Source organism: Sceloporus occidentalis, unplaced genomic scaffold (assembly GCF_023333645.1).
Source record: "Sceloporus occidentalis isolate IW3139 unplaced genomic scaffold, rSceOcc1.0.p SCAF_4, whole genome shotgun sequence".
In the NCBI taxonomy this organism is placed as follows: Eukaryota; Metazoa; Chordata; class Lepidosauria; order Squamata; family Phrynosomatidae; genus Sceloporus; species Sceloporus occidentalis.
The window spans coordinates 401,698-530,267 of NW_028316984.1; the positions used below are offsets into that span (position 1 = coordinate 401,698).

A 128,570-nucleotide genomic window follows, 5' to 3' on the forward strand; every position below is an offset into this window, starting at 1 on the left:
AAGTCATACCCAGCTACCGAAGTATTTGGTTTCAATCCATAAGTGTTTGTTGTCAGTCCTAGCAACAATCTATTTTACCTTAAGAGTGGTCCATAAGTTGCCCTTGATCCTCTATACTAGAATATGCTTCAATGGGACTATTTGTGGGGTCAACACTATGGGTGTGTTTCTTGTGTCATATATCTTTTAAGCCACAGAACTGTGTGAATTTGTTCATTAATGTTTAAAAATGCCATATACATTTGCTTTCATGTAATAAAACTCTGATTTATTCTATCAGTGTCTGTATTAATTAACTTATTGCTATCATGCCTTTTAGCCATTTTTTTAAAAAAAACTGAACGTATTTTTCTTTCCTTTTTAACAAAGATGTAAACCAATTACACATAGGACTTTCTTGGACATGCATATAACTCTGTATAGTTTTTGCATCTATCACCACAATACTATGTAGGCAGTAGTACCCAGAAAATACCGAAAAGTGAGGAGCTAGCTACCTTTTCTATCTACTACACATAGCCACACAGATATTTGAAATATTTTAGCTGATGTGATATTTTCAGTATGAACATCACATCAAGCAGAGCCCAATATATATGTGATATACATCTAGTATTACAACTTTACTTCCTGCCACTGGCTTAGCAAAATGTAAGCATTATTCAGCTCTAAGCAAATGAGAATTATTCAGTTTGCTAAACGTACACAACATGCTTTGTGGAATGGAGCTGATAAGATCAGGCTCAAATTTCTATGAATTTCTTCTTTCGTTTATAATTAGATTAACTGCTCAAATAATTTCCTAATAAGATTTCATGTTTATGTCTAACTTCCTCTGGTGGGGCATTATATAGAAGCTGAGGTATTATGCTTGCCCACTTAATAAACTCTGTGGTCATCCTCTACCTCCTACTTACCAGCCAGAGGAATGCCAAGTGAGTGGAGATAATACTGTCTGAAACACTGGCAGTGTACAGGAGAGCCACGTGTGAGTACTGGCTTTGTAGATTAGCTAGCTACAACACTATGACCTATACACACTGCACATTAGAGTGAACCCTTCTGTAGCCAATGGTCTGTGCAACACAAGCAGTGGATGCAGTAGCCATGACTATGACCAGAGCATCCTCTGCAGAGATCTAGGCCTAATGCAGATCATTCATTACTAATTCCTTCAGCCAAAACCAATGTCCCTGAGAGATCCAGACCTGTATAAACATGCCTGTGGATCAAAGGTAATGCAAACAAATATGATGGTCTCAATATTTACTCCTATTACTAGAGGATCAAACAAAACTAAACTTCAAACACTTTAAATTCATGTCAAGCAATGTCGCCTCAAACGGACACAACAGTTTGGCTGAAAATATGTTAAGACTCAGAAGAGCTAACGGTTTAAAATTGCTTTTATCTGTGGAATAACCTTTAGGAGTTGTGGTGTTTGTGTTGGTTTTTTTGGCAAGACAGCGTATTTCCTCACAAATGAACAAATGTTTGAAATTGCCACATCACTGGTAATATTACTGTTGTACTCCATAGAGTTCCTGTGAAACACAAACCATCTATATCTAAGTTGTTTTTTGTACACTGAAGTCTAAAATGTGTTAGATTACAAATATTTTTTGTTTCCAGTTTACAATGGTAAAAAAATAACTACACAATGTGTGTAAGTGGGAAGAGACGACAGGTACTTTAGAATAAAAAGTAGCATGTTAAAAATTGGATCACAGATTAATAAATACAGTACATACATCAAAGACACAAAGTTTTCAGCAGCTGTTTTTAAAGAGCAAGGAAGCAGAGAACACTAGCTATCCAGTCTCCAGGCTTGTTTTCTATTCTGTATCCTTCCTATATTTTTAATCAATTTAAAAAATAAACATCTAAAAGAAGCACATAAATTAGCTGTCTTTTAGACTCTAAAACAGGGGTAGGCAATCTTTTTGAGCCGGGGGCCGGGTTGCTGTCACTCAGACAACTGGGGGGGGGCCGAAGCCAAAAAATAAATAATTAAATAATTAAAAAAAATAAATATATAAGTAAACCAGGACAAATGTAGGACAAAATTTTCAAATGGAAGACACTTTTTTTAAAAAAAATGGAGGACACGTGAAAAAATTTGCTGATTTTTAAAAAAATGTTAATATAAATGCATGTTTCTGAGGCTTCTATAGACAATTGCTCCCCAAAGGCCCTGGCGGCAATCGGCGGCAGGACTGGGCTGGGGCCGGTGCCAAGGCCTCGCTGGGCCGCATCCGGCCCGCGGGCCGCAGGTTGCCTACCCCTGCTCTAAAAGAACACAAATTCAAACCACATAGTCAAACTGTAGTGTAACATCCTATGTGATTTACATTAATCATGCACCTGGCAACAATGTATTAAAATAATTTGTAAACTCTCCAGATGAATCACTTTAAGAGAGTTGCACTGTGTTTTCCCCTGCAGACGTCAATTCTTGAGAAGGTAATCAACCTTGTTTGATTCCAAACTAATTTTTGTATCTTCATATTTCTATTAGTTTTAATACTTCTGTGAAACAACAACAGAAAAAAATTGGTCAAAAGTCCCCCCACCAAAAAAGAAGGTTTAAAAGCTGCTGTTATAGTTGTATAGGTGAAGTGCTGATGCTGGAGATTGTTGTTTCCACTATAGTCCCTTGTCCAAGTGAAATGCAATCCAGAGATCAGACTGTGAGGGAAAACTGATCCTGTTCAATGGGTTTCTCCACCCAGGCTCCAAGCCCCGCCTTCAAAAATGCTTTAAACAAACATTCTTTGGCAGTTTGATATTCAGCAGCTACCTGCTTAGTTTCATGGTACATGTTTGGTTTACTGACTTGTGAACGTAGGTTGGCGGAAAGCTGGAAAAAGCAAAGAGAGGAGAAAAAGGAGAGTTTCTGTTATCCACAGCAAATTCATTATTATTCCAGTATATGATTTCTTATATTGTCCAACTATACAACCATTGCCAAGAAAAAACAAAAACAAAATGCTGTTTCATTCTTTTCCTGTGTTTTATCACCTGCCCAAAGCAATCAAAATCTCAATTTCCCATCTCCTCTCTTCCCAGTTGCATTTTTAAGATGAAACTGTAGGGCTCTGAAGCCTAAAAAAATCATACACAAAAGTAATCTGGGCTAAAAGACAACCCTCAAGGTATCTCTCAATTCAGAGCCTAGAAGGAATCAGAATCCTTTTAGAGACAGCTGTTGAGAACAGAACAATTTCAAAGGGGTTACTTGAATTATGCTTAAGCACACAAAGGTGGGTTTGGAAAGAAAGGAGTTTTCAAGTCTACCATCCCATATGCTTCCCCTGAAAGGGATACAGCATAGCTATATCCCAGGCTGAAGTATGAGAACATTTGGTCTGAAACAAGGGAACAGATTCACAGCAACAGGTTCACAGATATTGTGTAATTCACAGTTGCAACAACAGAAATTACAAGATTCAAATTACAAGAGACACTACCTAAACATTGTTTGTTGTTGTTAGTGGCCCTCAAGTCTACCTTGACACATGGCAACCCTGTATATGAGATCTCCAAGCAGCCTCTGATCCTCTACTGCTCTGCTCAGGTCTTGCAGACTCAAGCCCATGACCTACCTAATGGAGTCTAGCCATCTAGTATGCAATCTTCCTCTCTTTCTACAACTTTCTACCTTTCCTAGCATTAATGTTTTTTCTCATGAGTCATGCCTTCTCACAATGTGGCCCAAGTACGACAGATTCAGTTTGATCATCTACTCTTTCATCGTAAGAGTGAGTTGACAGTGGATGGTGGATTCTCCATCTTGGTGCATGGTGGATGCTACATCTTTGGCAGTCTTTAAACAGAGGTTGCATTGGGATCTTTCAGGCGTGTTTTAATTGTGTACTACTCCTACATGGCAGAGGCTTGGACTAGAATATTAGATAGCCCTTGTTGCTCCCTTCCTACTCTGAGTGTACAATTCTATATCTAGTCTTTCTTGGATTTCAAAGTCCTTCTGCATTCAACTCTGGAGAGAATTGCTTGCCCAGTAAAAGACAGAATCAAAGCCCCAGTGGCTATGCTTAGTACATATAGTGCTGGACCATCCACTTTTGAAAACATACCTTTGCATAAATGCGCATCCAGCGGCTATACAGGGCATGCTTACAAAGACGTGATGCACGGCCCATCTCATCTTTGCCAGTTGTAGCATTAATAACTTCAAGACCAACATCTCCTACTGTCCAGTTCACACTGAAATTAGGTGCTTTACCTGGCTGGCGCGCTTCAGCATTGCTGATACCTGAACAAACAAAAAAAGAAAGAACATTCTCAAAGAATAAGAAAACTTTTTCACTGTTTTAAAGGCTGCATCCCCAGATAAATTAGAGTGTTGCTCTTTTGGGCCTCACACACCTTTTGGCAGCCCTTCAGCAAAGATCTAAAGCAAATCTAGGGCACATGCAGCCTCTAGTGCCAAATGGCCAAGGCAAGACACAGTCAGGACTTTGGATTCCTTTTTTAAGCAGTTGCCTCCTTAAATTATAGCTCATTGGAGCAACTGGAAACCTATTTTAAAGAATGAAAGTGCAAATTTCCTAATAAAGTATTCTTAATAAACGTTTCCTAAAAGGAACTGGTGGGGTTGTGGGGAAAAGAAAGTATTCATAGTGAAACTCATTGCTTCTACTGCTCCATTTACTACTTCAGTTGCAGCTTTACATGAAATCAGAGTGGTTGCATCAGCATGCTAATGATACAATTGTACTGGCAATTTATATACGTAATAATCTCAATACTGTTTATGCTGGATGTTGTGCAAATGCTGGCTTGATATCAGATAAGCTGCATAAATAATAGAAATTACTCAGATGCAGTAAGTGATAGGATCCAGCCTGTTTTGGTACATTGTGGGGGGAATGCTCTCCTGTCATTTCTGCTGTGGAACCTGACACATTGTAAGTGTTGTCTCTACATTTTTTTTAGATTTTTTTTAGATTGTAAACCTGAAGGCAGGGAAGCGTCTGACTAAAAGATTGTATGTACAGCGCTGTGTAAATTTACAGCACTTTATAAATAAAGGTTAATAATAATAATAATAATGTTGTCTTACAGTCCTTAAAAAGTATTGTTGAAAAAGTAACCCATTCCCCTTCAGTGCTCCTGTTCTGAGACAAAGATATTAAGTCATAAATATTCTACTTTCCATTCCTGAAGAATGTGTTTCTAATGTATTTCAGCATCATTGAAATATATGTGCTATGTATGTGCAGATCCACAACAGAAAAAAGAATACAAAAATACGTTAACACAAAAGTCACACATAAATAAAAACAATTTGGAAAGTGTATCTTATTACATCTTTATCACTTATTACAAATCTGATATTTGAGTGTAGTTAAATAACTAGATGAAGAAAAATGATGTTACATAGGGTAACTAATATTCTTCAAAATAAAACTATTTATATTGAACTTATGGAAAGAAGATATACACAGCAAATCAATGGAATCAAACTACAAGAAATAAGATTCCAGATAAACGTTTGAAAGAGCTGTTTGGGAGTGGAACAGACTGCATCAGAAAGTGGTCGACTTTCCTTTTCAAGCAGAGGTTGGATGAGTATCTCTTAGGAGTGTTTTATCAGTATATTCCTTCATGCTTCACAAACTAAAAATCCCTACATACCGTAAGATGGAGATATGGGAGTTAACATGATGTCAAATTGCATTATTTCTACAGTGTAGACGAAGCCCTAGTTAAAATAAATTATACTACTCACTCATCAAAAACCCACACCTCATCTTGATACCCATGTCTAGACAGAAGTCCAAAACAGATAAATGTATGCAGGGCTATTTCATTTTTAAAGAAACGAATCTGGCACTCAAATGACCCTTAATATATATTCCATTTGTAAATTGTTTAAATTTGCATCAACTCATTCCATTTAACCATTTATTCCATCACTTGAACTGTAAGCCTTAAGTCTGTATACAATCATATTTTATTTTTAGGAAACCACTTCTTTGGCTCACATGCTTTGAGAATGTGTTAACTGCTGAGATCACTGAACCCTAAAAAGGGGGAAGATGCTGATTAGCCTTAAGGAATTGTAGCCAGATGCCTGTGAGAACCAAGGATGTCTTGATATTGCATTCCCTTTCCTTTTTAGACAGCCATGGCAAGCTTTAAAGATGTAGACAAAGATAAAGCACTAGCTTGTACAAGCTGAAGGACTTATAGTGTATTGCGTAGTTTGGGGCATGCACAGTTAAAAAAGCTGCTGTATGACTTTTTGTTTCTCTATAAAATGTAGCTGCTCTCAATAAACTGGGACCATTCCTCCTGGTAGCTTCAGGATTTATTCCAGCTCAGCACCTTGCAGGACGGGATGGTTTGGCAGGACTGAGGTTCCATTTCTTGGCAAACAGAACAACTTCTCTTTTTAACGTAAGCCTCCTGATTCAGCAAGTTGAACTCCCAAAAGGCAGCTGCAATGGTTATAGGCTAGCTAGAATAAATTAAAAATTTATTTCAGTTTTCAACCCGCCTTGAATCCAACTGTGGGAGATAGGTAGGATATAAATCCTTGAAATAAACAAAAATAAATAAAAATGTTTCAGATGTAAGCCAGATCAGTTTCACAGTCTGACTAAAATATTCTAACAGTGTGTTGAGAGGTTCTCAAAGCAGTCACCTGAACAAGGACAATGTTGTCATCAGGCTTTAAAAACAGAGTTACCTGCTGCACTTACCAAGGGCATAAACCACTGTCTATGGAAACCCACACCCCTAGAATCTTATTTCTTGTGAGACTTGGCTCAGCTTCTGTGGCAGTTTCAGTCTCTAGAAATGTGTTTGTTTAAAAGGGGCATAGAGACATCAGGAAGGGAGCCAATCCTCCCTTAGAGCTTTTATCATGCAAACCATGATGAATGATTTTTGAGGGCTGGGTATTTAAGTCATGCAGGCTAACTGCCTGCCATGCTAATTGAATCCAAAGCTGAATACAAGAGTCAGGTGACAAGAAGAAAAGGCAACCAATGGCAGCAGGGTAGTTCTCTCCATCCATTTTAGTTGATTACTGATACAGAAATTGTGAACCAGCTGTCACACTGCTAAATTATGTGGTTTTGTTTACTTATGCAAGTTTCATCTGATCAGGTCATTTCATTTCATATGTGCACACTGTTAATTGTGAATAAAAATGTACTAAAAAAACACTGAACTGCTCTTCTTCTTTTGTGGTGTAGAAATCTATCCCTATTCTTTCCATGTTTCCGCTTCTGGCAACACATTTTCTGTTCAACAAGTAATGCCCGAGAACACATCTTCATTAATTGAGGTATACATGTACATGTTAACTGTAGTTCCAAGATTCTATTGGAAACCTTTTTTTAAAATGCATATATGGTTATAGAAGTACAAAAAAAAGATGTAACTTCAACAGTATACAACTCAGAGAATCATAAGGAAGACAGAAAAATAAATTTGAAACTGATGTATTTCATGAAATCTTTAATATTTAAAGTTCTAATAATTGTTAAAGACATATGAATCTATGTATTGACAGGTAGTGTTTGTATAATTGTAATTGTTTTTTTCTTTGAAGTTTTTAAAAAATGTATACTCTGTAGCTACTGAGGCTGACAATCTAAAAGGTAAGTCTGGTATATATTTATATGGCCTTTTTAACCATTATGCTTTTTGTCTGGTAAACACTGGCTCACCCAGGCTGCTGTTGCCACCAACACTGTAATAATAATAATAATAATAATAATAATAATAATAATAACAACAACAACAACGATGATGATGATGATGATGATTAAAACCACATAGTTAAACATTCACAAAATGTTTAAATTAAAATGTTATTAAACAATCCAAAAATAAGGCTGGTTACAAAGAAAAATAATAAAATCATCAAAGCACAATAAAAATAACAAACAAAACCCCTAGCGTAGCTCATCCCACCTATAGATACCCATACCTTTTGGGCACCAAGGGTACAAACAATTGGGAGACATTATTTTTCAACAGGAAAGAAGCAGAAGAAGAATCCCCTATTATGCTAGTCTTTCTTTTCAACTGGAGCCTTGGTGTTATTTTTAGAAAGACTCTTAAAAAGAATCAGAAAATTGCACATAATGTCTAATGCTGCCCACAGTTATCAAACAAATCTAAACTTTGAATTCTAATATTGAACTTTCACTTTAAAATGTACTAAGATTACTAGCTATAGGCAAGGGAAGTACATTTGGCCGTCCTTATAGGCAGGCTTGCCTTCCGCTGCTTTGGGCTCATGCGGAAGGCAAGCCCAGGCAGAAATAATGGGACACGTACTCGCTCTGCACGCCCTATGCGCTGCCACAAACATGAGCCCCATTATTTCCTATGGAGCTTGAGCATATGCTCTTTTCCCCATACGTGGGGGGCGGGGGGGGGGCGGAACGGATCCCTGTGTATGGGGAGGGTAGACTGTATTAAGGAATCTTATGCCTAGGAATTTCAACAGGCCTAAAACTTGCCTGACATGGCCCTGGACTATGGCCTATGTGAACATCATCATTTACCATATTTACTTGACTATAAGTTGACCTCGTGTATAAGTCGTAGTCAGTTTTGGGGGGCAAAATGATACATTTTTATATGACCCATGGATAAATCAAGGATCAGACTTAAGGAGGCAGTCCAGCTGAGGAGAGGCTGTGGGGCAATTAATCGCCCTTTGCAGCGTGTGCCCAGCTGGGCTTTCCCCTGGAGAGGAAGCCTGGCTGGGGACAGGCTGTGGGGCGATCGGTCTCCCTTTCCAGTGTGCCCCCAGCTGGGCCTTCCCCCATGAAGGGCGCCTGGGGCGATCGGTCTCCCTTTCCAGTGTGCCCCCAGCTGGGCTTTCCCCCACGGAGGGAGCCTGGCTGAGGGCGAAATACCTTATTGACCCATGTATAAGTTGACCCAGGTTTTTGGGTCAGTTTTTTTTACCTAAATTTCTTAAATTATTTATTTGCCAGCCTCAGGCACACTGTATCCCCATTCAGTACTTGCTATGCTGAGCACATATTTACTTGACCACAAGAAGACCAGTGTAGTATGCAATCCTGCCTTATAACTGTCCATAATCGAGTGGAGGGTTCTGCTTATATTTAAGAGAATGTGGCTATAGGACATTCCTATTCAGATGTCATAGCTGAATGTAACAAAGCCTGAATGCTGCTAAAGTCAACCTATCAATCTGCAGTACTTTGAAAATACGTCAGCAAAAAAAATTCAATTTTTTTTCACACCATACTTACCACTGAGTAAAGGTCTGTTAAGTATGTAGAGATGTGGTAGGTCCTCTATCTCTGCTATCCGCTGATACACTGCTCTGGATAGGTGATCTCCATGGTATAAGCTCCCCAAGATGATGCTAGAGAAATAAATTGGCTCCACAAAGAGGCTAAGCAATGCTCCTTGAATACCAAGCACATTCCATCTAAAGTGAAACAAATGACCATTTGAATTAGATACATAATTTTTGCCAGCAGACAAGACAAACAGATGAATTTATATAAGACAGAGAGAACAGAACTTGTTTCTATGATGGACTCTTTTGGCTCCACCTGCTCATTCGTTATAGTATGTTTAAAGCAGGAGTGAGAAGGTTGCTTTCGCGCCACACTCCTAAGCCCACTACCAAACTTCAACAGCCAGCAGCAAAATGCTCCCTGCTCATTTTTTTGCAGGAAAGTAATCTGACTTCAAAACAAGGTGCATGCCACTGCTACACTGCACAATGAGTGCAGTGACCTGGAGAGAACATATGACACCCAATTTTGATTTAAAAGAGGTCTCTGTCATTTCAGTTTTTCCTGCAGTTCAAACTGTGCCAAACAATTTAGGCCAAAAGATTGTGTTTCCCTGCTCTTACACTGCTTTACCTAAGGACTTGCAAACATAGCCAGTTTACATGCCTACCATCAGAAAACAAAGAATTCCTCCACGGCTCTTATTATTTTTTGCATGCATTTCGAAGTGAAATTTATCTAGGTATACTGCATGTGTTGAGATCTATTGATGTATACTCCTACTGGATAGGCAGGTACAGGTTGAAAAAATTTTAGGAGACAGCACCATGGACAAATACGTTGCACATATGCCCTTCTCCAAGTTGTTTTTGTACAACTCTGAACTCTCCAGCTGTGTGAACTTCAATATGGTTATGAAAGATTTATAACCCTGTCTCTGGCTTCTGCACAACACATGCAACAAAGGCAACTGAACATTCGCATCCCTTTTCCCAAGACTGAAAGAGGGATCAAAGCTGGAAACATACACACACACCGTTACAAAGTGCATCTGCCACTGTAACCAAATTTTGAAAGTGCAGTAGCAAAAAGAAGGGGGAGAAAAATACATTTTAAAAAACTTCTAAGGGGTATACGTACTATTCGGAATGCCACAAAACCATGTCAAGGATTGATATGTTTATGGTAAGTAACACCCTATTACCTAAAATACAAGAAATGGATATTCTACCAAGAATTAGATCAGACCATAATCCCATAGTATTAAAAATAATGAACAGAAAAAAAGAATTTCAATGGAGACTAAATGAGGAATTGTTAAAAGAGGAAGATAAGGTGAATAAAATTAAGGAAGAATTGAAGTATTTTTTTAAAGAGAATGACGATGGCATAATGAAAATGAACATTGTATGGGATACATGTATGGCAGTAGTAAGGGGACTGTTTATGAAAATGGGAATAAGAAAAGAAAAAAATGGCAGAGGAAAAAAATAATAATATACTGAAGGAAATAAAGAGAAGGAAGAAAGGTTAAGAAAGGAACCAGCGAATAAAAAAATCAAATTAGAAATCAAATTACTACAAAAAGAATTAGATTTGGAAACAACTAAAGAAATAGAGAGAAAATTAAGAGCTGGGAGACAAAACTTTTTTGAATGTGCTAACAAATCAGGTAAACGGTTAGCTCAAAAATTAAAGAGAGAAAGAGAAAGGAAAATAATAACTGAAATTAAATACAAAGGGAAAATATATAATAATCAACAGGACCTAAAAAGAATATTTGGTGAATATTATGGGAATCTTTATAAAGAAAAAACAGAAAAAGAAAAACATCACGAGGAAGTAAAGAAATACTTACAAAAATTGGAATTGGAGAAAATATCAAAGATACAGAAGGAAGTATTGAATGGACCAATAACACCATTGGAAATATCCGAAAGTATAAGAAGAATGAAAAATGGAAAAACTCTGGGTTTGGATGGCTTACCAGCCTCATATTATAAAAAAATATATGTCATTTTTAAAGCTAGAAAGGACTGTACATGCAGCTAGCTTTTTACATCTTAGAGAAAGAAGCAGCTTCTGAATGTCTCCATTCCATTCACACCCAAGAACGGCTCTATAAACCCTCCTGAATTTATACAGCAGCTTGGGGAGTAATAGTTTAAGATTTGCTGAAACAGATGATATACAGTGGTGGACAATGTGTTTTGCATGCAAGTCTCACATTTCCTGCTAAAAAGTTATTATGAACACTAGCACTAAAACTGGGTATTTGGTTTAGTTTGGTTTTTTAAATTGAATTTTCCTAATTAGCATATGTATAATTGAAAAATATTACACTCGCTGCCACCTGCATTACAAAAAGGAAATAATATGTTCAAATGAACCAATGCACTATGCCATTCAACTTACCAGGGGTAAACCATTCAACAGAAACCAGTACAAACAGAATTAATTGAGAATCTCAATCATCTAGGATCCAGCAGTGTGCAAAAGCTGTCAGTTCAGCAGAAGAGAAACAGCTTACCGGGCTATCTTATCACTGCATGACATAGTAAGCAATCTCTCTCCCTGCAGTACTCCATCCCAAGTCTGGATAGTAGCTGTAGATCTGACAGGGATTGTTCCTTCCCCAGATTCAATTTTCGTCCGTAGCTGCCCCCTTGCTTTTCGATTGGGATGTCTGTCTCCCTGATCTAAGTGACAGAAGTGGCCAACATTACTGATCATAAAATGGAAGATGAGTACTAATGGCAATGGTGGTGACTATGCTTTCTATGAAAGTTTATTACTGTTTTCTGCTACTCACAGGAGATAGGCACACGAGAGCGGCAGAAATAACAGAGAGGTGAGAGGAATTAGGAGAGCAGTCGTGTGCATTAAGAAACTTCACAAACATCTCATCCATACAAATTCACATCTGAGACTTGTTTGCTAATTCTTCCTTTACACATTCTATAATTCCTCTCTGAGAAAAACTCTAACTTGTTTAAAAGAAAATTGCACTTTAAATTTGTCCAAAGAGGCCTATAAGCAAAGATAGAGCTACAAGAAATCACTGTCATGCAGGAATGAATACACCAGCACAAGTTGCCATGTACATAGTGTACATGGCTACAGATTATGACCTACATATGCATAACACATTCATTCCTACACAATTTTTATCACCCATTAAAGGACTATAAGTGATACCTATCTTTCTATAAAGTCCGGCTCTCATTTAAGGTTTTTTTTAAAAAAGGAAAAGCAGATTTGTAAAAACTACTGAAGTGATCACAATCATTTTTATATCTCAGACATCTTCACTGGTAAGGAAAATGGGTCCTACCCTCTTGGGCTGCTTCGTGTGGTGAAAAAATCCGAGCATCGCCACAAGGAGAGGTGCTGATATAGAGATGAAACTGTACATTTTCCTTCAATTTAAAGCCACCTTGTTCTGACTTGATAAAAATAAGTTTTTGTTGATCTTCCTTATTACTGGAAGAAAGAGAGAAATATTATTTGACAGGGAGCTTTTTTAAAAAGAAAAAAATATATAAAGCAAGAACCAATAATTAGCACAACAGGATTTAAGATGCTGAGACCAAGTGTTATCTGCTTTATTGTTGTGAGCCTATTAAAAGTCCTAATTAATTTAGAGACCTAATGATCACCTTCCCTTCCACATAGTTGGACGTTTGTGCAGATATTTTTTTCTGAAGTAATTCTAAATACTGTACAGCACTTAGCAACCATCCTCAACGAAGAAGAAAAGGACAAAAAAAACAAAAAGCAAGAATTAAGTACACAAGATAGTGAAAGGCTTGATGAATAATAATAATGATAATAATAATAATAATACTGTTTATTTATAGCCCGCTTTTCCAAAGGAGATCAAAGCAAATGAACACAGAAAATAGAGTAAGACATCAACTGGATGACATTTTCATTTTCAACAGAAGGAAGTTTTAATATTGGACTAAGGTACCATCTCATTATGATCTTCACAGGCTCAACAACAACAAGAGTGCATAATCTAAATGACAGCCTACAAATAAAATTTTCAGATTTATTAAAATATACAAAATGAAGATACCTATTTAAGAAATTGAAACACATGAGTATTCAAACTATCTTAAATTTTTCATTTTTAATGAACTACGTATGTTGTGATACCACTATTAACTGATGGAAGCTTTCAATTTCCATGAATATTCTTTTTTTTTCTTTTTTCTTGGATTAAATATCAAGGTGATTGGGTTATGGTCAGATAATATTTCTGCATAGAGATTTTGATATACACATGTCAATCCTTGATCAGGATTTAAATCTTTCTGAGTAGAATGTATAGTTGACCCGTGTAGTGATATCCATATATCTAACAAATTAAGGTTTTCCAATAAATCAAATGCTACCACAGGAAGTTTCCCTCCACCCCCCCTCCCCCCTTTTTAGTTGATTTACCTATATCTGGGTCCCAGACACCATTCCAGTCCCTTACCTTATTTTAACCCTTATCTTTAATAATAATAATAATAATAATAATATGATTTATTTATATTCCGCCTTTTCCTTGCAGAATCATGGCGGATTGCAAAGCAAAGGGAGCAAAATACAAAGTACACCACACCAATTACATCACAGCAAACATAATGCAATAAATTATATAAGAAGTCAATACATAGAAAAGTACAAAGTACAAAAAATCCAAAATACATGACATAGCATAATAATCAAACATAATATAGCATAATAATCTAAACAACAATCCCCAACTCTCTCCTAACAACAATCTATTAACAATTACATGTCTAAACTAGTTATTCTCTAGGCTGGTGCAGCCAGGTGTCAGGTGCATTGGATCTGGCATAAAATATTCTGCTGCTCTCCTCCACATCCTTCTCTGGGGCAATGTAGCCAGGTGGTCTGGGGAGGGGGCCCAGGAGCCGGCATTTTAAAGGTGCCACTCTCCGAGCTGCCTCAGGTCCACTGGGCTTCAGGTGGTCTTTTTTTAAAAAATGTAAACATTTTTGTTGTTTTTGGAAGTCACATTGGGTCCTGCCCTTCACCGTTCTCTCTCACACACAGCTGGAGCCAGGAGGTCTTTCTCCACTGAGGCTGCCTTGGAGTTGTTTTGGTAAGGAAGAGTAGGCTTTATACCTTCACCACTCTCTTTCTTCTTCTTCAGACGTCTGTACTTTCTGGACCTCTGGACTTTCTTTTTCTACACCCATTTTATCAGGTTTATTTTTTTCTTTCTGATCTTGTTTTCATCCTTGTAATCTTACTTTCCCTTTCTCTGACTCCATCTTTCTTTTCTTTTCTTTTTTGTGATCCTTGTTCATCTTTATGGTTAATTAGAAAATCTTTTTTATCTTCTCTGTGTTTATCAAATAGCTCTTTTTCCTTATTGTGAAAGAGATTCTTTCTGCCTTTTCCCATTTGTATTAAAAATTTTTTGTCTTAAATGTTCTGTCAAGATTAGATAGTTTTTTTTCTTTTCTTCAGTATTTCAGTTGGAATTGCCTTAAAATTTTTACCTCATGTCCTTCAATTTCTAACTTTTTGTTGTAATTTGTTTCTAAAATATGGGGACTTTCCAATTTTTTATCTGGAAGTAATTTTAATCAATGATCAATTATCAATAAAAAGCCAAATCAGCCTAATCAAAAACTCTTGCACAGTTCCTCTGGATGGTTCAACAGAAGAACACAAAGATTTTCCCATAATGCTTACCATACTGTGTATTACCGAAGCAATGTTTCTTGATAAGTCAGAATTTATTTTGCAACGTATTATCATCTTAAAAGTAGTTCATACTATCTTTCTTTAACATTTAGATAAGACAGTTAAAAACAATAGAAAGGCTATAATTACAAGAGGCAACATCTTCTAAGCAAGATAGGATCTGTCTTCAGATTACTATGAAGGGTACTTTTCCCAAATATGGGAATCTATGATCTTACAAAGCAACGGGGTAACATGCTTCAGACAGTTTCCTGAGGGACAGTCCTATTATGTTTAATGTAGCAAAAACAGCAAAGATTCTTGTGGTACCTTAAGAAGTAACGGGGGAATCCAGTGCTGCTGTTCCATTCATGGAACGGTCTGTGGTTCAGCAGATGCCTCTGCTAAGGTAAAAGAAAGGGAAGCTATTTTCTTTCAACAGCCCTTTCCTTCTAAGGCCCCCTACTCCGCAACGCCTTCTAAAGTAAAGTACTGTATTCCAAAAAGTCCTTCAATTCCCTGGAATAGATTTTCAGGGGATGAAGGCAGCAGCAAATTTAATGAATGGGCGAGAAAGACAATGGGACACACACACAGAGGCTATATTAGTACTGATGATTACCACCCTGATACACCTCTTGATTTGTATAGCAACACACAGCCTTGTTCTGTTTTCTCCCAGTAAGGAATCCAGTACCTCAATGCTAGCTGGTTTAAGTGCATATTCCTGTCCACTGCATACCTATGGCATGTTCCCCTGCAAAGACATGGGGAAAGGCTTCCAGGAAAGACATCCCAATGGGCTACTTTGCCTGTAAGTAATGACATGAGGATTTTGCATGTCCCCTACCAATCAGAATTGACCAGTGTGGTGGAGTGGTTTGAGCACAGGACTATGATTCTGGACTCCTGGCTCAGCCATGGAAACTCATTGAGTCACTTTGGACAAATTACACTTTCTCAGCCTCAAAGCATGGCAATCCCCTGAAAACCCCATCTGAAGAAACATGCCAAGAAAACTCCATGATAGGGTCATCATAAGTCAGAAACAATCTGAAGGCACACAACAACTGCCACCACCAATCAGGAAGATCCATATTTTTACTAGTAATGCAAAACATCTATGGTAGATGCCCAGAGCCAACCAGCTCTATTTTTTTAAAGTAACCTTACAATCGTCTTAGTCTTCAGAAAGCAAATAAACATTTTCTTAACCATTCATATTGTATCTTTTCTCCATGTTTTTCATGACCTTTAATAATATTTATTTAGAATATTTATACCCTGCCCTTCAGCCAAAAAGTTTTGATGGCCTTACAAATAGCTAATTTGCCAGACCCCATCCTTCAGGATTACAACTGAAGTAGATCTTTTATATAAGACTACTGAGTTGTCTGGTGTCTTGAGTGAAGATACAAGAGCCAGCTGGATCCTGAAGAAGTGTGAAGACTTCTGTGGAAGCAAGAGTGAGAAGGCTTGGAGAGTTTGTCAGGGTCTTCAGCCTATTCTCTGTAACTCTGCTGCTTTTGAAGCAAAGCTTTAACCACTGACCAAAACTGGTCAGCGCCGGTGCGTAACAAGGTGGTGAGTTCGAGCCAGAGGTGAAGAGCTACAACTCCCATCATCCCTGACATAAAATACATACAGTTCAATATAAAACAAATTGTATCCTTCCAATAGTCCATCCAACTTTAGGTAAACATGTGTATCCTATACTATGAATCCTAGGAAAGTAACAGTACAAGATTGTACTAATACATGTGAATCTAGTGGCAGCATTTGTACAATACAAATGCTAAGCCAAAGGTAAGAAGAAGTACTGATGTAGTTACTTTTTTTTCTTCTACCACTGCAGGTGTCAAAGTGTCAGCACAAGGGAATTATTTTGGCAGCAACTCACCTTACGATTTACTGCATCAGCACAGCACATTATTCAATCAAGTCAATAATTGCCATTCTAAGCACAATGTGGTCAATAGGACATGATTCTGTGCTGAAAACCTTGATCTGAGACAACAGGCCTTTAAACGTACCTCAAGAGCAGTTCAAGTTGTGTGTAGAGAAATTTAAGTAGGCATCTCCGAGCTATAATTTCTGCATGGCAGTCATTCAGTGCAAGACCGCAATCACTCATATATTCTCCGTTGATACATTTTGTTCCTGTAGAAACACTTATAACCTGAGCATCTTTCACATCAGTACCTAGAAAATAAATTTCAGGACAAAAAGCAAATAAATACCATTTTTTCAGAGGCCTCATTTCCTAAAATACAATTGTATGAGATGATTTGCTTGAAAACATGGCTTAGAAGATTTTGCCTAAGAAAATATTGACCCAGATGAACTTCAGTTTTACCCTTGTCAGACATAGAACTTGGAGAAATTACTTTTTACTACACAACTTCCAGAATCCACGCAGGCTGGGAAATTCTGGACGTTTAATTCAAACTAATATTGCTAATTCTGGTCATCTATGCTTTGAATGAAAGAGAAACATTGAGTCTTGCCAGGACACATTCATTTGTTTCAGTAGATGAAAAATGCCACCCTTGGATATTTGGCCTCTCACAGTCACTTCTTAACTGAGGTTTGGACTACATCACATATGAACTGAAACTATAGTTTTAATAGTTCACAGTATTGGAATTTGAAAAGTAATACAAATTGTGTAAGCAGATCTTATTAAGACTGTCATCTTTTTTATATAACTCTTCCATGTATTGTTTTCATCACCTTTTTATTTCATCTTAGTTGCATATTGTGTTCCCCTGGTAGACACAGAGCATCCCTACCCTCAGGGTTCTGGTTCTATTTCTGTCCTTTATGGTTTGAAGAGTTTCATCTATCTGAACTACATCCATGGGTATTAAAAGAACTGACAGAAATAATCTCAGAACCACTGTCAATAATCTTTTGAGAATTCCTGGAAAATAGGAGATGTCACAGCAGACTGGCAGCAAATGTTGTACCCATCTTCAAAAAAGGGAAAAAAGAGGGCCCAAATAATTATTGCCTGGTCAGACTGAGACCAATACCAGGAAAGATCTAGAGCAGATCATTAAATGGACAGTCTAGAAGCACTTAGAAATGAATTCTGTGATTACTAAAAGTCAGCATGGGATTCTCAAAAGCAAGTCATGTCAGACTAATCTTATCTCTTTTTTTTATAGAGTCACAAACTTGGTAGATGAAGGGAATACAGTGGATGTAGTGTATCTTGATTTCAGTAAGACCTTTGATAAGGTCTCCCATGACATCCTTCCAAAAAAGCTACTAAGATGTGGGCTAGACAATGTGACCATTAAATGGATTTGTAATTGGCTGACTGATTAAACCCAAAGGGTGCTCACCAATGGCTCCTCTTCATTCTGGAGAGAAATGATTAGGTCCTAGGCCCAATGCTATTCAAAATCTTTATCAATGGACTTGGATGATGGGATAGAAAGGATGTTAATCAAATTTGTAGATGACACTAAATTAGGAGCCAGTTTAGTGCAGTGGTTTGAGTGTTGGACTATGACTCTGGAAAACAGAGTTTGAATCCCCATTCAGCCATGGAAACCCACTGAATGACCTTGGGCAGGTCACACTCCCTTGGCCTCAGAGGCTGGCAAAGGTAACCCCCCCCCCCCCCCCCGGAAGAAATCTGCAAAGAAAACTTCACAATAGGGTCATCATAAGTCAGATACGATTTGAAGGCACACAACAACAGCAAACAAATACCCCAGAGGACAGGGTCAAAATTCAAAATGGCCTTAAAAGATTAGAAAGTTGGGCCAAAACTAACAAATAAAATGAACAGGGAGAAATGTAGGATACTACATGTGGGCAGAATGCACTGATATAGGATGGGTTACACCTGGCTTGACAGCAGTACATGTAAAAGGGATCTAGGAGTATCGGTGGACCACAGGCTAAACAGGAGTCTGTAATGTGATGCAGCAGCTTAGAAAGCCAATGCAATTCTAGGCTGCATCAATAGGAGTATGGTGTCTAAACTGAGGGAAGCAATAGTACCACTCTATTCTGCTTTGGTCAGACCTCACCTGGAATAAGAGGATGCTTACAAGCTACAACACATCCAGAAGAGGGCAACCAAAATGGTTAAATGTCTGGAAATAATGCCCTATGAGGAGCAACTTAGGATGCTCCATGTCCAAGTCTCTGGAGTTGCAGAAAAAAAGCTTACTCCATCCTCAATATGACATTCTTTAAAATATTTAAACAGGGACATCATATCACCCCTTAACTTCTCTTCTCCAGGCTAAACATGCCCAGCATCCTATGTTGCTCGCATGGTTTCCAGACCTTTCACAATTTTGGACACCCTCTTCTGGATGTGCTGTAGCTTGTAAGCATCCTCTTCGAACTGTGGTGTTTTAACCTATATTGTAAACTATCTTGAGTCCCATGTTTGCGAGGAAAGTGGGATACATAAAATAAATAAAAATAAGAGTTGTTCATCATATGTAGAGATTTCACTGTTTTAAATCAAAGAAAACTACATACAAAAGGGAAATATGCATATATCTTTACAGTTTTATTTTGTATACCCATAAGAGACAATACACCACATCAGCAAGGCTGCACACATTCCTGTTTGGTTTTTACCTGTTGTCATGACGACTCCAGCTAGTACTTTCCTACGAGCATGGGGTGATGTAAAGTTATCTGTCAAACTGCTGAATTTATCTACCACCAAGCGTGCAACAGCATCTGCTAAAACCTGCAAAAATCATAGGAATATGTTGGATACTTGGAGTGGGGGAGGACACACAGATGTTTTAGTGCTGACTGTACATGTCCAGCTTACAACCTATCTTTCAAAAAATGCACAATGAATGTTTAAAACAGTATAATATGCCTGCAAATTTTACAAGAATTAATCAATACAAAACAAAATTGTTTTTAAGTTTCCACTAACATTGAATGTTCAACCGTGTAAAGCCAAATGCATGATGTGACTTTCTTCACATCATCCTGGTTTCCATGGCAACACTGAATACCCATCATGGAACAGATAAATCTACAATATAAGGCAGCTCACATTCAAATTTTAATTAGGCGGTACTCTTCTTTATGACAGAGATCTAATTAGAAGAAATTACCATGGAATGCAAACATAGTTAACTTGAAGTGCAAATTCAAATGGAAAACATTTAATTGGATTTCAGACCAGATGTAAAAAGTAGTCAATTACAGAAGTCAATTTATTATTACTCATTAATAACTCAGATGCAGTAAACAGAAATCTGTAGCAAATGTCCAATTTTAAGGAACTGCAAATACTGTATATACTCATGTATAAGTCTAGAAATTTAGGTCAAAAAATTGACCCAAAAAACCTGCCTCGACTTATACACGGGTCAATGTAAATACTGTATCTTAACTCTTATTTAAAAGAAGGAACAATCTCCTGATGAAAAGCAAGAGTATAATATGTGAATCACTGACCCCCTCTACTCTCTCATCCATCCAGTCTTAAGAGTAAGCATATAGAGTTCATTTTATAAGTTCTTTGACATTGTTTTGCTTTGCTTCATCCTTTAGATCCTTTGCTATATGCCCCTAAGTTTTACCTTCGACTTATCCATGGGTCATAGCAAAATCCATAATTTTTGCCCCAAAACTTGCCCTCGACTTATACATGAGATTGACTTGTAGTCAAGTATATATGGTACTTTGACAGACAAAATTTAATTGTAAACCCCACTTAAATGGCCCTCCACACAAACAATCATCAAACTCCTCCTTAATCGAAAAGGCCTTTAACTGCAAGTGAAAGGAGCACAAGGTGGTCACTGCAAAGGCAAGAATTATATTTTGCTTTCAAACAAAAATCAGGAGCGACAAGATTTTAATGATATCCATCAGGGTATATGAAACTATCATAAGAAATGCACACAGGTGGAAGACTTGATGGGCGCTTTCCTCAGTTTCAACAGAGAGAAGAGATACTTCTTCTTGTTGTATGTCTTCAAGTCATTTCTGATTTTATGCATATGTCATTTCTGATTTTACGGTGACCCAAAGGTGAGCCTGCCACAGGGTTTTCTGAGGCTAAGAATGTGTGACTCACCAAAAGTCACCCAGCAGTGGGTTTCCATGACCAAGTAGAGAAGTGAACCCTGGTCCAATGCTCCTCTCGGAGGAGATACTACTGACCTCGAAAAGAGAAACCATGCATCAAAGACTATGACTTAAATCTAACTTCTCTTTCTCAGTTACAATAGACAGCAAATCAATTGTTGATTGATAATCAATGCACTCTAAACCCCAATGAATTAATGGTCTGCTTGGAATTAGTCTGAATTGAATTCAGACTACAGAAGGATGGGAGGGTTGGGGGATAGAGGGAATGTTTAATGATTTGTTTGTATAATTGTATTTGATTTCTGCTGTTACCCACCTCGAATCTCCAGGAGAGGCAGGATACACATAAATATCATTATTGTTGTTGTCAAAAGTTTGCCTAATAAAAATGTTTTACTATAATAATAATAATAATAATAATAATTTGTTTTATTTATATACCGCTATTCCAAAGATCATAGCGGTGAACAGCAAGTAAGCTAATTAGCAAGTAAGCTAATTTGCCCCCCAACAGTCTGGGTACTCATTTTAGCAACCTCGGAAGGATGCAAGCCTGAGTCAACCTTGGCCCTTTTGCTGGTCTTGAACTCGCAACCTTTGTGGTTTCGAGTGAATGGCTGCAGTACAGGCATTTAACCACTGCGCCACCAGGGCAAAAGAGCTGAAAATACAAATTTATGGTATGTCTGAAAGAAGACAGATAGGAAACTTAAGAATGAAGGCTATCTTGCAGAAGAAAGAGCAGAAATAGTCCTTCATATAATAGATGTAAAACAGAAACATTTTTGGATCTGAACTGAACAGTTCAGATATAGGCTGCATGTGCAGAAATAATCCAGTTTGAGACCCCTTTAACTGCCATGGCTCAAGGCTATGCAAGTTTGGGAGTTGCAGTTTTGTGAGACATTTAGCCTTCTCTCTAAGAGAGCTCTAGTGCCACAACAAACTACAGTTCTCTGAATTCCACAGCATTGAGCCATGTCAGTAGGGTTGCCATAACCCGCCTACAGGCAGGACAATCCCGCTTTTGGCGCTACTGGCCCGGTCCCAGTCCGGTTACCGCCAAAAGCGGGATTTGTCCTACTCGCGGCCACCCACCTCCTCCTCCTCCTCCTCCTCCACCCCGCGCGCGCCCTCCTTATGACTGCGGCCGCTCATGCAGCCAGCCAGCCACCCACTTCACCCTCCACCTCCTCCTCTGCCTCCTCCTTCTCCTCCGGCCCCGCGCGCTCCCTCAGGCCGCGGCCGCCCACCCGCCTCCGCCTCCTTCTCTGACCTCCTCCCCCGCGTGTCCCCCTTGCATGGCTGCACACGGCCGGCTGGCCACCCACCTCCTCCTCCATGATCGCGCCGAGCAGTTGGCCAGGCGCGGCCGGCCAAAGCGTGCGATCGCCCCACTTGCGTGCCTGGGCCCTGGCCGCGCACTGGCCTAAAAAGGGAGTTGGTCCCCTGAGGAGGCGGAGCCTCAGAAGAGGAGGAGGAGGAGTGGAGGAGGACTCTGGGCCAGAGGGAGGGGAAAGGACTCTTTGGCACCAAATACAAACAGGAAGAGGAGCAGGAGGAGAAGAGGAGGTGAGTGGCCATTTCAGGTCTCCCTCGGTTTTTATTTATTTTTTCAGGGCAGGCCTGTTTAAGAGAGTCAGTGTGGTTTGTGTGCATTTATTTTTTTGTTATTTTTAGTATTATTAATATCCAAGTTTCCCTTTTTTATTTTATTTTTGGTTATTTTCAGTATTATTATTATCCAAGTTTCCCTTGTTTTTATTTTATTTTTTGTTGTTTTTAGTATTATTAATATCCAAGGTGCGTTACAGAGTGCCCCTTTGGGGCAGCCTGTAGGTGCTCCTTTCCCTGCTGGATCGGGGCCTCAGTTGCCTGAACGGCAGCCTCTGTGGCCCTGATCCACCGCTTTCCAGGCCGTGGGGAAGCGGCAAAAAGCCGCTTTCCCGCAGCCTGGAAAGGGGTGTCCTTGGGGCTTCAAGCCCCAAGGACACCCGGTGGCGGCAGGGAGGAGGAGAAAGGGGCCGCTTGGCCCCTTTCTCCCTTGCGTCACTGGCGCTGCTGTCTAAAGGCTGTGCCAGCAACGCAAATTGCGGAAGGAGCTCTGTTTCGGAGCTCCTTCTAGCACCGCGGAAAGGGCGCTCTATGCACCCTCGCGCGGCGCAAAGACGTCACGTCTGCGCCGCCCCATTTGGAGGCGGCCTGTTTGTGACGTCGTATTGGCGGCCCCTGTGTGGAACAGGAGCCGCCATTTTGTACGTCCTGGGGACGTATTAGGGTTAGGTGCGTGCGTAAGGCACACACTTTCCCTAACCCTAGTATGTCCCCAGGACGTACTTTACGCTCGTCTGTAACGGGCCCAAGTCTCCCTTTTTTTAATTTTATTTTTTTAACAATGTTTTAACATTGTTTTAACAATGATAGTGATGATGATGAGGATGAGGATGAGGATGGTGATATTGATATCAGCTGGCTGCTGAGGCCTGCGCTCACTATTTCTGAAGCCGAGATAGTGTGACTTTCCAAAGTGCCTTTTCTGTGTGTTTTTGGTGCTTTGAATGCTAACAAGCCTGCCTTGCTTGGACAGTGATAGTGATGATGATGAGGATGGTGATATTGATATCAATCAGCTTCTGAGGCATGCACACACTGTTTCTGAAAGCGAGACAGTGTCACCTTCCAAGCTGTGTTTTTGGTGTATTTTTTGTGCTTTCCCTTGACCAAGTACACACTTCTGAGACGTACAGTTGGTGCAAGAAACCTAAAACGGCAAATCCACTTCTTGTGAAACCACCTTGACATGTTCAATATGCATAGCCATGTTAAAACATGCTAAGTGTTAAACCCAAGGGGTTTGGTTATGGAATAAGCCTCTGAAATATGCAAGAGGCCATGTTAAGTAAAGGCATGTGAAATGCCCAAATGTGCTTCGTGTGTGTTTCAGAATGGAGGGGTGTGGTTTGGGCAGAAAGGGAGGTACATTTCTGCCATCTGTCTAGGAATAATGGCAAAATGTCCTCCATTTTGAGCATGCCTAAGAAACATGCAAATGTTATATTAACATTTTTTTAAAAAATCACCAATTTTTTCGTGTGTCCTCAATTTTTATAAAAATGTGTCCTACATTTGAAAATGTTGTCCTACATTTGCCCTACATCTGTCCTGGTTTGGAGGTCCTGACTTATGGCAACCCTACATGTCAGTTAAAATGGTGTCAAACTGAATTATTTCTCCAGTATGGATGCAGCCATAATAACACCAATTGCTTGATGCATTTAGAAATGATATTCAGGATTGTGTGTTCTCTTCTCCAAGCCCCTCACTGCTGTTGATATAATACTTAATTGTGATGAACAGCAATGCTGATTTAGATTTAACCCAGGAAATGAAAGCAAAGCTTAATTATCTACATCAGTCCAGAAGTATTTTCCCTAATGGTTTGGGACCCATCCTCCAAATAGCAGAATTTGTCCTTGGGACTCAGATCTGGAGGTTTGTTTGCAAGTTAGACGGTTTGCTTCCCTAAGGGTTTGGGACTCATCCTCCAAGTAGCAGAATTTGTCCTTGGGCCACAGGTTTGGAGGTTTGTCCATAGGGCTTAAGGACATGCCATTCAGACATGCTTAGAAGCATACTCCTCATTACCATACACAATCTTTAGAGCACTGGCTGCTGTTAAAATTCACACTGCAGTAATTCATTGCCCTCAGCTTCTTCATTGCACCTGCAAATTCTCTCTCTCTCTTTTTTTCTCCCTCTTTCTCCTCAAACCAACCATCTTAAAACTGTGAATGAAGCTGTCTTGGCTGCCCATATCTTTCAGCTTTTGATCTTGAAATCTCAAGAAATGGGATGATGACAACATAACAGACAAATAAATACACAAACACAGTAGCTCTTATGCGTGTCAAATCTGGGTGTGTGGGTATACCTCTTAATGATCTCTGGTTTGAAACACTGGTACACCAGAATGGTTTAACATGTTCACCTCTACTTTAGAAGTACCATCCTAGTACAATTTATTGCATATTTCTGCACAAAATAAATGTTTTTTTTCATAGAATAGAATCATAGAATCATAGAGTTGGAAGAGACCGCAAGGGCCATCAATTCCAACCCCGTGCCATGCAGGACATTTCCAGATCAAAGCACCCCAGTCAGATGGCCATCCAGCCTCCGTTTGAAGACCTCCAAGGAAGGAGACTCCACTACACTCCGAGGAAGTGTGTTCCACTGTCGGACAGCCCTTACTGTCAGCAAGTTCCTCCTAATGTTGAGGTGGAATCTCTTTTCCTGTAGCTTCCATCCATTGTTCCGGGTCCTAATCTCTGGAGCAGCAGAAAACAAGCTTGCTCCCTCCTCAATATGACATCCCTTCAAATATTTAAACAGAGCTATCATATCACCTCTTAAGCTTCTTTTCTCCAGGCTAAACATCCCCAGCTCCCTAAGGCGTTCCTCATAGGGCAAGGTTTCCAGACCCTTCACCATTTTAGTCGCCCTCGGACACGCTCCAGTTTCTCAATGTCCTTTTTGAATTGTGGCGCCCAGAACTGGACACAATATTCCAGGTGGAGCCTGACCAGAGCAGAATATAGTGGCACTATTACTTCCCTTGATCTAGACACTATACTTCTATTGATGCAGCCTAAAATCGCATTGGCCTTGTTAGCTGCCTCATCGCACTGTTGACTCATGTTCAACTTGTGGTCTACTTGGACTCCTAGATCCCTTTCACATGTTGTCTCCTTAAGCCAGGTGTCCCCCATCCTATATCTGTGCATTTCATTTTTTCGCCCTAAGTGCAGTACCTTACATTTCTCCCTGTTGAAGTTCATTCTGTTAGCTGTGGCCCAGCTTTCTAGTCTATTCAGGTCATTTTGAATTTTGATCCTGTCCTCTGGAGTATTAGCTGTTCCTCCTAATTTGGTGTCATCTGCAAATTTGATAAGTATTCCCCCAATTTTTTCCTCCAAGTCATTGATAAAGATGTTGAATAGCACTGGGCCCAGGACAGAGCCCTGTGGGACCCCACTGGTCACTTCTCTCCAGGATGAAAAGGTGCCATTGTTGAGCACCCTTTGGGTTCGTCCGGTCAACCAATTACAAATCCACGTAACAGTTGCCTTGTCTAGCCATTTAAATAATTATAACTAGTTTTAGCTCCTCCATTAAAACAATAAATTATTACAGTACAACCCCCGTATCTGTGGGAGTTATGTCCCCAGACTTACCATGAAAGCACAAAATTGTGAACAATAGCAAAGACTATTGAAATGAATGACTTCCAGAGGAAACTGGCCATAGAGTCACACTGGAAGACCTAGAGATTCCTAGACAGAACACCCCTCTAGCATTTCTAGGTCCTCCAGCATGACTCTGTGGTCAGCCTCCACCAAAAGTATACCATAGAATCGGAGGACCTAAAAATGCCAAGAGAGAACATTGGGCGAATGGGGGTCAGCAAAACTGCAGGTACTAGTCCTGCAGATACAGAGGCCATACTGTATTTAGATGTTTAATGATAAGTAATTTGCAGAGCTATCCTTGAATACTGATCCTCACTGAGAGTCAAAACAATGATGTTTGTGTGGCCAATTTTCTAACTGCAGCATTAGAAACATAGGTCCTAAAATGATATGTATTATGTATAGTCAAAGCCTTTTAACTTAATTTGGTTCCCCTATATTTTCAGACAAAGCTCAGAAGAATTACAGATGCCATAATCTTAATAGGCTAAAATACATTAGCAGGTATAGAAATTGGCAGTTAGGGAAATCATATCCTCTGCAAGTGCACTTGAGTAATGGAATACTTGGATAGGAAAATTACAGGAATCTATAGTGCTGAAAAATATGCTTAGTTCTACAAATTGTTTAGATTCACAAAGTCCTGTCTCAAAATAGGTGTTTTTACTATAGGACCTGTGGATTTTAATCTATTGGTGCATACTTCCTGCAGATGCTCTAAAACAATTAATAATTCAGTCTTCAGGAGAAGGAAACCTCATTAAAGAGCTACAAAAATGAATTAACTTTAAGCAATAAACTGCCAACTACCTACGATTTTTCTGGACTATTGTACATAAGTAATTTTAAAAGGATAAAAGTAATTGTATTAGTTACAGATGTTTACAGTACAAAAGAAACAGTTACAATATATTAGATAATGTATTTTAAATCCTGATTATCTATATTTGGAGTGAAGGATTAAACTGTATCATATGAAGTGGTTAATAAAGTTTTACAGTATACAAAACCTCCAGTTTATTAGCTGGAAGTCATTCCTATTGGCACCATTTATCATTTATGTAGTTCTCTTAATATGAAAAACAATAAAAGCTGTATTCGCTTTCACCAGCCCTATGAGGTTTGCCACACAGGCACCCCCCCCCCCCCCAAAAAAAAGGATTATACCTGGAGTCAAACTCACCTACTAGATCATGGCTACTATATATACTCATGTATAAGTCTAGAAATTTCAGTAAAAAATTGACCCAAAAAACCTGAGTTGACTTATCCACAGGTCAATGTAAGTACTGTACTTTAATTCTTATATAAAAAATGAACCATCCCCTGGTGAAAGCCTGGTGTAATCTGTCCTGGAAGCATTGACACACACACACACACACACCGCCCCATCACATCCACCCAGCCTTTAGGGTGAGCACAGTTACACCTGCTAAAATTTTGTAAGTTCTTTGGCACTGTTTTTCTTTGTTTCATCCTGTAGATCCTTTGTTACGTGTGCCTAGGTTTTATCCTCAACATATCCATGGATCATATCAAAATCCATAATTTTGCTCTCAAAAACTTATACATGACTTATACATAAGCTCCTGCTGTCAACGTTTAAAGCCCTCCATGGACTGGCCCCTCCTTACTTATCAGACCTTATTTCCCCTCACCTTCCCACTAGGGCCCTCCATTCTGGTAGTCAAGGTCTGCTGTCCCAGCCCAGGATTTCCTCTGCCCCATCCCGGATTCGCCCCTTTTCACTTGCTGCCCTTCACTCCTGGAACCTTCTTCCCCCACAAGCAAGAGCCATCTCTTCTTTAACCAGCTTCAAAACGGAGTTGAAGACCATCCTGTTCAGGGCAGCGTTCCCAGGCATTGCATAATTGTCACTTGCTATTTGATGTTCTTTTGCTGCCTGTTTTATTGAATCATTTCCTATATTGCTATGTATTTTATATGTATTATCCTACTAAAGAGGCCCCTTCCCCACCACCACTCCCTTTGTGTCGTGTCTTTTTAGATTGTAAGCCTGAGGGCAGGGAACCGCCCAATTAGAGGAGCCCTGGTGGCGCAGTGGTTAAATGCCTGTACTGCAGCCATTCACTCAAAACCACAAGGTTGCGAGTTCAAGACCAGCAAAAGGGCCCAAGCTCAACTCAGGCTTGCATCCTTCCGAGGTCGCTAAAATGAGTACTCAGACTGTTGGGGGCAAAATTAGCTTACTTGCTAATTAGCTTACTTGCTGTTCACCGCTATGATCTTTGGAATAGCGGTATATAAATAAAACAAATTATTAATTAATTATTAATTAAAAAGATTGTATGTACAGCGCTGTGTAAATTTACAGTGCTTTATAAATAAAGGTTAATAATAATAATAATAATAATAATAATAATAAATTGACTAATATCAAATATATATGGTATATCCATAGTATATACTATATCCTATATGACTTGGGCTCACCCTCATCATTTTGTGCTGCATGTTATGCTTGAAATGATATTGTTTATATAGAGAGTTTGTTAATAACCATGTTAACTAGCTCATAATGCCAGTACAAAGCACTGACACAGCATTTGTTTCAACTCTCTCCCAAATACCTATCCCCTCACCTCCAGGAGCGCACTGACTATTTAGTCTCAATGACACAATTCCTATTTTTAAAAACTATAAACTGTCCTACTTTTTTACAGCATCTACCAGTGATATAATTAAAAGGATCAGGTGTCTTTAAAGTACAGTGGGCCCTTGGTATCTGCTGGGGTTTGGTTTCAGGGCACCCGTTGATACCAAAATCTATGGATACTCAAATCCCATTAAATATAATGGTCTAATAAAATAGCATCCCATACATAAAATGGCAAAATCAAGGTTTGCTTTTTGGAATTTATACAATTTTAAAATATTTTCAAGCTGGGGAAGATTGAAACGGTGGATAGGGAATTTATAGATACAGAGTTCCAACTTCACGTAAGTTTCAGCTTTGCCCGAAGTAATTAACTAAAAAAAAACAACAACAACTATACATGCAGTGCTGTTACATACATGCAATGAGAACAGATGTTCTATATATAAAGGAACATGGTAAAGGTAAATGATTGTTTTCTCACCTGTGGTAGATGTAACTGAAGTCCCTCACTAGGAATTGGCTGGTGAGAAGGTATCTGATCCAGCTGCATGTTAAACAAGGATGCCAGTGCTGACTGAGCTGCCCGGGCCTTGGCAAGTTTTTTGTTTCTTCCAGACCCTTCAAAAGTGTGGCCATCCACTGACACAGCCATCACAAAATTCTTAGCATGACTTTCTCCACTTTCGGAAAGAAACTCATATTTCAGTCCTGGCCGGAGTTCATTCAGTATCATGACTGGATTCTTTCCACTTGTTGATGGATATGACGATGGGGTAGGGAGAGAGGACTGGCTAAGGCTACCAACCCCAGAAGATGACAAGCCATAATCAGCAGTGGAGCTAAATGAACCATCTCCATTGGAATCCAAATAAAAAGAATGATCTGGGTGGGCTGGGTTTTCAAAGCCATTGAAGAGCGTGTCTGGGAAATCTGCCTGGTCAGAGGTAAAGTCTGTATTAACGGAAAGAGTTCTCCCCATTGCTAGATGTGCTTCAGAGGCATTAGGAAACTGAACAAAAGACCTCAGAGCCTTCTCAGCTGCATGAAGCTTTGCTTTCTTTTTTGTAGGGCCAGAGCCTTCAAAAACCTGCCCGTTAACTTCTACCGCCATCACAAAAACAGGAGCATGAACTGGCCCTGTCTGAGAAATCAGCTTGTATTGCAAACCAGGCTTGATTTCATTCAGCTGCATCAGGGCATTCTTGGGCAAGACAGGACCAGGCGTTTTCTTCCTCTTCTTTGCACGGAATCTGGAGTGGCCATTGTTCCCCTCTTCCAGAGGTCGCTTCCTGCTGCCAGAGCCACCACCATTGGAAAGTTGATTCCCCTCCCCGGTACCTTGTATACTCCCATCTTTAGATGAAATGTTGTCCATGTTGCGGTTCTCTTTAACATCAGTGCTGCCTGAACCTGTGGTGCCCAGAAAGAGTAACTTACAATGCCTTCGTTGCAGGACCTTGTAAATGTAAAATTTACAGATTCCTTTATCTATCTTTGCAACTGGTCAAGTGATGTGTGCTCAAGTTTTTATATCTGTATTCAATATATTAATTATAGATCATATGTCTCAAATAGACACATGGATTAAGTATTTAGATAACATTTGATACTTATACATGCTGATAAAAAGTTTTCATTTTGCACTCAAGGATGGTTATTAGAATTTATATACTACGTTACCTTCATAATTCTAAAATGAAAACAAACCAGCAAGTAGTAGAAAACAGTGCTACCTCCCTTTTTGTTCATTTAATATATGATTTTCCTTAAGCATCAGAATCCAGAGGACAACCACATTAGTCTATTCATGTACCAGTCATATGCTTATCTGTATTCAAGGAATAATATTCTTTCCTTCAAAGACTTGCCCATTAACATTTCCCCATCAAGAAAACAGGAACATGAACTGGCTCTGTCTCAAAAATCTTGCTGAGGAAAAAAAATTAAGCTGCTTCTCATCTACAAACACTCACTAGCTTCAAAAAATGAAAAACATCTCATCTGCTGTAAATTTAATCTGGCAGCCTGATTTCTCTGGTGTTCTAGCAGTATGTCCTAGAATAAACTCATGCTGTGTAGGACACAAAGGGCATTCACATGTTCACTTTACACATCAGTAGGAGACTGACCTGGTCATATCTTCTACATTGACTGGTCACTAACCTACCCACATCCATCACAAATGTGCATTTGGTTTTAGTTTGAAAACACCCAATGCATATGGAGTATGCCAGTGCATCAGTGACTCTTCCATTCAAGTGGGATCTCTGGATAATTCCTGCTCTTTCCCTCTCACAATAACTGCGGAGCCAAAAGATGTAGCTAATGGATATACTGGTATCTGGGTGTGGGGAAACAACCAGCATGTCCTAACCTACTTCTTTCTTAAGCATTTGATGAATGCGTGAGGCAGGTTGTTTGAACACTCCTGAAGAATTTTTTCTAATTGGCAGTAGAGATCTCTTTAAAAATCCCACCACTGTGCAATGTGTAAAGTTTTTCCAATGTACATTTTTGAATTATCAGACTTCATAAATATATTTTTCATGTCCCCAAATGTACTAATTTTCAAAGTAACAATTTACCCAAGACATTCCACAAATTCCCCAAGATATTCAACTACAGCCATCTATTGAACTTCAACTCAACCTTAATCTACTCCATAACTTCCAGCATCTATCTAAGAATGTAGTATATCACACAGAGCTTTTTGCTGAACCAGGAGTCACCCCGGATCTGAGCTGCATAAATCTAAGTGTGATAAACTCCAATGCTGAAGATACCTCACCGTAAGAGAAGGCAGGGTAGCAGACTGTCATTTCCAATAATAGAGAAGTCTTATCCTTGCAGAAAAACTAAAGAGATGCCTCAGGGTCCCTGCAAAACTGTTGTAGGGGGGGAAACAACAACTCTGTAGATGGACATTTCTTTCAAGGATTGGGAATCTTGCTGACTGAGGAAGAAACAATTGATCTAGTGCTAAATGTTCCTTAGGAGTCTCTGACCAAATGTGAAGCAATTGTAAGAGGGAAGGGGAATTGGGTTCACAAAAGGCATTATTCTTTGGCCCATTCGATTCCTGGTTGCTTCAGTTTGTTAGAATATATGTTTACTACGAAGTTATAGCAAATTAATACCACTATAATTTCCACGGCACCATCCTACAGAATCCGTAGGACTACAGCACCAGAGCGGTCTAAGCAGAGAATTAAAGGATGTCAAGAAACTACAAATCCCAGGATTTCATAAGGTGGAACCATGGCAGTTAAAGTGGTATCAAAGTGCTGTAACTATTTAGTGGGTTTTCATTTGCTGCCAAACTATTGGTTTACTACAGAAGAAAAAAGTAGGAGAGGAAAGAAATGAAAATGAGTCCTTTAATCATGTTCCTTCCTCTTTATAGTTTTAGACACATAAGGCTGTGTTTACTGTAGAAATATATCTAAGGCTTGCTCTCCCTATATTATAAATTGTCCATGGCATGGACAACAGTCATCAAATATATTGCCGGAAAGATACCGAAATACTGTCCCACCTACAATGCCATTATGAGAGGAACACATGGCCATCAGGTTCTAGACAACATCATGGAAACATGAATCACTACTATAGGATATGCTATAATGAATGAAACGTATTGGAGCTGAAGCTATGGTTAAAATATAGTGGGAGTAAAATAGCATCTGCATCAAAGATATGAAAGAAACAAAACACCCCCCTTCCCCTCAAAAAAACCAGAATTCCTACAGACCAATATTTCTTTCCAAAATTGTAGTTCCTATTAATATTGCTATTCTTCTTAGATAATGGTTCAAATTGTTGTACTAGCACCAAAACATAAAAATACTAGGAACTTGGGTACAGTGAAGGCAATAAGAATAGCCTACTTGCAGGGAAATAGCAGAGAAATGGTTAATGAAAATCATTTTGGGCCAGCTGATCTGGAATAGATCTATTTTGACATAGCCTCATTTTCATTTTCAGCTGCCCTTCTAGTGATGGGAATGGCTTTTATAAATGCTGAATCCTCTCAACATTGACAAACAAGTGCATGAAGGCATGGTGATCTACACACCGTTACATAGTCATAAACCATGCTATGTCACAAGCAATCCTGTCATTAGAAACTGCTTAGGACAATAGTGTCAAGAATTTAGCTAATTAAATATCTGACCACTGAAAACATTTAAAAGGAAAAACACAGAAACACTACAGAATGGCAACAATGGATTCAATAATTAGGACAGATGTCAAATAGACATAAGCAGGGAGCCTGGAACTTGGACAAAAAGGCAAGTGTTGGGGTGACAGAGTATGTCTGATGAACAGCTGGCACCACCAGATGTTTAATGCTGTAGATCCAAGCTTGGTGCAGAGAAAGCTTACATCTTATTTGCAAGGACTGAAGCCAGAGCTCTTAAGATTCTTTAGACTAAGGGGTCTCTTTTAAAGCAGCAGAACACAGAGCTTGGAAAGTTACTTTCAAGGTGAATGAATACAGAGATATGGCAATGCCACCCCTAAGTGTGCAGTGGCTTCAGTGTGTCATTATATTTATCCTTCTTAAAAGTAATTTTTCAAGATCTGAAGCAGCCACACAAAACTGCCCCAAATTCCCCCTCATCTCTGATGGACTAGCAAATTGTGATGGACTAGCAGATTGTGATGTTGGGATTTAAGTGGATTTCTCAACCCTGTGATTAATCCTTTGCTTTTGGTCTTTGGGGCAGCAAAGAAAAGAAGCTCCAGGAAGAGGAGGAAAAAGGAGCCAAGAATTTAGCTCTCCTCTTCTCTTTCTGGAAAAGGTCTGCATGTCCTACTATATACATTTTATCCATGAGCCACCTTGGGTCCTTTTTTGGGAGAAAGGCATCCTATAAATTGAAGAAAGAAAGAAATATACATATATCCTAAAAGTCAGGTAGCGGAAATGCTGTTTTTAAATTTACATAAATTAAAGCTACTGGTACATAACAAGTAGCCCTCCATTTAAAAAAGATAAAAGAAGAATAATGCTAATAGTGCATAGCAGAAGTTGCCCCCAAACACAGTTCCTACTGGGCAATCACCTTGCCCTCATGAATGCGATTTTACATGGCATCTATGTGGAGCCTTCCTAGGGGTGTTACCAGCAATTGCTCCCTCTTTATCTTAAGTAGAAAAAATTCCATAAGAAAGGAAAGACAAAAAAAAAAAAAAAAAAAAAGAACTATGTCTTTTGACTACCAGTCCCTCTGGAAGCACTCCTGCTATTTGGAGGGAAGGGGAAGAGAGAACTTAGAACTAGTTGCACCTATGGGGAGTAGGCATGTACAATTTTTCATACAGAAGGATTGATCATTCTGGGAAAAGTTGTAAATATGGAGTGGTTAGGCCTTTTAATAACTTCAATTTATATAAAACCAAGAGGTTTTTCAACTGTTCTCTTGAACTAGACCAACATAATTTGGTTGTACTTTTTGATGATATGAGCACCACTATTAGGCATACCTGGATAGGGAAAAGAGAGAAGGAGGGAAGAAACAAACCTGGGGTCAGCTTCCATCATACTGTGGCAATTGCTAAGGCCCAGGTCATCTAATATGCCTCAGAAAGGTAGTGCCTTACCTACCTTATCAATACACAACATCATCCTGCCCAACCCTGATTGCCTTACTCTTGTCACCAGATTCCCACTCATGATCACCAGAGACAAAATAACCATTTAATTCCCCAGATCAACACTGGGCTGCTTCTGTCAGGAAAACTCTTAACTCTACACAAGGAATAGACTGGCAAACACAGCACCCCCCCCCACCACCACCACCACTGATGAGGTCTGGTTAATACTGGAAGGCAGGCCCTGAGGGCAGGTTGTTCAGCATCCTTCAAAATCAAGAACTAGGTCTAGTGGAAGATGCCACATCATTAGATTTTCATCTCTGCCCCACCTGAACTGTCCTCTCTCACTTCACAGGGTAATCTAACATCAACTGCCCATACTGGAAGGACTAGGCAAGTAAAAGCAACTGTTCCAGGAGGACTGGTACCATTTTGTTTTGCAATGTACATTCTGCATTTTATAAAATGATCTGAGCTCCTTTGAGGTGGGTTACCAATCTACTAAATTAGGGCTGGTGAATGTATCCCCCCAAATGTTGTTGGACTGCAGTCCCATCAACCCTCACTGCTGGCTATGCCGATTAGGGATGATGAGAGCTGCAGTCTAAAAAAATCTAAGGAACCACACTATTCCCCAGATTTACACTAAATATATAATATACTACACCTCAACAAGTGAAGTTGAACAGGTAACCTTCAAATTCTTTCGTACCCATAAACTATCGAATCCTAATTATTCTAGCAACAAACTGTGGGATTTCTATAAAACGTAACATAAAATTTACATGAAATTTATGTTCACAATACAAAATAAGAATTACTGAAGGCAGCAAATGTCTTTGTTTTTTTTTATAATACCTTCTATTTTTATTAACTGATTACATTCAATACAATATATTTCAAAATTGAAGCCTTAAAAGTAATATGGCATAGCAAAGAATTTATTTAAATAAATACATTTCTCATGAAGCAATCCTGTTCCTCATGAAGCAATCGAATGCAAAATAAAATTCTACACTAGAAGTGTTCAGATACCTGGAATACATTTAAAACATTTAAAGTGGCATGACTGAAATTCAAAATGCTGTTCTGGATTGTGTTTAAATTTGTCTTAAACTCGGTAATTAGAAGCACACACACACCACTTTGCCCAGTTGACAAAGCTGATGGAATGGTTATTAAATTTTCATTTATAACATCCTCCAGCAAAAGCTTGATAGGTTACTCCTTTCGGTGCTCAAAAGAACAAAAAATTAGAAGAGACTGGGTAGAAACATACAGGTTAAATTGACAAGAAGTGACAGAATAAAAGCAATGAACATTTCCATATTTCTAAGAACTAGCTCCTGAGAAACATATTCAATCAAATCCTAAATTTCCTTTCAAATGGAAATCTTTACAGTTAATCTGTGTACAGAGAGAACACATTCAGAGTAGTTACATCCACAGAAAGTGCTATTATCATTACTATATGCATGTTTGTAGGTTGTTGGTTTGTTTGTTTTTTGGTCCTATTGTAAGCTATGATCAAGCCAGTTTTGGAGATTTTCCATTTGTTTCATGTCAAACTTGCAAAAACAGAATCCCTGAACTCACTGGAAAAATGAAATACTGTTCTCACTGAATCCCCAAACTACACTGGCAAGCTATTTAAAAAATATATTTTCATTGAGATAGATTAAATACATGTGCCTTGTTGAAAGAAATAAAAGCAAGGTTAGCTTAACCACTCCCATATCAGCTTCACCATTTTACCTCACTTTCCAGCACTACAGTTAACATCTCCACATTTGCAGTTTAATTCTTGAATTGTGAAACAAATAATTTTCCTACACTGGCTATCTTCCCTGAAGCAAAACTTCCCCTCCAATTACAGAAGAAGGGATAGGGTTGGAGTCAATCATTTGAGGGGGGGGATCATTTTGTTACATTTGTACACAGCCTAAGTATTTTATGATTTAAGCAATAAAGGCTTTTTTTAAAAAAAAATCCTCTTTCGTAGTGTTCTAAATTCAATTTAAAAATAATCTTTTTGTAATGACTGTACACCCCTCCTGCGGCCTTCAGATGTATGGCAAATAGGCTTCCAAGAGTGGCCATATTACTTTAGTGACACACTAATTTGGCATCGGTTTCTCATAATCACACTGAATTTTGCATTTGAGTATCTTGGATTGTACTTCTCTACTGCTTCTATTTCACCGTTTTTGCCCCATTGTCCTATTTCCCTGAGCAAGCAAAAACAAAAAAGACTCATGTGAGCATGACAATGATATCACAATAGTATATAACCAGTCAAATCTGGCAACATTATTATTATTATTATTATTATTAACCTTTATTTATAAAGCGCTGTAAATTTACACAGCGCTGTACATACAATCTTTTAGTCAGACGGTTCCCTGCCCTCAGGCTTACAATCTAAAAAGACACGACACAAAAGGAGAAGGGAGTGGTGGTGGAGAATAGGATCAGGTCCAGCAGATCTTCTCCACCTCCGAGGCCTGGACCAAGGCAGATGGACTGGAGGAAGGGCTTGGCTTCTTAATAGATGGTTAAAAGGAGGCTTCCTGGGTCAGAGAAGGGCTCGCCTCTGGGAACGCTTCTCTAAACAATACAGTTGTTAACTCAGTTTTGAAACTGGGTAGAGAAGTGATGAGGTGTGCATGTGGGGGAAGAAGGTTCCAGGAGTAAGGGGCAGCAAGCGAGAAGGGACGAATTTGGGAGGGGGCAGTGGTAGTCCTATACTGTGACAGGAGACCTTGACTACCAGAGCGGAGGGTGCGAGTAGGAATGTAAGGAGAAAGAAGGTCAGATAAGTAAGGAGGGGCCAATCCATGGAGGGCTTTGAAAGTCAATAACAAAAGCTTGTACCGGATGCAGAAGGGGAAGGGGAGCCAATGAAGGGAGGATAAAAGAGGAGAAACATGGTCAAAGCGGCGAGCGGATGTGACAATACGGGCAGCTGAATACTGGACAGAGATTAAAGGATGGAGGTGTGAAAGAGGAAGCCCTGTTAGAAGGAGGTTACAATAATCTAGTCGCGAAACCACTAGGGCATGGACCAGAGTCTTGGCAGTAGAGATTGAGAGGAATGGATGGATCTTGGCAATGTTGAGGAGAAAGAATGTACAGGCCTTGGCGGTGGCCTGGATCTGAGGAATAAATGACAGAGAAGAGTAAAAAATGAAGCCAAGACTGCGGGCTTGATGAACCGGTTGAATAGAAGTGTCGTCGACAGAAATAGAAAAGGAATAGTGAAGGGTGGGTTTAGGTGGAAAGACAAGAAGCTCAGTCTTAGACATGTTGAGCTTCGAGCGCCGAAGCCGCATCCACTGAGAGATGGCAGTCAAACAAGAAGAAACTTGCTGTTCAAGCCCCGTCAAAAGGTCAGGGGTGGAGAGATACAGCTGAGTGTCGTCGGCGTACAGATGATAGGAGAAACCAAAAGAACTGAGGAGTTTACCTAGGGACAGTGTGTATAGAGAGAACAGAAGGGGACCCAAGACAGAGCCCTGGGGAACTCCAACTGATAGGGGAACAGAGGACGAAGTCTGACCACCCGTGACCACTGTAAAATATCTGTCTGACAAGTAAGATTTAAACCAGTCGAGAGCAGAGTCAGAGAACCCAAGGTCAGAAAGTAAATCAACCAGGAGACAGTGATCCAGAGTGTCAAAGGCCGCAGACAAATCAAGAAGAATGAGAATAGAGTAGAGGCCGTTTGTCTTGGCCTGCAAGAGATCGTTTGAGATCTTGGTGAGGGCTGTTTCTGTAGAGTGCCGTGGGCAGAAGCCAGACTGGAAAGGGTCCAGGATGGAGTTGGCTTCAAGAAACTTAATACAGCGAGAATAAACGACCCGTTCTAGGACCTTAGAAAGAAAAGGAAGAAGAGAAATTGGATGATAGCTAGACAAAGAAGAGGGGTCGAGAGAGGATTTCTTCAGAATTGGGGAAACGAGAGCATGTTTGAAGTCAGAAGGGAAGGAACCCATAGAGAGAAAGAGATTAAAGATATAGAGGAGCGAGGGCAGAAGAGAAGGGGCTATAGAGATTAGGACACGGGAGGGAATAGGGTCAAGAGAACAGGTAGTAGGTTTGGAAGAATTTAGCAGCGTAGAGAGTTCATCCAGAGAAACAGGGGGAAACCCAGAGAGTTTATTAGTAGAAGGTACCAGGAGGTTAGTGGTAGGGGGCAAGTTGGGAGGAACTATTTCAGATCGAATAGTAGTGACTTTAGTGATGAAGTAGTTGGCGAAGTCAGTGGGGGAAAATGATGAGAAGACAGGGGGAGAGGAAGGTTTTAGTAGTGTATTGAAGCAGGAGAACAAACGCTGCGGACACCTCTCATTAGCGCATATCAGCGATTTAAAATAGTTCTGTTTTGCCATAGACAGAGCACGTGAAAAAGATAAAAGGATGAATTTATAATGAATGAAATCGGCCCGTTCCCTAGACTTTTTCCAAAGACGTTCGGCCGCTCGAGAGCAGGACCGGAGGAACCTGATAGTGGGAGTGAGCCAGGGCTGAGGCCTAGTCATGGGGGAAGACATGCGTACAGATACAGGAGCAAAGCTGTTGAGAGTTGAAGAAAGAGTGGAATTAAATAAAGACATTGCTGAATCAGCAGAGTCCCCAAGATCAAGAGAAGAGAGAGATGAATTCAAAGTCTGACTGAGATGGTCAGAGTTAACAGACTGAAGGTTGCGGAAATGGCGCTGGACAGTACGACGAGGAGGTGGGATATAAGTAAAAGAAATTAAATGATGGTCAGACAATGGAAAATCAGATGCCAGGTAGTTGGAAATGTCGCACTTAGCAGCAAGAATTAGGTCGAGACAGTGACCAGAAGAATGGGTTGAGGAGTTAGAATGAGGCTGAAGGCCAAAAGAAGCAAACAGGGAGCTAAGGCGAGATGAAGACGGATTGTTGGGATTGTCAAGGTGAATATTAAAGTCACCTAGGATCAGAGAAGGGACTGTATCAGATAGAAAAAAGGTCAGCCAAGATTCAAAGTCAGATAGGAACTGGGTAGCAGAACCAGGAGGGCGATAGATGACAGCAACTCGGAGCTGTAAAGGAAAAAAAGAGTCGAATACAGTGAGACTCGAATGAAGAGAAACTATAGCTGGGGGGAAAAGAAAGAACTTGAAACTGGCAGGAATTGGACAATAGTATACCGACCCCTCCTCCTCGACCCTCAGGGAAAATTGGAAAAAAAAAATGAGAAAATCCAGAGGGCAATGAGGGAGCTGAGTTTAGAACATTTCAGGCTTATAGCCTTCATAAACAGGTGAGGGGTGCTTTTTGCACAGGGAAATATCTGTGCCCCTTTGGTGTATGTGATACAGGTTTCTCAGAAGCTACCACGCTCCCTTTGCTGCACACTATTTTGACATCAGTTTTTCATGATGAATATAGTCGAAGAGAATCTGATGTGCTCCATCGTATCAGAAAAGGGAATAATTAGTTCCAATAGACTCTAATAAGATTTAACTTTGGCCTAATATAGCGGCCCAATATCAGCTGTTGTGCCCTATAGCTGGTCCATGAGAGGAACAGAGTAAGATATATATGAAACCATTCCCAGTTGGCATATTTATGCAAAAAAATGGGGGGGGGGGAGTTATATGCTGATTTTTTTTACATGCAAGTCAAACAATTTATATAGAACTCAATTGGTAAGTTTTATTTCACATAAATGTGAAGATTTATTCCAAAAGGGTCTAGGGTTTGGGATCAGTGTATTTAGAAGAGATGTATAAAGTGTGTGGGGGCATGTGTCTTCCAGTCGCCAGTTGACTTACGGCAACCCCATGAATTTCAAGGTGGTTTTGCTAGATCCTTCCTCTGAAGTATAATCTACAGCACCTGGAATTCATTGGTGGCTTTCCTTCCATGTACTAACCAGGGCTGAACCTGCTTCACTTCCAAGATCAGATGAAATATGATCCCTTTAAGGTATTTAGTCCCTGTGATGTAAAGACTGGGCTAACATTCCTCCTTCAGCTCTCCATGCTAATCCCAAAGACTGCTTGATGGTGCCTAATGATACACTTACATGGAGGTTACCATTCATGTGTGGCATTCAACATGAAAAAACATTCAACACAAAAAGCATTCATGTTGAGAAGGGAGTGAAAAAAAATCTTCACTGAAATTCACAGAATACATTCCATGAAGGTGTTCAGAAAACCAATCCTGAAATGATGCTAACAGAACAAAAGCGGCAACATATACTAATCCCTGAAAGAAACTAAGAAAAATGAAGCTCCAATTTTCAGTCTTGTAAATGTTGTAATTTTTTTCATTGAAGCATAAACATTCCCACTAAAAATGTACAATTATGTACTATAAATTCAGAATTTTTAATTGTACTGCTACTTTATTTACTTCTTAAATGTTAAAGATCAGGAGCTAAACTTCCCAAAAGAAACAATTAGATGCTCTTGGTTGCTTCATTTACATCCAGCACCTGTGTTTGTTTAGCTATCTGAGCTTTATGTGCTGGGTTACTTAAATGTCAGCATAAACTGTAATGTTTTCAACCTCTGCCAAGTTGTTTGTTTTGGTATATTCCATCATGAATGTTTCCTCTTTCCCCAAGAGTCAACGACTGGGCCTTAAACAGAAGCTAAGTGATAATCAATATATTGTATTTAGTTACAGCTCAGGATAAATATTAAAATTTGGTTGGAAAAAATAATTTAGAAGCTGGCACTTCTAGTAGTACTTTTTGCCAAAAGGTGTGATTAACAGCAGCATTATTGTAAAACTCCATTGTAAAAACAACATTAACACCATTATTTTAAAATAAAAAGCAGGTAGCTCTGTTGATATGTGAATTTTATTTAGTCCCAATAAAGGTATTTTTCTCACCCAATATTTTAAGAACTGGCATTAGACAAAAAAAAATGCAACTATTAAATAACAGTTTTCATTTCTGGAATTGCATACATGAAGATCAAGCAGTGAAATTAGACAAATTACTATAGTTAACAAGGTTGCTCACAGCTTAATTATAGAAAAGTAAAATCTTGGTAGTACACATAAATTAAAAGTATTTCAGTATATTATTGTTATCATAAACAGACAAAATCCATGAACATTCAGTGGTGTTATCATGCCACCAACGTTATTGATTTACCACGAAAAGTGTACATTGATAATTTTATGCTGCCTAGAGCCTTCCCTTCAATAAGCCCTGTGATTCTGCTACTCACGTCAGGCAAAGGGGATAAAGATCTTCACACTTCAGAAGCAATCTATGAAAATATCATATCATTAAAGGAATATGGCATGGAAGAAGTTTTGTCTGGGTTTTGCATTTGCTTGACTATTTCTCAATTCAGCATCTCAAGAATATTATAAACACACACACTCACATAGGGCCTCTCTACCACCACATAAAACAAACTGATAAGTATTAACTGTATTGAAAGCTCTAGTTTTTTAAATGTGCAATATTATGGATGAAGTAGCCAGGATACAAAGAAGTATTTGTGACATGTCCAAAGATTTTGCAATTCTTGTTGTTTCGACCTGAACAGTTGGACTTCGTACCATCATCACAAACTCATTTCGAAACTTCCTTCATTTCAAAAGAATTATTTAAAATTCACTAGGGTGAGTGGAATAGGTTGCATGGTTCTTTGGAGCCTGTTCAATATATCATTGCGCTGTCAGGTTGTATACAAGCAAATATGAGGCAATAAGGGGCATGACTCACAAGACCAACTGAAGCAAAAGACTAAGTACTAGAGACAGACAATTTCTCTTCCAAAGAATTGAAGACAGCATCATATGCTAGTATGCCATGCTACTATATGCCACTCACAGCAATTATTTGTGACAAACAAGATCTGCACAGCTTTGTAGTACTTCAAAGACCTGTTTTACTAGACATAGTGTAGGAAAAAATGGATATGCAATTAATGACTTTATTCAAATTCCTTCAAACTAAGGTTTTAATGTGCATAATATACCATTCCCCACCGTATATATTAACTCTTTGTTTTTGTTTTTTGTTGTTGTTGTTTTAAATAAAGCTTGGAGTATACAAGGTAACCCATCCAGAGGGTTTCCTAATTTTAGAAGGGAGCATTCCAGGTAACACAGGAATTTCCACATGTTGTTTCCCTGCATGAGTGGAGTAGCCACCCACACAGGTTGGATTCTTAGATGTACTGTAATCTGCCTTCAATCTTACTTCCACTTAAAGTACTAGAATGCACTAGAATGATTTCTAGAAACTTTTAGCATGCCCAAGCATAATGATGTACCATGAATCTCCAAGGTTACCTCTTAGGAACTTACATGTTTTGATGGAATGTGTTTCCTTTCTTTCTCTTTACATGCATTCAGAGCTTTAAAATACCACCTCAGCAATGAAAGTTCTAGTTAAAATAAATAGAATGAAAAAAACAATTGTGGTAAAAAATAATCACGGCTGTTCAAATTAAAATTTGCTGAGGCCAGCCAAATTCCACTAAGAGAATACCAGTAAAAAAAAACTCCACCTCATGATTACAAACGGTACTCATATTAATGGATTCTGGCTAGTTTCACAGGAGCAAATTGTGATCTAGCACTACATTGGTTCTATATCCAGTATTTTCTTGAAATCTGAAAAAGAACTGAGAAAGCAAGTAGAAAACCAGGGGCAGCAGAGTTGAAAAGGATCTGTAAGAATCACAATTGTGACTTATTCAATCACAGAAATTTAAACAAAACTAATATTGCAATCCTATGGATGACTACCTAGAAATAAACATCACTGGAGTTACCCTCTGATACGTGTGTAAAGCATTGAATCATTAGGCTGAACTCAGTGTGACATATTTCTGAACATACATGCATATATTGCACAGTAGATCTATTGAAACAAATGGCACCAAGGAAGAAAATGAAACATTTAAATTCCATCAGATTTAATGGTATTTAAGTTTCCTTTCCATAGGACTGTGTAAATGTTTCTTTATCTGTTAAAACATTTTAATATGGTCTCACTATTATATTTCATACAACAAAATGAGAGAAACATGAATGATTTCACTCTGGCTTGAAGCAAATGATTATTGGACTAGGAAAGGACAAGCAACTGCATGGCAGGAATGGTAATGGTTTTTAGTACCACATAATATACACATCTTACTCATGTTCTCTTCATCATCTATGTCCATTGTGAAATAATTCTTCAGGTTTCTGCAGTTGTGAAGATTGTTTCTTTCTGAAAGAAAAAAAATGTTATCTCATTTCCACAGTGGCATTAAATATATATGCTCATGTGATTATGGTAGTGAACTACATGTACTTTCAAATGTTTCAGAATTAGATCAAAGTGGCAATTTCCTTACTTAAATTCAGAGCTGTTTTCAGCAGAAGACATAAGTGATCATCATGCAAGATAGCGGATTTTTTTCAAACCTCTGTACCAAAGGCAACATAGCATTCAGTACAAAATGAAACAGCAGTTAAAACTGCTAGAACAAAAATTACTTAGGTACAAGACTGCTTGGTTTCTAAAAAATGTGTCTGTTCAATACTGCTATGGTCAAAAAGAACAGAGCAGGAAGATGCAGGTATGCAAATCGCAGGGTATTTTATTCTTACTAGTAAAAATGATATTTTTCCTCTCCTTTCTGAGCAAAATTAAAAGAGATCAACATTAAGGGAGAAAGTTAATACACAACCCCAACTTTGCACAAAACTAGAGTACAAAAAGAACAAAACAAGCACTGTCTATTCCCATTCCTAGAAATTTTGCAATTCCATTTGTAATTCAATTTATCTAATCAGATTGTATAACCTTCCTATTGAGGTAAGGCTGATTCATGATGAAGGGACTGTAACTGTACTACAACTAAAACATTACCTATTTATTAAATTTACATATTGTCTTTCTGCCTAGACAACCTGAAAGTGTTAGAATGTAAAATACTGAACCAAACCAATCTTATAAAAATTACAAGTCAAACTTTCTCAGGTCAACTGAAGGCTTTTTTCAAGGCAAGGGGTCTCTGATATGGACTTCTCTTTTTAAAGCTTCCCTTATAGAAGGACAGTACTGAACATACCTAATCATGCTTACCTTCTCTGAGTCTAAATGCCCACACAAGTCTTGTAACTTATAAAAAATGGAATACTTTTAGAATACAGGAAAATACAAGACACATTGTATGTATGAATAAATAAATGAGTCAGGTTTGTGTCATGATAATTTTTTAAATAATTAATTACTGGACTTTTTCTTTTTCCTTGTCTTTACAGGCAATGCTTTTATAGCAAACTGTCACGACAGGCAGGCACTTGTATCTCTTTGCCAGTGACAGATCTTTATCCCAGTCCTGATGTCAGCAGGGTTGTGAATATCTTCTGAGTTTCATTCTGAATTTTAAAATATTCAGAATAATCCATTTGGGGCAGAGAATTCAGCATCTTGGATAATTACTCTGAAGTTTGGACTAACCCGCAAAGCAGGTTCACCACCCCAGTGGCATCAGAGATACTGCCATCACTGTTCCATACTTTGCTGTTGAGCAAAGGAGGTGCAATTCTCCCTTGCAATTCTTTCTTTGCAAGAACTAGGCTCAACAGTATCCAGGTTCCCAAACTACTAGTCAAAGGAGGAAAGGGTCAGGCCCAGCACGAGCACCACTACTGTATCCCACACCCTACACATAGCTGGAACCTACCAAGGGTCTCTAATACAATAAACCTCCCTCCCTCTTGTGAGTCTGTGGCTGAGTTCTTCCAGAAGTAATGCATCTGTGGCTAGTCTACATGACCTCATACTCACACAGCTTAATGTTCTGCTCTGACAGAACTCTTTTCACAAGAAAACTAACATAACAGGGAAAAGGCTAACCTTGTTGACATACTAGTTTTCTATGCACACTATCCTAATCCTGCGTATTAGTGCAACCACCTCTCTCCTCTAATGCCCCTGGTTTTTTTACTTCTAGGTACTAATATTAAGGTCCTTTTTTAATCACTTATTCAAAAAACAAAAAATAGTTAAAAGTTTTATGAATCGTATTGAGTATGACTTTTTTTTTGTCCACAAGATGGTGCTGGTCTTCTAGTAAAAATCTCAGTAATTAAGGGCACTATTAAGGAATACTGATAAAGAAATTATACTGAGTAATTCTAAACCACTAAGAATATTCTTATTTAATGAACTATTGGGGGAGATATAGAATAACTTCATAGTTAGATTTATTAACTAGTGTGCTTGTTTTCACTTGTTTTTTAATTTCAGCTGTGGTACACTGATTGAACTCAACAATCTGCCATAGTTTCCCACTTGATTCAACAGAAGGGAAAGCTCTTGGCCCTTGATATCTGCTTGGGTTTGGTTCCAGGACCCCTCATGGATACTCAAGTCCCATTAAATACAACAGCACAGTAAAATAGTGTTCCTTATATATAATAACAAAATCAAGCTTTTGCTTAATGGAATTTATATTTTTAAAAAACATTTTCAAGACATGGATGGTTTTATCCATGGATAAAAAATTTGTGGATATGGAGGGTCAGGTGTATCCATTTACTGCAATATTGCACACCCATTGGCTGTGGCACAGGGGTGGGGCATGCGCACGCTACTGGCAAAGCAAGTCCCGTTGGCGGCCGGCATGTATTACATGCCCCAGCAGCCCCTGCACCTTGCCTCATTCCCGCCAGGTGTCCAGAGAGCCAAGGGGGTTCAGGAAGGAGGCCACCAAGCATGAAGGAGACTTCTTTCCACACCTGGCTCCTTCTCCTTCTCCTCAGTGGAGAAGAAAACTGCAGTGGCTGCTCCATTTGTGTCGGTGCCAGAGAAGAGCCCCAAAAGGAGGGGCAGGAAGAGTACCCCTCCAAGGGACCCTACAAGGTTGTGGCTCTCTCTTTCTCTTTGCCCTCCCAGATTGAAGGAAGGCCCCCCTCCCAGCCCCCAAAACAAAGCTAAGCCCAGGGGGAGGGGAGGACTTGTCCCACTGTCCCCAATGGAGACCTGCCAGTCTATAATTTAAATGTCTGAAAAGTATACAGCAATTGTTCATAGTAAGAAGGCAGCAATGTAGCTTAAAGTAGATATGAAGAAAAAACCCTTCAAGTGACATTTTCTTATAGCTTCTCACAGAATTATATCATCTCTAGTTGCCTTTCTTCTTGTTACTCTCATGACCCACCTTTTTCTGCCTTTGTTCATCCAGTTGTGATGATGAGTAGGAACACCTGCCTCCTTCCCACTATCTAAAAATAAAGGTCTACATGGAAAAGCATGATGTGCTGGATCTCAATGCTTGTACGCCTCGATACACCTAAAAGGACAAGGCAGAGACCAATTCTGGAACTCACATAGCAGGCAGCAATTTGACAGTTTGCAGGTGGATCTTTGTCTATCTCTCTTTTGCTTTAAACAGATTGTAGCTCCTCACATAAAATGATGAAGCCAGGCATATAGTTAAAATGGCAGGAGCCAGACTTCCATCTTCCCTCTTTCTCCCTGTGAATTCAGTGCCTTTGTGAGTTACGTGTGGCTGGCATTTTGCAGCAGCTTACCATACCAAGGGACATTGTCCATAATTAAGATTCAAATATTATTTTAAGATGCTTACTCCAAGATAACAAAATCAATGAGACAAGCCAAAAAGCAGGAACCACACACACACTCCCATTGAAAATGTTTCATACTGCATTTCCTATTGTTCTCATGTATGTGTGTGTATTGTATCACAACTAATCACATTATATGGGATAAACATAGAATATGACATTCCAGTTATTCTTTTATAACAGGGGTGGGCAGCCTTGGGAGGCAGGGAGCCACATTAATACCTAAATAAATAAATTAACCCTCCAGAGGATATCTTTGAGGACTGTACACACACCCTGCACTACACATGCTCCTGCAAAAATTGATAAACTTTTTGCCCCCAAATGACCTCTAAGGGACAAGGGGGTATTTTCACCATGTACTGGGTTCTTCCTAGGCTATTATACATCATGGAAATGCCTTAAAAACAAAAGAAAGAAAGAAAAGGAGAAAGAAAACAAGAAGTGAGCAAAAATCACTTCCTGTTCACTACCTGTTTCAAATAGCTCTCTCTTGGGCTTAAATTGGCCTGGATGGGCCCAAAATATGATGGAAATCCCCGCCCAAAGGGTTTCCCCCCCAAAAACTTTCATAAAAATTTTTATTTGGCCCCTAGGGCACTCACGGGGCTTTCAAATGTGGCAGAAATGCCCTCTAAATAGAGGGCTTGGGGGACATTTTCAAGCAAAGAAAACTGTAACTAAAAAGTTATATATTTTTAAAAATGTTTTAATATCAGAAAACTCCCTTTAAGTGAACATCTTCAATATGCAGTCACTTTCTTTGAACTAAGCACACTACCTTACCCCAAAAGCTTTCCTGTTTCTCATTTGTGTCATAGCATGTGTAATAATAAAAGAAAATGTATATACATGGAGGTTGTGTCAGCAGCTTGCATCCACAATAGCTCCAACACTGTGAAACCAAGACACATGAAACATAATATAGACATTAGATGTTTTAAGGGTGTTTTTAATATATATATATATATATATATATATATATATATATATATATATAAAATTTAAGTTTGATCAATTTAAATATTTCTGTAGCTTGCAGTACCATCTTCAATCACTATGGGGAAGACTAACCAATTTAAATATGTCTGTTGCCTACTGTACCATATTCACTCACTAGATAGCAGACTGCCTTGAACAGAACATATCTGTTATTCAGGACAATGGCTCCTATTAAAAGAACAAATTCTACAGGAAACAAGTTTCACACACACACCCAAAAAGCAACTAACAAAAGCTGCACAAAAAGCAAATGAGACCACAGAGCAGCAGCCAGGTTGGAGAAGCTCCTGCATTTAGAGCAATTGAGACTCCACGACAAAAACTTCAGAGACAAGAAATTAACCGACCAGTGGCAGCTTCCTTCAAAACAAGTGAAATTTTAGAATACTTGTAAGACAGGAAACAAGCAGAACAGAAACAGCTGTACCTTGAGCAACTGAGATTTAAACAGCCCAAAAAAAAAAAAAAATCCAAAAAATAATATTACACTTGATGCAGAAAAAACCCATTATGACTGACAAGTAAAACGTGGGAGGTTGCACTGTCAAGAGTACTTATTATAATTTTGGTCAGATGTTCCAACACAGTCTAGCAAAGTGATTCATGGTTCACTATAACCACATGCAGACATAATGGGGTACATGAATGGATCTCATGAACTACTCAGTTCTTATCTCACACACCCATGAGAAGGAATTCTCAACTACTGTAACTGGAATTTGTTATTTTGCATGAACCGGCACAAACCCAGATCACACTATAGTTTCTGATGCTGGTTTCTTTGGATAAACCATAGCTTGTGGCTTCACATTAAAAGAGAACAAACAAACAAACAAAGGTTAGTGTGGAGAAAAGATAGATTAGCCTAGCTTTAGCAACAGCAACACTGAGCCACAAAGACAGAGTCAACCAATCGGAGGAGAGCTGGTGCCCGCTAATCACAGAAAAGGCTGCAGAGGATAAATAAATCTGGTCAGATAGGGCTTGATAGTCAGAGCAAGAGGATCTTGTAAAGGTTCCAGAATAATAATAGTATGATTTATTTATATATTTATATTTGGATTCCCCAATCACTGGGAATCCGGTTGGCTTACAACAGAGGGGATAATAGACAGTTCCCTGCCCTCAGGCTTACAATCTAAAAAGACACGACACAAAAGGAGAAGAGAATGGTGATGGGGAGGGGATCAGGTCCAGCAGTTCTTCTCTCCCTCTGAGGCCTGGACCAAGGCAGATGGACCGGAGGGAGGTCTCTTCTTCTTCAGGCTAGCCCTGATGGAGCTGGGCCTGCCTGGTCAACTCCCTCATAGGCCGGAAGATGAAAGTTGTGGAGGGAGGAGTCTCTTTCTTCAAGCTAGCCCTGATGGAGCTGGGCCAGCCTATTCACTTCCTCCCAGGCCGAAGGATGACAGTTATGGAGGGAGGAGCTTCTATCTTCAGGCTAGCCCCTGATGGAGCTGGGCCAGCTTATTCATACCCTCCCAGGCCAAAGGATGACAGTTATGGAGGGAGGAGTCTCTTTCTTCAGGCTAGCCCTGGTGGAGCTGGGCCAGCCTATTCACTCCCTCCCAGGCCAAAGGATGACAGTTATGGAAGGAGGAGCTATCTTCAGGCTAGCCCTTGATGGAGCTGGGCCAGCCTGTTATCTCCCTTCCAGGCCGATTCCAGGGAGGGAATCTTAGGGCTAAGGTCCAGAAAAAGGATTTAGACCCTGAAGGGAAACTCCTGAGTCAGAGAGTTTTATTTAGGTGTTAACCTGTGGGTTACAATTGGTCCAAAGACAGAGATAGTAGTTTGATTTAAGAAAGAAACTTTACCATCTAAGATATAAGCACCTGTAACAGAAATTGCTTGTTTACAATTATTCTAATCACTTTTGTTAAAACCATCTTTACAATAAATTTTTGACTTTGTTTTGGACAAGACTTGCCTACGTCTTTACTGACACCCACGTTACCGTTCTAAAACCCATTTTTAAGAGATTTTTCAAAAGGGGGTTTATTTTGATTTGGGACAGCAGCAGGATAGGAAGACCCAGGTGCTGTTATCCCAAGTAAACAAGAAGAAAGTGTCGTCACAGTTAGTTACAAATAGATGGATTTATTTTAGAAATAAAGCATCTCTCTCACATACATGGAGTGTGAAAGTACACAGCTATCTAAAACAATGGTCCCCAAAGTGTGCTCTTTAAGGGATTTTGGACTTCAGCTCCCAGAATCCCAGACTATTGGCCATCATGGCTGAGGCTTCTGGGAGCTAAAGTCCAAAAAATCTCTTTAAGGGCACAGTTTGGGGACAATGGGTCTAAAAGTCAAAATAGCTGCCTAACAGATTCCACACAGGTTTTTTTTTAAATACAAACATACACAAAGATTTTGAAGACAGAAACCTCAACAACTTTCATACATGTACAGAACGACTGAATTTTGTATATATATTTGGTTTAAATAAATCCATCCCACTCTTCTGTTGCTAAGCCCATTTCAATAAGTGATAATTTACGGAAGACCTTGAAACAGTAGAACATTCTCTGGTAACCTCTCGTCTCGACTTCTGTAACGCACTCTACATGAGGCTACCCTCATGCCAAGTTCGGAAACTTCAACTGGTACAAAACATGGCAGCCACATTGGTTGCGGGTTCATCAAGAACTGATTTTGAAATCTCTCCACTGGCTGCATATTAGTTTCCAGGCACGGTACAAGGTGTTGGTTATTACCTTTAAAGCCCTACATGGCTTGGGTCCTGACTACTTATCAGAGTGCCTTCTTCCATATTGTCAGTTTAAAATATCCAGACTGTCCACCGTTTCCCAGAGGGCCTTCTCTATTGCTGCTCCAAGGCTATGGAATGACCTGCCAGAGGAAATCTGCCACCCTGGCGGCCTTTAAAAAGGCCATTAAGACAGATCTCTTCCGGCAGGCCTTTCCAAACTAGCCTCCCCTCCCTGAGCATGATGCAGCTTATTCCCTCCTATATAGTCCTTCCCATACTCTTCCCAACTGTGTTGATTTTATCATCACAATGTTTTTATATTGTAAATTATTTAATTCAGTTTTATAATCAGGGATGGGAGGTTGGGCGGGGGATTAATTTTAACCAAATTTGATATGTAATACATTGTTTTTAGATGTTGTAACCCACCTTGATTCCCCATGAAAAGGCGGGCTATAAACAAATCATCATCATCACCATCATCATTATTATTAACACATAAATTCCTTTTCTTTCCAAATTAAGACTCTGGAAGACCAATGATAGAAGGTGTCCACCCATCAGAACTTACATATTGCTCACCTGCTGATGGTGTGTTGGTTTCAAATGCTGCCCCCTTCAAAGGTTCCTTGGAGCTCACTGGGGTGAATAGCACTACTGACCCCCACACACTGACATAGCACTCAGAGCTAGGTAGCACTATATATTTTAGTCCGTGGAGAACAAAAGCTACGTCTTTCAACAGGCATCAAACCATCAGCCACTATTCACAGCATCACAGAATTGGAACAGACCACAAGGGTTATCCAGTCCAACCCTCTGCCATGCAGTAATAAACAATTAAAGCACTCCTGACAGATGGCCATCCAGCCCCTGTTTAAAAACCTCCAAAGAAGTAGACTCCACCACTCTCCATTGCAGCATATTTCACTGTAGGAAATCAGTTTAAAACCCTCTTGATCAGGGTTGTGAGACTCTTGCCAAAAAACCTTCTTAGTCCTCAACCAGAACACCTCATCACTGGAAAAGATCCTTCATAATGTTGCCATGTGTGATAATTCACAAATACTGTACAAACCTTTCTGATGTCACCAGCTGCATATCCAGCTGTTCAATTTGAGTATTCCTGTTTTCCTAATCAGCACCCTGACTTTCAACAGTAAAGACTGTCCTTACCACATACCCATGCCATTTCCTTCCTTCTACTACCAAGAGCATCATACTCTTCAGAGATTCAATCAGTACTTCTCTTGGCTGCCTATTCGTTCCCACATCAATCAGCACCATTAAACATAACTTGACAGCTGATCAGGTGAGTTTCAGTAGCCTCAAAAACAGTATTTTTGTGTATCTCTGACTCTCTCAGTAGGAGTTTGCAGCCATTACAACACATCTGCTCTCCTTGGTTTGGTGTCTAAATTCCTCCCACCCACCTACATGAATCAACACGACTCCTGAATCTGTTGTTACTATGTGTCACGTTCTTCCACCCTCCTACATTTTGCTTTTTATTTTCTTCCTCTTCCTTGGAAACCTCTTCCTTTGGTGCTAGGAAGATCTGCTCCCTCTCATCCAAAATAAATTTCCACCCTCTGATCAGCTGAAACATATAAAGACATTCCCATCACCTTCTCTTCTACTAATTTCCATTTGCTTCAGATGTAGTTCCTGTTATCCTCACACAAGAAGAGAAACATTTCCACTCTACAGGTCAATGGAATACATCTTTTAGCAGCAATGATGCAAGGCATTTCAAGGGCCCTTTCACAATACACAGTTACAGCACTATGAACTCCACTTCAGCTGCCATGGCTGTCTTCTATTGAACTTGTAATTTTGTCAGAGACACTAGAGCTTTTCTCTGGCTGAGAATTCTAAACTGTAAATCTCAGGTTGGAGCCATGGCAGTCAAAGTGGAATCATAGTACAGTACTATGGCTGTGCAGTGTGAAAGAGCCCAAATGGTTCTACCATTTCCTTGGAGCTTCCTCAGACTTCCCCTTCCATGTTGATTTACTGATCAACCCTCCACTATTTGCTCATCCCAGCAGCTCCCTACCAGGAAAGAGAGATCTTTGCTATCCTCCACTACTCCCAGCTGAAGACTGTGGCCCTGCCCAAAAGGCATAGACTTTTTAAGAAGCTGGATGAACCATCAGCCACAGTAATTAAAGACCCGCCTCTGTTTTAAATAAACAGTTTAGGAAAAAAGAAGTTGGGAGGAATTTGGAAAAAGGTGCTGAGTACTTTGAATGAAACAGAGCAGCATGAAAACTGCACTGTCTCTTCTGTCAATGAAATCCTTTCTTCTTGATATGTTAAAAGCCCACAATGTTGAGTTTCCATATACCCACAGCTTTCAACACCCCCCATCATTCTTCCATTGTATGTTTATGTCTTACTAAGTTGAAACATAAAAACTTGTTTTATTCCAAATAGGTTTTTTTTCCTGTTTTGAGAGAGGAAGAGAAAAGGCAGACATGACATTCAGCAGTCAGGAAGTCACTTGCTTCCCTCCAGGATCTCTATTCTGCAGCTGACCTTCTGGAGGCAACAGATAATAAGCAATGTTTTCTATTACAAGTGGCTAGAAATAAACTGTATATCGTGATTAAAAAGGCAAGGGAGGCAGTGGCAGAGGAAGAGATATAAACACACATTTAAAATAATAAGGTGGAAACACAACAAATAAGACCACCAAGTCTCAAATAAGTTTAATGTGTCTCACTATCCCAAGACATTGCAAACAGTATTTGCAATACACAAATAATTACTTTAAAGTAGTTTAAGTACAGTACATACAAATACACACAATTTCACACACATATATATACTCATGTAAAAGTCTAGAAATTTTAGTCAAAAAATTGACTCAAAAAACCAGTGTCAACTTATCCAGTTCTGTACTTCAACTCTATAAACTGTATAAAGTTCTGTACTTTAACTCTATGTTTTTTAAAAAATGAAACATCTCATGGTAAAAAGCAAGAACATAATCTGTCTTGGAAGCACTGACCCTTTCTACAATCTCATCCATTCAACCTTTAGTGTGAGCCCAAACAGTTATGCCTGCTGAAATTTTGTAAGTACTTTAGCATTATTTTCCCTTGCTTAATTCTTTAGATCCTTTGTTACATGCCCCTAAGTTTTATCCCCCAACTTATTCACAGGTCAAATCAAAATCCATAATTTTGGCCCCCACACCTGCCCTCGAGTTATACATGAGCTCATATATATGGTACTTAACACTATTCCAATAATTTTCCAATCTACCGTATTCTAAATGCATAGTATTTATTAATTCCAAATTATTCTAACTACACAGAGTCCTGTGACGCCAGAAACAAATTATTAGGGCACAACATTTAATAAACTACATTCCTCTTCATTAGATAAATCTGTCAATCATGATGCAGGATTCTTCTCTGAAGAGGCAGATGTTACACTTTTTCTGAATTCAACACTCTGTGAGGAACACCCACCATACTACATAGAGAGGATTAGGGGAACAAAATTTGCAGTCATGACAAGAATGTTCAGACAGACATTCTGGAAAACATTACCAACAAACCCCCCCCCCCAAAAAAAAAATACCCCAGTGTTGCATCAACTAGCTCTTTTATCGTGAATTCAAAGCAGAGGTTCATCAAATCCTTTCATGGAAAAAAAATGTAATGGTTCCCAATGACTTCGGGTTGAAGGCTGACAGAACTGAAATTTTAGATTCAAGCAACAGACTGTTTGACACATATCACCCACAAGAGGGACAGCAAATTTTAAAACTTTACTACTTTACAAATTCATCCAATCTTGTCTGGAACCAGCAAAGATCCTCCCATTTGAACAACTGTTTCGAACTGTGCCAAATGTTTACATATCTAAAGCCACACTCATTTTTTTCCAGATACATCAGATGAGAAGACTTAGGGTTTGGTAAAAGTGCCCTGCACTAGCATAAATTGAGATTCCTCTCTGTTAGAACTTGGAATGTTACTTTAAAACTGTTATTAATTCCACAGACTGTTATGGGCCTCAACAGAGCAATTCATTGATTGCTGTTACTATTAGTACAATTTAAAAGGGAATGTGTGGGTGCCAAAGGCTATTCCTACAGTGGCTAATCATCATATTGCTCTAGTCTGCTTGGCATCTATGATGCAGCTAGCAGTGTGTAGCATCTGGTGCTGCTCTGGGCATTATGGGGCTCCCTCCCCTTGGAGTAAATCTTATGCCCACTTTGTAAACATTTCCCAAATATGTAATCATATATTTATAATGTATTTACATACACATACAAATACACACATTTACACTAAGAGGAAATAATCATCAATCACAGAGTTGGAAAGGTCTCTAACAGCATCACTGCACTGAAGCAGTTATCCTTGTTACCTGGGAAAGAAAGTTTGTTACCACTTAGTTCTGATCTCTGCCAGTGACACTGCATACCATGGTATGATGTCAGCACAGCTCTCCTGACAGAGAAATTCAAAATAAGAAACTTATGTCAGAGTCCAGCGCGTGCTAAGGGAGGAACAGAGTTACACCAACACTGCATTTTCTCAAATCTGCACAGGCAAAATGACCCTGGAGGTGGCGGCCCCTAAAGTTTCCTAGATAAAAAAAAAAAAAGGGGGGGGGAAATAGAGTTGCATGTTGTTTGCATGCTGGTACCAACTGTGATGTCAATGTTGTTTAATTTAGTATATATATTAAGGTAATTTTGTTATGTATGCACTGTATTTGAGAGGTAAGAAGGTAAGGAGCTCTTGGGACGTGATGAGAGAATGAAATGCTGAGACCAAGTGGTGACTGGTGTGAGTGGATTTGAATTGGGTTGGTGAATGATAACTGGGATGACAGTCGATGTGGTCAATTAGAGTAGTTAGGGCAGTTAGAAAAGAGAAAGGAATGAGTGAAGTGAGGGTTAGGGTTAGAGGAGTCAGTCAAGTTTAGGAATTAATCAGTGGTATTTAAGAATCTGAATTAGCTAGGAACAGAGTGTGTGAGAGAATGTGAGCTGTGTTCTAAACGTATTAAGCAATTACTCGGTTTTGTTATGTTCAATTTCTGTTAATACAGTATTGTTTTGTATTTATATACTTTTGGCTTTGGATTCAGACAAGATGTCTGTGGAGGCAGCAGTGAATAAAGAGGGGTGATGTCCAATGAGACCATAAGTTGCATAATATCTTCCACAGGTACCTTGTGGGCATATAGGAGATCCCCACAGTTGGTGGCCACAGCAGTATGATATTTATATTTGTGGTAGACAAGGGAAAACCTTCACTCTTGGTGGTAACCATCGGCTGAGCCTCACACCTGGTGGCAAAGCGTTGGCAAGTTAGTGGTAAATCCTCACACCAACACATCTGAAAACTGGATGATCTCTTCCAGCAATTCCATGTAAATGTAGATGGTCTCTTAGAGCAATTCCATATAGGTCCAGAACCATCATAAAATGGTATTTAACTAACTCATGCCTCCCAGACAGTCCAGAGGAACTGGTCAATGATATCAAACATGGCTGAAAGGCCCAGTAGAGCTAATAGAGGTATATGTCCACTGTCTTCTTTGAGGACATTAGTCCCAAATCCGATTATGAAGGAAAGGCAACAGATGAGTTATACAACTGACACAACTCTATCCCCTTTTGCATTTCATTCAAGAACCTGTGGAGCTGAGATGCCAGTTCATGTTCATGAACCTGCCCTAAAAGAGCAAACTGGAGGCTGGTCAGAAATTATTCAGTTGATGCTGGTATAAATTAGTCAACATATAAGGCCACACATATAAGGTCGAAGTGATATTACCCTGCCATTCCTCCCTGGAACACCACTAACTCTCACTGCCAGCAACAGTCTTCCTACACACCAAGGGTCACAGCAGACTGATCGAAACACAATTCAGAGGAGAACATCTTTCCTGGTGTTTCAGCACCCCCCCTCTTTAAAAAAAAAAGAAAGAAATGGTTTTACATGTTGCCCACAGCCCCTAGGGAGTATGGGGGGGGGGAATTCTGCCACTTTTTAAACACTCCTGGGGCTGTTGTAGGCCAAGAGCAGTCATTTATTAACCAGGGAATAAACAAGAAGTCAATTTCAGGTTTACATTAGAGTTATATAAAGGTCTGAAATAGCTTGGGCAGGAAAAATATTGGGAGAAACTGCTCCCATAACCATAGTGATCGATGATTTAAGGGATTCCTCAGACATTTCAAAACATCCTGGACCAAGTCCCTTTTCTGTAATTCACTGACAAGGAAATTCAGTAGTAACAAAAAGTGCAAGAGAATGCTATATTTAGTTCAGCATTATCAAAACGTATTTTAATTATTCAAGGGCTACTTTTGGGACCATGACAAATCAACATAGTATAAATGGAAAACTTTAAATTACCAAGCAGAATTGATTAGTGTATCTGGCAAGTTGTAGCACTGATCGAAGGGCTGGAGTCAGGAATATAAATCAATCTATTCTGCCTGTCCACTACACTAATATTTGCCAATACACAATGTCCTACAGAATGAGGGTGCTTTGTTTCAGCAAAATGTCATTTGCAAGTCAATGGCATATTGACATAAATGAACAAGATTGATCCACCAGGACATGGAGTCTTGTAATTTGTTATCACCATTGCATTGTATGAGGGTCTCCTCTTGAAATTGGTTCAGAATCGCACTAAGTACAACCAAATACAATAGATATTTCGAAATGAACACCATTCTGGGCGCCACAATTCAGAAAGGACATTGAGAAACTGGAGCGTGTCCAAAGGAGGGCGACAAAAATGGTGAAGGGTCTGGAAACCATGCCCTATGAGGAACGACTTAGGGAGCTGGGGATGTTTAGCCTGGAGAAAAGAAGGTTAAGAGGTGATATGATAGCCCTGTTTAAATATTTGAAAGGATGTCATATTGAGGAGGGAGCAAGCTTGTTTTCTGCTGCTCCAGAGAACAGGACCCGGAACAATGGATGCAAGCTACAGGAAAAGAGATTCCAGATGAACATTAGGAGGAACTTCCTGACAGTAAGGGCTGTTCGACAGTGGAATGCACTTCCTCGGAAGGTGATAGAGTCTCCTTCCTTGGAGGTCTTTAAACAGAGGCTGGATGGCCATCTGTCAGGGATGCTGTGATTTGGATTTTCTGCATGGCAGGGGGTTGGACTGGATGGCCCTAGTGGTCTCTTCCAACTCTACGATTCTATGATTCTATGATTCTATGATTCTATACTAGTCTTAAAAACAGTTCTGAACTGAAAATGCCCTCCCATACTTTTGCAACAACATTTGTTTCCCCACAAAAGAAAGTGTATTGGAAGAAATGCTAGTACTTTTCAGGTAGACAGATGGCTTACCAGAAGGTAACCCTCAGTCTTTTACCTTTAAAAAAGGTTCACCCGTGGTTCCACTGGCACCAGTTGCAGTAAGTAGCAGCACAATGGTATTTCTTCTTGCCAGCAATGGCCCAATGGGAACAACCCTACTTCATGTAAATCACAACTCCAGGAGGTGCTCCTGATAAATAAAATAAACATTTTAGAGAAGGTTGCCTCATCAGATCATGCAGTTATCAAGTAGAAATGCCACTGCACCACTGGTTCAAGTGGGACCAATGCTTTTTGAATAAAATGATATAAAACCCTTTGCCACATGGTCTAACACACTAATCTGAGCCCCCCAATATATTACAATTTCTCCAAAACCTGAAGATTTAAAAAAACACGTGGAGGAAGATTTTTATCTCTCTCCATTCATCAAAAAATGAAGAAAATAACTGAGCTTCCCCAGCCTAATTTAAGCTCCTGCTATATTTCTGATCACAACTGAAAGTGCTAGTTTAATCGAATCTAAATGGCTCAGGGCCAGGGTTTCTTAAGGACTGTATTCTTCCACAGAAACCTGCCAAGCTATTACAGTGTTCCTCAAAGGCTTTTTGAGGCTGTCTTTCACATTCAGCATTCAGAAGGTCCAGGTTCAGTGCCCAGAATAATTAGGAACCACCCGAAAATACTCCATCTGAAATCTTGGAGGGATGCGTTCAGTCTATGTAGCCTGTACTGAGATACATGAAACAATCATATCTCTTGGTATAAGTAAGCCTACACATATGGTCCAGAAATCCAAATTATTACTGGACTGGGTTGCTACCTCTTTTTCATGACCTACATGTTAAAATAAATGCACATACGAACAAAACAACCCTTATAATGGGTGAGTTAATACCATTGACAAGGGACCACTTTTCAGGGTGGCCAAGCGCTCAGGGGCTACTTTTTTTGGTTCAGGTTCAAGTTTTAAAATACATTAAAGTCATTAATAAATTAGATTTTTAAAATGCTGCTCCTGCTATGTACTTTCATATCAAATCTGATACATGGCAAACCTACCATAGGGTTTTCTTGCCAAGATTTCCTTAGAGAAAATTTGTCATTACCTTCCTCTTAGCCTAAAAGAGTAGGACTTGCTCAATGTCATGCAGTGGGATTTTAAAACCTAGTCTTCCAGAGTCCTAATCCAACACTCAAATTGTTACACTATGCTGGTTCATAAATTAAATTAAGTTGGAAGTAATTTTAATAATAATAATAATAATAATAATAATAATAATAATAATAATAATAAAATTTATTTGTATCCCACCCCTCTGAGAACAATTCTTCATGAAATATTAAATCCATTAAAATATTACCATTCACCATTAACAAAACAAAACAAAAAAAATCCTCCCACTCCTACTTGGCTATTATCTATCATTCCAGATGGGAACATACCAATTTTAGTCACCAAGATCTCCCACTTTGTTCACATACTTAAATTGCATACAAAATCTGTGGATGCTCAAGCCCCATTAAATATAATGACATAGCAAAATAGTGTCCCTTATAAAAATTGGAAAATCAAAGTTTGATATTTGAAATTTATACTTTTTTTAACCATGGATGCTTGAATCTGTGTATAAGAAATCTGTGTATAAGAAGGGCTGACTGTACTTCACCTTTGGTAATAACATATATCTTAAAATTAATGGCACACACATGGCACCACAATAAGCCAACATCTTCATGGATGACCAAGAACAATGCTTCCTTGACTCTTGCAGCCAGAAACCGCTCCTCTACCTGAGCCACATTGATGATATCTTCATAATTTGGACACATGGACAGGACTAACCCAAGACATTCCACTGGAGTTCATCACACCATCAATCTCAGCCTGGAACTATCAATAGAAGAAGTTCATTTTTCTGGACACAACTGTACAGCTGCACAGCTGACATTTAAGCACCAAACTATATTGCAAACCCACTGACCACTATACATACCTACATGCCTCCAGTTTCCACCCTGAACACACTACTAGATCCATAGTCTACAGTCAAGCGCTCCAATACAATCACATCTTCTCAGACCCACAAGACAGGACACTAAACTCATGGAATTACAACACGTATTCTTCAAGCTACAGTACCCACCACATGAAGTAAAAAAACAACAACAAATAAACAAGGCAAGACTTGTACCCAGGACTAATCTATTACATTGATGACACAAAACAACAGAACCCCAGTAGTGATGACATACAGTTCCCAACTGAGACTACTAGTTTATCAATGAACTACAGCTCATCTGGACAATAATGCTGTGCTCTCAAGGACTCTTGGTGGCAGACCTTTACTCACCTATCAACAGCCTCACAGCCTCAAACAGTTACTTTACCTACAGGGGGACACACAACACAGATGTAGACACAGGCACGAGACCTTGCCACAAACCCAGATTCCAATTCTACCTACACATCTATTCAGGAAATTCAAAGATATAGCCATGTTAGTCTGTAGAATCAGTATGTAGAGAGATCTTGTAGCGCCTTTGAAACTAACTGAAAAAAGGAAGTTGGCAGCATGAGCTTTCGTAGACTTCAGTATACTTTCTCAGATGCATTTAGTGGAGTGGAAACCAGGGACAGACATATATATGCCACTGGCATGTGAGAATGTCAATTCAAAATCCTTTATGTATGGAAGTCCAGTTTTAACGATGGTTGTTAGTGAACTGGCCACTGTGTATGGAAATAAGGAGGCAAGATCAGTTTGCAATGGAAACTAGCCTATAGGTTAAGAGAAAAGATGAGCATAGTGAGAGGAGTCAAAATGGAGTAAGTATTGCTTTCTGCTTCTGTAACCCGCTTGCTTTAAGGCCTAGAGGTTAACGGACCAAATGAGGTAGCAAGGAAATCCGGAATGTGCTTAGAGATGCTGAGCAATGAGAAAGTGGTGTGATCAACGTGTGTAAAGTGCATGCAACCAATTAACTGCTGCCATTCAATAAGCCAATGAAAGGTTAGTCATGAGAGTTGCATCTGAACAACTTTGTAACAATGTATAACGGTGTATAAATGACAATGAACAATGAGAATTAACTAAAACCCACTGAATGACACTTTCTTCCTACTAAACTTGCTCCAAAATTTCATTAAATTACTTTGACTTTGTAAGCACATTTGCTGTTTCTACCATTATTAAAGATGCTTGATATAACTGTTACTGGTACTTTTGCACATTTTGTCAGCAAAGCCTCTGTGTAAGTAGCTAACAGCAGGGGCAACACAACAGTGCTGTTTACAATGCAGGATAAGCATTCTTCCCACACAGATGAATTATGAAAGTCTCCTATTCTGCTTGATAGAAAGTTTCATTAGAACATCATAAGCTTAAATGAAGGAGCACTAAGAAAATTTTGTTCTAACTGTGTGTCTCATCATCAACTGCTAGCCTGTTCCCTAAAGATAGCAAGAATTCATCCCAGAAGTTTGGAAGTTCCAACAATCAGGATTTGTGATAGGTCCTAGAAACAGACGAGGCTGGCAATAAGGTAGCAATAACTATCAAACCATCCGTTTATTTACAGAAGCCTTTAAATGAAAGCTTCACAATACCTTTTGTTTGGTTGTCTACACACAGTCATTGCTTTTCAGTCTTGCTTTTCTCTACGATCTAATAAATGGGAATTCAAGATCCTCTATATTCCGTGTCAAGTAATAACTCTGGACAAATCAATTTCTAATAAGGACACTATTGTGCCTTTATAAACACACACAAATGACAAATGTGTGCATTCCCCCACCCTTTCAAAAATATACTTTGGCTTCAAAACCCAGTTGGAGCAAGTAGACACTATATACCAAGATAGCTTAGATGTTCACATAGTACAACAGAAGGGCCCCTGATGTCTTAGGGAGAAAAACACTTGAGAAAATTAGGCTATCATCCTATGCTCACTTTCTTATAAAACCAATGAGATGAGGTAGCTAGAGTGAGGGACAGGAACTTGGAAGATCTGGGTTTTAGTTCTCACTGAGCTATAAAACTCCCTGGGTGACCTTGGGCCAGTTACTTTTCACAGCTGGATCTACCTCAAAGAGCAAGAATAAAGTGGGAAAGAGCAAAATCATGCATGCTGCCTTGAGCTTACTAGAAGAAAGGCCAGATACAATTATAACTGATAAATATGGCCCACCAAATACAATGGGCCTTGTCTCTAAAAGCAAAACAGGCACGGGACTATACACTCAGCAATAAGCAGAATACAGTGCAACCTATGTAAACAATGATTGTGAGCATAACCAGGGCATCTACAACAAGGCCGGCTGGTTCAGACTATTTAATGCAGACTATTCACTGTATATCTTTTCCTTGAACAGGCCACAGTATTTATTCCTAATAAATCTGTGCCAGGGTTATTGATTTCTTTGATTTTTATCCCTCTTTTTCTCCCAAATGGGAGAGCACTTACAATATTTGGTAAATGTACTAAATGCTGCAGTTAAGTAGTAAACCATGAGTCCCGTTCCAGACTTCACGATCAGGACAGACACTGAAACCAATCTTCTTACAACTAAGTCTGGATCCATCCCATAATATTAAGTGTTAGGTAATTAAAAACAATGTAAAACAAGGATTAAAGGAAATGTAAAAAAAGATCTTTAGACAAGTAATTTCCTCTCAGGCATGGCTCATCATAATCACAATGGAAATTAAATTAATACAGTAATAAAGTAATACAGTAATACAGAGAAGTACTGTGAGATCTAGATCATTTGATCCACTAAAATTAAGAGTGTGAAGGATTTTCACTTGCATCTAGGCTAAAAGCAAGAAGATTACTGGAAAAAAGGGATCCTGTTTAAACAGATTGCCAGAATAATGTTTTCAATCTCACATTCTCATTTAAATTTTTCCCTTGCTGAGGTTCCAAAAATACAGATTCTCATATCCAAATGTAATTCCTGTCACTCGGCATATCCTGATACTGTGCCATTCCGGGCTATAAGGAAGGTATTGGTTATCTTCAACTTTAAATCTGCAAATTCACAGAAACACACTGCAGAAATAATCCAATTTGAGACAGCTTTAACTGTCCTGGCTCAGTGCTAGGGAATTCTGGGAACTAGTTTGGAAGACATTTCGCCTTCTCTGCCAGAGAGTCCTGGTGTCACAATAGGCTTCCCTAGTACTGAGCCAAGGCAGTTAAAGCGGTTTCAAACTGGATTATTTCTGCAGTGTCTTTTGGACTTATGTCAGCAGGGGGATAAGTCATATAGCCTCTGTTCACAATGCCATGTTTAAGAGTGTGCCTTCTATAGAAATCATGTATCTCATGTACTCAACATGGAGCAGGGCCTTTTTCCAGAATCTCATATTCTAGGGAAGCTTATGGAAGGTGGCAAGCCCCCCCCCCCCCCCCGATCTTCTAACCCATGCCTTTTAAGGGGTCTGTAGATCCAAGCCAGCATGCTGAATTGATGTTTGGAACAAAGTGTAAGCAACTTGGTTCTACACCAGTAACATATGGTCTCTAAACAACAGTCACAATTTCTCTAGAAAAAATATCTATTTAAGTATTCCTATTTTATATCGCTGTTGCCCTACCATTCTTCGAGGGCGAAAAAAAGAAAAGAAATTCTCTGTAATTCCATGAAGACTCCATCAGTCACCAATTAACCTGAAACCTTTAATGCTCTGACCAGCTAGTTTGAGAATCTCCACAAAATAGAGTCCTGTTAATTAATTTCTTAATTAACTACTGAAAGAGCCTTACTTATACTTCAGGACCCTCTCTAACAATTCCGTAATCTGTTGTGAATGAGCTCTCTCTGCCAAACAGCCTATCAACCATGGAAAGGTGTCCAACAAACGTTTTTAGAAACTAAAGGCAGCAAATTGTGTATGTAACTCTCTTTGCCTCAAAGCAAATGATTATCAGCTTCCATTCACTGGAAGCTGACACTTCAGTAAGTAACCAAAGAGTTTATGTTTGAATTTATCACCATGGAAGTCAACTAAACCCATGTTTCATTTTTAATCCTATTCTAAACAAAGTATAAGTAATTTTAAGCTTTTTTGATCTTTTTTGCATCTGAGGTTTAATCTGACCAACTGTTACTCTTTTATAATCCACATTGCAAACATGCTGCAGTTTGGTAAGTAAATAAAAAGTCATTAGTTCTCTGATATACTGTATATACTCATGTATAAGTCTAGAAATTTTGGGCAAAAAATTGACCCAAAAAACCCGGGTCGACATATCCATGGGTCAATGTAAGTTCTGTATCTTAACTCATATTTAAAAGAAGGAACCATCCCCTGATGAAAAGCAGGAGTATGATCTGACTTGGAAGCACTGGCTCCTCTAGTCTCTCATTCATCCAGCCTTAAGAGTAAGCACAAAGTGTTATATCTGATGGAATTTTGTAAGTTTTTGACATTGTTTTGCTTTGCTTTTAGATCCTTTGCTATATATCCCTAGGTTTTACTCTTGACTTATCCACGGGTCATAGTAAAATCCATAATTTTGGCCCTAAATCTTGCCCTCGACTTATACATGAGGTTGATTTATAGTCGAGTATATACGGCATCCATCAAGGTTAAATGCTAAAACCAGCTTCAAATTGGGGAAGTGAACCTGCATATGTAAAAACAAAGATTTCTGGTCTGTGACTGGAAGAATATATGTAAAGGACAGAAGTAAACAGTCAGCTGTCTGCCCTAAACTGCATGGTCTGCCCATTAAATCCCTAAGGATATGATTCATACCTTTTCAGCCTACAATGGACTTTAAGAACAAAACCCTTTCCAGAGTGGTTTTAGTTTGTTGTTGTTGTGTGCCTTCAAGTTGTTGCTGACTTATGGTGACCCTAAGGCCAGAGTTTTCTTGGCAAGATTTGTTCAGAGGTAGTTTGTCACTGCCCTCCCTTGAGACTGAGAGACTGAGACTTGCCAAGGTCACCCAGTGGGTTTCAGGACCAAGCTAGGAATCGAACCCTGGTCTCTAGAGCTGTAGTCCAGGGGTAGGCAACCTTTTTGAGCCGGGGGCCGGGTTGCTGTCCCTCAGACAACTGGGGGGCCGAAGCCAAAAAATAAATAATTAATTTTTTAAAAAAAAATTAAATATATAAATAAACCAGGACAAATGTAGGACAAAATTTTCAAATGGAAGACACTTTTTTAAAAAAAATGGAGGACACGCGAAAAAATTTGCTGATTTTTAAAAAAATGTTAATATAAATGCATGTTTCTGAGGCTTCTATAGACAATTGCCCCCCAAAGGCCCCGGCGGCAATCGGCGGCAGGACCGGGCTGGGGCCGGTCCCAAGGCCTTGCCGGGCCGCATCCGGCCCGCGGGCCGCAGGTTGCCTACCCCTGCTGTAGTCCAACAATCAAGTCACTATATCACACTCTGTTTGAAGCAGAGCCTTCTGGCATCTTAATGACTATGGTGCAAGCTTTTGTGAACTCCACCAAATATATGAGGCGTCATTCTCAGTTGGCAGCTCTAGGGGAAAACTGGGCAGCAGTGAGGAAAATGGAATGCAAGAAATACAGACCAGGCTGACTGCTTCAGGCTGCAATGCTACACATGCATGAGGCATCTGCACTGCAGAAAAAATCTGGTTTGACACCACTTTAACTGCCCAGGCTCAGTGTTAGGGAATCCTGGAAATTGTAGTTTAATGTGGCACCAGAGCTCTCTGACAGAGAAGTCTAAATGTCTCATAAACTGCAATTCCCAGGATTCCATAGCGTTGAGCTATGGCTGTTAAAGTGGTGTCAAACCAGAATATTTCTGCAGTGCGGCTGCAGTGCAGTTACTGGGAGGAAGCCTCAAAGAACTCACTGGGATGTGCCTCTCTATAGGACTGAACTGCAAAACTGTGTAAAATAATTTCAAAGCAGACAGCGTGAAAACTGTCACCTTGCAAAGACATTGACTACTGCCAAGGATGGCCTTTCTCACCCCTCAGAGGCAAGGAGAATGCCTCCCCTGTTCCAGGGAAACATCCTACAAGAGAGGCCTCCTTCACACAGGCAGAATCTTAAAAGGCCAGAGACTGCAGAAACAATCTAGTTTGGCACTATAACTGCCATGTCTTCATGCTGTGGGATTCTGGAAATTGTAATTCTGCGAGACATTTAGCCTTCTCTGTCAGAGAACTCTGATGCTGTACAAACTACAAACTACAGGATTCCACAGCAGTGCACCATGGCAGTTAAAGTGGTGTCAAACTGGACTATTTCTGCAGTGTGGATCCAGCCAGAGTAGAGTATACCAGGTGCTGCAGAGAGAGGAGGGGAATATTACAGCCAAGCCTCATTCTCTCTCTCTTTTTATTTAACCCAAGCAGCCCCCCAGACCCTATATATTTGGGCGTATGGTGATCCTATTCTACTTGTAAAAGGTTTGTGTTTACTTTGGGAAGTATTAAAAATAGCAGTGTGAAAGCAGGACAATTCACCCCCAATGCACTCCAGCGTCCAGAAAGCGCCGCCTCTACTGGGGCTGTCAGGTAGGGATGGAAGGAGCAAAGTGACCAGCTGTCCTCCTTTTCCAGGACATGCCTTACATTTCAACCTTCTGTCCAGGAGGGATTCCAAAATGCCCTCCATCCGGAGCATGACCAAGCAGCATGAATTTAATATTAATTCTGTGAGTGTGTGTGTGTGTTTGCTTTGATTTGGTCATCTCCTTCATTTTCTTGAATGTCCTACATTTTTTTCAGTGCCTTGTCCTCCTTTGTGGTGAGGACACTTGGTCACCGTAGATTAGAAGGAAGAGAAAAAGGGAGGCAGGAGGACTGCCAAGCTGAGCAAAGGAAGTGAAAGGGACAAGGATGGGGAGGAAGAAGAGGAAGAGGAGAAGGAGGAAGATGAGGAGGAAGAGGGAACGGAGGGGAAGAAGGGGAAGCGGCAGACAAAGAGGAGGAGGAGGAAGAAAAGGAGGATGAGGAAGCAGAGAAAGAAGACAAAAGGAGAAAGAGGGGCAAAAGGAAGGTAAGGAGAAGGAAGAGGAGGAGAAATAGAAGGAAGAAGAAGAGGGGGAAGATGGGGAGAAAGAGGAAACAGAGGAAAGAGGAAGAAGAGGAGGGAGAAAAGAAAGAAGATGAAGAGGAGGAAGAGGAGGAAAAGGGGGAAGCAGAGGAAGAAGAAGAGGAGGAGGAAGAGAACAAGGAAGATGAAGAGGAGGAGAATGAGAAGGAAGAAGAAGAGGAAGCAGAGGAGGAAGCAGAGGAAGAAGAGAAGGAGGAAAAGAGGAGAAGGAAGAGGAAAAGGAGGAGGAGGAGGAAGCAGAGGAGGAGGAGGAGGAGGAGGAAAAGAGGAGGAGGAGGAGGAGGAGGAAGCAAAGGAGGAAGCAGAGGAGGAGGAGGATGAAAAGAGGAGGAGGAGGAGGAGGAGGAGGAGGAGGAAGCAAAGGAGGAAGCAGAGGAGGAGGAGATGAAAAGAGGAGGAGGAGAGGAGGAGGAGGAGGAGAGGAAGCAAAGGAGGAAGCAGAGGAGGAGGAGGAGGAAAAGAGGAGGAGGAGGAGGAGGAGGAAGCAAGGAGGAAGCAGAGGAGGAGGAGGAGGATGAAAAGAGGAGGAGGAGGAGGAGAGGAGGAGGAAGCAAAGGAGGAAGCAGAGGAGGAGGAGGAGGAGGAAAAGAGGAGGAGGAGGAGGAGGAGGAAGCAAAGGAGGAAGCAGAGGAGGAGGAGGAGGATGAAAAGAGGAAGAGGAGGAGGAGGAGGAGGAGGAAGCAAAGGAGGAAGCAGAGGAGGAGGAGGAGGAAAAGAGGAGGAGGAGGAGGAGGAAGCAAAGGAGGAAGCAGAGGAGGAGGAGGAGGACGATGCAGAGGAGGAGGAAGCGGGAGAAGCGTTGCCAGGGGACTCCGGGGAGCCCTGAGGCGGCCTTTCTCCCTCCTGGCCCCTCATAGGAGCAGGAGGAGAGGGCGGCTTTTGGGGGGGGGGGCTGCATGGAAGCAGAAGAGCAGACCTTGGACAGCAGCAGCAGCAGGAGCCGGAGCAACGGAGGGGCGGCTCTGTCTCGCTGAGGGGGTGTCTCCTCTCTCCCCTTGCACCTGTCGCCTGTAGGGACCCCCTCCCTCCTGCTGCTCCCGGGGCTGCGGAGGAAGGAGGGGGGACGCAGGGGAGGGAAGGGGCCTCTCTCTCTCTTTCTCTCTCTCTCTCTCCTACCTCTCAGGGCTCCAGTCTCCACCAACGCCGCTGGCCCTCCTCCTCCTCCTCCTCCCTCTCCCTGGGATCCTCTGGCCAAGAGCGGCGGCGGCGGCGTCTCCCGGGCGGACTCCGAGGGACCGCTTTGGCAGCAGAGGCGCGGAGGAGGGACGGACGGAGGCGACTGAGGGAAGAGGAGGAGCCGCCGACAGAAAGGAGGAAGGCCCCGCGCACAGCGGCACCAGCAGCAGCAGCAGCAATGAGAGGAGGAGGAGGAGGAGGAGGAGGCCGCGTTGCGCATGCGCGGGAGGGCTCTCTCACTCTGTGCGCGAGGAGGGAGGCGGCTGAGGCCTGCTCCTCTTTCTCTCCGCGCTTCCCCTCAGAGCCCTCAGGAGAGGGACGCTGCTTCCTCCTCCCTCCCTATAGACCTGCTCTGTGTGTCTGCACAGGTCCTCCTTTGGACCTTGTCTTCAGGAGGACTCCCCAAATGTCCCCCATTGTGATAATCACTGAGGAGACCATTCAGTACAGGCATAACAGAGGGCCTGTCCTCCATTTACGGCCAGGAGGAATCCCAAAAATGTCCTGCATTGTTTTCATTTTCATTTTTATTATTTTCCAGCAATGTAAATAAAGATAACCCCACAAATATCTGAATTGATATAACTATACCTACATATATATACATACACACACACACACACACACATTCATCCATATATATAAGATATTTACATCAACAACACTTGAGTTGACCTTACATCTTCCAATTCCTTTAAGGTTATCTCTTCAACAGTTTCCCATACATATTTTTTCTAAATTTAACTCAGTTGTTATATTTGCTTGATTTTTTTCATAAATATCCATTTTTCATAACTAATTTATCTGAGATCTAAATCTATTTCTTATACAGATACTACATTAAACCCATTACTCTAAAAAAAACAACACTCAATCTTTGATTCTTTGGTCCATAATTTTGTTATTTTTCCCCATTTCTTTGTGTATTGTTGTGTTGTTTTCCCATTAGCGAACATAGAAAGATTACCCATTACAGCTAATTCATGAAGTTTTGCTTTCCATTCATCAATCGTGGGCACTATTCTATTTCTCCAATACCTCACATATACCATGCGTACAGCTGTTATCATATATAATAGTATGCTTTTATCTTCCTGGTTTAGATAATCATTAACTGCCTCTGTTATATTTAACAAGAATAATTCTGGTACTACTGGCAGTGAATGTCCTCCGTTTTGAGCATCTCTGAGGAGACCATTGAGTACAGGACTGACAGTGGGGCTGTCCTCCATTTGTGTCCAGGAGGAATCCCAAAATGTCCTTCATTTTGAGGATTACTGAAGAGACTATTGAGTACAGGGTGACCAGACACATCCTCCTTTTCCAGAACCAGTTTTCCATTTCTGTTCAGGAGGAATTCCAAAATGTTCTCCATTATGATAATCACTGAGGAGACCATTGAGAGACGTCCTCCTTTTCCAGGGCCTATCCTCTGTTTATGTCCAGGAGTCATCCCCAAACGTCCGCCATGTTGAGCATCCCTAAGAAGCTCATTGAGTTCAAGGAGACCAGAGGTCATCCTTTGCCAGGACACATCCCACCTGGGGGCGGGACTTTCCCGGTTCACGGTCCCGCCCCAGTTTGCCCTTTGTCCTGGGATTTCCCCCGCCCCCGGGCTTTGTTGCAAAGTCTGCAACAGCGGTGGCGGGGGAAAGGGAGAGGCCTGTGTAGGTCTCTCTCCTTTGGTGGGGGGGCTTCCCTCCCCTCTTTGGCTCCACCGGAGCCGAGGGAGGGAAAGAAACCTCACCGAGGCCAGACTTCTTTCCCTTCTTGGGCCCCGCCGCCGAGGACAGAGCCCAGGCGGGGGGGAAAAACCTGGCCTCAGCGAGGATTCTTTCCCCACCTGGGCTCCGCCACTGGGGACGGAGCCCAGGCAGGGGGAAAAAGCCTTTCTTCTTCTTTCTCCTCCTCTTCATCTTCCTCTTCTTCTTCCTCTTGTCCTCCTCTTCCTCCCCTTCTTCTTCATCTTCCTCCTCCTCTTCTTCCCCTCTTCCTCCCCTTCTTCTTCCTCTCTACTTCCTCTTCTTCTTCCTCCTCCTCTTTTTCCCCTCTTCCTCCTCCTCCTCCCCTTCTTCCTCTTCTTCTTCCTCTTCTTCTTCCTCCTCCTCCTCCTCTTCTTCTCCTTCTCCTCCTCTTCCTCCTCCTCCTCTTTTCCCCTCTTCCTCCTCCTCTTCTTCCTTCCCTTCTTCCTCTTCTTCCTCTTCTTCTTCTCCTCTTCCTCCTCCCCTGCTTCTTCCACTCTTCCTCCTTTTCTTCCCCCCCTCCTCCTCTTATTTTTATGTTATTTTTCCTATTCTTTCTCCTTCTTTTCTTCTTTCTCCTCCATTTTTCTTCTCCCCCCTTCTTCCTCCTCTGTTGTTGTTGCTGCTGTTCTGTGTGCCTTCAACTTCTTTCCAACTTATGGCAACCTTGGTTAAGGAATAAGCAACTGAAATATGTAATAACCTATGTTAAATATATAACCATGTTAAATGTTAAACCCAAAGGGATTGGTTATGCAATAAGCCTCTGAAATATTCAAGAAGCCATGTCAAATGCCCCAATGTGCTGTTGTGTGTTTTGGAATATGGGGGGGGGGTGTTTGGCCAGAAAGGGAAGTACATTTTTGCCATCTGTCTAGGAATAATGCCAAAATGTCCTCCATTTTGATCATGCCTAAGAAACATGCATTTATATTAACATTTTTTAAAAAAGCATCAAATTTTTTCACGTGTCCTCCATTTTTAAAAACGTGCCCTACATTTGAAAATGTTGTCCTACATTTGTCCCGGTTTGGAGGTCCTGACTTATGGCAATCCTATCCAGGAGGGATTCCAAAATGTCCTCCAATATGAGCAGGACTTAGAAATATGTGAGGTGGATGACGGTACATATGCTGTTTTGAAGGGAAAAGACAGCATTAACTCTAATGTCTGAGCCAGACCCTTTTCCCTGGTTAGTTGTTTCTGATAGCTTTTAGAAAGGAAACAATGTTCTTCCTCCTAACAGAAGATGTCCAAGTTCAGTCAGCCTTACTTCTGAGTATCAGCTGAAACACGTATTTCTTTTGGCCAAAGGCCTTTGATGAGTAAACACACATACAATAGGTGAAGCTAGAAAATGCAGAGATACCATACATACTATGTACTTGTGCACCTTCAAGCCATTTCAGTCTTATGGTGATCCTAAGGCAAACCTATCACACCGTTTTCTTGGCAAGATTTATTCAGAGGGTTTGGTCTATGACTTCCTCTGAGGCTGAGAAAGTGTGAATTGTTCAACATCACCCAGAGGGTTTCCATCTCCAAGCTAGAATTCAAATTTTGACATCCAGAGTCATAGTCCAATGCTCAAACCACTATGCCACACTAACTCTTAGTACATATGCACTAATCTGACATTGGTCAAAATGAGTTTCAAAGTATGAATCAAATGTACAGTTGGGCCTCCACATTTGTGGTTTAGACTTTTGCAGATTTGATTATTTGCAGTTTTGATTAATATGTTCTCTCTAGGAATCTCTAGGTCCTCCAGCGCAATTCTGCCAGAAGCTGACCACAGAGTTGAGCTGGAGAAGTTCATACAGAAAACACTTCTCTGGGCATTTGTAGGTCCTCCAGCATGATTCTATGATCAACTTCTGGCAGATGTTGGCCACAGAGTTGCACTGAAAGACCTGGAGATTCCTAGAGAGGTGTTCTCTTAGGTACGAAGAATGGTATTTTTTAATTTGTGGTTTTTCCACATTTACAGGGGTTCTTCACCCCTAACCCCAGCAAATGTGGAGGGACCACTGTAGTCATCTTCTTTGCAATGGGAAGATTATCTCTGCTGTTTCTTCTGAACTTCTTGGCAGTTGTTATTTGCTCTCAAGTCAACTTCAACTTCTGGTGGTCCTATGAGTGGTGCTCTGCTGTCAACAGCCCTTCTCAGTCCTGCAAACTTAGGGCTGTGGCTTTCTTGTTGAATCAATCTACCCAGAACATAATTTCCCTCTTTTCCTACTGCCTCCCACTTTGCCAATCATTGTCTTCTTTTCTAATAGGTTATGTGGAAGACCTCTCTCAGAGTCAGAGACAAACAGCAACAGCACTTAGATAACTCTTGGTGGGACACTGAGGCCTCCATATCCATGGATTCTGCATCCATAGATTCAACCATCTATGGCTTGGAGGATTTTAAAAAAAATCCAAAAAACAAACCTTGATTTTGTCATCCTATATAAGGGACACCATTTTATGATATCATTGTATATAATGGAACTTGAGCATCCACGGATTGTGATATCCACAGGGTCCTCCTGGAAACAAATCCCAGTGCATACCAACAGTAATGTGTAAACCACTTTTGAATGTCTTTTGCCATGAAAATCTTTTAAAAAAAACTATGATGGCAGAACCCCAAAAAATCCACACCAAATTAGAACACTGTCTTTGCCCGCTGGGTGATAGAAAATAAAGACCAGTGGCCTCTGCTAAGAAGACTTCTCAATTATTTATGTATAAATATTAATAGTGTAAAGTGGAATTGGTTTCTGAGTAGATGGGTGAGGTCAGTTTGCAATACTGTCCTAAACAGGAATACTTAAGACAATAAATCACCACAATTACCATCAGGCTCAATAACTTGCACTTTAGCTTTTTATAACAGCAATAAAATGTAACATTTAAGAAAATAAATGATTGCAGAGTTACTTACTTTATATTAAATATATATAGCAATAGCACTTATATTTCTATACCGCTTTATAGTGCTAAGTATACTCTAAGCGGTTTACAATGTGTTAGCCAATTGCCCCCATTTTACTGACCTACAAAGATGTAAGGCTGAGTTAACCTGGGGCCCTGCAGGATTGAACTCACAATGTTGTGGCTGCACTAAGATTGATATAAGAGTGCAATCTTGACTGTTGTGTCTTGTCTTTGCAATGCATCCCAAACACCATTGTTTTTTTACAATTAGCACTTTCCTAATCCGTCTCTCTGAACGTGAGAGCTTCTGGCGCCTGCACTGTGGCATTTGATTATTCCATCAAGTAGTGATTAAGGTACATGATACACAGCCATCTTGCTTGATGCTGAAATTGGCTGATGTGGCATGCATGCTACATTGATATCTATAATGAAAGAAAAGCAGGACGTAAATGTAAAAATAAATTAACTGAACTACAAAATTCTAACACCTTTTTGCTTCATATGCCTAATCCCTTTAGTTCATGGGATAATTAATAGTTCAGATTGTAATCATGTGTGTACATAAGTAGATAATGCACTTTATATTCATGCTCGGGTCAACGACAAATCTGCTGGGTAAGAAACCGTAGGATACGCCTCAATCAAAGCTGACCACTTTAGTTTAAAAACAGGCTTGGATGTCTCCTGTTGAAGTCAACAAGAGAAAAGTACTTAATTTGGATGGATTATACCTATAAGTCACGTTTTATTGTCTCAGTATTTTGGGCAAACTGATATGGTCTCTTCCATGGTTAGTCTTTGTGCGTGCCTTTTTATTTTGATAATACTTCATTTTCCTAAGTGTTTTGCTACTGCTGCTAAAGTAATTTCTACTGATGCTTGGAAATGTCATCACCCCTAAGCAGTCAACATTTGCAATAGCTTTGTTTTGACCTAAATCAAACAACTCACAATTTTGATTTATTTTTCTTTCTGCTTGGCAAGCAGTGAGACTTATTGCCAGTGAAATGTGTTTTTAAACAGGGTGCCAGATCAATTATGGTAGCTACTAAATTATGACTGTTGGGGTTATTTTTTGGTAAGGTCTGAGTTACATAAGGATTCCACACACATCCAGATACTAATGTTTCTGGGGATTCAAAATAATCTTGAAATTGCTGGACAGTTGCCGATTGCTATCCAGATTGTTTTGTGTTCCAAAAACAATATATTGTAGCTCTCTATTTGTGCAAGAGTCATAGAACGAAAGGATCTCCTTTTCTTTCACAATTTTGGCTATTTCCTTCAAGTTTTGTTTTGTTTTTATCCTGTTAGGGGGACTTTTTCCTGCTTGCTTCCTTGGAGGAAGAGGCGATGTTATAAATAAAAATGCAAATGACAGAGCTTAATATACATTGTAGTGTTTAGTTTTATCCTCAGAACTGTTACCAACTCTGAAGGCCACAATCCAAAACTAGTGTGGAAAGGCTTTTTGGTTTTCAGGACTATTATTGCAGACTAGATTGTGGTCCAAAACACACTGCAGAAATAATCCAGTTTGAAACTGCATTCACTGCCCTGGTTCCATGCTAAGGAATTCTAGGGACTATAGTTTTGTGAGACATTTAGCCTTCTGTGTCACAGAGCTCTGCTGCCACAATAAACTACAGTTCCCAGGAATCCCTAGCATGGAGCCAGGGCAGTTAAAGCAGTCTCAAACTGGATTATTTCTGCAGTGTGCTTTGGACCTCTGTCAAGAGAATCCTAAGGAACCTGATTCCATGCTTTTGATTTAACTTTTAAACAATGGTTTACGGTTCTTAAAATCTGTCTCTACTTGCAATTATTCCCAGAGTTTTACCTTAAATTAAGGTAGCATTTACAATTCATGTTTATGAAACTAATCTGCATTTGATATTGAAAACAAAAGAGAAACTAAAGTTGAGTTTATAAAACAATAGGTTAGGACTGAAGTTGCACACTTTGCTCCTAGGTGTGCTTGTCCTTTTTAAACAGTGTTTGCCGCAGAGAAATTAAACAGGTGAACCTTTTCTTTTAATCTGTGTGTCATGTTGCTATTAACAGCATAGGAGCCAGTCCAGAAACAAAGCTAAAAAACATATTTAGATCAAATGTCTTGCTTTTGGCAGAAAACTTGTGTAGGAGGGGAGCATGTATTCATATTCTTGCTTAGCTAGAAACATATCTGATCATCTGAAAGAAAAATAAAGCTGTTCCAGAGAGGATTGCTTTACCTACTTAAACAAAAGGAATCAGGCTGCTGCGCTGGATGGACATTTGGTACAGTCCATCAGGGTTCTTTTTATATCTTTAAATTTTAAAATATCTTTAAATCTGAGGTCCACATGTGGGTGGAGGAATGGCAGCAGTGCTGTGATACTACCCACCTGAGTTATTTTCTTACCCACAAGTTGGCAGTCACAGGTGCCCCAAATGTGCTCCTTCTAGGACACCTCTCACTTGGACCAGTGTACAAGAGGTGTAGCTTTTAGACTCCATTTGTGCATATCTCCATTGCTAGTGACCAAGAATCAGATGTGAGTAAATAAGATGATTTCATTAATTTCCAATTTCAAAAACCATCCTGACTCTTTTCCTCACTCCTTCTGCATCATTTCCAACAACATCTAAATTCTCCCTCTTTCAGTTTGGCCTTCTCCATTGGAAAATGCACTCTTCCGCAAACAAACCACACCTATCTTTCACGCTTCATACATACACCTGACATTACCTACCACATTATGTTGCTGTATGGCGGAAACCTATTTTACTGTGTAGATGACATTACAGGTGCTTTAGGCTCAAATAGAATAATGAGACACACATGCCATAAGCATGTGATATAACATCCCCAACCTGCTTTCCATCCCAAACAAACATGTTGCATTAAAAGAAACCTGTGTGCTCATTGCATGCTGGGAATGGGAAAAGCCAGCACAAATTTTCTAATATCAAAAGACTATATAGGATTGATGTCACTAGGGTTGGTGTCACAGATGCGGTAACTCATGGTGTCACACACCCGCATTGACCTTTTCCTATATAACACCATACAGAATCCTTAGTAATGTTTTTTTTACTAATATTACTCATAAATCATAATTCCAATATTTCATATAGTAAATGTAGTGACAAGAACAACTAGCAAAATTAAAATTATACATTTAAATTACAATATCACATGCACAACCTAAATGCACTTCCATATACGTAGTGTCATGTGGTTAAAGTGAAATTTTGGTAAAATGTGACATTTTTAAATGAAAAATTAAAAGAATAAATTGTTTGTTTTTAAAATTGTTTTTTAATTAAAATGTAAACATTTTAAATTTAAAAGTTACCTGGGACCTCTCCTTTCTCCTTCCACTGAGCCTCATCCCACTCATCCCATCTCTTCAGTGTTTTCACAGGAGACAGGCAAATGCCATAGCCAATTTTTGCCACCCCCCAAAATGTTTGAAGAGCAGTAGTGTCATCCCCTTAAGATGTCACCTAGTGTAGTCCGCACCCCCCCACCCCCAATGATACCGCTGCTTAGAACAGGCAGTGTTTTTTGTTACAGTGTTAATAACCTTAACCAAAACATAACAGAATTCAAAGGGCAATGTTTTCCATTTCAGCATCCTTTTGCAAAGGCAGAAGGGTTAACTAACAGAAAATTGTTTACCTGCACAGATTTTTCTTTTCTGGAACACAATGACTTTCAGTCTCAAAACCATATTGAAGGAATTTGAATTTATTTTCAATTCCTGTTGAACAGTCAGGTTTGTTTCTGATCACTTTAACAGTATTAGAATGGAAAAAAGCAAGAATTTTCCTTTAACTGATTTCTATCAAAGTGGTACTTCCAGCATTTGAAAAACAGGTATGGCAATCTCAGGCAATTCTATGTCAGGTGACAAAAGTACTGAGTATAGTCCAACATTTGAATGATTTTCTATGCAAGCTTCTGTGCAATCAGTTTCCGATAGTATCTCAGAATGAAATAAATTGGATTGACATTTGTTTCAAGTAAAACTGGCGCCTTTTCTGTGAGGTTCAGTTTTTGAAAGACTGAATGCTTAGGGGAATAAGTGCACAGAATTTTCTTTCTTTCTTTCCACACAGCTCATAGTGTCTTGCAGTTCTGCAAGTACTACAAATAATACCTCGCATCAGATTACTCATTTTCTTTGGTCCTATGAGATTATTCACCATCCATAGTATTACACAATGGTTTACTTACATTTTTGTGTATCTAGTGCAGAATAAGGAGATCATCACACAAAGATTTAAAACCACTATGAAATCTACAGAATGGTGCTTTTGGAATACTTGTTGCACAACTTTGTCTCCATCTTGTCACTTCTTTTCTGTCAGGTGTTGTTTCAGTGTCCCTTTTCATTGCCAAGTAAAACTTGTCAAAAAGCTTCCAATTGCACTGCAGTCCCATTAGTCTTCAGGTGCAAAACATTGCTGCCACTGCCGTTCCAAAACTGCAATTCAAGTGATGTCAGTATCTCCTCCTCTCTCCATCCCCTCTCTGCCTCACTATTCCCAAGCAGGCTGATTTCGTTTCCAAAAATATCTATTTCTTTTCTTTTATTGCTTTAACTTAAATTGTATTAGCATAACTCCAGGATTCTGTTTAAATGTTTTAAAAATCATGAAAAGCATGTTGGGCAGGGCATAGGGCACGATTAAGGGTGAGTGCAAAGCAAGCACAAGGGACCAGCGACAGGAGAAAAAGACCCAGTAGCACTATTGCAGAGATGTGTGATAATGACTGCTCCCAAACCAGTATCTTTCTGTTTTCTTTAACTAATCTGAATGCGGTGAGAATGGGGATTGTGTGGTAATGTCCTAGGATTGTGATCGTGATGGGAACATCTTCTGGCTGTCTATGTTGCTTTTTAATATGGAATTGTAAATGTTTATGTAACTGGTCCTTATCGTAGAGTTATTATGTGATATGATTCCAGATAAATAAATAACTCCTTGTCAGTGGCAGTGTATTTATTGGCTGATAAATAATGTGTAGTTGCTATGCGTACTTACTGTACTTTTAAATACACCCAGGAGGCTCTCTGATTCTAAACACATTAAATCAATCGGACTTACTTCCACATGTGGCCAGGATCCAAAGAACTCCTCAACTAGTTATATGGCGCAAGGCCACTTGGCTTACATTTCTCAAACAACAGCACTCCAGGTTAGATGACAAGTCCATTTTGAACAACAGCAAAGTCAACTGTGATAGCAGCATGGCAATCTGGTGTTCAATCAGGGAAAAAAAATATTCCACTAGGCTATGCCCTTAAATACCTTGAAAGTTGTCCTTTACGTCCTGGCTTTTGTAGTTTATGGACTGCTTGTCTGACCACCATTTTATCCATAGTTATTTGATTGACTAGACTCTAAGCAATCCCACATTATGAGGATAAAATTATGGCCTTAGCTCTTAGAGAAAGCCTAATAGAAAGTTTGATTTGACACTTATTTAATTATTTATATAAGATAGATTTAATATACTTATTGCTTAATATATTCATTATTCTTAATATCCGTTTAAAAGAAAGGTTGATTGTAGAGCAGTAGGGTGAGCCGCACACTAAGAGAATCCCTGTAATGCATCACCAACTTTCAGACATTCACACACCCACATATACACACACAATGGAGTTTATCACAGGAAGGGAGGCTCTCAATTTTGAAAGAGAAGATAGCGAGGTCAATTCAAAAATTCACGCAATTACGTGATTATTTATCACACCTTAAATTCGCTGTAATGGCCTCCCCAAACGCGACCCATATTCTGTGCAAAGTAAGCCATCAGATCGGTGGGTTCTTAATTGCGGATTGGCACCCTTGCGCATGCGCAGTGAGACTCCAGATGACTGGAGCATGGCATATTTAGGCGAGTGAGAGAGAGGAACCAAGGAACCCCACAATTTACAAAAGAGGTTGAAGGAGGGGCGGGAGGAATGGTTGAAAGAACATGCTCTATTCACATTAAAATGAGCATATATTCACTCTTGTCATGTTAAAATGTGAATATAATGGCTATCCAGTAGCTCCTGGTCCATGCCTCTTAATTAACAGGCAGCAGCCCCCCTCAGCAATGCTGAAGGACAAGCGGAAGCAAAATTGGAATTGCAGCGTGGCTTAATGGGAAACCCCCCTTCCGGATTGGGGGAGTTGAACCAGGATCAAAGGAGATATGCACATCACACCAAACAATAGCGCACCGAGTGTGAAGTTGCCTAGGAATAGAGTTTGTGACTTCGCTAGTTCACCGAATTTACTTAACTGTGGATTGACGCGTGATTGCGTTCAGAGTGGCTCGGAGTGCGTTCAGATTGCCAGCGATCGCGTGTTGTAACCTTTCGCACAATAACGTGAATACACATGATCGTGTTCAGGATGACACTGGATTATACTCTCAATTTCAGTCATGTGATATTCTCCACAGCCTTGTTTTTTGCTGCACAGAGAACCCAGACAAACAGATTCCCAGAATTCCATAGCATTGAGCTATGGCAGTTAAAGTGGTGTCAAACTGGATTATTTCTACAGTGCAAATGCAGCCTTAGTCAAAAGTAAATACAAGTTATACATTTTGTATTAATTAGGATCTAATATAATTCCCTAGTGCAATGTGAATACGACTGGAAGGGTTTATTTTAAGAGGTGGAAATAAAAAAGAAGTATTAAGGGGAAAACAGAGGTCTGCCATACTGGATTGTTTCTTGTTTTGAAATTTTATACTGTATATGTTTATATATCTGTGTATATTCTTACACAAAGGAACACCTTTAAAACCGTACAGGGAATTAGGCACATTAGGCTTTACAGGAAAAATGACAAAAAAGCTTTTGATAGCTTAAAGGTTAACAGGTTTCATTGGGCATTATCTTTTACTTGATGGCACTAGCCCAATTTGGCCTACTGCCTGACATGGAAGTAGCCACCAAATACACCACCCCTACAAGACTAGGTTGGAGAAATGTCACAAGCCACAAAAATTCTACAAAAACTACTGTTTTGTATCCTGCTGTATTCCAGAAAATGTCCAGTAACACCAGCTTTTCAGGGAGTCACCAAATTGATCAGGTGCAGAAGAACAGGTGGAAAGGATGCAGTAAGCTGGAAGAAGATTCAGAGAAACCACTTCTGAGTACTCATTCAGAACAAAATATCTGTATTACAGAATATGGCCTATAATGCCAACTTTACATGAAAGTTCAGAAACTTCAGCAAGTTCAAAACATGGCAGCAAGAATGCTGACCGGAGCTAGTTATAGGAAGCACCTAACTCCCTTGTTGAAACAGCTTCACTGGCTACTGGTTCATTTCTGGGCATAATTCAAAGTGCTGGTCTTGACCTATAAAGCCCTATACAACTTAGGTCCAGACTATTTGAAAGGCTGTATCTCCCTATATGAACTTGACAGAGTTTTAAAATCATCACATCTAGTTGAGTGATTAGTGAATTGTATGGGTGTCGCTCCCTGGAAAATTTGTATTCTGGACAATTTTCTGGACTATGGATGTTTTGCCTGCAACAAGTAAAAGATGGTGGTTTCCATGGAATCAGTTCTATCCAGTCTTGTAAACATATTCAAGGGTAGTTGTGCTTCCCAGGCAACAAAATACAACAAAACAAAGAATCCACAAAACAATAATACTTTATTGGACAAACAAAATGCACAAAATAGTGTGTGTGTGTGTGTGTGTGTGTGTGAGCATATACATATTTTGTGCATTTTGTTTGTCCAATAAACAAGTCTAGAAATTTTACTCAAAAAGTTGACCCAAAAAACCTGGGTTGACTTATCCACCAGTCAATGTAAGTATTGTACTTTAACTCTTTTTTTAATAAAAAGAAATCATCCCCTTCTCTTAGTGGAGTGGCAAAAGGCAAGAGCTGGAGTCCATCCCAGGAGCACCCATAAGAAGCACTCTACCCTCCTCAGCAGCAACATTTCTGACCTTTTTGAATGCCTGGGTGGGAAAATGGCAGCAGCAGAAGCTTTTTGGTGCTTACCCTCAATTTCTCAATTAAAATCAAGCAAGTTATCATATTATACTTAAAAAGGCGCAGCTTCTGGCCTCTTAAGATGCATATGTCATTTAAACGGCATACCTCCAAAGCGACCTGAAGAAGCTTTATTTTGGCCTGTCTGTTCATGCCCAAAGTCACCATTTTCTTTGATTTGTCATTTCATCCTTTTTGGATTGTGTGTGTTTTCTTAGCCTTGCCTGTGCCTGGTTGCCTTCCCCACACATTGCACAGCCATGGATTACATAGTTTTTTGTGAGGGTTTCGGGCTATGTGGCCATAGTTTCTTCCTAATCCACCCAGCCTTTAGAGTGAACACAGTCATAGCTGCTGAAATTTTCTGTTTTTTGGCATCATTGTCCTTTGTTATATTCTTTACACCCTTTGTTTCATGACTCAAAGGAGTTTATCACATGTGAGGAATTTCTCTTAATTTTGAATGAAAAGTGGGACCAGAACGCATTCACGTAAATTTGCTAGTTCATCAAATTTACGTGAATTCAAATTGCATTCGAACTGACTTCCCATTGCCCGAAAATAGCTTGCCATTGCCTGAAATTGCGTGTGGTAGTCTATCACGCAATAACATGAAACCCCATGATTGCGTTCGGATTGCCACTGGATTATACTTCCAATTTCCCTTGTCTGATAAACTCCTAAGTTTTACCCTTGACTTATCCACTGGTCATATCAAAATCCATAATTTTAGCCCCCAAACCTGCCCTTGCCGTCTTCCTGAGGTTGGTTTATAGTTGAGTATATTCGGTATATCATGCAAACATTTGAAGCTTCCCTGGCCTCTTCATCAGGAAAAGATGTTAAAAATCATACATGAGAAGAAAAGTGGTAATGTTGGTCATAGGCTCAGATGTTACTTCTGTAGTTAGTTAATATAGCATGGATTTGCAGGCAGAGGCTGCTCCTCTTCATGACTATGTGGGGACTAGGGTTCAATAAATGCAGCTAATAAAATTTTGGACCAATGAATACCACATGTTGTAAACTATATTTTAAAGGAAGGAACCACCTCTGAATATTCATCGCCTAAGAAAACCCTATGAAATTCATGGGGTCACCTTAAGTCAACAGGCAATTTGAAGGCACATTTACACACACACACACAATAAAAGTTCAACTACATTTCACCAGAAAAGTAACTTCCCTTGAGAGCCACGCTGTCTCTGTGCTGTGAGAAATTAACTGCCCCTTTCTTAGGCAGAGAACATTTAATAATTTCTTAACAAGTTTCTGTACTGTTACATCTCTAAAACATTTATGTGCTGTGTAGTCCAATTTATGTGCCAATGGTAGTCCACAGAAAAGAGGTTAGAGACTATTAGCCCCCTCTTGTTAAAGTTTCCCCTGTTACAGCAAAATCCTGTACCTTTAAATCCGGAAAACATATTCAAGGGTAGCCATGTTGGCCTACAGCAAAATAAAACAGAATCCGAAATCCACAAAATAGCAATATGAAGGGGAACTGAAAATTTTGTGTCCTGATGTAAATCCCAAAATCTAGGTGTAATTTTGTCCCTGTAGCTTGAAATGAGTATTCTTTTGTATTGTAAATTGCCAATTTGCGGGATTGTAGCTCTAATTACATAGATAGAATCATTCCAATGAAAAGTGTGGAATTTTCAAGTGGAGAAATGGGCCATCAAAGAAAACTGCAAAGAACATCTATGAATGTATGGTGCAAACATTGAGTCACAGGTGCCCATCACATTTAACTGTGAAAAAGTGGTGTGCTAACTTTCAGTGTGTAAATTTTGAGGCCAAAGATGCAGCAAGGTCTAGGAGATCTTTGATAGTGTCAGCTCCTGAAATTGTTGAGCATGCTCATTACCTGATATTGGCAGATTGGTAAAACTCAGATAAAACAATTGCTGAATCACTGGAGATATCCCAAGAATAGGGTTTATAATTCATGAGCAATTGGCTATGCAGAAGCTGTCAGTCAAGTGGGTGCCAAAATGTATGAATGCTGATTAGAAATGATTGAGTGAATACCAGCAGAACAAAATGATGGCCAAAAGATTGGAAAGAATCAATATACATCCCCATACACATAAAAGGAGACACAAAGGACTACAGCAACTATAGGACCATACCACCAATCTCCCATGCAAGCAAAATCACGCTCAAGATTCTCCAACATAGATTCCAACCATATATGGAGAGAGAAATCCCAGAAGTCAAAGCACGGTTCAGGAAAGGAAGAAGCCCTAGGGACCACACTGCAAACATACAAAGGCTAATGGAGCACACAAATGAATATCAAAATAAAATCAGCATGTGCTTTATAGACTATAGCAGAACATATTGTAAGAAAAGCAGCCTTTGACTGCATATCAGTGATGGTGATCCTTTTAGAGACCGAGTGCCCAAATTCAAAGGTGTTCCCGCACCATGTGTTACCCGGTACCAGGGGGTGGGACTTCGGGGGGAACAGGACTTCCAGGGACGGGACTTCTGTCTTCTGGGGGAGGGACTTCCCTGGAGGCAGCTGAAGACCTGGGAGGGTGGGGGGAAGAGGAAGAACAAGTGCATGCCTGTTCATACTCTTCCCCTGCCCTTCTGTCTCTCCATGTGCCCTCAGAAATGGCTTCATGTGCCAGAGACAATACGCATGCCATAGCTTCGCCACCACAGGCATGGATCATGAAAGGCTATGGAGCGCTCTTAAAGACATGGGAATGCCAACACATCTGATAATTCTGAGGAGGAATCTGTACTCAGGACAAGAGGCTACTGTCAGAACAGATCATGGGAAAACAAATTGACAAAGGGGTCAGGCAAGACTGCATATTATCACGCTACCTGTTCAACTTATATGCACAACATATTGTAAGAAAAGCAGGCTCAGACATAGAAGAAGGAGGAGTGAAAATAGGAGGAAGGAGAATCAACAATCTAAGATACGCAGACAACACCATAATACTATCAGAAAACCGCCCAGACCTGGAACAACTACAGTCAGCCCTCCTTATCAATGGATTTTTTATCCATGAATTCAAGCATCCACAGCCTGAAAATATTCAGAAAAAACATAAATTCCAAATAACAACCGTTGATTTTCCATTTTATATAAGACACACCATTTTGTTATGCCATTGGATTGAATGGGACTTGAGCATCCACGGATTTTATTATCCACGGGGGTCCTGGAACCAAACCCCAGCGGATAACAAGGGCCCACTGTACTAAGGAAGATCAAAGAAGAAAGTGCAAAGGCAGGCTTACTGTTGAACATAAAAAACAAACAAAAATAATGACCACAAAGAATCTACATAAATTCAACCTAGACAATGAAGAAACAGAAACAGTAAAAGAGTTCTCACACCTGGGATCAAACTTGGATAGCAATGGGGACTGCAGCCAGAAAATTAGAAGAAGATTAAGAATGGGGAGGGTGGCTATGAAAGAACTAGAAAAGATGCTAAAATGCAAAGATATACAAATGAGCACAGAAGTTAGAATCATACAAGCCATTGTTTTCCCTGTTATCATGTATGGATGTGAGAGCTGGATAATTAAGAAACAAGATAGGAAGAAATTCAACTTATTTGAGATGTGGTGCTGGACAGCTAAAAAGACAAACAAATGGGTCCTAGAGCAGATCAAGCCCTGGAAGCCAAGATGACAAAACAGGCTGTTGTACTTTGGACACATCATGAGAAGGCATGACTCTCTGGAAAAAAAAAGATAATAGGTGAGGTGGAAGGAAGTAGAAAGAGAGGGAGACCACATGCTAGATGGATGAACTTTATTAGGGTGGTCATGGGTATAAGTTTGAAGGAACTGAGCAGAAGACAGGGAGTCTTAGCGATGTCTCATCGACAGGGTTGCTGTGGGTCAAAATCAACTCGAGGGCAGTTAGCAACAACAAATATCTGCAAGTTTATATTGCAGCATTTTGAGTGATCTAGTGATAATTTTTGGAACAATTTAACCACTGTTGGTGAAATATGGTTGCATCATAATGATCTGGAGACCAAACAACAGTCCTTGCAGTAGTAGCACTTGGGTTCTCCATGGCTGAAGAAATTCAAAACTCAAAAGTCAGCAGGAAAGTTCATGGCCACAGTTTTTTTTTTTTTTGGGGGGGGGGAATAAGGAAGATATTTTGATGACTGACTGTCTTCAGAAGGGCTAAACAATCAATACAGAATACTACTCTAACTTGCTGTGTCAATTAAAGAAGACATTGAAGGGCAGCTTGGAAAGGTGTTCTCTTTTGAAGGACAATGCATCTGCTCTCAGAACTGGCAAGATGATGAATGTTTTGAAGAATTTAGGGTTTGAGGTCACGTTCATCCATACTACTCATCTGATTTTGCTCCATCTGACTATTTCCTGTTTCCAAACTTTAAAGAGAGTGTGAAAGGAAGGAAATTTTCAAATGATTCTGATGTGGTAACAGCAGCAGAGCAGGTTTTTTTTCTTTTGAAGTGTTAAAGAAACTTGAGAAATGATCTGCTGAGTACATTGAACATCAAGATCAATATGTGGAATAGCATATAGGTTTCGTGGCTCTAGGTCATTCCTTTTTTGGTTGAGCCAAGAATCTTTCAGCACCCCTTCACCTTTATTCGCCGTCCAAAATGCACAATGCATTATGCAAGCTTTTGAGGTTTCACTGGCCTGTGACTTTAACATCCTCACTTTTCTTCTCCAGGCCACCTTCCAGAATAAGATGTTTTGCCTGGGCCTGATACAAGAGGATGGTTAGTGTGAAATTTTTGTGGTTTCTTGCATTACTCCCACTAGTCTTGTGCAACTAGGAAATTAAGTGGATGTGGCTATATTTTCTGGAATAGAGATGTTTTATATAGAATGGTTACAAGAAAGTAGTTTCTGTGGAATTTGTGTGGCTTCTTCCATCTCTCGCAACTAGTCTTGTATGAGTCACGAATTTGGTGAGTGTGGCTGTTTGAAAAGTTGACAGGGAGCTTATTGCTCCACTTACCTCATCCAAATTCAAACCTAAATCAGGAGGCAACCGAAGGATTTTGCCACCAAAACCGCTGTGTGAGTAGAGCCCGGCTGAACCCCAGGTCCCAGGTGAGATCCGGCAGCCTTATTCCGAAGCTAGAAGCTTTCCGATTTGCCTTTTCCTGTAATACAAATGTTTTGCCTGGAAAGTGGTTCCTGCTGAATTTTTGTGGCTTGTTATGGCATCTCTGCTATCAAGCAAGTCTTGTGCAACTGGTCAATTTGTCAGGCATATTATTATTATTATTATTATTATTATTATTATTATTTTCACAGTCTATATTATTATAATTTCACAGTGTGCAGCATCATCTTCTCCGTCATTGTAGTCATTAATCTGTGATCTGTTGTATCACTATCATCTAGTTTTGTGAAACTATCATTATGAATTTAGCGGGTATAGCTATATGGAAATTTAGTGCTGTGTTATTCTTTTTTGGAATAAACAGACCTATCTCAGTTAATCAAGCAGGTGTGTTCCTAAACATAACTTCTTTATCAGAAAATTTAGTACCAGAGGCAGAAATATGGGACAGATTCCTGAAACATAAAAAAGAACATTTTTAGCAAATGTTTTATTCAAAATAACAATATGAACATGTGAAATGAAACCACCAGATCAGGTAAGTCTTGCATAAATAGCAAAAATTTGAATTTTCTAGTGTCCTGGGATAATTTTTTCTTTCACTTTTCTTATGATTTCCGTACTAGTAGCCAAACACATACAGCCGTGCTTTATTTAACCTGGTAAGAGGATCTGGTGAGAGCAAAGTGACCAGACATCCTGCTTTTCCTGGACATGTCCTACATTTCAGCCTTCTTTCTAGGAAGAATTCCAAAATGTGCTCCATTTTGAGCATGACCAAGAAGCATGAATTTACATTCTTATGAGTGTTTTTGACTTTTATTTTGTAATGTCCTCCATTTTTCTTAAAAGCCCTACCCTTTGCAGTGCCTTGTTCGGCCATCTGGTCACCCTGGGCAAGACAGGCTTACCTACAACTCTCTTCTGTTTTGCTGTTTATGCATGCTCAGTATGGGTTTCTGGAGTCAGTTACTGTTTACCTTGCCTGTGGTATGCAGGCACACACAGCTATGTATTGTAGGATCCGTTAGAGCAAAATCCTACCCTTTCCCATCTCAAGCCTTATTGCACTGTTTATTGGGACATGGCGTTGCAACACAACACTGAAAATTTGTTTTTCTCTATCCCTCCTTCACTATCCTCCCAGTGAGGCTGCTGCTAAGAAGCTTCCAGCTAGACAAAGGAGAAAAATGGGGCTGAGCAGGGATAAAAAGATGTTATAAAAAGGAGTTTCTTTATCAGATATTTTATTAACTGAGGCCCTATACAACAAACCAGCAGAAAGCAGTGGCCTGTGGGCAGAGTCAGGACGCAGCATCCTCACACTCCGCCCCATTGGTGCTACTTGGGTGCGCGCTGGTCCACATGGTGTGCGCCATCATGACGCACCTCCGGTGCTGCATCCACATGATGCAATGTCGAAGGAGTGTCATAAAGCTGCGCTGCCATGGCTATGGTGCCCCTTGGAGGGTGCAAAACGGAGCTGCTTTTTGTGGTTTCTTTTTGCACTCTCCAGAAGCCAGTTCGGGGCTGCAGCGTGAGGTTGCTGTGGCCCCTAACCAACCAGGAAAGGGGTGGCTACATGCCACCCCTTAGGGGCAATCTGTATATCCCTTGAGATATGCATGTAGATGTTTTGCCTGGTAGTATAAAATGGTTCTTGTGGAGCATCTCTCTAACCTAGTCTTTTGCAACTGATGAATTTGGTGGTTCTAACTATCTGGAAAGATGGTATTCCAGGCCATTTTGTGGAATACAGATATTCTGTCTGGTACGGATGGATGAGGATGATGACCTACACTAGAAACAAACATGGCCATTTTACATTGTTCTTATTTCGCTGATAATCTCCACAACTATTCTGAAAGGCAGATTTGATGAAAGTTAGTGATGGCCCAAGATTACATGGCAAATTCCATGACCAAACAGGAATTTTCAATTAGGTCTCTTGTGTTCCCAGTCCAGCATATTGTGTTAGTTCTTTCCAAAGAGCTGTAATCAAAAAAGTGGCACAAAGACTGCAATAGAGTGATAAGCAAGGAATACAGCACTTAATGTGCTGAATGTGCATAATTAGAATGCAAATTAAAATATTCATAATTATAATTTGCATAATATGCTGCCTAGAGTTGAAATGGGGGTATATGGAAAGAAATAACAGAACCAAAAAAATGTGGCACCAGGCTTAGTTCAGCAAAAGGATGGGGGGGACCCGGGAAGCATATTTATGCAAGCAGCCATGGGAAAGACCACATCTCAGGATGCTGAGAATTACATACAGTGTTTATCAGTAAAAATCCTAATGTGTCTGCTCTAGATTAAATTCTCAGAATTTATAAGGCTATCTAATATATTGTGATTAATCATAATTAAGGCAGAGATTTTTTTTTTTAATCCATTGTGTGGGTTATTTTTTTGACCGGATGAAAATTCCAGTCTTTTGGAAGGTATAAATATGCCGCAGATCCACAGGGGTAAGTGCATAATTGAGGGTAAAGATCCAGAAAATATATGTCTACACAAGGCAGAATGTTTCCTTTCAGCGGTTAGAATTTCTTATTTGGCAGAAATTTAATTCAAACTAATATAATAGGTTTTCTGGGACAATTTTTGTCCCAGCCATTTTTAGTTAGTTTACTTGTTTTAAATAACACTATATGAAAGGTGGCTGAAACTTGGGTATACATGCTCAACCTTCAGGTGACAATGTCATAAAATGCCTGCTTTGTAGGTCTTGTATGCCTGTATGACTCCTGCATCAAACCTTATGCTAAAATATCCCATCAGTTTGAATGAAGGTTAACCACAACAATGTCTCTTCAAATATTTGTATACGTCTTAAACGGTGCAATAAAGCCATCAAATGTAAGAAACTGAATTACTATACTTGTTTATTTACTTATAAAAAAGGTTTTTTTAAATTGTGTTCCTTCAAGTCATTTCCAGTTTATGGTGATCTTATCACAGGGTTTTCTTGACAAGATTTGTTCTGGGGAGGGAGCTGCCCTTGCCTTCCTCTGAGGCTGAGAAAGTGTGACTTGCCCAAAGTCACCCAGGAAGTTTCTATGGATGTGTGGGGATTTGAACCCTGGTCTCCAGAGTCATAATCCAACACTCACACCACTACATGGTGATACAGCAATGACACATAAGTAATCACCGACTATTTTAAAGAATAAAAACAAGCTGTATTTGTTTGATTTTGTTTTGGATTTTGATTTTGTTTTAAATTGCTAAAATAGTTTAATCTGTTTTTTAGGCAGTTTGAATTATTCCTTATCATTTTCAGTTGCTGTGAATGGAAAGCGTGTTATGTAGGGCTATATACAAATACTTTAATACACAGTTATCATATATACTCGACTATAAATTGACTTCATGTATAAGTTGACTTCAGGTTTTGGGGCCAAAATTATCTATTTTGATCTGACCTGTGGATAAGTCAAGGGTAAACTCAGAGGAACAAAACAAGGTATAGATAGATAGATAGATAGATAGATAGATAGATAGATAGGATGAAGCTAAGGAAAACGATGCCAAAGAATTTACAAAATTCTAGCAGGGATAACTATTTGTGCTTTTCCAATCCAGGCAATCAAAAGGTTCAGAAGTGGAACCATGCTTCTTCTAGGTGCTCCTGGAATGGACTAAGCTCTTGCCTTTCACCACTCTACTCTGAGAAAGAAAGTGGTTCCTTTTTTTGACCCATGAATAAGTTGGCCCAGTTTTTTGGGGTCAAATTTTTGACTAATATTTCTAGACATATACATGAGTATATACAGTACTTCTCCATAACCTGTAAACCTGTCACATCTTTATTCACAATTCTACAATAAATACATTTCTGGTTCACATGCTGCATTTCTTGTTCAAATGTTATATGTTTTAGTTTGAAACAAGGTACTCCCAGATAAATATCCTTGTCTTCAAGCTATTGAGAAGACCAAATACCCAAAACCGAGCCTCCAAAACTGCTCTTGTATAAATTTAAAACCTCTCTCATATAAATCTATTTGTTTGTTTGTTTATTGAATTTATATCCCTCCTTTCTCCCAAACTGGGATTCAAGGTAGTTGCATATGACTGTATGTAAATCATGCAGTATGGCCTTCTTTGGCAGCAGCCATGGGATGCTTTCATAGAATCATAGAATCATAGAATCGTAGAGTTGGAAGAGACCACAAGGGCCATCCAGTCCAACCCCCTGCCATGCAGGAAATCCAAATCAAAGCATCCCTGACAGATGGCCATCCAGCCTCTGTTTAAAGACCTCTAAGGAAGGAGACTCTATCACCTTCCGAGGAAGTGCATTCCACTGTCGAACAGCCCTTACTGTCAGGAAGTTCCTCCTAATGTTCAGGTGGAATCTCTTTTCCTGTAGCTTGCATCCATTGTTCCGGGTCCTGTTCTCTGGAGCAGCAGAAAACAAGCTTGCTCCCTCCTCAATATGACATCCTTTCAAATATTTAAACAGGGTTATCATATCACCTCTTAACCTTCTTTTCTCCAGGCTAAACATCCCCAGCTCCCTAAGGCGTTCCTCATAGGGCATGGTTTCCAGACCCTTCACCATTTTTGTCGCCCTCCTTTGGACACGCTCCAGTTTCTCAATGTCTTTTCTGAATTGTGGCGCCCAGAACTGGACACAATATTCTAGGTGGGGCCTGACCAGAGCAGAATACAGTGGCACTATTACTTCTCTTGATCTAGACACTATACTTCTATTGATGCAGCCTAAAATAGCATTGGCCTTTTTAGCTGCCGCATCACACTGTTCACTCATGTTCAACTTGTGGTCTACTTGGACTCCTAGATCCCTTTCATTGATTTGAGATTTCCTGCAAGGTTGGACTGGATGGCCCTTGTGGTCTCTTCCAACCCTACAATGCTATGATGCTATGATTCTATGATCATTATGGTTTATAGTAACTTTCAAAATAACAGCTAGCTTTCATTCTTCATGGCTGGTTGAACAATTCATACTGAGAGCTTAAGACACTGAAGACTAGACTTCCAGTGATCAGAAAGGAGGATTTCTTATTTCGTGCCACTCTCTCCCACGCTCCATACTATAGATCCTGCTCTTTTGTATCCATTAACACAGAGTTCCATAAGTAGGTCTTCCCTACCTACTCCTTTTTGCATAACGTAATGTAAACAAACCATTGCTCGATAAAATAAAATATGAACTTTTGTAATCATGATCAAGTATGTAAGTTTAGCAAATGTATGGAACTAAACATTTAATAATATTCAGTTTTTGGTTACATGGCTCAATTAAACCAAATAGAAGATAGTATGACTATGTAAGAGAGCCAGTGTGGTGCAGTGGTTTGAGTGTTGGACTGTGAAGGCCAGGGTTCGAATCCCAGCTTGACCCTGACGCCCACTGGGTAACTTTGGGCAAGTCACACTCTCTCAGCCTCAGAGGGTGGCAATAGCAAATCTCCTCTGAACAAATTTTGCTAAGAAAATTTATTATTTATTTATTTTTTCATTTTTATGCCACCTTTCTCCCCCAAAAGAGACCCAAGACGGCTCACAAAAGAAAATCGTTTTTTAAAACTTTACAGTAAAATTTTAAAAAGAGTTTGAATCATCTAATTAAAACAATATAAAATTAACATTAAAAACATACAAACAACCAAAACATAACTAAAACATGCACCCTGCCACAATATTATGTAAGAAAGCCCCATGATATGTTTGCCTTAGGATTGCCAAAAGTCAGAAACGACTTGAAGGCACACAGCAACAGCAATCAATATGTATAAACAACATCTTGTGAAGATGTGTGTTTTATTTCAGGTAATGACAACAGTAGCAGGCTTTGCTATTTGCAATGAGATGGTGTGTTTTTCAGTTTGGTTTTCTAGTGTTTCTCTGAAGAGTGTTGTACGGGCTCGTGCCCTCAAATATAAAAGATCTCTTGCATCTCCTGGATTTGAAATAAAATGTTATGCGTTGTGTTAGTTCATGAAGCCTCATGCTAAGAATGGCTGTGTGTGCCACAATCAATGCATAATTGCCCTTCAAGAAGGGCCTTCCACTCCAGTGACATGTTGGCTGTATACACATCCCAAGTTAGAGACTCCAAGATGCATAGTTGCTAATGAGATATGGAAGAGCGAGACGAAAGAGCTCAATAAACCTGTCATTTTTTTTGTCATCTGTCTGTGATCTCTCTTTGGAGTGATCGGAGATGAATGGAAATATGAAATGACTCTTACTGTTCCATGGAGGGAATGTAAAGAGACTGGAAAGCCCTGAACCCATGAAGTGACTGTGCACTAGACCTGACATTTGCCAGTTACTTCTAAGTGGATCTATGAATAGAAAAAGTATCTGTTAGGCAGGATATGTTATTCTGAATAGGGAAAATGCTAGATGACTTACTACACTTCTGACTCCATCAGGATTTTTTTCCGCCGCTTTCCTGGCCACGATCCGCCGCTTTCCGGGCCACAAGGAAGGGGCAAAAGGCCACTTCCCCGCGGCCTGGAAAGGGGTGTCCTTGGGGCTTCAAGCCCCAAGGACACCCCGCAGCGGCGGGGAGGAGGAGAAAGGGGCCGCTTGGCCCCTTTCTCCTCTGCGTCACTGGGTGCAGCCATCTAAAGGCTGTGCCCAGCGACGCAAACCTGGAAGGAGCTCCGAAACGGAGCTCCTTCTGGGGCTGTGGAAAGGGTGCACTAAGCGCCCTCGTGCGGCCCCACTATGTAACAACCGCGCCGCCTCATTTGAAGGCAGTGCAGTCGTGACATACTCATGGCGGTGACCATGTGGAACGGCCGCCGCCATTTTGTACGTGCTGAGCACGTACTAGGGTTGGGGGGTGCGGAAGTGCCGCCGCTTCCTAACCCTAGTACGTGCTCAGCACGTACTTTAAGGCCCATCTGTAACGGGCCAAGGAGAGTGTATGTTGTAATGTAGGCCAGTGGCTTGTAGCAGTCAGATGGGTTGTTAAAGTAACTGTTAGCTGTTTTTGCAAATGGCGAAGTATAGAGTGTTTTTTTTAAAATAGTACCTATTAGCATCAACTTACAAGGATAACTCGTTGCTTTTTCAAACTAGTTTTCCGAGCTCTACTTGAGAAGAGGTTAATCTGGACTGAAATAAACACTTTTCCTCCCATCTCAGATAACTACCCCAAAAATTCCTTTCGGTTGTCAAAGAGGCAGACTCCCTAATGCCTTACATCTTAAGACTTGAATATTTGTCATGTTACTCTCTATCCTCAGTCATGTTAATATGTTCAAGAAAAAAAAATCTGAAACTTAGTTTAATCAAAAAAGAATGGAAATAAATGGCAGGAGGTGGCGTGTCCATCTTCTTTTCCTGTCTGGCCTCTTGCAAGAAAATATTTATTCCATCACCCAGTGTTAGCAGGACATCATTCCACCACGAAAAAAAATCGAAACCTCCAAAACCCAGGTCAGTTGTGAAGGGAGGGTGAGGATAGGGAAGGAACTATGGCATGGTACTGTGGAAAAGAAATCTGTTTGTAGAGTGTGCTAATGGTAAGATTACTGAAGAAAGGTGCCAAGGTGCCATAAAGTTAATCTACAATCAGCAACTCTTCAGTAAATGGCTGGAGTGGATTAATGTTGTGTAAAGGGGTAGTGAAGTAAGGCATTATATGTTAGAAATCTCTTCCACCCAGTTAAAACTGCTTCTGGATTGTTTTTTGTGGGTTTTTTCAGGCTATGTGGCCATGTTCTAGATGAGTTTATTCCTGATGTTTCACCTGCATCAAACATTCTTCAGAGAAGGATGCTTCTGGATTCTTTTATTTTTCAAAATTTCAAAAATTATGACAGAGGAAGTAGGTTGAGCTTGTTCTTTATATGTAAGTACTGTGTACTATGTAAGTACTCTTTCAGTCTCAGAGGAAAGTAATAGCAACCCACCTCTGAATGGATAATATAGGAGGAAATCCCGTGGTAGATTCACTTTAGGGTCACCATGAATTGGAAATGACTTTAAAGCAGATAGTAAGAAGAACAACTACTACCACTGTGTGCAAAGTTGAAAAATAGTTCTTGTTTAGGATTTTTCTTTTTCCTGGGTTATCTTTCCATGCAAACAAGGTAAAAATCCACAGACTCATGCATAACAATATATTTATTGCACCAAATAAATAAATAAATAAATAAATAAATAAATGCCAAATACATTTACTCAACTCAAAAATTTAATTGGAATTTTAGCTCAACAATGGCATCAGTAGCTTGGCACCAAAATACATATTGAAGGGCCAATTTAGGTTTATTAAAGCCAAACAGCAGGCCCAATATTCAGGCAAATATATATGCTGTGTTCTGGTAATTAAATGGAAACCAAAATTTGTTTTTTAAAAATAGCTGCTTTACTGGATGCCACCAAAGCTTTTGATAAATTGGATTTTTTAAAAATCAGTAAATAAATAATTTGGTTGATTTAGATACAAAATTTCATAACATTTAATATATACTACTAATTATGCTGTTATTAAAATGAATTTAATGAATTTAAATTAGCTCGGTTAAACAAACCAATTAAACAAGGCAGGATTGGTAGCTATCCCCATTTTTGCTTGCTTTTCTCCTGGAATATCTATCAAACATTCTGAGGCAAATAAGCTCAGCTAAAGAGATCTTAATGAATACTAAACCCATGCTACTCCATCTGTTTGTAGATCACCTAGCTTTTTCTTACCATTGGGGATGTCTCACTGTCAAAGAATGAACAAACAAAATTGTACAGTTCTTCAAATATACCAACTTAGTAGAAGGCTACTGAATATCTAGGAGTCCACATACCGAAAACCATAAAGCAATTCATAAAATTACATTGCATGTCCCTATATAGAGAAATATATTATATGCTCAATGAGTGAAGTGAATTAAACCACCCATTCTCTGGGAAAATTGCACTTGTGAAAATAACACATGTCTTTGATGTATTGTGTGCCTTCAAATCTCCTGCCAACGTATAACAACCCTATGAAAAAGGCAAGGAATACTCAGAGGTGGTTTTGCCAGTTCCTTCCCCTGAATTATAGTTTACAGCAGCTGGAAATTTGTTCACAGTCTCCTATCTAAGTACAACTAGGGCTGACCCTGCTTTTCTTCCAAGATCAGACAGGATATGGTGCTTTTGGGGTTATATAGAACATGTGCAGAATGTATTCATACCTGATTTTATTGTTTTACCAAAAACTGTCGTACTTTGGCCACATCATGAGAAGGCAAGATTGTCTTAGACAAGACAATAAGACAATTTCTTAGACAAGAAAAGACAATAATGCTGGAAAACGTGGGGAGCAGTACAAAGAGAGGAAAACAAACAAGGAAACACAGCCCTGAGCCTGCAGGACCCGAGCAGAGCGGCTGAAGACAGAGGAACTTGGAAGTGTTGTCATTCATGGCATTGCTATGAGTTAAAATCAACTCAAAAGCAGCTAACAACACAACAACAGAAATTGTGATACTGGCCTCACATCTGCTCTTAGCAGAGAAGTATGATATTGTGGAAGCTGTGTGAACCATTTTCCATTGAGGGAGATTTTAAATGGTCAACAGTTGTACAGCAGGGATGAGGAGGGAACAACAACAACAAAACAGAATTATTTGTCTCCATCCATTATTATCTTTGGCTTCATCTTCCATTGGCCACTATACTCTGTCAGTCTTAGGAGTTTATTGCACAGTCCCTGGGGAATGGGTCCGGTGCAGAGCGGAAGGGGGCGGGAACAGAACAGAACAGGGATATCGCCTATTTTGCCGCACGGGAACGGCGCGAGAACACCACCAATGCCGCCGGAAGTCCCTGTTCTTTTGCCCAACTGTCCCACAGAGGCCAATTCAGAACAGTTCTTGAAAATCAGCCTCTGTGGGACGGTTGGGGAATGGAACGAGGACTCCCGGTGGCATCGGCGGCATTCTCCTGTGTGGTAAAATGGGTGATATCTCCATTCTGTTCCGTGCCAGGCCCGTTCCCCAGAGCCTGTGTGATATGCTCCTTACTTGTGTTCCTAATCAATTTAATACCTTTTGTTGTCTTTACTCCCTCCTTTTTCTTGAGAGTTTGTTTGTGGTAAACAAACAAACTCTTACAAATCAAGTAAGAGTAATACAACTCAAGGTTGGTGCTACTGTCTTCACTCAAGGTTGGTGCTACTGTCACCCCAGTCGACCTTTGATATTGATTTGCTATGAGAAGGGAGGTTTTGGTCACATAGTCACTGAGGGCACCCAATGCAAGAAAATAGTCTGCCCAAAGAAAGTGATCTGGTGGGCTCAGCTTGGAAGTGCTAGCGCACATAGATAAGACAGGTCCATTGAGGCTGGGATCTGGATATTCCATTCACATAGGAGTGTGATTCTGGGCAATGCACCAGGTACCTCCCAAAAGGTTGGGAATCAAAGGGCACTTCCCTGTAGAGATGACACTTCTTTGTGTGAGGCATTTAAATTGACTGCCCTGCCATATCCATACACCTCTGACCATTCTTTCTCCTGGAAAAATCCACTCAAACTTCTGAGAAACAGCCAAGTGTGGACAAGATGACAAAAGTTATTAATGAGAAAGAACACACAAGCTAGGAGAGGGTGCAGCACTTTGCTTTTGACTGATCCTACTGAGAAGGGAAAGACTCTGTCCGCTCTGCTCCTCTTTCCCCTGCTGAATTAACTAAGTGCAAATTACATCTCCATTTTGAGGTCACTTTTCAGCAATTGAAGTAAGCTAAAGACAAAGAGAGAAATGAGAGGAGGTGAGAGAAATTGAGACATTTTAAAATCTGCTGAAAAAGTGGGAGGACAGAGAATTAACTGATAATTGACAGGAAGATTGTTCCTGCAAAATCGGGACAGTTAGAATAATAGAAGCCTAGAGTTGGACGAGACCCCAAGGGCCATCCAGTCCAACCTCCTGCCATGCAGGAACTCTCAATCAAAGCATCCCCAGCAGCTGGCCATCCAGCCTCTGTTTAAAGACCTCCAAGGAGGGAAACTCCACCATTCTCCGAGAAAGGAGTGTGTTCCACTGTCGAACAGCCCTTACTGTCAGGAAGTTCCTCCTAACATTGAGGGGAAATCTCTTTTCCTATAGCTTTCATGCTATTCCTATATTCAAAGTTATCAGGCAGGCAGTAATAATGCAACGATTGAATAGATAGAACTTGAAGAGGAAAAGTAAGGATCATCTGGAGTGAAACTCCATGTCAACATTATAGACAAACCTTTTTTTAAAAAAGTAAAAATACATTTCAGCAGCCTTTTTTTAGCCTACGATAAGTTATAGAGTTAGTTGTGGCACATGTTTGTTTGCAACTTGGAGCAACAACTTCAGGTAAAGGAGCTGAGTGTCCAGAGTGGTAAAATGAGGACATTAGGGAGGAGAAAGACAGAACTGGTTAGTACCTCAGTTGGCTGAAATGTGGCTCTAGTAATGTCAAGATTAATCATAAGCCTCATAAATTTAATCTCCATACTGGAAAAGAATATTTTGCCTTTGGTTTTTTGACTTACTTACCTACCTACATGTCAAAAGAAATGGATGAGAACAGAGTCTGGATACAGGATAATTTTGCAGATGAAAATTAACAAAGTAAACTATTAAGAGAGGGGAGTTATATAGAACATGTGCAGAATGTATTCATACCTGATTTTATTGTTTTACCAAAAACTCACCCATCTTATCAGTACTCTGTGTTCAGCAATGCAGAGAGCTGTGCATGCCATTTGAGGTACTCTTCCTTTTTGGCCACTGAATGACTCAGACATTGTTTGCCTGCTAACCTTGTTCGTTTGTACTTTCCTAACAGAGAGATAGAAATAGAAACAGTTAGATAAACACAAACAGTGAATATAATTTAAGAGATTTTCATGGGGAAACAGGACAAAACTGTATTTCCTGTAGTTTTGGATGATGAATAACAAGAGGAGGAGGAATAATTAGCAATAGAGGAATGCAAAGACATTTTGGATTTTCCCAAATATGTTGTCAATTATCTTTGACATCTTCATCAGATTTTTTACTCTTTATTTTGATTTAATAAATCAGAACGCAGAAGGTAAGTTGTTAGTGAATTCTTGCCCTCATGAAAGCTGTTCTTGATAATCAAGGCATACATTGGCCTTTATCACAGGGAGGAACTTATGTGGGTAAAATGTTGCAGAAACACAAAGGTAGGATCATCCATTGCACTTCTAAACCGTAATTGAGGCTTCCCGCTTTCCTTCTGGTGATGAAGCGTTCACGGAGAAGCCAGGAGAAGCCATTTTTTAAATAATGGGATCATCCGTTATTCAAAAAATGGCTTCTCCATGAACGCTTCATAGACGAAAGGAAAGCGGGAAGCCTCAATCACGTTTTAGAAGTGCGATGGACGATCCCACCTTCGCGCTTCTGCAACACTTCAGCAATGTTTTACCCACATAAATGCCTCCCTGTGATAAGGTCCATACATTCGTTTCTTTTTCCACTGAGGCCTGTTACAGACTGCCAAAATAAAGCTGCTTCAGGTCTCTTTGGAGGTATGCTATTTAAATGATGCATGGGTCCTAAGAGTCCGGAGGTCGCACCAAAGCCACACTCCATTCCTAAGAACTGGAGTGTAGCTTTGGTGCAGCTTCCGGATTCTTAGGGTGCATGCATCATTTAAACAGCATACCTCCAAAGAGACCCGAAGCAGCTTTATTTTGGCAGTCTGTAACAGGCCTGAGTTTCTCATTTTTGAAAGTTGGAACTGACATTGAAATTCATCTACTCTAACCCTCTGATACTTACTGTAGGCTAACCACAGATAAAATGGTCTTCCTTACTCTTCCTATACAATCCTGAAATAAAATGTCTGTACAGGATGTCATTATCTCCTTATAAACCAGAATGAACAAAAGAGCTGACAGGGGAAGACAGCAACTGAGTTACTCAAGTACTTTTTGACCCTGTGAAACAGGAAGGATTCAGGTTGTGAGTTTCATAGTTTCCTGAACTGCACCATAAATACACAGAAACTTGGTTAAGACTGAATCATACATAAGGACTGGGGTGAGGGCCAGTGGTGTCACTAGGGGTGTGTGGGAGGTGTGGACCTCACTAGGTGACACTCAACATATGGCATGGGTTTTTGTGGGGCTGAGAGTGTGTGATTTGCTCAAGGTCACCCAGTGGCTTCACAGGGCCAAAGGGAGAAATTGAACCCTGGTCTCCAGAGTCATTGCTCAAACCACTACATCATGATGACTCTTGAGGGCAGAATAACTCTCCATAATAATACTGTTTTCTCCAAAGGGCCTAAATACCCTAAAGGCACCAGATCCCTTCTGATCTTGGAAGGTACATAGGGTCTGCTCTGGTCAGTACTTGGATGGGAGACTGCCAAGGAATAACAGGTACTGTAGGCTATATTTCAGAAGAAGGAACTGGCAAAACTACTTCTTGGGCATTCTTTGCCAAAGAAAACCCAATGAAAGTCATGGGGTTGTCATAAATCAATGGGCGACTTAAAGGCACTGTATAAGCAAGTACAGTAAGTACTTACTGTACAAGTAAATACAATAAATACTTACTGTACAATAAATAAACTAAGAAATTAGGGTTAAACTTCATTTACTATAATCCTAATCTCGATCATAACGTTGTGGGGATAAGGAAACCCCCTGAGAGAAGGGTTACAGCACTTGCAGAAAGGTTAGTGAAATAAAGGGAGAGAAATAACAGCTTTTGGTTAGCCAGCCAGCTAACCAAGATCTTTCCTTACCACCTTCTCAAGGCGTTAATATCAAAAAGATTCTAGGTTCTAGAGCAGGAACAGGAAGTGACCTGGAAAAATTCTATGGGAAATTGAGAATATTCTTCCTTTTTTGTTGGCTGGCTACGTGAAGGCTCCTGGAATTATGATGACCAGCTAGTGCGTTCATATTTCCAATATGCAAGTACTGTATGGGTGGCCACCTATGTTATAGGTGCAGTGAATTGATGTGTACTTGTCAAGCATTTTCTCATGGCCTAAGTGGAGGAGAGGAGAAAGGGCAAGTTACATATTACAAACTCAATTTGTTATCCCTGTGACTCAAGGGGACCCATTGCAATGTGTCTCAGACAAGTGAAGGCAGATCATAATGTTCCTTAATATTCTAAATATAATAGATCTTCTGCCTTTCCTTGATTTCTGCTAAACATATTGATCCCTGCCTCCCTATTTTTGCTGTTGTTATTTTCTCTTTCTTTTTTTTTAATGTATGCACGAGGATTATATTAATAATAAAGTGAAACACAAGGGAGAAGGCCATCATCGTATTGGCTGATGAGATATAAAGGAGTCCTGCAAGTTTTCAAACTGAGTAGAAAACTTTTTCAGCATAAGGTTTCAGAGGCTACAGTCCACTTTATCAGATAGGCCAGTGATGGGAAACCTTTTCGAGGCTGAGTGCCCAAATTGCAACCCAAAACCCACTTATTTATTGCAAAGTGCCATGTCCCTCTGGCTTTCTAGTAACAAACTCTGACAAACTCTGTGTGGGGCGACAGTACATGTGCCCACAGAGATAGGGTTGCCATAAGTCAGGACCTCCAAACCGGGACAAATGTAGGACAAATGTAGGATAACATTTTCAAATGTAGGACACATTTTTATAAAAATGGAGGACACGCAAAAATTTTTTGGTGCTTTTTAAAAAATGTTAATATAAATTCATGTTTCTTAGGCATGATCAAATGGAGGACATTTGGGCATTATTTCTAGACAGATGGCAGAAATGGACTTCCCTTTCTGGCCAAACACCCCCCCCCCATTCCAAAACACACACAACAGCACATTTGGGCTTTTCACATGGCTTTACTTAACATGGCCTCTTGCATATTTCAGAGGCTTATTCCATAACCAAACCCCTTAGGTTTAACACTTAGCAAGGTTTAACATGGCTATGCATATTGAACATGTCAAGGTGGTTTCACCGTTCTTGGACCAAGTGTACTTCTCAGAAGTGTGTACTTGGTCAAGGGACTTTGGTTTTTCTTCACTGCGCATGAGTTTGTAAAAATCACAGCAATTTACATTGGCCTTGCCTCAGAGGCTTTCTGATATCAATATCACCATTAAAGAACCAAAAACACACAGGAAAAGGCACTTTGGAAAGTCACACTCTCTTGGCTTCTGAAACAGTGCTTGCATGCCTCTGAAGCTGAGTCATATCATCATCATCATCATCATCATCATCATCATCATCATCATCATCATCATCATCATCACCACACTATCATTGTCAAAGCAAGGGAGACTTGTTAGCATTAAAAGCACCCAAAACACACTTTGGAAGGTGACACTCTCTCAGCTTCTGAAACAGTGCCTGTATGCCTCTCAAGCTGACTCATATCATCATCATCATCATCATCATCATCATCATCATCATCATCATCATCACACTATCATTGTCAAAGCAAGGGAGACTTGTTAGCAATTAAAGCACGCAAAATAAAATTAAAAAAAAAACCTTGAGGCCTCTGGCCACTCACCACCTCCTCCTTCTGCTCCCCCCTCCTCCTCTTCCTTCTTCTCCTCCTCCCTCTTCCATGCGCCGTGCGGCCTGGGGGCGGGGCAGAGGAGAAGGAGGTGGGTGGCGTGGGGCCACGTGGGGAGGCGGGGAGGTTGGGGCAGGGCTTCCCCCTTCACTCCTCCACCCCAGGCCACGCGGCCCTCCTCTTCCCCTTCCGCACAGTGGAGGAGGAGGAGGGTAGCATGGTCAAGCGCCGCAACCCGGCTGCAACCGGGGTTGTCCCGGTTTTTGGTGGCACCTGGGATGGGAGGGGCCCGGGGCCACCAAAACCGGGATAATCCCAGTTGCAGCCAGGTTATGGCAACCCTACACAGAGAGTGCTCTGACTGCCACCTCTGGCACGTGTGCCATAGGTTCGCCATCACTGAAATAGGCGAACTAGAGTCCACAACAGCTTTTGCTAGAACATTCTTCTTCTCAACCTCAAAGGTGCTACTGGATTATTTTACATTGCTTTACATTGAAGCAAACATCGATGTATCTTTGAACAGTATCATATTGGTTGTCCACATGCGCTAGTCTGACTCACTTCTATCTTGGATGCCTTTAAGAAGGCATTGAAAACTTACCTCTTCTGGCAAGCATATCCTCCTGATCTTTTATAGAGCTGAAGAAAAATTCTACCTCTCAAATGGGAGTCTATCTCAGGATGTTAATGAGATTTTTATATTGTAGTAATTGTTTTTAGATAGTATATGGTTTTATACTGTGATTTGAAATAACTATTATTAGAATTATTGTTGAACGGCATAAGTTGACTGTAATCCCACTTCGATCCGTCAGTAGAGGCAGGAAAACATAAATAAAACTTATTTATTATTATTATTATTATTATTATTATTATTATTATTATCTTTAGACTTCTGAGACAGTATTCCTCCCTCCCCATTTTTAGTTCCATTGTACAATTGCATTTTTACAAACATGTTCCTCATGTGTATGAGATTGAATGTGTTCAGGGTGTTATGGGATGTCATTACGTGTGATAGATGAGTGTCATTTCTCCCTTTGCATCACACAAGACATAATTTCAAACATAATGTTCCTGGTCATACCAAAATATCACATCCTTTTTTCTCACTCTAAACTGATAGAAGAAAATGAAGAACAGAGTTCTTTTACCAGTTGTGAACTATAAGAAACACCCAACACTAACAATGCATCTTTGGGGTTATCAGCGATGCAAAACATTTTCAACCAACATGCCACTGCTTTTCAGTAAGCGAGAGAAAATTCAGTTCCCCTATCTTAACATCTAATTATAATGATTCTGATCCTATGTCTCTCTGAAAACTGTTATTTCTGAATCAGCATATGTATACAGTGTTATCAGGAGAGATCTGACAACTAAAATAGCCAGACAAAAATAAAGCTCCAGTGACTGTGCAATAGCTGCAGGCTCCATTTTGAAATAGGACATCGGAAACCAGAAGAGACTGCAGTTACAGAGAGAGAGAGAGAGAGAGAGAGAACAACCGAGAAAGAGAAAGAGAGAGTGAGAGGGTCTGAAGAAGAAGAGGCTGCCTATATTTAATCTGCATGTAACCTTTTAGAGATCTTTTGACTTTTTGGCACTGTCCATTTATACATTTAAAATGATATTACATTAAAGTATTTGTCACAATATCAAGATAGTAACTCAGGTTAAACACCACACATGATCCCTGGATGCATTTCTCAGTTGTCTACGACTAACACCCAAACAAACACATTATGGGTCGATTATCCTTTATCCAGAATTTCAAAATCCAAAATTGTCCACATGAGATGCTGAGATAGCGACATTTTTACTTTCTTGTACACAAACCTTGTTTCATGCACAAAAGTATTAAAAATATTTTTTATCAAATTCCTTCAGGCTAGGTTTTAAGATATATATGAAACATAAATGAATTTCATGTTTAGACTTGAGTCCCATGTCCAAGATATCTCATTGTGTATATGCAAATATTCCGAATTCTAAAATAATACAAAATCCAAAAACCTTGTGGTCCCAAGCATTTTGGATCAAGGAGATTTCAACCTGTATATCAGTTTATGTTTTGACTCACCACATAGGATTATACAGAATTATATTGTATTAGGGTGTATTATTACACAGTATAAGTAATACCATACACAACTAACCATAGTTTTGTGATATTGTATCCTGTTAGGAAGACAGACACTACCACACAAGCACCTCCTGCTTTTGCCACAGTTGCAATACTGCAGTGGAGAATAGCATATGCTCACATTACAAACACAAACGATAAAGCAATCTACCTTTCAAACTCCTTCCACTTCTCTGTGATTCTTGATTGTGTATTGCAGGCACTGTACTATATTGATTAACATGTAACACTGTTGTTATATTTCCTCAAGCAATCTCTGATTTATGGCAACCCTATTTTAGGATTTTAATAATAATCATAAATAAAAATTTATTTACATCCCGCCTCTCTGTCAGTGACAATCAGGGCAGCATACAAGTTAAAATTCCATACAATCCCATGTCCCAATATCCCACCCTCCCCTGAAACATCAATTAAACAATTAACAATTTAAAATCATACATTAAAATAAACAATCAAACAAACGGCTGTAGCGGATTTGGAGAGGTAATGGATTCCAATTGGTGGACAGGTGTTCAATTCAGGAAGGCCCTGCCGGAAGAGATCTGTTTTGACAGCCATTTTAAAGCTGTCTAAGCTGGTAATGTGACAGATCTCCTTCATCAGGCCATTCCATAATCTGGGAGCGGTTGATGAAAAGGTCCTCTGGGTGGTTATGGTCAGCCTAGGTTTTATGAACTGTAATAAATTCCTCCCAGAGGACCTGAGTGTGTGGGGTGGATTATACAGAAGGAGGCAGCCCCAAAGATAGGCTGGACCCAAGCCATTTAGGGCTTTATAGGTCATATCCAACACCTTGTACTGCACCCAGAAACCAATGGGCAACCAGTGGGGCAATTTTAAGATAGGTGTTATGTGATTGCTTCTGGTTTTACCAGTAACCAACCATGTTCTGAACTAATTGAAGTTTCCAAACTAAGCACAAGGGTAGCCCCATGTAGAGTGCATTGCAGAAATCGAGTTGTGATTTTCTTTGAAAGATTTATGGTAAGATGCAACTACAGACCAGCGACTGCATGTGAGGAGAAAAATCAGCAATAGCTATGCCCTGGAAACAAAACGGATTCCTGTTTACACTCTCCACACAATGTATACACATTCCAGACATTTCAGAAATGTCACAGGTTAAGTTTAACCAGCCCCAGTCTGAAAGATGGTAGTAGCTGGTTAACCACATCAAACCCAAGAATGCTTCCCTGCAACAGTGAGGCAAAGAGCCTACTCTGTTAACAATCTAGAGAGAGCATGGAGGAAAGATATTTCCTCAAGAGCCTGTAAAATAGGCAAGTAGGGAAATTAAGGCTAAGCATTGGCTGCCTTCATTTCTCATCTGAAGAAGTGATCAGGAACACTTTGGAGTTTATCAGACGCGAGTTTTTGGCGATTTTTCCTGCCTATCGCACAATGTTTGCACCACCAAAATTGTGCAATGTGATAGCGTGATGTTCTTCCAGACGCCATTCATTTCTATGGGAGCCCGTTGCACAACGCTCCCGTAGTTTAAGCATCATTCCTCCCCTTTTTGTGCACTACAGGAAAAAAGGGAAATAGGCCTTTGTCTCCCATTACCCTTGCGAATGTGTTGCGAAATGGTTTGGTGTGGTAAGCAGCAACGCAAAGCGACACAAATGTTACTGATTGCAAAGTTCCCATGATGCTGAGCTGCTTTTTCACCCCTTTCCCCTCCGGTGGCCTTCCTTTTTCAGGACAACCCCGGGGGAGGGGGGTGGGTGGGAGAGGGGGGTACATACAACTAATGTATGCAAGGGACTCCCCCAAGGGCCATTCGGTGCAGCCCCTTCTTCAGTCCTGCTGGAACACGTAGGATCCTAGAAATTAAAGGGACCCCACAGGGCCTTCCATTCCTGCCCCGTACTCTGTCCTGAAGGAATACATAGGAGGCTAGAAATTGAAGGGACCCCAAAGGGTCATCCATTCCAGCCCCATTCTTCTGCCCTGCAAGAACACCTAGGAGGCTAGAAATTGAAGGGACCCCAAAGGGTCATCCATTCCAGCCCCATTCTTCTGCCCTGCAAGAACACCTAGGAGGCTAGAAATTGAAGGGACCCCAAAGGGTCATCCATTCCAGCCCCTTATTATGTCCTGAGGGAAAACGTTGGAGGCTAGAAATTAAAGGGACCCTAAAAGGTTATCCATTCCAGCCCCGTTCCTCTGCCCTGCGAGAACACCTACGAGGAGCCCCAAAGAGCCTTCCACTCCTGCCCCGTACTCTGTCCTGAAGGAATACACAGGAGGCTAGAAACTGGAAGGAGCTTCTCCCCTCTCCCCTGTCTCCCCTGGAAGCACAAAGGTCAGGATGCCACCAAAACCTCCAAGGAGCATGCGCAAATATGTTGATGCGAAATGTTCAAGACAAAAGGAAGGCGCTGGTGTAGTAAAAAGTTCCACTATGCATGGTTTCGCATCACGCAAATTGCAACTTTTGCACAATTGTAGTGCTAACATAACGTTTTGGGGGATTGACGGAAAAGCAAGCAATGTAGTAGAACATCGCGTTATAAGATCATTGCGCAACGTTTGTTTCACTTCATTAGCGGAATTGAGGGTCCAAAAACTCGCGTCTGATAAACTCCTTTATCTGTACATTCTTCCTGTGTTTGCTATTGCTCCTGTTTGTGTCAGCAAGATTATGTCAGATCATATCAGTAGAAGAAGAATACCAGAGTATCAGTATAAGAAGAGGAAGAAAAAGGAACAGTGACATTACGCACTGAGATCTGGAGATTAAAGATTTCAGCCTGACAGAAATCTTCCTCAAGAGGTAAAGCTAGGTACATGCAGACCATTTTAACAGAAAGGCCCATACACATTTTCTCCAAAGTTAACCCAAGTGTTCTTTTAAAAATGGCATGTTGTCTTTCCCTAAAGAAATAACAACTTTATTATTCTCTTCAAAGGCAACTAAGAACCAATGTAGGATAAATTTCCTTCTCCTGTCAAATTTCTTTAATGATAACTTGCAATCGTAATGTTTTACCATGATTGATGGACTTAATTTTTCTGTTATATTTCACTATCAGCATATTTCCTGCAAGTCAAGTCCAGATGATTGCTCCCCCTTGAACCTTTGCCATCCTGCGGACATGCCCCACGGTGATGTGTAATTCCTTCACAGTTTAAACTGTGGTGCCTAGGACACAGTAGTTTAGGTGAGGTCTGTCTAAAGCTTAATGGAATAGTACTGTTACTTCTCTTGATCTGGACACTATATATCTACCAATGGTGCTAGATTAGCATTAGTTTTTTTGCCATTTCATCATACTGGAGTGGGGTGCCATCAGTATGCTTATGATACTCAGCTCTACCTCTCCTTGTCATTGCAGTCAGCTAAGGCTGTGCAGGTGCTTGAACCTGTGCCTGGATGCTGTAATGGGCTGGATGAAGGCCAAAAACTGAAACTGAATCCTGATAAGTCAAGAGGCTCTGTGGATTGATGGTTCTTGGGTCCAGGAATTGAGTAAACTGCCTGCTGGATGGTATTGCATTTCCCTGAACGAGCACATATATATATAGTTTTATGTGGGTTTTTCAGGCTATGTGGCCATGTTCTAGAAGAGTTTATTCCTGATGTTTCACCAGCATTTGTGGCTGGCATCTTCAGAGATAATAAACTCTTCTAGAACATGGCCACATAGCCTGAAAAACCCACATAAAACTATGGATGCCGGCCATGAAAGCCTTCGACAGCACCTATGTAGTTTGGAAGTGCTTCTGCCACTGGAGGTCCAAGTGGACTCTGTGGACTCAGAGTGCTCAGCCATTTCGACTGGTGCACCAGCTATGGCCTTTCCTTACAGAGATAACCTAGCTGCAACAGTCCATGCACTGGTAACCTCAAGTAGACTACTGTAATGTGCTCTAGGTGGGGCTCCCCTTGAAGACTCAGCTGAAGTTAGTACAAAATGCAGTAGCTTGACTGTTGCCTGGAATAGCATATAGACAGTATGCAATGCCAGTCTTAAAAGAATTACACTGACAGCAGATACATTTCTGGTCTGAATTCAAGGGGCTCATGATGACATTTAGAGCTCTAAATAGCTTGGGACTTTGATAACTGAGGGAGTTACTTTCCCCTTATGTATCTGCCTGATGATTAAGAGCTGCTGTGGCAGGCTTTCTCTATGTCCCACCAGTGAGATCAACACACTGCGTCGGGATGTGGGTCAGGGCCTTCTCAGTCATGGCACTACAACCATGGAATGCTTCTCCTATGATACTCATCATTTGTGCACCAAGTTAAAAGTTGGCTGTTCACCAAAGCCTTTGGACCCCATTTATGGAACCCAAAGAGTGTTACAGTCGTCCTTCCATATCCATAGATGTTTGATCCACAGATTCAACCACCCATGGCTTAAAAATATTCCCCAAAAATATAAATTTCAAAAAAACAAAGGTTGATTTTGCCATTTTATATAAGGGATACCATTTTACTATGCCACTGTTTTTAATGGGACTTGAGCATCCACAGATTTTGTTATCCACTGGGGGTCCTGGAACCAAACCCCAGCGGGTACGGAGGACCCATTGTATTTATACTTCTAACAACTTTAAATCTGTTTTTAACTAAACATAGTTTAATATGTTTTAAACTTATTTAAATATTCTTACTGTTTTTAGCCTGTATGACCTGTTTTAATGCTACTGTAAGCTGCCCTGATATCTCTTGATATAGGGTGGGATATAAATACTCTCTACATATAATAAAAAATACTGTTGCCTATATCCTTTTCACCTGTCCTATTATCAAGTAAGACACCACCCATCCACATGTGTGCAGCTCATTTTTCCTGCTTAATTTGAGAACCTTTCATTTATCTCTGTTGAAATTCATTTGGTTAGTTTCATCCATCACTCCAGTATGCTATGGCTTGAGTTCTGAATCTGTCCTCTGGAGTATTAGCTACTCCTCCTAATTTGGTGTCATCTACAATTTTGAAAGCATATCATCTATCCCATCATTCCAGTAATATATAAAGATGTTAAACAAAAACAGCAGAGAACCCTGCAGCACACACACACACACACACACACACCAGTCATTTCCCTCCAAGATAAAGAAGAATCATTTTTGAGCAACCTTTGGATTTGGCCTATTAATCTTGTAGAAATCCATCTAACAATAGCATTGTCTAGCCTGCATTTTCCATCTTGTCTGCAAGAATATAATGAGGGACGTTGTCAAAAGCTTTACTGAAGCCAACATACATGTTATCTACATCACTGTATCCCCTGAACTACCAAGCTTATAACTCTATCAAAACCAGAAAGATAACATTAGTCTGGCATGACTTGTGTTTGTGTCATGCCATGTTCTTAGCTATTATCTTAGATCACCTTCATAGTAAGCAGAATAAAAAAGGTAGTGGAATACCATGAATAGATTCTATCTCTGTATTTTACAAATGATTTTTAAAGTCTGGTAGGAAATTTAGATTCTGACACACACAAGAGTTTCTTATTCTCAGTAACTGTAAGACATGTATTTGTGCTCAAGTGAGCTGGATTAATTTATGCTGCTAAAATGTCCCTAGCATGAGATAACATTTATAACTGCTATAGAGCTGATTTAAATAAATGTTTGGAATATGATTTTTTGTTCTAGAGCAAAAATCTCATGGACTGTCAGAGGGTTGTGACCCAAAAGCCAATGTGTCTTCTCTTCAGCCATGGCAGCACACTCCATCAAGAGAGCCAAACCGAGGGCAGGGACATGGCCAAGGGGGGGGGGGGGTTCATGGGGTCTGGACCCCCCCCCCTTCCATTAGAAAAATGAATGGTGTGTGCTGCTGCACCACTGCACCCAAGCCCCATTATAATGGTGGCACTTCGTCTGGACCCCCCCCTTCTTAAAATCCTAGCTATGTCCCTGCCGAGGGAGAAAGGCGAGATGGAGTTTATGTGTGTTTGTTTGGATACACATACACCTTTGCATGTGCACTATTGTGTACAGATGTCAACCACTTTGTCAGATGAGACTTACTTCATGACTAGCAAGAGGACAGTGCTCTTTACCACACAACCTGAAGATGACAGGCCACCTTAGGAGACACATTCCTGCTGCCTACCCTACAGTGTCTGCTACTTGAGGCAATGGCCTCAGTTTACCTAACGATAGGATAACTCAGGGCTATGTTCTCAGACTGGAGCATCAGACAGCACAGGAATGCTCTCTTCATGTGCAATTCTTAACACAGGAAAACTAAGTGAGATCACACCATGCAATTTATACCAAGTAACTATAATGAGAACTGGTGCTAAGACAAAGCAATGATGAATCAGCCAAGCACAGTCTGTTTGACTTAAAGGAATATAAGTAGACATCCCCCCCAAAAAAGGAAAATTGAGAGAGAGAGAGGGAGAGAGAGAGAGAGGAGGGAGAATATGAATATGAATGGAGAAAGCTGGAAGCAAAGCTTCCAAAGCATTTCAACTTATTTGACAGAAACATCTCTGGAAAGCAAAAGACCTTGAAAAATAGACTGAAACACTGTGGGCCAATATAATAAAACTGTATTTTGTAATAAACTGAATAGGCATTTCTAAGTGACTTGGAATTTGATATTTTGGACAAATCTGAGCACAAATCTGGGGAGTGGGGAGAACAAGAAGAGCACGTGTCCTCTAAAACTGCATCCCACTTACTTCATCTAGAGAGGAAAAGTCAAAGACATAGCCGTGTTAGTTTGTAGAATCAGTCTGTAAAGAGATCTTGTAGCACCTTTGAGACTACCTGAAAGAAAGAAGGTGGAATTGTTAGCTTTCCTAGACTTAAATCTACTTCCTCAGATGCATTTACTAAAGAGATTTGGCTGCAACACTGAGAATTTCAGATTTCTCACTGATGTTTCTGCAGTAAAGGCTGTGCACCTTTGTAAGAGAGATTGCAAGCCACAGACAACTGGTGATGTGTGTTGTTTGCCTTCAAGGCATTTCCACCTTATGGCAACAGTAAGGCCAATCTATCACAGGATTCAGAGCACTGGGGCTAGGTTTAAAAAATGATGGGAAACACCAACAAAAAAGGTCACAGGGCTCGTCTCATCTTTTACTTTTCAGTAAAAGTTCTAACCTGCTTAAAATTAGGTGGGAACTTAATAATGTCTTTTCTGGATTAGAACGAGAGTGTCAGATGTTTGGAAATAAAACGTTTCTTCCTTTCCAATGAAAACAAAGGAGTATATCACACGGAGCTTTTGGGTGGTTTTGTAGCTCAGTTCCAGCTCATTTCCGAAGTGATTGCACTTCCAGCGATGCGGTTTCACCTCATAAAGGGACTGTTTTATCAGACACCATAGATTTCTATGGGAGCCCCTTGCGAATTGCTTCAGCAGCGTTTCTGAAGTCACCCCTCATTTTGGTTAAAACGGGGAAAAAGTGGCTTCAGAGAAATCGCTTCCTGGCTGCCTTCGACTGCACTGTGATTTGGTCTGGTGTGGAAAAGCACTCCGATGCCACCCCCTTGGCCCCTGCGTCCTGCTCCGTCATCCCCCTCCTCCTCCTTCATGCCATCTCCTCCTCTCTGCCAACCAGCCGATCCCATCATCCCCTGTGACCCCTGCGTCCTCCTAGACCCCAATCTGCTCCCCTCCTTCAGCCTGCCACCAATCCCATCATCCCTGCCTTCTCCTAGACCCCCATCTGCTCCTCTCCTTCACCCTGACACCTAACCCATCATCTCCTGACTGCTCCTGCATCCTGATCCTGGCCCCAGCAACCCCCAGCGAGCTATCCCATCATCCCCTGCCTTCTCCTAGACCCCAATGAAGGATGACAGCTAAGGAGGGGGCAGGGAAGGAGGGCAGCGTCCAGAGCCCCACTGAGCATGTGCAAGGGGGCATTCAAATCGTTGACCCCTCACAGTATGCTCTGGTGTGGTAATACAATGTGCACTCACTCCCCTTTGCTTGAGTCCGCAGCACGTGACTTGCTTGGAATCTAACTGACTTCACTTGCCCCTCACTTCGGAAGGACAACAGAAAGACAACCAGGTGTGGAAAAACATGACATTTTAACCTCAATCCGCATTGCTAGAGAGGAGTGACTCTGGATCTGGTGTGGAAAAGCATCACGTTTTGCATTACTAGAACAGGAGTGACTGTGGATCTGAGCTGCAAACCCCCCCCCCCCCCCATGTGTAATAAGGTCCAAAGTTATGTGGCATTTTACCAGCTGCCTTGGTTCATTAGCCCACTGAACTTGGATGAGTCCCACAGTAACTGGGATGGAGCTGTACAGGGTCATGTATATGTTCAAGCTTAGTTAGCCAAGATAAATTGGTACCTAAGTAGATCTTCCAAACACCCTTCCTCTTACCTGGCAGTAAAAATACAGTAATAAATTAATCACCAGCAATTTGCTGCCTTTCTGTGTTAGATTAAATCTCTGAATGACAGATGTATGCAAGGAGTGTGCTTAATTTTCAATGCAGTTTGAAATTTAATTTTCAGCTCAGTTTGGGTTTGAAGTGAAATACTTATCTACAAATATGTAGGTTAGCATTACCTTGCCATGACACTGCATTTTCTTATAATGCAGCAACGAGGGGAAAATCTCCAAAAGGGTGACTAAAACTAGAGATTATTCTGTATAAAGCAGCTTCCTTCTAACAGCCTCTCTCTGTCCTCGCCTTTTCTCTGTCAGTGTCCTTCCAAGGACTGACAAGGATGACTGTGAGCACCCTCTCTGCTTGCCAGGCGACCACTTCTGAATGATTAGTCATGGCAGGCTTTTAGGCAAGGTGGGGGGAAACTTACAGACTGTGCGCTGCTACAGAAAATAAAAGTGTGAACGCAGACTTGGTTTTGAAGCAATGGCACTTAAAATAATTCAATTTTTATTTGTTGAAACGGTAGACATCGAATGTGATATATTATATCTGCATAGGATGTGATCCCCATCAACCCTTTCCTGGGATATATCCTGGAGGAAACAGGCCAGGAACAGCAGGCACAATCTGCATCTCCTCCCCATGTCTGTCCTCTTTGATGGGGAAGGTCATGATCGAAGGAAAGAGTGCAGTCTTCTGCAGTGCTCTTTGAAGTCTCTGAATAGGCATCCATTTATCAAAGGAAGGGAAACTTCCAGGCTATAGAGTGCCAAGAGATGCTCCCCCATCTCCAAATACTACTTTTATTCCCTCCCATGCTTCTGCAGATAGGGAAACAAGTGGCAAATGGGGAGAATCTTGGGTTCTCTGCTATGAGATGCCAACCGATTGAAATGGCAAATGTGGGTGAGAGCAATTCTGCAGATAAAATCAGAATGACTGTAAGGGGTGCTTTCTGAGGCTGCACCATCACCTCCTCTCAGTAAACAGCTGGATGAAGGTAGGGTTGGCATAACCCGGCTGCAACCAGGATTTTCCCGGTTTTGGCGGCACCGTCCCCCTCCCGTCCCGGGTGCCACCAAAACCCAGGACAACCCTGGTTGCAGTCGGGTTGCCACAACCCACGGGGCCTCACTGCCCTCCTCCTCCTCCACCACACATGGCTGTGCGGAGGAGGAAGAGGAGGGCAGCGAGGCCTGGGGCGGAGGAGGTGAAGGTAGAGGCGGCGCCTCCCCACGCGGCCGCATCATCTTCCCCCGCCTCCCCGCGCAGCCGCACCACCTCCTCCTCTGCTCCCTCCACCCCAGGCCGCGCGGCGAATGGAGGAGAGGGAGAAGGAGAAGGAGGAAAAGGAAGAGGGAGGAGGAGGGGGAGAAGGAGGAGGTGGAGGAGGAGGAGGTGAGTGAGTGAGTGGCCAGAGGCCTCAAGGTGTTTTTATTTTTTTGGGGGGGGGGGGGTGCTTTTAATGCTAACAAGTTTCCCTTGTTTTGACAATGATAGTGTGGTGGTGGTGGTGGTGGTGATGATGATGATGATGATGAAATGAGTCAGCTTCAGAGGCATGCATGCACTGTTTCTGAAGCCGAGAGAGTGTGACTTTCCAAAGTGCCTTTTCTGTGTGTTTTTGGTTCTTTAATGGTGATATTGGTATCAGAAAGCCTCTGAGAGAAGGCCAATGTAAAATGCTGTGATTTTTACAAACTCATGCACAGTGAAGAAAAACCAAAGTCCCTTGACCAAGTACACACTTCTGAGAAGTACACTTGGTGCAAGAACTGTTGAACAGCTCTTACTGCCAGAACGTTCTTCCTAATGTTTAGGTGAAATGATCCTGCAGTTTGAATCCATTGCTCCGGGTCCTGCCCTGGAGCAGCAGAAAACAAGCTTCCTCTGTCCTCAATATGATGTCCCTTTCAATATTTAAACATGGCTATCATGTCAACCCTTAGCCTTCTCTTCTCCAGGCTAAACATATCCAGCTCCCTAAGCTACTCTTTATAGAACATGGTTTCCAGACCTTCTACCCTCCTTTGGACACATTCCAACTTGTCAGTACACTTCTGGAATTGTGGTGCTCAGAACTGGACACAGTATATTCCAGGTGAGGTGTAACTAAAACAAAATAGAGTGGCACAACTGTTTCCCTAGATCTAGATTCTAGACACTGTATTGTTATTGATGCAGCATAGAGTCAAATTGGCTTTTTTATCTGTTGCATCATACGGTGTACTCATGTTCAGCTTCTATGGAAACTACTAGATCCCTTTCACATGTACTGTGTACCTGTATCTATGCATTTCATTTTTTTCTTCCTGAATGTAGTACCTTACCTCCTCCTCCTCCTCCTCCTCCTCCTCCTTCTTCTTCTTCAATTTTGGCCCAGCTCTCTAACCTGCTATGGTCATTTTGAATTTTGCTCCTGTCCTCTCTCAGGTATTAGCTACCCCTCTTAATTTGGTGTCATCTGCAAATTTGATAAGTATGTATTCCATCATCCAAATCATTGATAAAGATGTTGAACAGCATTGGGCCCAGGAAGAACTCTGTGGCACCCCACTAGTCACTTCTCTCTAGGATAAAGAGAAGCCACTAGTGACCACCCTTTGGGTTTAGTCAACCAACTACAAATCCACCTAACAATAGCATTGTTTAGCCCACATTTTACTAGCTTCTTTGCAATAATATCATGGGGGTCCTTGTCAGAGTCCTTACTGGAATCAAGATATGTTACATCCACAGCATTCCCTTCATCTACCAAGCTTGTGACTTTATAAAAAAATAAAATAAATAAAATTGGTCTGATATGACTTGCTTTTAAGAAACACATGTTGACTTTTAAAGGTCATGGTATTCCTTTCTGCTTACAGACTGTTTGTTTAATGATATGCTCTAGAATCGTTCCTGGTATTGATTTCAGGATGACTGAGCAATAATTCTTTGGGTCCTTTCTTTTCTTTTTCTTTTTTGAAGATAGGGACAACATTTGCTTTCCTCCAGTCTGCTGGGATTTCTCCTTGTCTGCAAGAGTTTCCAAAGATTATTGCCAATGGTTCTGAGATTGCTTCTGCCAGTTGAATACAGCCATGCTATCTTCTTTTCTTCTTGAGGTCAAAACTTTCTATTGGCACAGGTGCTTTTAAATTTAGATGATTTAAATTTGTATTATTAATTTTTAAAATAAAAAGATCAGTTTTATCCTTCTTGTTTTTATCATTTATGTTTAGATTTGAGGTCTTTTTATTGAATTTTTAATGTTTATGTATATCACCCTGAATTCCATTTGGGAATGAAGTCATGGTATATTAAAATCTTAAGTAAATGTATAAACAAATTCATGCTGGAGCTGGTGAGAAAATGTATTGCCAAAGCCTCATAGTGAGTTCCATGTCTGCAACTACTTGCGAACAGCAGGAACAGCTGCCAAGAAACCTCTGCAGCAAAGCACTAAACACGTGACTTATGGTGCACATTAAACTTCATTTATATTTATCCTCCTAACATCTAGCCTCAGCTAATGTAAACAGTGGGAAGCACAACTGATGACCAGACTCCAAGAAGGGAACAAGTGGAAAAGGAGCCATGGAGCTCAGGCGCTGTTTAAATTAGTCAAGCAGCTAAAGGACAAGCAACGCCAAGTGAAAGGCATGGTGGGTTATGATTCAGGTGTGTAAAAATCTCCTCTGGCTATTGCTCATTTCCCTTTCCCTGTCTTTTTTGTGGCAGAAACAGGCTACAGAATAACATTATGGAAGAGATTCACAACTCATTGGGAAATGATGCTCAGAGTGCTCACCTGTGGTTCCTCTTCAAACCAGAGGGTGTTTTGAGAGGGATGCTGCAGAGCTCTGTTCTGGGCCTTGTACACAAACATTTTTATCAAATGAAGGGGCTGAGGGATCCCTATTAGATTTTCAGATAACACTATTGGTAGGGTGATATCCTCAGAAGACAGGAATGAAATTAAACATGACCCTTGCTGAATGAGAAATGGGCCCAAACTAACAAGATGAATGTGAAGTCAAAGGCTTTCATGGCTGGCATCCATAGTTTTTTGTTGGATTTTTGGGCTATGTGACCGTGTTCTAGAAGAGTTTATTCCTGACGTTTCGCCAGCATCTGTGGCTGGCATCTTCAGAGAATGTGAACAAGATGTAACAAGATGAAATTCAACAGAGAAAATGGCAATGGTTCAGCATTTAAAAGCATGGGGGGGTGTGTGTTCCCACTTGGCAGATAAAACAGATTATACTGGCACGATTCTGATTCAGATTATGTTCCGGGAATAATTCAAATTTTTTTCCATCGTTTCCATTACCAAAAGGGGCAAATTACCTCTATTCATTTAGACCCTGTTTTCGTTCCCATTTATTTTAAATCGCTTTATTTTAAAGCGGATTAACATGCTCCCCATTCCCATTTGTGTCCACAAGCTGTCAATCAAGCGCCTAGGCTTCAGACGTCACAAGTCTAGGGTTTTTTTTTTTATTTTTAGGGCAGCCAATGAAAATTGGCTGCATCCAAGGCTCTTCTGTTGTGTATCTCCAGACTAGAAGGAGGCTTGGCAAATCGGATCAAGGAGGAGAAGGCAGCGGGCTTCATTATTGGGGAGAGAATCTTTGGGGAAGAGAGAAGATAAGACTCGATCCCTGGGCATCCAGGCTCTCCTTTCCCCCAAATCACTTTGCCTCCCCCATTGCTCCCTGGGCTGTCTGGGGGGGCGATCAAGTAGGCATGTTCTGCAAAGCCCATCTGCTGCTCAGGCGCTCAGGCAGAGGCAAAAAAAGAAAAAAGAAAAGTTTAAAATGGTGTTCAATGGCTCTTCTCACACATCGGTCTATGAATGTGGAGCAGAGGGGAGGTTGCAATCCACCAGGGGAAAGGCTATGCGAATGGAAGAAAATGGCGCTGGCGATGCAGAAAGAGAATAAAGAGGGTGACACCCCCAGGCCAGCCCCTTGAGCGCTGCTCCTCCCATCTCCAGGTTCCCGCATCAGACACCCTTGTCATTCCCATTCGGATACAGCGAATCATACCCCGCTTTCAAAAATAACCCGCTTTATAACCTACTATTTTTTTAAACCGGTTTATAGGCGTCTAATTCGAATTATACGATATAATTCGATTTTGAATCAAATTGCAGTGGAAATTATTCCGGGGCATTGAGGAACTAATTGGGGCATCAGTGGGAACAACACCTCTTAATTTGCTTCATGATCCGCTTTATAGGCAAGTGGGAACATCCCCTGGGAGGATCAAGTCCACAGGTATAGGATGGGAGACACATGGTTTGGCATTAATACATGTATGAGAGAAATCTCAGGATTCCAGTCAGTCCCCAGCTGAACAGGAGGGAGCAGTGTGATACGGCTGCAAAAAGAGCTAATGCAATTCTAGGTTGCATTAGTAGAAAAACATGTTGCGTGCTACAGTACATGGTAGTTGTTTTTGCATGATCAACTATGAATCTACACATATAGGTTCTGTGTCTACAGAGTCCCATTCAGGATCCTTCTATAACTAAATGATGTGAAATGATGTGTGGTAGGAAGACTCCGCCACTCTAGTACACATGCTCCCACAGTGGAGCCTACTGTTTCTGCTGGTTTATTAGGTACCACCATTGTGGTAGCACATAGAGTTTGAAGGGATTGCAAGAGCCATGTAGTTGAACCCCCTGCCAATGGAGAAGTCCACAGCTAAAGTACTTCCAAGAAAGCTATCCAAAAGCCTCCAAAGAAGGAAGCATCCAAAGCTCTCAGAAAGAACCTACTGTCCACAAAAGAACACATGATCAAGAGAAGGAAAGGGCCCTCTGTTTTCAGGAAGAGAAGGTAGTAACTGTCCATCCTTGTTGCTGGCATGCCTACCAAAGAAGGAAAGACAAGCAGTGAATTAAACTTTCCACAGACTTGAAGTACTGCTACTTTCTCTCTTGGTGACATGGAGTGTGTGGTGAGGATGACAATTTATTTCAAAGACGACTTCAGGTTTTGCAGGATCTGATACAGTAAAGAAAGGTAGGAACTGAGGACATCAGCCCAGGCTTTTGCCCCCTGTTCAAGTTCCTAATGCCTTGTGTTGGAAGTTTGAAGAGAACCCTCTTTTGCAAAGTACGGCCAAATTCTTCTATGCTCTGAGGATTTTCTCTCATTCCATAAAGCAGTTGTAGTTTTTCTGACTGCAGCTCCCCCAAAACTGTAGCCAGGATGGACAGTTATCAGGGAGTTGCCATCCAAAAGATTTGAATGATACCTGGTTACAAGCCCATGCTATATAGGATTCTAAACATCATGAAATACAACTCTAACCAAAGTGGTGTGTTGTGTACACACAACAGTATCTTGTAGGAGTTTCCAATGTGTTCTTAGGAACCACTGCTTCAGGAATCTCCAGGGAAAAATGAAGCCTCTTTAGGGATGTGGGGGCTCAGGGGTTGCCCCCATCTGCCCCACAGAACTAGCTCACTCCAGCCCTGGTCTCTGCCCCAAGAGGCACCTCCACCCAGGGAGCCCTCAGAAGGAAAGGCTATGTGCACCTGCTGCTAGTCAAGTGCCATAGTCTTCCCACCACACACTACTCAGTTATAGCTGCCTATCAGTTTCCGGGCCCAGTACATAGTGTTGGTGATTACCTTTAAAACCCTAAAATGGCTTAGGTCCAACCTATCTTCGGGACCACCTCCTTCCATATAATCCTCCCCGCACACTTAGATCCTCTGGGAGGAATCTGCTACAGCCTTACAAAACAAGGCTGTCCTCGACCTCTCAGAGGACCTTCTCAGCTATCACTCCCAGATTGTGGAATGGCCTGCTGGACAAAATCCATCATATTACCACCCTAAATAGCTTTTTAAAAGCTATAAAGACAGATCTCTTCTGGCAAGCCTTTCCTGAATAGTTCCCCGGCCACTAGAAGAAAAATCTAACGTTTGAACTCTGACCTCACCACAGTCACGATTTATTGTTTATTATATTATTTTTAAGTATGTTTTAATTCTTATATTATTTAATTGTATTTTAAAGGGGGGGGGTTGAGGGATTTGGACTGTATGTTTTTTAAATTTTTGTAAGCCACCCCGATCTCATCTTGTAGAGGGACGAGATATAAAGTATTATTATTGTTGTTGTTGTTAGAAGGATCCTGAATTTGGAGGTCTTTAAACAGAGGCTGGATGGTCATCTGTCATGGCTGCTTTGACTGTGAGTTCCTGCATGGCAGGGGGTTGGACTGCATGGCCCTTGAGGTCTCTTCCAATGCTATGATTCTATGAAATTGCTTAACAGTGTGAGGATAACCTAACCTGACAGTACGGTCAGATTCCCAGCTACTTCTTTGCCACACTAATCAGCCCCTCTTCCTTTCAGCCCACTCCATCTGAATGGCACAGAGGCTATCCCATTGTGACCAACAATAGCCAGACTGTCCAGTTACTGGGAAATTAATCCAAAGGTCTCATTACGCAGGGGCTTAACAAGCCTTCAGTTAGCAGCCAGTTTCCTCCTGACCTATGAGCGCATCATGATAATACTGTCTGAGCAACAGCACTTCATTGTGGCAGCCGGAGATACCCAGGCTGCCTGGCTGAACTTGGAGCACGACAACTGGTTGTCTCTATAGAAACTAAGGCAGGATGGCATTTCGCTATTTTTAGTTGGGAGGACTCAGGGGCACATACTCTCCTCTCGCACAGTCGCAAGGAGCCTCTGAGAGCAGGGGGAAATGATTTAGATATTATTTCCTCTCTTGAAGAATGTTAGCTCTGGCGTTTACAGGTCCATTTCCCATCTTTTACAGGGGAGGAAAAAATACTAAAGTCTTTATGCATTCTTACCCCAATATGGATAGACTTCGTTGAAATAATGCTCACAAAAAAGCACGACTCTCTCCACATTTTTTAATTATTATTATTATTATTACAGTATTATTATTATTATTATTCTCTTTGAAATCAGGATTTGGACCACAGACTCCCTTTCGTTCATTGAAGCTTCAGGGTCAATGCACAACTAAGCTTCATTTCACTCCTAGCCATGGCTATTTCTGGACTTTCCTGCCTGCTATTTTCTCTCCAGCAGCAAGAACACACAAAACATTTTGCATGTTTGTTTTGCTGTTTTGTGGTGTTTCTTCTATGGATGTAAGAAAGCTATTTGTTTTGACTGGATGGTTGAACTCTGTAGGCCATTCACTGAAATATTTTTAAGTAGAAGAACCACTTTGAAAGATATATTCTAACTGCAAGCTGTTTGGAGTTTTTTTTTACCGCCAGCGTAGTAAAACTGCAGGTTCTACAGTACTTATTTTCCTATTGTATTTCAGGATGTAGTAAAACACATTATAGATAAACTGTGCTTATGGAACTTTAGACATGTTCTATATCTGAACAAAATATCAAGGATAATGTGTGGTTGATAGCTGCTGAGTGAAATACTTTTTTATGAATAGCACCCAAAGACCTATGAAAGGTTGAGACTGCTGCATACTTGTAAGAATGGCAAAGTTAATACAGGTCACAGAAGGGAAAAGGCAACCCATCACACCCCAGATTTTTAAATGCTGTATTTAGGAATGATAATAATTTGTTACAGGAGGCAGACAGACACACACACACACCCTCCCCCAAGTCAGCCATCTGTTACAAGTCTTGCCTGACTGTGTGGCCAGAAAAGGCCATTCATGACGCCAGAAGAGTCTGTAGAAGTCTATTAGAAATCATTCATGGGCATCAAATAAGAATGATGAGGGAAAGTGGGTCTGGAACAATATGAAACTCAAAAGGTTCCTTCACCAGGCAGAGAGAAAGCAGTCTCAATTTACTGAGAGAGAGAGAGAGAGAGAGAGAGAGAGAGAGAGAGAGGAATGTTGTGGGATGTTCTAAAAATATTAAAATCTGAGACTGCCAAAGAACAAGCTGTTGTTAGCTTCTTGCAAACGCGAAAAATTTAAAGAAGTGTTAGAAAGTATCATATAATCATAGAATTGGAAGAGACCACAAGGGCCATCCAGTCCAACCTCCTGCCATGCAGGAACTCTCAGTCAAAGCATCTCATTGACAGATGGCCATCCAGCCTCTGTTTAAAGACCTCCAAGGATGGAGACTCCACTACACTTTGAGGAAGGAGTGTGTTCCACTGTTGGACAGCCCTTACTGTCAGGAAGTTCCTTCTAATGTTGAGCTGGAATCTCTTTTCTTGGAGCTTGCATCCATTGTTACAGGTCCTGATCTCTGGAGCAGCAGAAAACAAGCTTGCTCCCTCCTCAATGTGACATCCCTTCAAATATTTAAACAGGGCTATCATATCACCCCTTAACCTTCTCTTCTCCAGATTAAAAATCCCCAGCTGCCTAAGGCGTTCCTCATAGGACATGGTTTCCAGACCCTTCACCATTTTAGTCACCCTCCTTTGGATGATTTTGGCAGCAGAGTGCTGAAAAGGCATGGACAAAGGTGAAAAATGGAAAACTAGCAACAAGAATGCAACAGACCAGGTGACAGCTGACCAAACCAGGTGAAAGCTGACCAGGGGTCCTTTCTTACTATACAATTATAGTACTATGATTCCCTTTGAACAGCCATGGCAGCCCCCTATGGAATTTTCTTGAGGTTTGTATAATTTGGTCAGGGACCCCAAAGAAGAAATCTTTGTCTATCCAAAGCTCCTTCTCTCAATGGATAATCCAAAGAGTCCACAGAAAGTTGCCATGGCATGATAATCATGTCATAGTGCGATGACTGTGTGGTGTGAAAAGACCCAGGGCATGCACCAGAGTTTTTGCTGGGAACCAGAGAGGGCCCTATCTCTCCAATACTGTAAAAGGGTAGTATCCCCAACTTGGCTACAAACTGAATATGAGGAAGAAAGACAGGCTGGTGGCATCCATGTTGGCTGGGCAATAAACCTGTCCCAGGTTTTAGTCTGACTTTTAAAGGAAATAGTCAAGGTGCTGAAACTATTATTTGGTGGACAGGATCAGCACTTCAGATCCCTCCTTTGCCATTTACACAGAAACTGAGGATAGATTCATCACCCCTCTAACATATAAACCACCACCAGCAAATGAATTGAGAAGAGAAATCAGAGAAAACCATGGCTTTGTACTTACATGAATACCCTTGTTAGTACTTGGATGGGAGACTGCCAATGAATATAGGTGCTGTAGGTTATATTTCAGAGGAAGGAACTGGCAAAACCACCTCTGAGCATTACTTGCCTAAGAAAACCTTGGGAAATGTATGGGGTCACCATAGGTCAATGGGTAATGCGAAGGCAACACAAGGCATGGGAACAAGATTATGCTGATGGTACTGTCAGTAGCCTGGAAAGAGAAGATGTAGAGGATGACTGGGCTGAAAAGATGCAAAGTAAAGTATCAAATTAAACAAAAACTTAACAGCTTTAAGCAGAATACAAAATCCTTTTCTAAAAGAAACCCTGGCTGACTGGCACCGGTGGGTGAAATATTTGACAGGCCAACTGTCTTCTGCACAACCATTTTCTATTTTTCCGTTTCCTCGTAACTTCACACATAACCAGCTTAAGGTCCTTATAAAATTCAATTTTTAGTGGATTAGTGATTTAATTGACAATAGCAAGGCCATGCATCTCAATGAGATCCCAGCTAAGTTAGTAGATTTGTAGCTTTCATGGCTATAGTTCCTCCAAATAAGCTTATTTGCCAGCACATGGGTCTCCACAACCACTGAACTAGTTTTAAACAGATCTATGTTAAATATGGTGGAGGGAGATAAAACATTAAAAAAAATCTCAGTAAAATTCAAAACAATTAAAATCATCCTCGACAATATAAAATCACAGAAAAATATACAAGTTAATAGCATAACTAAAACCCACCTGTTCCATAAAAACCATTCTGATATTAATTAAATAGCAATTATATAAAAAATGTCTTTTCTTGCCTGTGAAAGGAAAGCAGGGAGGGGGCCAACTCGTTTCCCATGGAAGGGCATTCCAGAAGATGGGAGCAGCCACTTAGAAGGGTCTCTCTGGTGTCTTCACCAAGTGAATCTGTGATGGTGGTGGGACTGAGAGAAAGCATTCTCCTGAAGATCTTAGGAATCTAGCAGGTTCCTATGGGGAGATATGGGTGCGTTACAGACCGCCCCTTTGAGGCGGCCTGTAGGCGCTGCTTTCCCTGGTGTATTGGGGCCTCAGCTGCTACAATGGCAGCTGCTGAGGCCCCGATCTGCCGCTTTGCAGGCTGCGGGGAAGCGGCAAAAGGCCGCTTCCCCGCAGCCTGAAAAGGGGTGACCTTGGGGCTTCAAACCCCAAGGACACCCCGCGGCGGCAGGGAGGAGGAGAAAGGGGCCTTGCGTCGCTGGGCGCAGCTGTCTGAAGGCTGCGCCCAGCGACACAAAGCAGGAAGGAGCTCCGAAACGGAGCTCCTTCCGGGGTCACACAAAGGGCGCCATAGGCGCTGTGGCGTGGCCCCAATACGTCACAACCGCGCCGCCTCGTTTGGAGGCGGTGTGGTCGTGATGTATTGATGGCGGCGGCCGTGTGGAATGGCCGCCGCCATTTTGTGCATGCAGAGCGCGTACTAGGGTTAGGGGGGTGCGGAAGCACCGCCCCTTCCTAACCCTAGTACGCGCTCTGCGCGTACTATATGGCCCGTTTGTAATGGGCCATGGTTTCTCAAATAGTCTGGACCTAAACCATGTAGGGCTTTAAAGGCCACTTTGAATTGTGCTGGAAAACGAACTGGTAGCCAGTGAAGCTGTTTCAGCAAGGGAGTTATATTAGGGAGCTGGGGATGTTTAGCCTGGAGAAGAGAAGGTTAACAGGTGATATGATAGCCCTGTTTAAATATTTGAAGGGATGTCATATTGAGGAGGGAGCAAGCTTGTTTTCTGCTGCTCCAGAGAACAGGACCCCGGAGGTCACCCCTTCACAGATATTCAAGGGTGCAGATCCCAGATCTGTGAGTTAGAGGGGTGACTGTATATGTACTCTGTGTCTTCTACGTATGTGCTACTCCAAGTGGTGGTCCATGGGCCAGTGCCAGTCTGTGGTAAGTTTCCATGAAGAAACAGCTGTAGCCAATGGGCACAAACATGGTGTTGGCCCATGGTATATTGGGAGGGGGAAGCCTGCTGATTCACCGCAGAATTCTGGACCCGTTGAAGTTTCCAAAGGCAGTCCCAGGTAGAGTGTGTTACAGTAGTCCAAACGGGATGTCAGCAAGACGTGTGTCATCATTGCCAGATCTCACATCTCAAGAAACAGGTGCAGCTGGTGCACTAGTTTTAGCTGTAAAAACGCACTCCTGGACACTGCTGAAATCTGGGCATCCAAGCTCAGAGCTGAGTCCAGGAGCACACCCAAGCTGCAAGCCTGACATTTCAGGGGGAGTGTAACCCCATCCAGCACAGGCAACGTCTCATTTCCTGACTCATCAGGTTCACCTCTGTCTTGTCTGGATTGAGTTTCAATGTTTGCCCTCATTCAGTCCATTATTGACATTAGACACTGGTTCAGCACAGAGATAATTCCTTGGAATCAGATAGAAAGGATAGAGTTGGGTGTCATCCACATACTGGTGACTGCACACCCCAAAACTCTGGATGTGACAACAGAAAAACTGCAGGGACTATAGGAAGGAGATGAAGCAGTTAGATTAGAAGGGTAGGAAGAGAAGGATAGGAAGAGAAAGAATAATAGAACAGATAATAAGGAGCATTAGGTTGAAGAAAGGCCATGGCAGACTAAGTATCACACTTAGATTTTACAGTAGTAGGATCAGGGTTTGTTGTTTTACTTAGGGCCAAGGAAGAAGCTAGGACAGAAGAGGACAAAAGTGCAGATTCATGGTGCCCTGCTTGCTTTACAAGAGGGGCTAATTTGAAAATTGTAACCATTAATATGGGATTACAAAGAAAGGGAGGGAATGACAGTATATGTATGCAACAACAGAATATGTACGCAAGATAATTAAAGTATAATAAATGAATTAATGGAGCAATAATGGATTGGGAATTTTTCAAAAGGTTCCCCCCAAAAATTAATTAGGGGAGAAGTTGTGTTCTTACTGCATTACATAAATTGCCTTGTGCTAAGTGCATCTAAAACAAAAGAGGACAAACGAATGGGGGGGAAATACATTTTAAAAAATTAAACACTGCCTTTCTCCCATGGCTAGAATTCAAGTGGTTCATAACAAGATTTTTTTAAAGACACAAATAAAAAGGCGTGTTACAATAGTAAAATACAAATGAATTAAAATCAATTTGTAAAGATCATAATTTTTAAAAAACATAACATGGCCCCTCAATTAAAAGCTCCTTCCTCAACGTCCAACCATTTACCAAAAGCCTGGCCTAACAAAAAGCACATCAACATGGCTCTGCAGCATGAACTGAACTACAGTTGGCCCTCCGTTTTTGCGGTGGATCCATTCCAGACCCCACTGCAAAAATGGAGGCTTGTAGATATTCTAGCCTCATAGGCTTGCATGGGGTGTGCCACTGTGCATGTGGCCTGGGTGCAAGTGCTATTGGAAATAGCGGAGGTCACCCCTTCACAGATATTCAAGGGTGCAGATCCCAGATCTGTGAGTTAGAGGGGTGACTGTATATGTACTCTGTGTCTTCTACGTATGTGCTACTCCAAGTGGTGGTCCATGGGCCAGTGCCAGTCTGTGGTAAGTTTCCATGAAGAAACAGCTGTAGCCTATGGGCACAAACATGGTGTTGGCCCATGGTATATTGGGAGGGGGAAGCCTGCTGATTCACTAAATTAGATAGCTTAAGAAGCATTGGCTTTCTCTGCTGCTGTGGAGGCTACTCTCCTATCACTATGAAAAGAACATTTGTATGCCACTGGTTGGCTTCTGTACATGGAATTTGGGCTAGGAGTAGGAAGCACTATTTTGTCTTTTGCAGCTGGCAGTAAAATGTTTTGGGTCAGCCTTGTGCTGCTATAGTCTTGTCATCTACAGGTTTGAATATCTGTATGTGTTGATCAATACAAACAAAAGAAGGATTCTTCTGGTAAATATATTATAAGAAACTCAGGCTTGGACGCAGGAGGAGAAGTGAGAATAGGAAGAAGGAATATCAACAACATAAGATATGCCGATGACACCATAGTACTAGCAGAAAACCTCACAGACCTGGAACATCTACTAAGGAAGATCAAAGAAGAAAGTGCAAAGGCAAGCTTAATGTTGAACATAAAGAAAACAAAAATAATGACTATCGAGGACCTTCACAACTTCAACCTAAAAATAGTAAAAGAATTCCCATACCTGGGATCAAACATTGATAGAAACGGGGACTGCAGTCAAGAAATCAGAAAAAGATTAAGAATGGGGAAGGTGGCTATGAAAGAAAAGATTCTAAAGGATTCTAAAATGCAAAGATATACAACTCAGCACAAAAAGAATCATACAAGCCATCGTATTCCCTATTACCATGTATGGATGCGAGAGCTGGACAGTTAAGAAAGAAGATAGGGAGAAAATCCATTCGAGATGTGCTGAAGAAGAGTGCTGAGGATCCCACAGACAGCCAAAAGGACAAACAAATGGATCCTAGTGCAGATCAAGCCAGAAATATCCCTCGAAGCCAAGATGACAAGACTTAGACTGTCATACTTTGGACACATCACGAGAAGGCATGACTCACTGGAAAAAACAATAATGGATCATAGAAGAGCAGACATGTTGGCTGAAAAAGGAAAGGTGCTGATCAGTGCTAAAATGTAATTGGGGTCATGACAGATATGATGCTTAAGGACAGCCTTTCCCAACCTGGTCATTTCCAGATGTCTTGGATTACAAAACCAATAATTCCCAGGCAAGAAACATGAGATGAATAGTCAAAAAGAGCAGGAAATGGCTAAGTCAAAGAAAGCAACTTAAATTATAAAAAAAGATCAATTTAATTGGCACAACAAAGGACAACAGTAACTATATTAAGTCATTTTCTCCTAGAATTTCTTCAAAATTTAATAAGAAAATTTCCTCACTAGTGATAATACGAAGTCTGATTTATTCACAGTATTCTAGGGGTTGTTTTTTTACAACCCCCCCCCCCCCCCAAAAAAAAACCCAGCAGACATGTTTGACTGTTGCCTTCCTCTTAGGGTAAAGTATGGTTTGCCCTAGGTCACCCAGTCAATTTCCATGGCTGGGTGGGAATTCAAAATTCAAGTCTCTCAGAATCCTAGTCCAACGCTCAAATCACTAAATCATGGGTTGGCTCCTTAATTTACTTGTATCCCTCCCTGTATCATAAGATCTCTAAGCCGCTTACAATAAAATCAGTTAAACATATTAAACAATTGCATAATTTAAAAGTTGATTAAAAGGTTAAAACAGTCTAAAACCCTGGAAGTGTACAGAATTTGATGAAATCATTAGGCCTCAAAGGCTTTAATAAAAACCCAAGTTTTGCCAACTGGGCTTCAGTAAATGGATATTCCACAATCTGTTCTACAATGAGGCAGTAATCTCTCATGGCTTCACGCAGCTTGTTGCTCTTATTTATATATTAAGCTTTGGGACCCAAGTAAACAAATTCTGGCATTCTAAGCTATGCAGGTTACATTGTTAATGTGGTGGGTTTGAATGGCAATAACCATGAACTCAATCGAAAGGCTCCTTATTGACTTAATTGGCATGGTCAAATAATTTTGTTTTCTCCATTGGGAGAAAATTGGGAAATCCATTGTGGTTGGACTGATGAAAGTCTCCCCATATAAATGGATAGATCCTATTGGTGTTTGTGAAGCTTGTAATTGATGCGACTAGTGCTCCCATGGACATGGTTGCTTTAGTTGAAGCCTGTAAGCACAATTATTTAAAGGCACCCTCTCTTGCTAACTAAAGTGTTCAGTATTATGAGAAGTTTCTGAGGGCAGTGAAACCGATGGTTTGATAATGGTTGGAACACAAACTAAACAAGACAGAGAATGAATCCAATGGAACCAAAGTGAGAGTTCAACTACCAGCCTAAGCTGGGGCTACAAAGAACATTTTCATGCCACCATTGTGTCTCTTCAAATGGTGTCTGGTAGAAATATTCTGCATGGTTCGGAATCTATGACAGCTCAAAACCTTACTAGCCTGTAGCGATTCATTTGCAAAGCACATTAAAAAATAAATAAAACCATTCAAATTCACTCAGATTTGTCCTCTGCTATTTTGGCAGTTCAGCTACAGGATGTCCACAGACCCATTTATTCATTGTGGTTTGGATGACTTTCAGTTCCTGCATCCCAAGGATGTGGACAAGGTGCTTGAAACGCTGCAGCTTTTGACTTTTCCCCTCACTTGGGGTTACCACATCTTGGAAGAGAACTAACAGCACCCCATTTGAAAAGAAACAGTCCTGA

At 40.6% G+C, this 128,570-nt stretch overlaps 1 protein-coding gene across 3 annotated transcripts; it reads right to left on the reverse strand.

The window, feature by feature from the left end:
* Window positions 1–260: 260 nt before the first annotated feature.
* LOC149313382 (double-stranded RNA-specific editase 1-like) lies at window positions 261–68,562 on the reverse strand. 3 transcript variants are annotated; one of them, XM_089519012.1, is made up of 11 exons: window positions 68,362–68,443; window positions 46,715–46,846; window positions 43,696–43,770; window positions 29,422–30,350; window positions 19,590–19,704; window positions 17,012–17,180; window positions 12,601–12,749; window positions 11,797–11,965; window positions 9,273–9,454; window positions 4,098–4,276; window positions 261–2,860 (listed from the first exon to the last, which is right to left on the reverse strand). In XM_089519012.1, exons 3-11 carry the CDS (start codon window positions 43,721–43,723, stop codon window positions 2,684–2,686), a joined length of 2,097 nt encoding a protein of 698 aa, XP_089375138.1. In that variant the 5' UTR covers window positions 43,724–43,770; window positions 46,715–46,846; window positions 68,362–68,443; the 3' UTR covers window positions 261–2,683. The 3 variants fall into 3 exon arrangements, with proteins under 3 accessions (XP_089375138.1, XP_089375141.1, XP_089375140.1); XM_089519015.1 differs by lacking the exon at window positions 46,715–46,846 and having other exon boundaries at window positions 68,362–68,562; XM_089519014.1 differs by lacking the exons at window positions 46,715–46,846; window positions 68,362–68,443 and adding an exon at window positions 42,858–42,937 and having other exon boundaries at window positions 43,696–43,772.
* Window positions 68,563–128,570: the final 60,008 nt, after the last annotated feature.

Excerpts from the sequence above, each read along its gene's own strand:
- LOC149313382 (XM_089519015.1), bottom strand. The coding sequence starts at position 43,723 with ATGGACATAGATGATGAAGAGAACATGA. Across the intron at positions 30,351-43,695 it reads AGATGATGAAGAGAACATGA|GTTCAGGCAGCACTGATGTT; the intron begins GTAAGATGTGTA and ends TGGGCACCACAG. Across the intron at positions 2,861-4,097 it reads GGATGCGCATTTATGCAAAG|CTTTCCGCCAACCTACGTTC; the intron begins GTATGTTTTCAA and ends TGCTTTTTCCAG.